This window comes from Pelodiscus sinensis, chromosome 2, assembly GCF_049634645.1.
Source record: "Pelodiscus sinensis isolate JC-2024 chromosome 2, ASM4963464v1, whole genome shotgun sequence".
Lineage (NCBI taxonomy): Eukaryota > Metazoa > Chordata > Testudines > Trionychidae > Pelodiscus > Pelodiscus sinensis.
The window spans coordinates 151,404,247-151,548,425 of NC_134712.1; the positions used below are offsets into that span (position 1 = coordinate 151,404,247).

At 42.9% G+C, this 144,179-nt stretch overlaps 1 protein-coding gene across 1 annotated transcript; it reads right to left on the reverse strand.

Annotated features, from left to right (window-relative positions):
- Positions 1-62,300: 62,300 nt before the first annotated feature.
- On the reverse strand, positions 62,301-118,655 carry INO80C (INO80 complex subunit C). The gene is made up of 5 exons (XM_075921641.1): positions 118,408-118,655; positions 80,392-80,502; positions 74,136-74,247; positions 71,691-71,758; positions 62,301-65,037 (listed from the first exon to the last, which is right to left on the reverse strand). Exons 1-5 carry the CDS (start codon positions 118,582-118,584, stop codon positions 64,906-64,908), a joined length of 600 nt encoding a protein of 199 aa, XP_075777756.1. The 5' UTR covers positions 118,585-118,655; the 3' UTR covers positions 62,301-64,905.
- Between the last annotated feature and the right edge of the window lie 25,524 nt (positions 118,656-144,179).

The window sequence follows — 144,179 nt, forward strand, 5'->3', positions numbered from 1 at the left end:
TATATATATCTCTTTAAAAAAATGGTTACAAAGAAAATAAAGATAGAAAATAGAGAATAATGGTACCAAATGACAGCTTAATCTTTAAAGAGCTCTATTCTATGCATGCACTAAAACAAAAGGACACATACGGGTACAATTTTTACCCCCTTCTGCGTTGCTCGGTCCCAGCGTGTCAGGCCAGGATCGGTCCCTCAATTCCTCGGAAAGATGAAAATACGAGGTGGGCGTCCCTGTGGAACCTCGGGAGGTCAAAACACCTAACCCGACCAGCAGGTAGAGGGTAGTTTGACACTCAAAAGTGAGTGCGCTCCTGTACCCACCTTTATACCCATTGGGTCACGTATTTCTCTTTATTATCTGTGATGCCAAATGGTGCTGGTCTGTCTTTTGTGAGACCAGTTCTTACAAGGGAGTTGTGAACTTAATTTACACTTGTAAGAGAGAGTTGAGAAGATTAAATTGGAAGTACTGGGCATTCTTTTTCTCAGTGGGAAATTCCTCTCCCAGGGACTGTGTGTGTTCGAATCAACATGGGTGCCAGCCGGGCACTTCTTGCAGCCTCGAGCTCAGTTTATTGCCTTAATCGTTACTCAGAGTCAGAGAACACTCGCATATCCTGATCTCGCATCAAAGCAGATCAAAGCTTAATGGCGATGCTGATTTTCTTATTGTTCCTTCTCTGCCCTGTATACAGACATCTCAGAGGGCAAGCAAGATTGGTTGAGATGGGGGGGGGGGCTGTCTGGCTACAATGAGCATTGTACATAAAAGCATCCTTATTCCCTCAGTTTTGTTTGGTTTTTAATAGCATCTTGAAATTACATTTATTTTTTCTGGGTTGACATAATAATAAGATAACCTTGCAAATCAGGGTTGGTAACTAATGTATCTCAGGCCAAGTCTATACTATAGACCTATAATGGTATAACCAGGACCACAGATAGTGTGGGAGGGCAAAGAGGGCAGTTGCCCTGGAGCCTGGTGATTCAAAAGGGTCTGGGAAAAGTCTGTTGGCTCGCCCAGGTATAACTGTATCACTCAGGGATGTGAAAATCCATGCCCTTGAGTGATGTAATTATACTAATCTAACACCCCTTTACCCATGGAAACAGTGCTATGTGGACAGAAGAGCTTTTCAAGAAAATGGAGTAACTATGCCAAAGGCAGATACTTTCCCATCTGGGTAGTAATGTCTTCACTAAAGTCTTTTTTAAATAAAGCCACTTTTTCTATGAAGACGACTCCTCAGAGGTTAAGTTAGAAAACATGATAGATAAATTATCTGCGATGTTTCAAGCACTCCTGCCAGTCCTGGTCAAAGGTGTTGTTATAATAGTAATTGATTATTCTTGTTCACTAAACATAATCACCTCAAGTATCTGTGGTAATATCATCCAACTTGGTTGCCTAAGGGGTTGTTAGCCACCTAAGCACACTAGTGTATCTAACCCTCAAACGCTTTTGAAAAATTTACCTTAGATCTTTATGAAAATAGAAATCCCAACATGGCCAATAGCAATAAAATGTGCAACATACTCAGGAATGATTGTGCATAGCCATTTTCCCAAATGGTAGAGAAAGGTATCTATAGCACTAGGAGGCAGCTTAGGGCAGTTGTTTAGTATTTGGGTTTTTTTTTCAGTACACACTGATGCAATGGCTTAGCTCATGTTCTGGGTGTGGTTCTACAGTGCTTGAGAAGCACAGCCGCATGGTTCACAGAGAACATTCCTTAGATCACTGAATACTGATGGCTGGTCAAATCCTTTTGACTAGTTTATTGCTGACTGGGGTGCTTTTGAATGATGCACTATGATAATAAGGATGAACCCATCTGCTATTAATGTGAATGCCATACATAGTTTCTCTGATATTTCTATTGTGACTGAGAATTAACTGGGCCATTATTTTAATGGGTTTCTTTACTATTCCTTCAGGGTCCCATCAGTTGGAGGGAAAGAGTGGCAAACAAACAGGGGAAAAAATGAGAGAGCCCATTAAGATGATATATAAATGTGGTTACATTAATAGGAGAAAATAGGCTAAATAAATATAATTTTGGATTCCTTCCAATGGTCTCTGAAGAACTAAGGAATGTTTTTGCTGTTCAGTTACGCAGCTGACCAGGGCTATGGCCATGAAAGAGACATGTGTTTGTTTGCCTTTCACTTTTCAGCATGAAATATAGTCCGGTCTTGTTTCCTTTGCCATTGGTGCTGTCCAAATGTCTCTGAGCAGAGTACTGTCATGCCTATTTGCAAAATTACCACCTCCACCCCAGGACTGGAATACATCCATTGAAAGTTTGAAGAGGGGAGAAGGAGAAGTGTTTTTTGTTATTATTTGCTGCTGCTGTTATTACAGCTTTGCCTTGTCAGTATCTAAAATAAGCCACTTTTATTATGCTGAGACTGGAGGCTGACCTGGCATGGCTTACTCTGCTCAGCCTGCTGGGCCAAGGAGGGGCTCTGTCCTTCCACCATGCTTCCCCACAGCACGTTCAACTCCAGTCCCTGGCAGCCAGGTCTGGATGGGCCAGAGCTGTTTCTCACGCTGGCTGAGGGTGGATGCTCAGGGTTGCTGCTCTGTGCAGCGTGGTGACTGCCTATGAGAACCCACCTGGGGAGGTGGTGGCGACTTGCCCTTTCTGTTCCCCACCTGGGCTCATTTGCAAGGGACAGGGATCAGAAATGTAATGGGTAGGGAAGCTGCAATGAGAGAAGGACAGAGTCACCCCCTCTATCACCACACACACAGATAACTCTGGCAGGGACAGTATAGCAGCACTGCGCAGGATGAGGGGTCACTGGCCAAGATGCCAGGAGAAGGATCTCTCTGCTCAGCCAGACGTAGGGGCATTGCCTGCATCCTGTGAGGTGTCCACAAGAGCATGGAAGTTAAAGAGAAACAATGTGGTCTCCCTGGGTTGCAGCTGGCCTTGACCCAGCCCACAGGCACCTGATCCCTGCGTTTGTGGCCCCTACCCCCCAGCAGCCAGGGGGATTGGTGCCCTGGCCCCGGCCCAGAGAGGTTGGAAATTCCAGAAGCAATACATGGGTTGGTCGTGTATCCTCCTCTTTACATTGTGCTCCCTGATAACAGCAGGTATGAGTCCCCTCTGGCTGAAACTTTTTACGAATGTGGTTTTTACTTCTGTAATGCCACTGTCTAAAATGCCACAACTGATTCCACCCCATGTTGTGTGTGTGTGGGGGGGGGGGGGGGGGGGTGCAGAAGGACACGCCCTCACTCGGGTGGAGAGGAGACTGAGGAGCTCTTCCGTTCAGCTCTAACGAGATGCACCTGACCTGCCAGGCTTGTTCTGCCTGGGGGGAGGGGCTTACAATGGGAAAATGTGCCCCGGGTGACGAGAAGGACTGATCTATCTCAGACTGCTGACAGCAGCAACAGGCCAACTGAGAGAGAGACAGCCACAGGCCTCGTTGCTGCAGCAGCCACATAGCCCAGGTGCACCACAATATGCCCCAAGAGGAGGTTCTGGAGATGACCCCCATTAAGGACTATAAATGTGCTGATAGATTAAGCTCAAAGAATGGGATCCAGGAAGATTGCCCAATAGCCAGGTCACTTTTGCCTTTGTTTTCAGAGAGTCCCCACTCTCATAAGTGAAAGAGGGGGGTCCTTGTTTTTGGCTGTTTCAGTCAAAGAACCCCTCCCATGCTATGAACTAGGGGGGAAGATGCTACAAATGACAAGAAGAGGACTCTGACTGGGACTAAAGGGACTCCTTGCCCCTCCCTGATGATCTGGAGCCTTTTGGTTGAACCTTTTTTTTAAAAAAAAAAGTCCAATTTTAATAATCGGTATGTCATTTTCTCATGTTTGTGTTAGAGACGTGAAACATGTTGCATCCACATGCCAATACCCAAATACCCTAATAGCCAATTATGACAAATACTTTTTCAGTAAGTTTAATTGTCTCTTAGGCCATGTCTATGAGGTTGGAATTAGTAGGTCTAGTGAAGACACACTAATTCAAACCGAGAGGGCGCTCCCATCAATGCTGGTAGTCCTGCTTCCACAAGGAGTAAGGAAAGTCGAAAGGAGAGTGTGCTCCCTTCAACTTCCCGCACCAATTTTGGATGGTGCCAAAATTGGACTTAAGATACTTCAACTTAAGCTGCACAATTAGCGTAGCGGAAGTTGTGTATCTTAATTTGAACTTATCCCTAAGTGTACACCAGGGGTTAGAAATGTAACCAGGTCAGTGCCACAGTGGACATGGACAACCTAAAATGGTTCAACTTTCCCTTTCACTGCTGCTCAGTTTCCTTGCACGATCTTCCAGAAAGCAATGCATTCCTACATCTGTAGCTAATTACCCAGAGAAAAGCTTAAAAAAATGAGTGGACCTGTGTGACGGGGCACTGAGACCCCGCACCCAACCCCCAAGACTCTGTGCCCTGGGAGAAGGGCAACAGAGCAGGTACCGCCGCTGCGCCGGCTGCTCAGGCGCTGCGGCTCAGCGGGGCAGCTCCACGGCACGGCTGAGCAAAGCTGCGGATCAGCTGATTGGGGCCGCCCCCCCCCCCCCGGGCTGGCGGAGAGCCATAAAAGCTACCCGGCTGCCAGGGACTGGGGGAGGAGGCGAGGAGGCCGAGAGAGCGCCCCCCCCCAGAGGGCAGAGAACCGGGAGGGACACCGACGGGCTCCGCGGAGGGCAACCCGGCAGCAGAGAAGCCGCGGGAACACTGCTAGCATCGGCAGAGGAGACTGGCAGGGAAGGATTGACACCCTGGAACCGGGTTAGGAGGAAGGAAGGAAGCAGCCCAGGGCAGGGCGGCGAGATAGCCGGTGGGCTGGTGCGTTTAGGGGCACGCCCCCACCAGCTGGACCGAGACTAACGGTAGTCTCCGTCCTCAGGGCCCTGGGCTGGGGTCCGGGAGTGAGGGCGGGCCCGTGCCCCCCTTCCTTCTCTCCCCCCGAGGGAACACTGGCCATGAACGGGCTCATCGCCCGAGACTGAACAGCTTTCGTGGGAAGACGAGTGACCACTCCTTCTCCCCCCCCCCCCACAGAGACAGGCCGAGGGTAGGGACACGGTCACACCCTGTAGCATCTTAGAGACCACTCGTTGTTTTTAAGCTTTTTTTAAAGTTCCAGACTAACATGGTTACCCCTCTGACACTTAATTACCCAGAGGGCCCTGTAACCTGAACTGTTTAGATGAATACTGGAGTGGGCATGGGCAAAACTTACATTGATTCAGCAGGGCTTGCATGAGCTTGCTGAACTATTTCTGCTTGAACTGATTTTATGTATTGTACAAGGTTCCTCTCTCAATTACAGACAAACTCTTTACCCTTCGCTATCCTTGTGTACTTCAGCCATGTAACCTCTTCACATGCAGGTCACCAAGATCATGAGTCCAAAGCTCTGTTCCCATGGAAATCAATTAGAGGTTTTCATGTGCAAGGAAGAAAGTATTAGACCTGGTGTGCTTTTTGCCATGCCATTAGTCTGTGGTCAGTAAATGTGTTCCTGGAAAACAGTTCCCACTAAGGGCTGGATCATGGCATTTAAGCACTGGCCTAAATTTGTAGGAGATGCAGTCACACTTTGCAGGAGTGGAGTAGGCAGAAAGGTTCGCTAGAGGAACTAGCCTTCGAAATGTGCACTCCCTCGCCAGGGTTCCCAGTGTGCAGAGAGAGAGTCCCAGTTGTAGGCCAATTTGGTAAAATGCAGTCTGCTCTTTTTTCCACACCCAAACAACTCCTCCCTGAGCCTTTTGAGGTGATTTGCATCCTGTGAATGCAAAATCTGTACCCTTGGCCTTTTCACAGGACCAGAGCTTTTTGACATCTCTCCACATGCACAGAGACCAATCTAGCCCGACAGCTCAGTAATATTATTTTCCAGTTTCTGAAAAAGCATTTCTCTAACAAACAATATGTTTCTGTAGACCAACACTACTTGTAAGCCAGCTCCTAGTATATGTTGTGTCAGGCATTTGTTATAGCAAAAGACTGTGCTAGAGATTCAGACATACTACTAGGTGGCTAAATTTTGCTGGTCAAAAAGGAAATTTGTCTGATTTAGTGACATCTCTTTGAAAGCAAGTCAATCTAACACATTGGTTTGATCTCTCATCTAGAGCTCAACAACTAGGTAATTTAATTAAACTCTCAAATACTGGGTTGCTAAATTTCTCTGTTCTACAACCAGTAAGAGATATGACCTTATAAGTCAAATAACACTTGTCTGCAATAGTAGAGTGTGTATTCCAGTACTGATTTACACCTTTTGAATTGGCCCAGGAAGAGAAAACCACCTCCCAGTGGTCTTAATACTTACCCACTCAGTGCAAGAAGAAAACTAATAAACTAATTAATCACAGCAATTCCCACAGCTATGCTGGATGTGTAGCAAAAATGCTGGCGGTCTCCTGGCCATGCATTCACAAAAGCATAAAAAGTCTTGCTGAGGGACCAGTCATCAAAATGACTTCTTCCCATGTCAGAGCTTTGGTTTTAATGATCCCACAAAAGCCAGTGAAACATTGTCTCAGCATTGTCATTTGAGCAGCAATTCTCAAAATTATTTATGTCGTTCATTTGACAGCAGCTCTGAAAGTTTTATATATAAGTGAAGAAGTTATATATATAAGTGAGAAATTTGAGTGTAACCAGGCAAGAGTACAAATGACGATCTCAAATATAATTCAGAAGCAGATGAGGATGAGATATATTACAGCTACCCAGAGTCAATCTTCATTGATGGGTCATGTTTTCTTTAATCATTTTTGTTATTCTTCTCTGGGCTTTCTCCAGTTTGTTCACATCTTTTGTGAAATGTGGCACCCAGAATGGGATGCAGTTCTCCAGCTGAAGCCTTATGTCATGAGCATGGACGAGAATGGAAAAATTACTTTTTGTGTCTTGCTTACAGCACTTCTGCTGATATATCTTAGAATGATGTTCGCTCTTTTTTTAACAAGTGATACACTGTTGACTCATATCTAGCTTGTGCTCCACAATGACTCTTTCCTAGGCAGTCATTTTCCATCATGTATGTATGCAACTGATTGTTTGTTCTGAAGTGAAATGCTTTGCATTTGTCCCTGTTGAATTTCATCTTATTTACTTCATTCGATTTCTCCAGTTTGTCCAGATAATTTTGAATTATAATCCTATCCTCCAAAGCACTTGCAATCCTTCCAGTTTGGTACTCTCCATGCCTTTATCTAACTCATTGATGAAAATATTGAACAGAACCAGACTCAGAACTGATCCCTGTGAGACCCCATTCATTATGCCTTTCCAGCTTGACCGTAAATCACTGATAACTACTCTCTGGGAACAATTTTCCAATTAGCTATGCACCCACTTGATAATAGCTAAGATACCTCTGCAGTCAGCTCTTTGAGTATTCTAGGATGCATTCCATTAGGCCCTGGTGACTTGAAGACATCTAACTTGTCTAAGTAATTTTTAACTTGTTCTTTCCCTATTTTAGGCTCTGATCCTACCTCGTTTTCTCCAGCATTTACTCTGTTAGATGTCCAATGGACACCAACCTTCCTGGTAAAAATGGAAACAAAAACATCAGTTAGCACTTCTGCCATTTCCACATTTTCTATTATTGTGTTTCCCCCTCACTGAGTAACCTACCCTGTCATTGGTCTTTCTCTTGCTTTTAATGTATTTGTAGAATGTTTTCTTTATGTCTCTATCTAGTTTAATCTCATTTTGTGCCTTTGCCTTTCTAATTTTTCCCCTACATACTTATATTATATGTTTATATTCATCCTTTTGCAATTTGACCTAGTTTCGTCTTTTTGTACAATTCTTGAGTTTCAGAACATTGAAAATCTCCTGACTAATCCAGTGTGGTCTCATGCCATACTTCATATCTTTCCAGTGCTGTGGGATAGTTTGCTCCTCTGCCCAACAACAAAGTATTTGGTAATGAACATTTTTCAGAATCACAAACAAGCAGAAAAGTTGGGTGTGGAGAGGAAAGCACTTTGTATGTACTCCCGGTGTTACAGTGTGTGGTCTGAATTTCTTCTCCCTTCTAAATAATCCACTGCATAATTATCCTGTTGACACTGAATAGCTACTCTCAATCAAGCTATTATTCAGTACTCCAACATTATCTGAAAATCATTTAAATAACTATTAAATCCGTATCAACTATGAATGAATAAATAAAAAGCTAACAGTTTGCAGCCTATCCCTCTCCAGATAAGTCCCAAAACTTAACACTGGTTAATGTGGTGGGTATCAATCAAAGAGTCATGCCATTCTTTCACTTCATGAAGTATTTACATTTTAAGCTCAAACTAAAAGGTATACCTCAGGATTCTCTTCCCAAACTTCATTCGGAGCATGGAGAGGGGTATATTTAAGGTGTTCTGGACTTGTAGAAATATGTTTTAGCGAATAAATCCATTAGAGGTAGCAAGGAGAAATAGGATATCAAATCTCCATGGCTTAGGCGTCTTGTGTGGGTTCTGAGTTTGATTTATATCGTACAAAATAAGGACTGATGTGAATGGTGAGATTTGGATACAGATGGAAAGCTTACTGGAAAGAAACAATTGCACTGGGTCAGCTTACATGAGGTAAAAGCCACAACAGGTCATACTTGTGATTCTCACTGCTAAGCCAAAATCTTTCAGACATGAGGTAGCATTAATTGGAGCTGTTTCAGCTAAAACTGTAGTTCTTTGTCTGCCTTGAAAGAAATGGCCAATGGAAATCTATAACTCACCAAAACCACCATCCTCTAGAATTTTCCTCTATGGTTTTATATGCGCTGCACCCTTCCCCCGCTTTGTGGTTTCAGTCAGCTGACTTAATTTACAGATGCTGTTCCAGTAAACTGCTTAAGCCTCTTATAAATAAATAAAGGGTACTCCAATAATCTATTTTTCCATTTTTCTAGGGCATTGTGGGGAAAGCAGTACAGTGATGTAAGGAAGGTTTCAAAAGCTGTTTGCCAATAAAAGAATACAAAGTAAGACTGCTTTGTGGTTAGAGTCAACTGCACAAGTTCACTCAGTGCTTTCTTTTGAGGTTTTCCATCCTTTTTGTAAGTAACCACGCTAGCTAATTGACTCCTCTGGAGTTTCATGTGCTGGAAAATTCATTTGCTGTAGAGGTACAATCCTTTCCCCCTCACTTGCAGCTGAAAATGGAAGAAGGGCATGTTCATCAATGGTGCAGCCTTCATAGATATCAAGAGGATCTCTTCAAACCATCCTTTTGAGAGAGAAAATATTTCACAGGATGATCTCTAAGGCTCTTAGTTCTATGGCTGGCACTTCTCCCACCATTCCTGACCTCCCTGCTCCCAACTGTACTGAAAAATGTTCTTTTGAAAGCCAAAACTGGATCTCTTTGTATGCGTATTTTGCCATCTATGATCACAGTAACAGCTAATCCCACAGTGTTTAAAGTCTGAGAACCCAACATGAGGATGCCAGTTATACATTTAATGGCCTTAAAAGTCTCTATTAGGAATTTCATTTTGCTAATGAAAAGAATATGCCAGGTTGACAGACAGTTTTGGAGTCAGGTGTATAACCTGCTGGAGCTGAAACATGAGTTTAATTTTCAGCTCTCAGACAGAAAAGCAGTGGTGGGGTTATTTTGAGTAAGCAATTGGCCAAAGAGAGGGAAGGACTCAAAATTGGGGGGGGGGGTGACCCTTGCTTAGTGGTTCTAACCAATAAGGGTATGTCTATGCAGCAAAGTTATTTAGAAATAACAGCCGTTAATTTGAAATAACTTTCCTAGTGTCTACACAGGCAAACCGCTATTTCGAAATTAATTCGAAATAGTGGAGCGCTTATTTCGAATTTGATAAACCTCATTCCACGAGGAATAATGCCAAATTCGCAATAGCTATTTCGAAATAAGTGCTGTGTAGATGCTTATATCGAAATAGGGGGCTCCAGCCTTCCCTGTGTGCCCTGGTGGCCACTCCAGCCTCAACCAAGAACACTCCACTCCCTCCCCCCTCCCTGGAGCCCCTAAAGGGGTTGACTCTGGCCACAGTGCCTGTGCCAGCTCCAAGCCTGCCAGCCCAGAGCCAGCAGTCACTGCCCCTGACCCAGTGGCCCCACAATATGAGCCAGCAAGCCACTGGCAGCCAGCCCAGGAGCAGTCTGCCAGCTCCCAGGAGCCTGCCAGGGCCGAGAGGAGGTGGGCACCATCCTGGTCCAGAGTGGAGATCATGGACCTTATTCAGGTTTGGGGAGGGATGCCCCCAACATCCATGATCTCCACACTAGATGGAGGAATGCAGCCGTCTATGGCAGGATAGCTGCCAGCCTGGCCACCAAAGGCCACATGCAAACCCAGGAGCAGGTTTGCATGAATATCAAGTTGGTCCAGCAAGACCCCCAACCCTGAGCTTCCCCTCCCCCTTCTTCTCCTTGCTTCCCACTTCCAGGTCCCTCCTCCCAGGTTTCCCCCTCCCCTCTCCCACCCTCTCTCTTCCTCCTCTCCCGCCTCCTTTCCCCAGTCTCACCAGAGTTTCATCCCTTTATTTGACATCAGGAAGGGAAGTTAGGGAGGGGTAAGTGGAAGGTCGTGAGGGAGGAAGGAGGCACAAGCCCCCAGTGGGGCAGATCAGGGAGGTTCTTAGTGCTCCTCACGGAGGAATCTCTCCCACAGGGCCTCCTAGATTCTGACAGCCCCCGATGGACCTCCCGGATGGCAGCCTGCAGAAAGTGCAGCCAGGCTCACAGCAACGTGTCTACAAGAAGCACCAGAGTGCCCAGGAGCAGCTCTGGCTCCATGTTGCAAAGTGCTGTGATGTCCCGAGTGAGAGCAACCAGAGCACACAGAGACAAAATGCTTTACTGTCCCTCATCGAGGTAGGCAAGCAAGCAGGGAAAGCTGAGAATTGGCTGTCCAGGAGGGGTCCCTTTAAGCATAGGCCTCCAATAGCCTCAGGCAGCAGCCACACAAAGTAACTCCTAACCTGATGCCCTGCCGGACCTGGTTCCGGCCGGCCTTAAATGTGATCCAGCATCCACTCAGCTATTTTGAAATGCATTTTGTGCATAGATGCGTTATTTCAAAATAACTTATTTTGAATTAACTATTTCAAAATAAGATATTTCGAAATAACACTGTAGTGTACACATAGCCTAAGGGACTAACAAAAATATATAGTATTATGAGCTTTTATGGATAAAAACCACTTCATCAAATGATGAGCTGGAGTGGAAATTACAGAAACCAAAGTTATTTAAAACAGAAAAGAAGAGGAAAAAAGCTGCCTGTCAATTGTAGGACTGGTGCTAATGAGGCTAATTAAGTGGACAGGAAGTGTCCCATACTTAGCTTTTGATGTTTAAAATGCAGTGTTAAAGGCAGGGGAGACTGGGACATTCTAGCATAGGATGCTTTCAATCTGTTTTGTGACAGCTCTTCCATTGTAATTAAATAATTGAATAATTAAATATTAATATTAAACATCAATTGGACCAGGAAGTGAAAATCACTCTATTATTATTTATACATATTATTGTGGTACCTTGGAGCCCTGATCATGGACCGAGTACTAGGGGTTGTACAAACACAAAACAAAGTTGAAATGGCAGGTTTCACAGTTTCTTTCATCTGTTAACATACTAGGCCCAGTTCTCAGACCGACTTTAGCCCCTTTGCACTTTGGAGAGGGCGGCTTTGCGCTCCTGGAAGGGGCAGGGCTGGGGCAGCCAGCCCTCAGTGCCACCTGTATCATGATGGCCCTCATCCCCACAAATCCTCAGTGCTATTCAGTGCTCCAGCAGCAAGTTAAAGGGCTGGGGACTCCAGGCTCTTTTGAATCGCTGGCCCTGAGGCACTTGCCCCTTTTCCCCCTCCCCCTGTTGGCAGGCCTAGATAAAACCATTCCACACCCTGGTCATCACCCCATGAATTGAACATTCTGTTTATCTTAGGGTCTCCTTCATATGTAGCTAGCCTAGATTCTGAATCCAGACATCACCAGTTCCTGTTGCATACATCAGCCCATCACATTTCTGAAACACCAGCTATATTGACCCCTCTTGCTAAAGCAAAACATTCCAGTTCCTTGTGTTTGACTTTAACAGTCTGGCTGCACGATACATATTTGTACTTTTTAGTCCAGACAAATTAGGGCAGCCTGTCTTATTAACTCCGCTTACTGTAGCTGAAACCTTGCCTTTGCTTGGGTGGATGCCTGTACCACAACTTCCCTGCCTTTGCCAGTCAGTAGTTTCTGGCAAGTTCTTCTCCAGCAAATTCATTTTGAAAAGAGGAAAAACTAGTTAAAGTAATTTGCTGGTTCTAATTTTCAATCAGTTGCAGAATCCTCTACAAAGATGTGGGGAAGGGGGGAGCTTTCTGAGCTGGCTCCAGGAGCTGGTAGTTCCATTTCCAGTGAGGGATACTGGTTACAGTGGCTGCTCAGACTGACAGATCTGATGCCCACTGTTATGAGTGATAGCAGATGTTCTGTAATTATACAGGCCCTTCTGTACTAGGATGGTAACCACATTAATTAGAACTATTTTTTAAGAATGGTGCAAACATAGGTTCATCAAGATTTCCTTACCCACTGTGAATAGGCTTGATTGCATTTTAAATAGTGTAACAGAGCATGTTTTAAAGAGCTGCTCCCCTAGTCCTCTCCATTGTGTAGTTTTGTGGTGTTATGAATTGTAACACCACAAAACTACACAATCACAAAACTACATAAGCGTTCCATTGTGTAGTTTTGTGGTGTTACGAATCCTATTATGTTTGTAATATAAACATACAGATCATTGTTGCAACCACAGTTAAATGTTGCAAAGTTGGCCAAGTGGGCTGTCTATAAAAAGCTTATGATTTGTTGGTTTTGTTTATACTATTCATATACATGTGTCATTTTTGTACTTGAAGTTACGAGTATTGGCCATATATTGTATTTCAAATGGTTGCTTCTGGGAGATATCAACAGGAGGCTGTGAAAGGACTATTAGTGAATAGAAGGACCTGATTGACAATGGCCCTAGGATGATGCCAATTCACATCGGATGAGATTTTTCTCGGTGAACATTTAGACTAGCATGGCCCCAAAGGCTTCTGCTTGTAAAGAACTGAATCATGCATGGACAGGAGATTTGCTCATGTGACAAACTTCGTTTTGTAGTTGTATTTTTCCACAGAGAACAATGGGAGTCCCTTCGTGTGGCTGATGATATAAAAAGGGCCATGGAAGGTCTTCCATTTTGTCTTGAGTCCTGTGCTATGAACTGAAGCTTGAAACAAAGGACTGACCTGTCATAACAGTATAGTCCAGAGACTTTGTTTGAGACAGCAGATTATTCCATCTCTGCTAAAGCCTGCATCAAGAACTTTACAATTGGCATATGTATTTAACTCCTTTAACAATTTTAACTCTCTCCCTTTCTTTCTGTTTCTGAATGAACCTTAGGATTTTAGATTCTAAAGTATTGGCCATCCGCACACTTTTTAGGTAACATATGAATAACAAATTGACTTGGGAATGTAGCTGATCACTTGGGATCAGAAGAACCGTTTTTGATTTGGTGAGATTGTTTTTTCATAACCTCTCACCTGTATGTGGAGCGGTACAGATGGTGGCACAGGAAAACTGGGGTATCTGAAGGGAATTGCTTGTATGATTTCTGCTTGGTCAGTGTAGGAAACAGAAGTGCTCTTTGCAACTGGCTTTGTGTGCATTATAGTGGAGGACCCCCAATCTTGGGCTGTAAGTAGCTCTGTCTGAACAATCTGCCCTGAATTAACCTTCACAGGAGTATCCTCCAGAACCACCGTCTTACAAGCTTAAGAAGAAAATGTAAGGCAAATGATTTTATAACATACTCAAGTTTAGAAGTGTGATAAGTAGAACTTTAAGAAGCATGTGTATGTTTACCACACCGTTTAATACCCATGAAAATCTGGATGCAGACTTTGAAGGGATGATCACTAGGAAGAAATTTCAGCAAGCTGGTTGATGACTAACTTGAAGAAAGTAATAAGGCTGAGTATTCTTTATAGACCCTCTGACTCCTCTAACTGGATTGGTTTGCTGTTATGATCCATTTAGGTTCACTGTAGTTGAACGAAATAGCATGACTGAATTATGGGAGGCATAAGAGTCTTTGAGAAGAGTTGCACTTTGGTTTTTCTATCATGGGGCAACAGGGGTTTTATTCTATGACCTGTTAGAGACCTTAACTCAATAATTCACTCTTATTCAGACATCTCCCAAAGGCCAGGTTTTCCAAAAGTTAATGTCACAATTCCTGGATGATCCTGATGACCTCTGTTATGAAAAAAAAAAATCAATAGAAAAACACCCAGAGAACAAGATTGATGATCTTGTAGCCAACGATTTTAATTCATTATTCATTTATTGTGTGATTTTGTGATTGTTATAGCATATATATTCATTGTATGTATAGTAGAATGAATGTATAGAATTTTAAAAGTATAGGATTGTTCAGTATTTAGAGGAACTATGTATTAGACATGAGTAAAACAAGCTGAAATACAAGAACCTGTAGGTTAAACCCTGCAAGACCTTAGCTTAGCTATTTTAGGCCTTGAAGACAAGAAATTACATAAGTGACCAGAAAATAACCTTAAGCTTATGGGAAAAGAGGCACCAACTGATAATATCATGCAAAATTTCTCAGAGGGTAATGTTAGTTCATAAAAATACCAAAAAAGGAGCAACTGTCTCAGACATGTGTCTTAATCATGGGATACAGGTTGTGCATCAATGCTAACAAGAATAAAGGGAACTTAACTAGCCTATAGAAAATTGGGGTTCCTTAAGTTTCCAGGGAACATAGACACGTAGAGAATGTAGGTGTAGACAGAATCACAGTATAAAAAGGGGATGCCCAGCATGGGAAAACTGAGCTCCCTCTGGCAGACTCCAGCAGAATCCTCTTTTGTATCGACAATTAATCCAAGTGAGGACCAGCAGACCTTGGGTGTGTCTACACAGCAACATTATTTCAAAATAACTAGCATTATTTCAAAATAACTTAGTCCGCGTCTATACAGCAGGCAGTTATTTCGAAATAATGTCGAAATACTGTCAAGCTGGAGGATTTCTTACTCTGACTCCAGTAACCCTCTTTGTACAAGCGGTAAGGGAAGTCGGAGGAAGAGTGCTCTATTTCAAAATAAGTGCTGTGTAGATGCTCCCAATTTTGAAATAAGCAATTTTGAAATAAGCTACGCAATTGACGTAGTTCAATTTGCATACCTTATTTCGAGTTAAGCCCTGCTACGTAGATGCACCCTTTGAGAGGGGCAACAGATTCTAACATTGCCTATGAGGAAGTGAGTATGTCTACAGTTACAGCTGGTGCATGGTCTAATCTTGTTGAAAATATCTGTGCTGCTACTTTTATGATTGTATTGACAATTCTAAATAAATGACTAAGATCTTATAATTTTATGTGTTGTTTGCCTACCATTTCTTGTGTTCCTAGGGGTGCTACATCCAGAATAATAGAGACAACTCTTGCCCTTGAGACTGTAGTTGCTAGAGCAGAATCCCAGGAATTAACTGCAATTAAAAGTCTACAACTTTATGGGCAACTTTATGAAGTCAAAACTATGCCTTCAAGAGCTTACATTCCAGAAACATTTCCAATTTCATATTCCCATTGAAAGAATCATAGCCAATCCGTCTGCTCCGGGGAAGGAGCTCTGTAAAGCTATGGTTTTGAAAACTTAAGTTTTTAAAACTGTACAGAGTTATCACACCATTCCCTGGCTTGCTTCCAGTCCTTCACAGTTACATAACTGAGACAAAGATGCTTGCAGGTCACAGGGTGCTTCCGACAACACTAATATAACAGAAACTGTGGACCTTTCCTCAGTTTCATGAAGCTTCAGCACAGGATTCATTGTCTAAGAGTTTAAGCTTTTCAACTTTGGAGGTCTGCACTTCCTCCTCATGGACCTTAGCCCACTGCTCAAAAGCCTATTGCTGTAAATTCTCCATCCTTTTTCTGTGTGATCCAACTAGAAGGATTCCTATTTGAGAGAGTTTGTCTGCAAGAGATATAAACCATCTCCTAAGATAACATGCGTGACTGAAAAGAGTTATTTTCACAGGAGTACTAGTAGCAAGCCTGGGGGAGCTGGAGGTGGGCAGTGAGGTCATATCTTTAAAATGCTGCATTTCTAATTTGCAGATAAAGGGGAAAAAGTGTTTCATGGCAACTCACGCCGCATAGCTATGATTCAAAAGACAGAAACCAACCTTTAATGTCATATAAGTCCCTCAGGACCTTTATCTCCTTGTCTAGTACCATGTGTTCATTCCTGGAATATATATACACACACAATAAAGTGTGCTTAAAGGATTACATTCTGTGGACTTGAGATAATGGAACTGTAAATAAGCCAAGACACCTAGAATTCAGTAGATACACATTATCGTAGCCTCAAAGTCAGCAAAATGTGCAAAAAAAACCCCCACATTAAAAACACTCTAAAATTCTCTTACACTTGGCTTAGAAATTGGCTCAGAAGAATCCCACAGATTTTCAAAGGTTTTGGTAATAAAGAGGAGACAAAGATTATATATATATATATATATATATATATATATATATATATATATATATATATATATATATATATATATATCCAGGCAGTCCCCTGGGATAGGTTTGTTCTTAAGTTGAATCTGTATGTAAGTCGGAACTGGCATCCAGATTCAGCCACCGCTGAAACTGACCAGCGGCTGACTACAGGAAGCCCGAGGCAGAGTTGCTCTGCCCCGGGGCTTCCTGGAATCAGCCGCTGATCAGTTTCAACAGGCTGAATCTGGACGCCAGTTCTTTCATACAGATTCAACTTAAGAACCCCAGGCGTCCCCAAGTCAGCTGCTGCTGAAACTGATCAGCGGCTGATTCCAGGAAGCCCGGGACAGAGCAACTCTGCCTCGGGCTTCCTGTAGTCAGCGCTGGTCAGTTTCAGCACTGGCTGACTTGGGGACGCCTGGGGCAGAGCAGCTTGGGTGCTGCTGGGTTGCTCCAGTAGCGCCGCTCCTCGGTGTTACTGGACCAACCCAGCAGCACCCAAGCTGCTCTGCCCCAGGCGTCCTGATTCAGCCGCTGCTGAAACTGACCAGCAGTGGCTGAATCAGGACGCCTGGGGCAGAGCAGCTGGGGTGCTGCCGGGTTGGTCCAGTAGCGCCCAGAGCGGCGCTACCGGACCAATCGGCAGCGCCCCAGCTGCTGTACCACAGGCGTCCGGAGCAAAGCCACAGAGCACGGGGACAGTGGGACAGCCCAGACAGTCTCCAGCAGACCAGGGAGAAGGGGAGCAAAGTCTCTGAGGACGCCGGCAGTGGGACAGCCGCGGCGCGTCTGGGCTGTCTGCTGCCCGCATGCTCCCCGGCTTTGCTCCCCATTTCCCTGGTCTGCTGGAGACCAACAGACCAGGGAGATGGGGAGCAAAGCAGAGCAAAGCCGCGGAGCACGCGGGCAGCAGACAGCCCAGACGCACCGCGGCTGTCCCGCTGCCGGCGTGCTCCGTGGCTTTGCTCCACTTTGCTCCCCGTCTCCCTGGTCTGCTGGAGACCAGCAGACCAGGGAGAGAGGGAGCAAAGCCACTGAGCATGGGCAGCAGGACAGCCACGGCGCGTCTGGGCTGTCCTGCTGCCCCTGTGCTCCACGGCTTTGCTCCGGACGCCTGTGGTACAGCAGCTGGGGCGCTGCCGGTTGGTCCGGTAGCGCCGCTCTGGGCGCTACTGGACCAACCCGGCAGCACCCCAGCTGCTCTGCCCCAGGCGTCCTGATTCAGCCACTGCTGGTCAGTTTCAACAGCGGCTGAATCAGGACGCCTGGGGCAGAGCAGCTTGGGTGCTGCTGGGTTGGTCGGATCCGCGTAACTCGGGGACTGCCTGTATGTATGTATATATATATATATTTAACCAGTTCTTGTTGCATAATGGTTTTATCGTAAGTGCAGTATACGTGACACCCTCTACTACCCAATCGTCTCTGTAAAGGCATTTATGGATCCCTTTGCAACAGCCTGGACTCCAGGCTGCTCTGGTAACACAAATAGTACAGCAGGAAGGTCATTGTTTCCAATTCAAAAAACCCATACTTCATTTTCATTGGCTTGCCTCACTTTCTGCCAACTCACTTCCTGCTTCCCTAGGATTTCTGGAGACTCTCTAGGAGCAGGATTGGCAGTGTATGGCACATGTGCCATAAGTGGCACATGACCCGATTTTCAATGGTACGCACAGTCCACAGCAGGAGCTCATCCCACCCCCCTTCCCACTCCTGCCTCCGAAGCCCACACAGCTGCAAGGCTTGGAGCACCAGCTGTGGCTTTCAGGCATATAGGAGCGGGGGAGGTGAAGAAAGCCCCACCCAGACCTGGCTTCCCACTCATGTCCGCCTCCGGTGTCCCAGAGCACTGCCCCAGCTCCCCACCCAAACCCCCCGGGCAGCACAGAAACCCCAGGCAAAGCTCGGACAGCCTCCCCCCACGTGGGATTGAGGTCCTGCCCCTGCATGTGCACAGCTGCTACTCCGCCCACCCCAGCCCCACCAGCATGCAGGGACCTGCAGGTGGGGTGGGGGATGGGAACAGGCTGCTCTGACCCAGGGGCCTGGCCAGGACCATCCCTGAGCAACTGCCACCATGAGATGGGCAGGCAGGATCTGGAGGGTGATGAGGCAGTGGGGGGTGGGGCTGAGTGAGAAGGAAGCAATGGGGTGGGGGGAGTCCACCCCCGAGAGCCGCCCTGGCTTCCTGCCTGCTTCCACTGGGCAGCACAGGAACCCCGCATAGAGCCAGGATCTCTCCCCCCCCATGGGAAGGGTGGGGGTCAGGGGCCGGGGTGAGGAGGTAATGGGGAAATTGGGGACTGAGGTGGGATGGGGTCAGGCTTAGAGGGTTGGGGGGGGGGGGTTGGAGTAGTTTATTTGCTTCTCACTTGTGTGGTCCCCAAATGATTTTTTTTGTGGATCAGTGGCCTCTGACCCCAAAAAAGTTCCCCACCTCTGCCATAAATAAAGAAAACATTGAAACCTTTTGTGTTGGACATAAATTAATATTTTACATTATTTTAAATGAAGTTTGATAAACTAACATGAGAGAGTTAAAATGCTTAATCTGTTTAATAATTTCAATTAACCGTTCTCCTTGGCTGCAGCACTAACAAAATGGCTCGAGTGTAATTATGTAATTATCGGTGAGTTTCCATTAGCAACTGGTGCTCTGTGGAGAGGTTTGCATTGAGCCAGGTGATCCATGGACCAAAAAGTTTGAGATCCACTGCGCTAGAGGGTGAGTGCTGTCCGGGCTGCGGCTCTGGGGCTGGGTGACAGTGAGTGTAGCTGAGGGGAGAGGAAAATCCATGGGGGGACCTCCTACCCCAAAGCTGCAATTCGCCCCTGGGTCCCTGGCAGGAAGGCGAGGGCACCATGGACTGGACCCCCATGGGACCCTGCTCCCAGCTGGGCTGGACACCCCTGGGTCACTGCCCCACTCCCACCTCACCCATTTCTCTGACCCCCTCCCCCAAGCCACCCAGACCCCAGCCTGTGCTGGCGATCAGCGTTGCACCCCCTGCAAGATTGGAGCCAGTACTGGCTTCCTGTTGGCGGGGGAAGCTCCGATGCTCCGCACTGAAACCGGCTTCTGGAGAATCACGTGCGCTGCTCCTCCCCTCCCCATAGGAAAAGCTGGAGCAGAGCCCAGGGCAGGAGACCAAGCAAGGTGTGTGGTGGAGAGAGCCCCTTCCCCCATCCCAAGAGAGCAGTGAGGCCAAGGGCAGGAGGGTTAAATCTTGGCATGTCACTTTGGAAAGGTTGCCGACCCCTGCACTAGGACCCACTGTCTGTGGGTTTAACCTTTACAGGAAATGTAGTTAACTGAATGGCTGGGATGTCCAGAAAAGGGTAGTGGCCAGTGTTCCCTCTAAGCTACACGGTAGCACAGTGACACAAGTGGCTAATCAGCCCCCCCAGTCAGAGGATCTGGGCTCCTTGCATGGAGCTGACTGACTGGGCGGGGGCTGATCAATCTGCTGCCTGTCTCAGAGGGAACGCTGGTAGTGCCTCTCCCATTCATCACCCTAACTCCTCATCAGTATAATTTTGTCAGCGGGGCACTGGATTTCAGTGAGCTTGCATATCCTTCTAATGGGTCTGGGTTCATCAGATCAAATTCTCCTTGCTTACTTCAGTGTAAGTCAAGGGGACTGATTTGAACACAAGGGAACAGCAGTGTCCAAAAAAGTATGTGAGGAAAATCATGTTATCATTTTGTACAAGGCTCATGATCTGAGAGCTGCTGCTTATCACCCCTGACTCCATTGCCACTGTTGGTTATTTCGTGGTGGGTTCTGTTTCTATTTACCAACACCAAGTGTTTACACTCTGTTCCTGCCGTTTAAGTCTTATTGGCAGAGGCAGTACCCAAGACCACGTTTCCTTCCTGGAGATGTGCCACTTCTGGTCTCCCAAAGGGGCAGTCAGTTCTTCAATAAAAAACTCTTGTTAGATCTCAAAGCCAGTCTCTCTTCCCAGAGCCATGCTGGCATTGTCTCCTGAAAGCAGCCTGTTTGGACAGAAAGGAATTTCCAAAGCTGCTGCTATTGTGTGAATTCCCTGCATGGGCTCCTTCCTTCCTATACTTTTAATCTCTTTGCTTGTAACAAACACAGGTTTTGTTTCTAATTCTCTGCTGACTGAGTCATATTTTTTTAAACTAAAAAGAATACCCATCTTTTTAATATTCTTGGTGGCCCTGCTCACGCAGAGTACTGCAGCAGCCTAACAAAACATGCCGCAGGGTGGCTTTCCCACTGAGCCAAAAGGTAGTTGTGCTCTCTGTTCCAGCCATGCTAACCAGCTGCTGTTAGCAACAGTTCATGGGCTGTTCTATGGTAATAAAATATTGGATTCCACATACACGTCTTATCCACACATGTGGCCAAGAGTGTTTCCTTTTTACATACATTTATCCTCTTCCCACCTCTTTATTTCCTCTTCTCCAACACTTTTAGCCTACATTTTAAAAAAATCATTTCCTCATTTCTGATCATTTCTCACTTTCCTCCATTTGCTTTGTCTGTGATTAAGTCAATGGTTCACCTTTCTATTTTCCTCTGTTATACCAACATCTCAATCAGTCTTCAATCATCTGTCGTCTGGATTCCAAGTATTATTACTGGCATGGGGTGAAGTTTCTTACTCCTCCAAATGATGCCCATCTCCCTTCCTCATTCCCTTTCATCATGTACGTATTTTACATCGCTGGAGTTTCTCCTGACTTCTCTTCAATTAGATGTTGTGGAGGGGTCCTGTGGTTTGGAAGACTTACTATGAAGATTCAACTAAAAAAAGCCAAGTCCCATTTTATTAGTCAACTGCTGGATTTCCTATGCATGTTCCTGTGGAAGTCAGTATGGCTGCCTCATCATGGCAGTAAGAGTTTCTGTAGTTTTAATAGTTCATACAGCTCACATCCTGCTTTACAGTTCCTTGCCTGTATTTGTTGTTCTTTAAACCTCTGAAAGTTCAGCAGTTGATTTCAGCTAAGTGCCTGGATTTAGAATATTTATTTTGATTCAGGAACACTTTGTTATCAATCTGTTTGAATTAAGCAGTCACAGAAAAACTGATGGACAAAAAAATATACTCAAGTTATGGGCTGCAAAGTTATGAGATATCTTCAAAACCGAGAATTCTCTGCACCCAGAGATACAAGAAGATTGAACATAGTGGAATGAAAGAAATGTATAGGCAATTCTTTGGGTGATAGTGGGATGCTAATTTGGTGGTATATTGAGAGATGCTTAATGACAGTGAGTGTGGTGCGTATGTGTAGTCAGTTTCCTGTCTTATGTTAAACATCTAGTATGATGGCCATTTCCATTGTAAATTCCACAAATCTGTTCTAATATGAGGGGGAAACGGCGATGTAACTATCGCCACCACACAGGCACGTCAGATGTGGCCTTTGGTAAGGAAGCAGGTTAGATAGCACTGTAAGTAGTGTGGGGAGTGAAATGTCAAACAAGCCCAGAGAGCTCAGCTTGAGGACCTTGTGGAAATGGCTTCTAAATCAAGTACCTTTATGAGAGTGAGTTTATAGGTATTAGGAAATGTAAACATTTCACTAACAAGATACAAATGACTGCACAGCAGTTGGATTACACAGCCTGCAAATATAAGACACCCACTTTTGAATGATGTGTATTGTATTTAGTGGAGATGTTTTGCTAATGAATTCCAAGCAGAAAGGAGATCATTTTAGGAATACGCAAACTTTCGGCAACTGGCTCTTGGCCCAAAGTGAAAAGACAAACAATCAAAGGTGATGATAAAATGTTGGATATGCTTACACTGCTGCCTCCCAGGCTACTGCCCAATCCTGAGTGTCTACTCTACAATTAAAAAGCCTCTTAGCCAGTGGACCCAAATCAGCTGGCACAGGCCAGTTGGAGAGGCAGGGATGGGACAGTGGGGGTGTTAATTGCAATGTATCTGCTGTAGGGTTGATTCTTAACAGGGGCGGATATAGGGCAGGGTGAGCGGGGTGGCCACCCAGGGCCCCGCGGTTCAAGAAGCCCCGCACATGCGCCGTGGCAAAGGGGGGCCCCGCGAAATTGTGCTGCCCTGGGTCCCGCAGAATGGTCATCTGATTCTTAACTCCCTTGCACCTTCTGTATTCACTTGCACTCATGCAAAGGGTGTGTGAAATGCTGCCATTCTGATTTGTTAACTTACTACTCCCACTGTGGGCAAAGACAAAGAAGAAGTGAGCCAAGATATATAGACTCTCTCCAATTCTCTTAACTGTCTGTTTAATCATTGAACTGAATTCCTAAAACTGCACCCCTTGTCTCAGTTACGTGGTTTCTTAGGAAACAAAAATACAGCTTCCAAGACCCGCGTATTTTCATTACTCAGTGGTACGGGTTGAACCTCCCTGGTCCGGCATCCTGGGGACCTAACTGGTCCAAAACCAGGGAATTTGCTGGGCCAGGTGAGGTGAAGGCCAGCAGGGGCTCCACTTTCACGCTGGCCACCAGGGGACCCTACTTTTTGATGATGGTCAAGGGCTCTGCTTTCCCTCCAGCCGCTCCACTCTCTGGGCCCTCTAGTCTGGCAGCCCTACTGGCCCCAGCCCACTATGCCAGATCAGGGGGTTGCTGGACTCGGGAAAAAGAGCCATCCTGCCCAAAGACAGTTTGAGGTGGCCACTCCATCCAACCTATGGGCAGGATAGTCCCCTATAGTGAAAAGAGCCCATGGGGCCCAGGGCGGTCTGGGGGATTACTAGAGGGGTCTGGTGTGAGGTGGCAGCAGGATTTGCCCCCATCCCCACATTCACTCTGGCAGCGGGAGCCCAAAAAGCTAAGTAACACACACAGAAGCCTGTGCTCCTCCCATTGCCTACCAGCCAGGTCGCTCTGTTTCACCACAGCATCTGCAAGTGGAGCTCCCTGGCCCACTGCACTCCAGCTGCCCGAATGATAAGAATCCTGCTCTCATTCAGAGTGCACCTGACTAGTGCTACCTGGCTGACATCAGTGAGACTCTTTGTGACCAGACTAGTTTGCAGAACAGGGATCTAAAGTAGCACATAATTTCAATGCCAGCTTATAGGCCTGACATATTTTTAATTAGGATTAAGAGGAGCAGAAAGACAGACTTTCTGATAAGTTTTGTGCCCCAAACTATTTCCAAAGAATCCGCAAGACTTTATCATGTCATCTGAAATACATTCCACTCAGTTCACCGCGCAATTTAGATTTGATTAACAGTCACAGCTTGGAAACTGAGTTGAAGTGCAACTTGAAATGATTCTCATGGATAAGGGCAGCTTCTCCTAGTTAATTTTTATAAGGCAGTTGGGGAAATTCAAACAGCAGATGTCTGATTGTAGCTGGTTGATTTAAAATTGTTAAGAAGCCGTGAGTTTTTAGTACCATCGCTGCCATCCCATCCACCTTCATCAGCACAATTGTTCCGTCAAAAATAATTTAATACAATTTTAGAGGAATGTCCAGTTAATCAAAATACAGAATGCTGCAGGATCACCAGCACAATGCTATAATTTTCCATTGTGGTGCTTAATTCTGACACTTCATCCGCACAACAGAGAGATTAACAAGAAGAGAAAATGGGTTATTACCATGACAAAGATTTTGACAGCACAGGGAAAGTGGCATATTATTACCCTATTGTCAGTGCAGTGTTCAGATAGTGAACTGGTATTAGTCCCCTAATAATTATATTCTACATTTTGCATGATTCACAGTGCCCAAAATCATCTGAACCATTGCCTGATTTGGCTTTTCCCATATATCAGCTAACAGTACCTGAATCATTAGGAACACAAATTTAGTAATGCAGCTTGCACGAACTATTAAGGATCAGTATAAATGTAGTTGAAATAAATGGAAAATACAGATATTTCAAGAAAGCCTCTCTTAATTCTTTCCCTAAAAGAAGTTCTGTTTATATGTACAGCATCCAGTTAATGGGAAGAGAACCAGTTCTCAAGCAAGTACAGTTTCATGATTTTTTGTGATATGAAATTAAACCATTTATTCACTTGATCGTCAATTCTGCCTCATTTCAGAACTCAGCCCTTCCTGGATGACGCTCATTGAGATAAACATTTATCAAGTGCTAAGCTATCATATATTGATGTAGAACACTACTTTTTTAGTTTTTGAGGAGTAGCCAAGTTGAGTTGTGATTTGAGGGTATATTCAAGAGACCATTCATACTGGGGTCAGGTTACTTAATTTCCCCCATAACTAGGACCGTAAAAATCAACATTATTCTTATAGGCAGAATGTTGGAATGGGTAAATTAGTGTGTGCTTGGAGAAGTGTATAAGCATTTCAGGAATAAGCTACAGAAATGTCTTGGTAAAAAAAAATTCACAAGACAACGGTGGTTCCTGTAAATAGAGATCTGTTTGTTGTTGAGGTCTAAGGAAGTCCCAGAAAGATGGGCCCCATTTCTCCTTGTTCTGTACCTACTAGTGATCTGTACTTCACAAACCACTACATCTTGTATGTGTCATTTCCACAATTTAGCCACAGATGCTGTCTTCCAGAACAAGGCAGTCATGAGCTGTATTCATCCCTGAAGTACTACCATTTAACAGTGCTATTAATTGGGTCCAGCATGTCTGGCTGCACAGATCAAAATGAACAAATAAAAACAACTTTGGACAAAACTCTGGAGATCTTACTGTTATAATTTTAATTGCTCTTGCCCATTCCCCAAAGCCTACATTTAAATTCACTCTGCTTTTATATTTAGAATCCCATCTCCCCAATTGTTGTCTGTCATCTGCTTAATTGCCAATTCTTTGAAGAAAGCACTGCCTTTTATTCTACATTACTTAAACAACAGGGCCCTGATCATGGTTCCACCTAACTGTAAATAATGATAAAATGCATTCTTATATGTTCATATGAGATTCTCCCTCCCAAACAATCAGCCAAAGAAACCAGAATAAACCTTCTGAAAAATAGGGTAGGTCATATGTCCAATGATCTAGAAAGCATTTTACAACTAGGTATCTGGAAAAACAGTCATAACCCCTCCTAGAGATGAAAGAGTTAACCAGGGTCATCCCATAAACTTGACTAAATAAGAGGAATGATTCTTTGCTGGTGGCTTTGCTGAGGAGGAAATGCTATTCTGTAAGGATATGTCTAGACTACATCCCTCTGGCGACAGAGGGATGTAAATTAGACATACTGAAATTGCTAATTAAGTGGGGATTTAAATATCCCGCTCTTCATTAGAATAAAAATGGCCACCACTTTTTGCCGATGCGGCACTTTGCCGGCAAAAAGCGGCAGTCTAGACGGGGATCGGTCGACAAGGAAAGCCTTTTCCGACTGATCCTGTAAACTTCGTTGCACGAGGCATAAGGGATCGGTCAGAAAAGGCTTTCCTTGTTGACCAATCCCCATCTAGACTGCCACTTTTTGCCAGCAAAGTGCCATGTCAGCAAAAAGCGGCGGCCATTTTTATTCTAATGAAGTGCAGGCAACAGAGGAATGTAGTCTAGACATACCCTAACTGCACACAAGATCTGATTATAGCTGTCTATTAAGTTGATAGGTTCTCTGGAGTAGCTTGTGGCTACATTTATATCACCAGGCAGCGGGTCAGACGGTCACCACAGGCCAGATGTGGCAGGGACAGCTCTGTGCTCCCAGAAGGGGTAGGACTGAGGGTGGAAGGATTGGGGCTGAGGGCAGTCAGTCCTTATGCACGCTCCTCGCCCAACCCCACAGATCTGCATAGGATGCTCCAGTGGCAATTCAAAGGAGTCTGGGGTACTCACCACTGCCACAGAAGCAGTGGCAGTGGCTGGGAGCTCTGGGCCCCTTCAAAGAGCTGGGCCCTGGGGCAACTGCCCACTTTGCCCCCTGCATTGGCGGGCCTGCTGCCAGGAAGGGGTATGAGTCTCCTGCTTGTGTATACATGCTCACAATTAGCACTAATCAAGATAGCACAAATATAAACTGCAAGTACAAAACCATCTGAAACCAGTGGGTATGCACTGGGAATAGCTCAGCCCTGCATCCACAGCTGCTGCCTGTGTGCTGTTTATACTGGCTCCAGCTCAATGAGAGCTAACATGAGCATGTGTACACAGAAGGGGAATTATACCTGCTGCGTGTTTGTGCAGTGCCAAGCACAATGAGGCCCTGATCTGAGCTGGGGTTTCTAGGCACTACAGCAGAATTACTATTGTTTATAATGGTGGTTGCAGGGAGGTTTTGTTTGTTTGTTTGTTTGTTTGTTTGTTTGTTTGTTTAAACAGTCTGTGAACAAAAGGGGAAAAAAGAGAAGGAAGCTACAATAGCTTGCAATAGCTTCTGTAAAAACAGTGAGCTACCATTTTCATGGATTATCAGAGAGGAGTGCGTCCTAGCTGTTCAAGACACACATTTTCTCTAGGCTATGGGCCAGAGGCCACTTTTCCACTGATATGATGTTCTTTCCTAGGTAGGTGAGTTCACACTCAGCCATGAGCTGATACACTAGATCAGTGTGCTAAGGCTGAATCCTAAAAGATCTTCTTTCACCATCATGATACCTTTCCCTGTTATCACATCAGCTTGCAAACTACCTAAATCTGTATACTTGTGGAAGCAGTGACAGCTGATAGTGTTCTCATTTCATTGTTACAGCACCACACCTTTACAGTTAAGGCAGTGACATCAGACTTAACAGTCAAAAACTGCTGTAACTTTGAATTAAACAGTAAGGCTAGGTCTACACAACAAAGAAAAGTTGGAAAAAGATACTCAAATTGCAAACTGCAATTTGCGTCTTTTTCCACTTTTCTTTTGACAGAAGCTTTTCCAAAATTTGGCCCATCTACATGGTGCCAAATTTCAGAAAAACCGCCTCTTTCAGCACATCTCTTCTTCCTCATAGAATGAGGATTACAGGGATGGCAAAAGAATGTGTCCACTTTTTCAGAAATTGTTCTGAAAAAGTGGGCGCGTTCCTTGGACCTGGCATAGTTTTTCCGGGATAACTCTGGTATCCCGGAAAAGCTCTGCAGTCTAGACATAGCCTAAGAGACGAATGGAAGAAATTCAACTATTATAAATTTCCTTTGGACAGAAAGAAGAGAGAGCTAAGCCAGTGATAAATAAAAGTAATGATTCATCAGCATATCACACCACAAATGGCTTTGACTGGTAAGGAGTGAAAAGTATGTGAAGTTCTTATTAAAAAAAATCTACTGTAAATTTCATATACTTGGAAAATACATAAGGTAACAGTTTAATTTATATGTGTATCCTCAGCATATTAAGTAAATATGTCTCAGTAAATACAATATTGCTAATTTGTAAATTTAGGTAAAGCCATCAGAGAGTTAACAGATGTTAATGGATGGTTGTATTTAATTCTTTCATGCATGCTTTGACTGGCAGAGAAATATTTAGCAATGTTGACATTTATATAATTGTAATTAGGTTTCAGAGTAAACACCCCATTCAGATGAATGGGACAGCTATTACTTAGGGTTGCCAACTCTCCTAGACTGGATGGACCAGACATCATTTCAGCAAATGGCATCCGGTCAGGAGAACTGGGAATCCTATTCAATAGGTGATGCCTGCCAGTGTCTGAAGAAATCACTGCACAAGTTACATATGTTCACAATCTGCAGGTTCATTTCAAACAATAAGAACCAGACACTAAAATAAATAAATAAATCTTAAATTGTGGAATAGGAAATGATAGTTTCCCAAAAAATTTTTAAAAAGAAAGCAACTTATCAAGCTGCTTTGTGGCATCCCTATTTCACCTTAGGTGAAGGCTCTACACATGCACAAAACATTCAGGAGCAAGGATGGCCTACTGACTAGAGAGCCTGTGGCTTGAAATACCAGCCTTCAGATCTCTCCACACAGGTTTCCCCTGTGATCTTGAATAAGTCACTTACACTTTCTGTGCCTCAGCTCCTTGTCTGTAAAATGGGCTAATGGTATTTCCCTAATTCACATAGGGGTTGTAAGGACAAATACATTAAATATTTCATTGGGGCCAGACATCTACTTTAGATAGGCTTGGTTCTCCTCTCCAACACTAATGAAAGTCAGAAATGGTGAAAGGTGGAGAAGAATAAACCCCACATTGCTAGCATACTGTCAACAGAGCAAAGCAGTGTGGGTAAACATCCCACAGTGCAATGTAGTGGGAAGGCAGAGCTGCTCTGTGAACTCTTCATGCTAAGGACTGTCAAAGCAGCACAGCAGTCTCTCTAGCCCCCTCCAGCCCCTCCTCCCTCCCCTCCCTCTTGCAGCAGCAGTCTGACTGCTGCTGTGTTCCTAACAGGGCAGAACTAGAGGGGAATTCCAATTATTTGTTTATTGATCGTTCCCCAAACACTGTGTTCCTAGTGCAGGGGAGAACAGGAAGGAGCATTCCAATGATCTGCTCTTTGCTTGCTCCCCAAATGGAGCAACTCACTCAGCTGTCAGATACTTCCCGGGGCTTTGAAAGAGGAGGGGTGCATGCCTGCCAGGCAGCAGAGATCACAAAATACTGAGCACAGCCATCAGGGCAGGCATTGTGGGATACTGGTGGAAGTCAGTTATCCTGAAAAAACAAACAGCAGAGTCCACACTGGCTCTTTGTTGCCAATAAAGAGAGGGGAAAAGACAAAAGTCTCTCACAGGGGTGGAAGTTTTTTGTCTCCAAAATTGGGTGTTTTTCCCAACAAAAGTCTCATTGTAATGTAAACATTCTCACTGTTTTGCTGCCAAAAGGCAGGTTTTGGTGACAAAACATGCCAGTGCAGACAAGACCTAAAAGATCACCACTGTAGGTATGAGAGTTCTCACAAGGGACTCAGAGGAGAAGTATCATTTTGTAAAAACATATGTACCTTTTAAAAAGTTAGACTTATGTAAAAACTGATTCAATGAATTGTCTTGACAGCAGCAATCATGTGTTACACCATTATGCTACCCCCACAAGAAGTGTCCCTTTGAATGCCACCATTTGAACTTAGCGATGAGCAACAAAACGGTCTAGAAATGAAATGGTTGTGTTTTTTCTCCTGGCTATGCAGTTTACTGTATGCGCAGCTGAAACCTATTATACTTGATTTAAAGTGACAATTGATAACAAGTTGTATCCAGACCATTATTGAACATAATGATTCAACAGAAGTCATCCTGAATCAATTAGTCTGATGCTGAATGTTTATTTAGTGAAACTCCAACTCTTGGGAAAAAACATTCACATTTCTGATTAATAGATTGCTATACGGTTTAGTTTACAATGTGTTGCCCGGCAGTACTTTCATCCAACACACTGAAGAAGTGTTATGTCTTTCTCCATTAGCAGCAAATTAAAATGGTTTCACTTGTTTCCGAGGAAAATGAGTCATTTGCAGGAGGAAAAAAAATCGGTTTGTAAAGTTCTTTCTAGTGACCAGGCTTTCTGACAAGAAGCACAAGGGGGCAGTTGCTCTGGGGCCTGGTGATTCAGAAGCTAGAACCCCAGGCTCTTTAAATCACCACTAGAGCCCAGGGTGGCACTATCGGGCAGCGCTAAGTGCTGACGGGAAGGGGACGCAGTACTATCTGGGTGGCAGCAAGAGCTGGCTGTCCCCAACCCTGCCCCTTCTCGGCAAGTCTGTTGGCCCCTGTGCTAATGACACTTATTCTGCCTTCTATATAGGGGCATGTCTACACTGCAGGGCAAAAGTTGAATTAAGCTATGAAACTTCTGCCAATTGCGTAGCTAACTCAGCTTTTGGCGCTGTCTACACAGCAGGAAGTCGAAGGGAGCACTGTTTCTCTGACTTCCCTTACTCATGAAATGAGGGTTACAGGAGTCGAGGTAAGAAGTGCTCCAGCTCGACACTATTTCAAAATAATGGCTTGCCATATAGACGCACCTTTTGTTATTTTGAAATAACGTCAGTTATTCTGAAATAATGCTGCTGTGTAGACGTACCCTAGGTGAGGCAAGCTGCTATCAGACATAGTAAGGTCAGATGTAACGACACCGCTATCACAATTTATTAACTCTTTTCAATGTGAGCGCTAGTCTAAGTTCAGGAGGAACCAAGAACTGTCACTTTGGGCCTGCTGCATAGCCAGTCTCCAGGCAACCTATCAATCACAACTCGCCTCTAGGAGGCTGCCTGACTGACTATATTGCCTGCTTGTTGGAAGACTCAGCAGCCCAACCCATAAGCTCAGCAGCTGCTCAAAGCATTAATCAACAGTTGCAGTGTCTCCTGAACTTGCTTATTCCCAGCTTTGCTCCTGCCTCGCCTCATTCCAGATAACTCAGCTCTGACCCTTGGTGATGATTCCTGACTTCTGACTCTGGCTCTGATTCAGAGCTACGATTTATGACTGCCAAGTTTTGCTCTACCACTAGGCATGGCTCCTGCTGTAGTGTAATCCTGCAAACTTAAACCATGTCACTTTCATCTCCAACTTCTGCTCCTCCTACCTGATAAATTCAATGGCACTCAAGACAAATTTCATGGGTTTCTTAATCCATGTTGGCTCCTACTTATCCCTATGCCTGCATTTGTATCTCGCTAACCAAGCCTTAGAAGGATTAATTATCAGCCTGCTAACTTGGGAGGCCCTAGTTTGGGTGTCTCCACTCCAGGAAAATCGGGCCCACCTTTGGGACAATTTGAGGACTTGGCTCAAGCTATGATGCTGATCTTCACTGATCCAAGTGATGAGCACATGACCAAACCTGCACTTCATGTATTGTGGCTGGGATGCCAGCCGGCTGCTACCAATGCAGTATAGTTCCAGGGCATAGAAGTAGATACTGAATGCAATGAGGCTGCCCAGCATCATTTCCAGATCAGCCTTAATGATGATATTAAAGATCAACTGGCATGGGTGAAGTCCCCAGCTGGCCTGGTTGCCTCAATTGACCTGTGCATCAAGATCCATGACTGCACATCAAACGCTGCCAAGAAAATGCATGTTTCTGCCTGCTTCCCCCAGCACAGCTGACTATGTTCCCCCTCCCCAGCCCTAGTCTCTAATCTGTTGCTGGAACCCATTCAAGTTGATCACATCTGGCCCCACCTCTCTGATATAGAGAAGAATTAACACCAGGCATTGGGCCAATGTCTATACAAGGGGCAGCTTTACATCAAGCTGCCCTGCTCGGGTTCAGTCTGCACTCTGATAAGTGAACACGAAGCCCTAGCCCAAGTGGGAGGATCAGGGCTGGTTTGGTGCCCTTCCCCCTGTCCTAGCAGTCCACAAACCACATCTCCAATTCCCTCTCTGGCTTTGGCATCCTTTGGACTCAGGGGCATCAGGCCATTGATAGTTCTGGCATTCCACCGAACATACAAGACTCCCCCCCCCAACATAAGGGCTCTCTGTCCCACCCAAGCAGAGGAGTCCATAAACGGTTCACTCCTTTCTCCAGGGCCAAGCATCCACCAGATGACTCCCTTAGAGGTAGTTACCCCTAGAGTCATGGAGAAACCCTCCCATTTGGACTAATTTGTGCACCAACTCAAAAACTCTCTCTCTAGCTTTATCCAGGGTCACACCGTATTCACATTCACAGGCTACTGCTTGATACACTCACAACATCTCACAAACACACCTCTCTCTACGATACCTGAAGCCAGTTGCTAATCTGCTTGGTCCAGACAGATATGAAAGTCTGAAAAACTTTGTGTACTGCTCCTTTACCTATGTAAGAATTCTGCAAGCCTTGTTTTTCCACCCTATGTATTCAATTATGCCTGTGCAGAACGTGCAACATAGGTGTTGAATTCTATTAACTGTATCTTACACACAGTTTATACAAAGTGGCTACATAAGTGCAAATTAAAATAATCTCGTTCTGTGTGCGGGGGTGAGAGGGATGTTTAGTGAATAGGAAAAATGCTCTGGATTTTTCTTTCTTAAAGGTGACCTGCAGAAAAAAAGGAAATGGGAATTGCACTCTTCTTTGCTTCTTTATGATGTCCATGGGTAAAATATCGCAGCCTCCCACGTAGAGCAGTTCTTTCCTCAAAGAGATGGGTCTTGGTCTCTAGAAGGTTTTGTAATGTGTAAATATCCGTTAAAAATATATTTCAATAATAGTAGTGTCATGCTGACAAATTAGATGTTACATACACCTTGAATGACCAACTGTTATAAAAATTAATTGGGGCTTGCTAGAATTCTCATTCTGTTTCCTTTGTTGGCTTACCCAGAATATAAGCAAACATGGTTTTCATGGTTTTGATTCTATATTAGAATTCTATCATTCTATATTTCATGTCTACAATAAAAATCAGCCACTGCAGTGATAGGAGCCATATAAGCACCTAGAGAGATGATAAAAATGTTGTTAGTGAGTACTTCAGGGGGTGCTTTGTGAGAGAAGGCACTTAATCTAAAGAGCACAGGGTTGTTAACTTTTACTATATCACATATGTAATACTCCAGTTTATTATCCTATTGTTCAGTGCTGCAGTTGATGTGCTGTTTAAGTTTTTTCCCCCCTTAATCCATGGAGTTTAAAACAAAATACCCCAGCTCTGTCTGAATTTCCTCTTCTGTAAGGTGGTATGGTATTACAGATATAATTCACAAAGAGAGAACTAAGCAGTATGCAAAGCACATGAGGAGCTATAAATGGAAAGCAATTATATATAATAAAAGTTACTGTTTTTTAAAATCAACAAGTGATTTGTTTCCTAGCATTTAGAATGCATAAACTTAATCTCACTTGCAACATTATACTATTATTGCAGCTGGTAATAAATAAGCACTCTGATTGCATTTATATGCACTGTGGAAATTTTCAGACAATGTATCAGGAAGTATTTTATAACAGACATGCATCCTCACCAAAGAAATCAGTATGTAAAATATTTGGGGCAACATCCAACTCTTATTAGTCTTACACTGAATCAAGGCCACGAACAGGAAAAAATACACAGACAAGCCAATTTTTAAAAAAATGAAGTAAAATTTGACTGCACAAAGGATAAATAGAATGACTTCTTCTGTTTACAGCACCCAAAAGCATGCTTAGATGCCTTACATTATGTATCAGTACACATGGACACTACCCCATAGAACTTACAGAGCCATGGTGTGAAAAATAGGCATATCAAATAGTAAGGAAAAGAACTGGGATAGCACTATAGGGGATGTAAGTTGACCTAACATAGGTCAACTTAAGTTTATAGTATAAATATGCCCTGAATAACAGCCACTTTCTTTCCCAGTTCTTTTCCTTACTGTTTGATATGCCTATTTTTCATGTCCGCGTTGTCCTCCTTTTGTTGATGGTGCACATCATCATCAGGAACATTCCACCGACTTAAAAGGGGCTGTGTGGAGAACTGAGAGGCTTTGCACCTGGCTCCCTGCTGGTAAGATGGCTGCCACAACTCCTTGGCTTCCCTACTCCCTCCCAGGAACACAAGGCTTCTCTTCCATAAGGAATGGGGCAGCTATACTGGCTTCTCAGCTCTCCATTCCGCGGTGGGAGCATAGCAGCTAATCAGCTAATCGGGGTTTGGAGCTCCCTGGTGGGAGTGGGGAACTGAGAGCCTGGGTGGCAGCCCAGTTTAGAGTGAAAATCAGGCAGCATCTGACTTTCTTGTCAATTTCACAGCTCCAGCTGAGTCATGAAATTGACAAGAATGACAGCCAATAGATGTAAGTAACAGAATGTCTGCAGGGACAGTGTGTGGCCCCAACTACCCCAAAATAAGCCCTATACCTTCAAGATTCCATGGAGGTGGTGGAGTTATGTTAGTGTAGTAGGGTAGTGTTTCTCAACCAGTTGTACGAGTACCCTCAGAGGTACATAAGAGAAGTCTGTGGGGTTTGTCAACACAACTGAAATTTGGAGAAAACTGAACTTTTGTTTTAAGTTTCACAGCGCTTTATTATTTTTGTACTTTTTATGCCCAAAAATGTCATCGCTCACCCAGTTACAATTAAGTTGTTTAAAGAATTGTGTTGCAATGATAGAAAAAAAAATGTGTGTCTGAAAACTGTAGGTACGGGGGGTACTTATAATTTTTTTAAAGGGGTACTTTATTAATAAAAAGGTTGAGAAACTCTGCCTAGGAGACATCAGGCAGCTAAAAGAATAGGAAATGTTCGACCCTTCCACCTGGTGATATCCTGGTGGAAAAAGTGAGACACACTCAGGTCATACCAGAGCCACTATTTGGAAGCAAGGATCACAGATTTGCACTAGGTGGGGATTAGACAGGGTTCAATTTTCTTACTCAGTAATATTACATAGGAGTGTTGTGGTGGAGTAAGTGGCCAGGTCCTGGGGCCAAGAAGTGCCATTAGCTAGACAAGCAACAAGACTAAATGAGGTTAGTCACTGACAATTTAACAGACAGTTGAGTGGACATAATTTTTTTAAGGGGATACTTTATTTTAAAAAAAAGGTTGAGAAACACTGTAGTAAGACACTTATACTGGCAGGAGCAAGGCTCTAATGTACACTGACATCATTAGGTCAATGTGAGATGTCTTACGTTGACCTAATGCTTTGGTGTAGACCAGGGATAAGTTAAGATTACTTAGAGTAGCAAAACAACTTGTGGTACTTTAGAGACCGACAAATATATATAAAAACTTAAAGAACAAGTGGTCCTGTAGCACCTTAGAGACTAATAAAAAACAATACAGTATCATGAGATTTCGTGGGCACAACCCACTTTTTCAGATGAGTGGAGCAAGAGGCACAGAGAGGCAGCACAGAAATCCCTAAATATAAAGTAGAAAACGTGGAGAGAGTGGGAGGAGAAAGAAAAAAAAAACCCTGTCAATTATAGTGTCCCTGCTAAATGAGGCTAATAGAATGGGCTGTAAATGTCTGATACTTAACTTTTGATGTCATTTGAGTGTTGAATATAATGGCCCATGCAGTTAATGTCTTTGTTCAATCCTGGGTAAACATGTCGAATTTGCATACGAAGCCCAATTCTGCAGACTCTTTCTCTAGTTGGTTCCTGAAATTACTTTGCAATAGAATGGCTTCTTGTAAATCTATTAATGAGTGCCCGGGCAAATTAAAATGTTCCCCAACAGGTTTCTGTGCATTACCATTTTGAATATCTGATTTGTGTCCATTGATCTTTTGTCATAGAGACTGTCCTGTTTGGCCAATATACATGGCAGAGGGGCATTGCTGGCACTTGATGACATATATTACATTAGTGGGTGTGCAGTTGTATGAGCCTCTGATGTGGTGGCTTATGTGGTTAGGTCCTGTGATGGTGTCACTTGTATAGATGCGTGGACAGAGTTGGAACAGAGTTTATTGCAGGGGTAGGTTACTGGGTGAGTATGCTTGAGGTATGATGTGGGGTTGCTGGTAAGAATTTGTTTCAGGTTAGAGGGTTGTCTGTAGGCAAAGATTGGCCTGTCCCCCAAGGCCTGTGAGAGTGAGGGATTGTTTTCTAGGATAGGTTGTAGATTGATAATGATGAGATATATAGTACCATGAGCTTTTGTGAGCAAAACTCACTTAATCAGTTTAGATGATAGGTGAATTAATACTTCTACTGGACTGACTGCTGTTTGTGAGAGACAAGCTTTTGAGCCGAACATAGCTCTGGGAAAGGTGCTCAGAGTGTCACAGCTGAATTCATGATTGGATAGTTTAGCATAAGTAGCACATATTTTAAGAGCCCATTTCAGGTGAAGTGGCCCATTAACACCCCATAATCATAGGCCATAAAGGGTGGTTAATGGGTTGCAGATTGTTGCAGAAAGCCATACACCCAGTGTCTTTGGATCATGATTTTTAGAGGCTAGCAAAGTTATGAATTTAAGCGCATAGGTTCATGTTTGGAAGATGTTGTGCAGGTTCCTTTGAGGATGAAGACTGGCAAGTTGGAGGAATGGCTTTGTGAAAAGTGTTCACTCACAGGGGATGTGGGATTTTATCTTTTACCATTTTTGTATGTGCGCTCATCGGAGAGTGTGGTGATTTTTCACACCACATACTTGTCATGGGGACATTTAGTGCCCTAGAATTGATGATACATCATATCTTGCAAAGTGTGTTGTGGAAGGTAGTGATCCTTGTCGCAGTGGAGATATGGCTGCAGAATTTGTGTTTGTTGTTTTGGCAGGTTCTGATGCAGCTTTGAACTAGGGCTTGTCTACATTACGGAGAATATCAACACTGCCCCACAGTCAATCTTCCAGGGTTTGAATTAGTAGGTGGAGTGAAGACCTGCTAATTCATACCGAGAAGGTGCACCCTTCAGTGCCGGTAGTCCTGATCCTCATGAAGAGTAAGGAAAGTCAATGGGATCATGTGCACCCATCGACCTTCTGCTGTGTGGACAACATGAAAACACAATTTAAGCTACTTCGAGTATGGCTATGTAATTATCGTACCTGGAGTTGCATATATGAAGTCAACTTTTCCCTTTAGTGTAGACCAGGCCTTACTGTGTTCTGGTCTGTGGGTAGCTGGCATCTAATGATGAGCTTGGGGAAGTTGGAGAGTGGGTGAGGGGGAGGAGTTGTGTGAAAGTCAGAAGAGAAGTTCTGGGAAAGATTTCTACCAGAATGGGATAGAAAGTCCAAGATATACAACTTAGCACTCTTGAAACCACCTTCACCAAACACGGATGATCCATCAGAGAGACAGATAGCATCATAGAACAGGCCTCAAGAGAACCTACTTCAGTACAGAAATAACTCCTCGCCCTGACTGCAAGCCTCTAGCTGTCACCTAACACCCTACACTGGAATCCATATGAAGTGTCATAGAATGACTACAGTCCATATGCCATAGGACTCACCCTGAATGAAGTCTTTCCTGAACCCTTTTGTCTGGCCTTCAAACTGCCCCCAAACCTCTTCATGGGCATCATCAGAAACAAGCTCCCCACAGACTAGGATGCACCAACTCAAGGCAGTACCAGATCCTGCCAGGACAACAGATGCAAACTTGCAGACATATCTCCGCTGCTACAGTGATCAACACTTCCCTCCCCAATGCAGCTTGTGAGATCCGTTAGTCTTATACATGCCTATCACAACATATGGTGTACTTCATCCTGCTGCATGGAGCACCCCACTGACATGTATATGGGTGAAAGACAATCACCAGACGCTCCAAGGAGCTCACAAGAAAATGATAAAAGACAAAAGCAGAGGAGAAAGTGGGCCAGTGTGGGCTGGTGCAGTACACTAGTGTGGGAATTGACTACAGCACTGGCCTGCACAGGGCCAACTTTTTGCTCCCACCACTGGCGGCCTTGATAGTGTTGCTGCGGCAATGCTTCACTGCCTCTTGTGCTCTGGGAGCAAAAGGGGCAGATGCTCTGGGGCCTTGCAATGTAAAAGGGCCCGGCGTTCCCAGTTACCACAGTAACAGCTGGGAGCCTCAGGCCCAATTGCCACCAGAGCCCCAGAGCTCCAGGCTTCCACCGTTGCAGCCCAAAGCTGTGGGTCGCTGGCCATTAAGGACTGGCTGGAGGGTCTGCCACAATCCTGCCCCTTCCGCCCAAAGCCCCGCCCCTTCTGGGGACACAGAGTCATCCCCCGCCTTGCTAAGGATGCTGGGCCTGGTGCAGGGTGCACCAGTAAGTCCCAGTGTCTACTTTCACCCTTGGACAAAAGCACCATATCCCTTGTGGGTGAGCACTTTCCACAAAGCCATCGCTCCCTAGCTGATGTATCAGTCCTCATCCTCACAGGAAACATGCACGATGTTTTTAAAAGACACACCTGGGGACTTACATTCATAACTTCGTTAGACACTAAAAATCAGGTTTAATAAAGAGACTGGATTTATTATTTATTGCGACAGTCTGTAACCCACTAACCTCCCTTTATGTCCTGTGACTACTGGGGTGTGAAAGGGCCAGTTGGCCTTGAATGGTCCCTCAGCACATATTCTAACTACTTATCCTAAACTAACTGTTAGAGCTCGTATTCAGCTGTGACGCTCTTAGTACCTTTCCCATCCCTGAAGAAGAGCCCTGTCTAGCTCCAGAGCTTGTCCCTCCCGCCAACAGAAGTTGGTCCAATAAAAGGTGTTACCTCCTTCAGCTTGTCTGTCTAATTTCCTGGGACCAAAAGGCTACACCACCACCTTGTACAGCATTAAGATTAGTCATTCTAGACAAGGATGGGCAATAAGCCATTGGCTGTGGATCACCATTCCTGGACAATGGGAGATGCAGGAAGCAGCACAAGCCAGGACACCGCTTCCCACAGCTCCCATTGACCAGGAACGGTGATCCACAGCCAATGGGAGCTGTTATACCTGTGGACGTGATGGTAAATAAAGTGCTGGTGGCCCACTAAAGGTTCACCCTGGCAAACTGCCTCCAGCCAATGGGACGCTTATTCCCCATCCCTGTGCTAGGCAGATATACATAAGTGGTTGCCACATTTCATGGTGATTAACTTAAAATGTTGCCAATCCATTTTTTTGGCAATCAGTGCTCTTATATTTGCTTTCACAATTCTAGTCAGTGTCTTTTTAAACAGACTATAAAAGCACAGGTTTACTGCTCTCTGCACCCTCGGAGAGGAGAGTGCCATTTCAGATATTGTCACAGCTTGAGGAAAAGCCAGCCCCTCTTTAGACACAAATCTGCAGTCCTGGCAAGATTTAAATTCTTTGTTGCTCAGTACTTGGATTTGGGTGTTGGAAATTCTGAAGTGCCAGCTTTTCTCTTAAAGCAGCTTAGCCCTGAACTGCAGTCACTTCAACCCGTTTGCTTACAGACTGTAGAAAGTCCCAGCTGAGGTTGCTGGAATGGTGATAGCTGCTACTGGTAATGGGTGGATTAAGGGTAAAATCCTTCAAGGATGGAGAGCATCACATTTACATTCCCTTTTGTTGTAGGTCTCTAAGCATTTCTTAGAAATGATCTTTTCTTATCAAATTATTTCACACTCTACAGTAAACCTATGCAGACCGAGATGTGACAGAGGGCTATAGGTTTGCACTCTTCTTGTACGTGATCTAGATTTAACTCACAGCTAATCTCTCACTAGCTGCACTTCCACGTGTTTTGTTATTTTGTGCGGCTTTGTGCTGGTTCGTTTGTCCCTGCCACTTGGCTTCCGAAGCCTAAAACCAACACTGCATATAGGTTTTGCTCAATCGGTAGGAAAGATGCAGTGAACTCCATTTTAAATAGCAAAAGGGCAAGCTACTCTGTGCAGAGTGACAGAACAGTATGCCAATATACGGAAAGGCCAATATCACAGTTTATTTTTCCTCTAAATTAAGAAAAGTGAAGTTTGGCTCAGAAGCAAGCATATGCTTGAAACATCTGCCTAGCAGATATGCTCAAACTCCGTTCACTCCTCTCTCCAGTCCTCTCTCACCCAATGCATACCCTGGAGAGTTGGCTATACTCTGCATTAGGAGCGGCCAAACTGTGGCTTATGGAGTCTCCCACCCCCTTCTCCACCTACCAGGTTGGGTAGGGGAAGATTGGGACGCTGCCTTGCAGCAGGGTGGTAAGATAGGGGCTTCTCCCCAGTAGGGAGGGCATCTTGGGGCTTCAGCCCCACGGAGTACACCTGCCAAGGTCAGGGCTTCAGCAAGAGCAGGTGGGCCTGAGGCTGGGCCTGAGTCCCAGCAGGTGCACCAGTTCTTGGATTGATGATTGTCATATGGAACTTGGCAGATCAGTAAATTGGGCCACCCCTGCTTTCTATAGTACTCAGAAGCTTCAAGTTAGGTACCTGTTTAAATAACTAGCTAAAGCATCAGAGCAAGGGGACTGGATCCTCCTTCTTCCACCTCCCAAGAAAGGAGTCCTAACCAGTAGTGATAGTCACACTGCATCCAAATATCCCATAGTCTGTGATGACAGCACTGGCTCGTAGGATTTCCAGACTATGGTAACCCTTTCAGGACTCTGACTTGTCGTGTGTAGCCTCCCACATTACATCTCACTGAAAAACTTGTGCCCAGGCTCTGCACAGGCACAACCCACCCTCCTCCGGGAGAGGGGAATGAAGACCGCAGTGCACGCGAGTAAAAATAAACTTGTATACCCAGTGGACATGTATACCCCACAGGGGGGAGGGGCGGGGTTTGTAAAAACACATATAACCCAGGGGTTATATATGCTAAAAGATGGTACTTGTTTACAACCTCAGACATAAACATACAAAAATGTCCTGGTGCACTGATACTGAGGAATTATTTGCTTTCTCATTTTTACCAGATCATTATAAAATAAATCTATCGGAATATAAATATTGTGCTTCCATTTCAGTGTATAGAATGTGGAGCATGTAATCGTCATTTTTGTTTGCACTGACTTTACTAGTGCTTTTTATAAAACTAGGCAAGACTCTGGATGAATTGATGTACCCCCTGGAAGACCTCTGAGAGCCAAAGGGTTAGAGCATTTCCCTGAGCAGTAAGAGATCCCTGTTTAAATCCTTTAGTCCCTGAGACAAAGGGGCAGAATTGAACCCATGTCTCCCATATCCCAGGGTGGGGAGCCGCTAGCTACTAATAGCTAGACACACTGCATTGCTGCCCTTGCTGTTGCTTCTTCTGGCTGGTGTGTATGGCATTGAGCAGATTGCTAACTCATTTTCACATGAAGTGTCTTAGGGCTTGTAAGCCATCAGACTCAAGGAGAGGGTTCCAAGTTGTGTCTCAAGCAAAAATAGGCACTTCCTTGTAGACCTAGACTTAGGCACCAAACTCTATGCAGGGGTGGGATTTAGGACACACCCCTTTTGTCAGTATCTCCCTGGATTAGGCAGCTCTGCGCTTATTGGGTTTTTTTGTTTGTTTTTTTGTGCATTAGATTCTTAGGCACTACTCTCTCTCCACACATTGCACAGGAGTCTAGTTACCCAACTCAGCTTTGTGGATCCTATTTGTCCCGAGACTTCCTAGGCACCTAAACATTTAGGCAATGCTCAGGCTTGCAAATCCCTGTATGGATCCATGCCATTGTGATGCAATAACACAGCATATCATATAAATGTTGTAAGCTCAAGACTTTTCAGTTAATGCTTTTCTTTTCCCCTGCATGGCTGGGGCTTAGGCCAGTTTAGCATGTCCATGCATCATCATTGTGTTTGATGTAACTGTTTTGGCATATCCATATCGTGCTCTGTGATACTCCTTAAGAACCTAATGCTTCATGCACAGAATTGTTATTGTGGAAAAGAACTTTTGGGTAGCTTACAGGCACAAAGTCCTGTATTGTTATGTTGACTAACAGAACTAGTGCAGGTTTGATGATTCATTGCTGATATATTGCACTGGTTCAACCAGCTCTCTGCAACACCTGGAAAATGCCCACACTGGCATGGCTATTGTTCAAGAACACAACATATCATATAAATGTTGTAAGCTCAAGATTTTTCAGTTAATGCTTTTCTTTTCCCCTTTTTTAAATTAATGTGAGCAAAGTCTTAATATTCGAAGTTTAAGGAAACAGTATTTACTTATTAGTAACTGAAACTGAATACGTTGTTTGTGAAGATCTCCATTTTAGGAACTATATTTTCTATCTGAATCATGAAGCATGACATGTGATACGTAAAGAGGGGATCAGGATCTGAAGAGGCAATTTCATAAAGATCTTGAACTTCAGACCTGTAAGATTCTCGATAGCAGAGAAGATGTGGCTCTAAAGGGAATAAGGGAAATCTAAAGCTAGGAATTATACACCGCAGATGAGTCTGTGCTGAGCTTCAAAAAGGCACAGTTGAGAATTCAGTCATAAGAAAGTGTAGACTGAGGTGGTTTTTAGTTGCTTTATCAATTTTCCAATCTTGAACTGTACTGGGATGAAAGGTGTAACTTTTGAGGCCTATTTAGGCTACAGGTGCCTTCTTGGCAGCACTCTGGGCCTGGCCCTTTAAATTTGGAAGAGAGAAGCCATTGCAGCCCTAAGGCATCCATTTTGTAACTGGCTGCTGGTTCCCAGATTTCCATATCATCCAGCTAGTGAGTACTTGTAATTCTTTTTTGAGTTATTTACTTACTCTTAACTTCCCTTTTTCTGTTCTTGAGGGGTTGATATAGTTTGTGATACATTGTCTTTGCTATTTTGTGCTTTGCTCTTATCAACTAAAAGCCAGAGGACGTCCCTGTCAGCCCCTATGGCATTGACAGATGTTGAGGAGAGTAGCAGAGAGGAATCTGCTCTTTGGGCCCGCTATCAGGACTAGGCTATGGGAAGCTTTATGCAGTCCTTCAACATAGGGAACATATGGGAATTTGCACAGCAGTGGAGCCTTACGGCCCTTCCCCATCATCTTTTCCTGGCTTACATGTATTAAAGCCTTGCATAACTAAGCTCTACACTGGAAAAAGGGTGCAAACCACCTCCCACTATTCGGTCCCCACCTTTCCTGTCTTATGCAGCAGAACCAGGCCCAGGGAATCTCCACACAGAAGAAGATATTGGCTTTCCTTGCAAACTCACAACGAGTCTTCTAGTTCTTGGGGCATCTGATGCAAGCCAGGTTCTACTGTCATTCTCCTTCCATCTCATTTCCACTAACCGATGTCTGGGTTTAAGATGCAGCATGGTGTTTTGAAGATTGATATGAGGTGCATGAGCATCACCAGAAAACTCTCTGTCAGGAGAAATAGGTTACTATGTATACTTCTTATTTTTGGGGTATATTTTTTAATGAATTTTTTAATGTCTGTGGCCTGGAAGCATGGCAGAGAGGGCTGGCCAAAGGTAGGGAAACAGAAGGGAGGGGAAAGTGCTAGGTTCAGTAGCCATTAGAAATAATGGAACAAAATGTAATATTAACTCCATGTGAGCATGGATCGTTCACACTCAGGCTACCAATTACTGCTTTTCAATTCTCTAACCCCTAGTGTGGGGCGTGTTGTGGTTTGGCTAGTTTTGTGCAGGGTGATGGGGATGTAAGTAAGCTTCAGAAAATCAGGGAGGTAGTAGCAGAAGGGAGTCAGACAGTGGGCTTTTGGAAAGTCTTGTGCTTCAAATCCTAGGACCAGCCAGGAGGAATGGGGATTCTGCTGCTCTGCAGATGGGCTGGCTTTCACAAGGCCACTCTCCAGCTATCATGGCCTATTTTAAATAGGCATAGCTCCAGCAATAACAGCTTGGAGACCCTGAACACAGCCCTTTTGAAGAGAGGAATGTAGCTTGCAACCTGAGGGGAAAGAACTATATTTAATTTAACTCATTCTCAGCAGACTGGATTTATATATTGTCCCTTTTTAGTAATTCATCCATGTGCAAGTAGTTGATGTTGGGACTACTTGTAAGCCCATTCTTAGAAACAATAATAAACAGAGGAAAATACAAAACCTTTGTGACCTTGGTTTCAGTTATCAGAACAGTCACCTAATGAAAAATGTGTGTTAAACTGTAACTTTGTTCCACAGAGCTATATAGTAGAGTAATGGGTTTCAACAATAAACAATTCAGAGTTTGTCAAATCTTGCAATTTTATCACAGGCCTTGTGATTTTTTTCAGCATGTTTTACCTTCTCATGACTGTCTGTAGCTTTCTGGCAAATTTTTCTTTTTACAAAATGACTGCTGTTTCCTATTCTTTTCAACCAGCCTGAATTACAGGCTGCTCTCAGCCAAGACAGACAACTTTTGAAAACAGCCTTGGCATACAGAATTGAGGATGCTCTTAGTATAGATCATCAGCATCTCCCATTGTTTTTAAGTGGGCTGAAGCCAGGCTGCTCTGAGGAAACATGACTGCCTGCTGGAGTCTCTGGATGGGAAACTGGAGAGAGCGCAGGTAGAGCTGTTCAGAAAATAGTATTTTCTGATAATTTTTCCCAAGATACAACATTGGTTTTTTAAGTTTTTGGAGTGTGATTGTGGCTGGAGAAGCCCCAAAGAAACTTACATTGTAAAGGCTAGTCTTCATTACGCATTTTTATGGACAAAGCAGAAGGGAAAGCTACTGCAGTGCAGAGGAATATGGGGAAGCAGAAGGCAAACAGTGGACCAATGAGTGTGGAATGGAGCAGGTTGAGAGTCACAGGGAAATTTGAAAGTGCAGGAAGCAAGACTGCAAGGGCTGTAGGGACATCTAAGGGATAATATAGGCTGGAAAGGTGTGAGACTGCGAAGGGTGCTGAGGGAAAAAAAGAGAATATGAACCATATGTGATAAGGAAAATCTTGGGGGACAGGTGAGCATAAGGACTAGGTGGGGACTGGAGACAGAGAATCAGTTTTTAATCCAGTTGTGATTTTTAGTCCATCTCATGATTTTTGAATGTTTGGTTCTGGCAGTAACATGAATCTGTCCCTTGTCACGCTGGCTTCAGGGTCCATTGCATAATTTTACAGATGTGGGCAGCAGTTCTTTGAGGTGCCTTTTCATCTGAGTGAAAATGCAGGGCTGAGGCATTGGCACTGGTGGAACTGCATGTGTTTTGGAGTGACTGTCCTATCTCAGGAGCATAATGTTAATTGAAGTGGCTCACTCCATGGAAAGTTCAATTGGGAGGCCCAATTCCAAATGGACAGTTGAGGAAGAAATTCATTGCAGTGTCCCTGGGCAGCCCAGCAGTATGAGTGTAGTAAACGAGCTGAAGGAAGGAAACCTGACATGGTAAGCTAAAAAGTAAATGAATTGCAGGGGCTAGGGTGAGTCGGAGGCGACAGCTAAGTCCATCAACATGGCTGGGGGCACATGTCCCCTTTGTTGGGTAGCTTGAAGGACAGAGACACCCAGCTCAAAAAGGGGTCAAGGAAAATCAAGGTTAGGAATCATTCGGTTCAGAAAGTATGTGCACCAAGAATTTAAGGAGCCCCAGGAGAAGTCACAGCCAATGACCGTGTCAGCCTTATTGCATTGCTGTTCAGTTTCTCAAGAAAATGTTTCTGTGCCCGTATTTTCCTCCTGATCCTCCCTGCCATTCAGAATGCTACATAAACTTTTAATAGATCTTCATTATCGCCCACTGGAGTGTCTGTCCTCTTCCATCCTTCCATCCCATTTCAAAGTCAAAATGTAATTGAAATGAGACAAGTCAGACATTATAATGAGATTCTATAAATAGGGTGTAAAATATCATCTTAACAGGCATAAATGTGACCTATTTAAAATACTAGTACAAAGAGAAATTGTTAAATACATAGCCTCATTACACACAAAAAGTCGCCTCATAAGTGCTTTTACTCTTTTACAGTTATTTATTTAAGTTGTTTCCAGCATGTGATTACATATTTTCTGGTTTGGTGCCCAGTAAATGTGTTTTGCTAATAGTTTCATTCATTTTACACTTGGAATTGCTATTGAATTTGTTGTACGGATAATGCACACTTTTAATCGTCTTCTTCCTTCAGAAGTTAAGAGTTTTAAAGACTTTCGTTATATAATCTATGGCCTGAGACCCAGAAAAGGCATTCTTTTAATAGTTCCTCATTTGCACTACAAGAGTTTTCCTAGGCGAGCCCTAAGTGTGTTTGAATGGCTATGCCCTTTACCCGCCCTTCTGTCCCTTCAGAAGCCAACCTAAGTCAGTAGCATAGGCAGCCATGATTAAACATCAGTTAATCAGTCTCATTTCAAAATATGAAATGCTCTCAGACTGCTGGTTACCTGAACAATGATTTGGCGAGGTTACATTTTGCAGTAATTGACACATTGCATTCCATATTTTCAAATCTTCTTTTGGTCTCATTCTGATTGGTTGCATCATATTTTCTTATCAAACATATAAAAAATGTTTTCATTGGCATGATAAGCATGAAAAAGCAACACTGCGTTTTTTTTAAAATTCCACTTAGGTTAATTTTTTTAATTATTTAATTGACTGTAGAAGTGCATCAGTGCTGACTTCAGGTTGGGAAATTACTGCCTGTAATCAGTCAGCGGATACATCTAGAGCTATTAAAATACCACATATACACTGGCTGGAACATGCAATTTTTCCTTAGTGATTACTATGTTTTAAAGTTTGCTATATTTTTAAATGCTCCTACATACCAACTTTAATTCTATGCAAATACCAAGCATTAGTGCAGCATTAAAGTTAAGAAACCAAACCTTCATTAAGAAATGTGGATTTCAGTTCTTATCCCTGATAATAAGAGTTGAGATTTTTGGAGGTAACTAAAGGATTTAGGAACACCTTTGTATTACCTTTTATAAATACATTAAAAGCAAGAGGAAGACCAAGGACAGGGTAGGCCCACTGCTCAGTGAGGAGGGAGAAGCAGTAACAGGAAACTTGGAAATGGCGGAGATGCTCAATGACTTCTTTGTTTCGGTCTTCACCGAGAAGTCTGGAGGTGTGCCTAACGTAGTGAATACAAGCAGAGAGAGGGTAAGTTTAGAAGATAGGATACACAAAGAACAAGTTCAAAATCACTTAGGAAAGTTAGATGTCAGCAAGTCATCAGGTCCTGATGAAATGCATCCCAGGATACTCAAGGAGCTGATAGAGGAGGTATCTGAGCCTTTAGCTATGATCTTTGAAAAATCATGGCAGACAGGAGAGATTCCAGAAGACTGGAAAATGGCAAATATTGTGCCCATCTATAAAAAGGGGAATAAGAACAACCCAGGAAACTACAGACCGGTCAGTTTAACGTCTGTCCCAGGGAAGATAATGGAGCAGGTAATTAAGGAAATCATATGCAAACACTTGGAAGGTAATAAAGTGATAGGGAATAGCCAGCATGGGTTTGTGAAGAACAAGTCATGCCAAACTAATCTGATAGCTTTCTTTGATAGGATAAAGAGCCTTGTGGATAAGGGAGAAGCGGTGGATGTCATATACCTAGACTTTAGTAAGGCATTTGATATGGTCTCGCATGATATTCTTATTGATAAACTAGGCAAATATAACTTAGATAGGGCCACGATAAGGTGGGTACATAATTGGCTGGATAACTGTAGTCAGGGAGTTGTTGTTAACGGTGCTAAATCCTGCTGGAAAGGGATAACAAGTGGAGTTCCGCAAGGGTCTGTTTTGGGACCCGTACTGTTCAGTATCTTCATCAATGATGTAGATATTGGGATAGAGAGTACGCTTATTAAGTTTGCAGATGATACCAAACTGGGTGGGGTTGCAACTTCTTTGGAGGATAGGGACATAATTCAAAATGACCTTAGCAAGTTAGAGAAATGGTCAGAGGTAAACAGGATGAAGTTTAATAAAGAGAAATGCAAAGTGCTCCACTTAGGAAGGAACAATCAGTTCCATACATACAAGATGGGAAGCGACTGTCTAGGAAGGAGCATGGCGGAAAGGGATCTAGGGGTCATAGTGGACCACAAGTTGAATATGAGTCAACAGTGTGACGCTGTTGCAAAAAAAGCAAATATGAGCAAAAAAAAGCAAAACAGGTGTGTTGTAAGCAAAACTCGTGAAGTCATTCTGCCGCTCTACTCTGCACTAGTTAGGCCTCAGCTGGAGTACTGTGTCCAGTTCTGGGCGCCACATTTCAAGAAAGATATGGAGAAATTGGAAAGGGTATAGAGAAGAGCGACAAGAATGATTAAAGGTCTAGAGAACATGACCTATGAAGCCAGGCTTCATGAACTGGGCTTGTTTAGTTTGGAAAAAAGAAGATTAAGGGGGGACATGATAGCGGTTTTCAAATATCTAAAAGGGTGTCACAAGGAGGAAGGAGAAAATTTGTTCCTCTTGGTTTCTGAGGACAGGACAAGGAGTAATGGGCTTAAAGTGCAGCAAGGGAGGTTTAGATTGGACATTAGGAAAAAATTCCTAACTGTCAGGGTGGTCAAATATTGGAATAAATTGCCAAGGGAGGTGGTGGAATCTCCCTCTCTGGAGATATTTAAGAACAGGTTAGATAGACATCTGTCAGAGATGGTGTAGACGGAGTTTGGTCCTGCCTTGAGGGCGGAGGGCTGGACTCAATGACCTCTCGAGGTCCCTTCCAGTCCTATGATTCTATGATTACTGAAAGTTGTGTGTTTAAATCTTACTTGGCACTGAAAATACCTACCACAGTCTCTTGATTGTTATTAGTTATTAGGGGCCTGTGGCTCCTGGTCACTACGCTTGGCAAACTGCCCTTGGAAGACAAGGGAATAGGAGGTGTGATGCCTGAGGAGCAGAGAGAAGTCTTTTATCTGAAGATGCTTGGTGCTTGTTCCATCACCAAAATACCAAACAAAATTTTCTTTGGTGCCCAGCAGCGAGGCAGAAACCACTTTCCTCTATGCCTGGTAAAGAGCTACTTCAGTTGTTTCACATAGTAAAAAATGGGAGATGAGTAAATACAGTTGGTAGGTATGTAAAATACTGCTATCAGAGACATCTAACCAAAATGTTGTCCTGATGAACCAGTCTGGCATTGTGACAATCACATGATGAGAGGAGAAGGAGGTGGCCACTGCAAGGATAGACATGACAAGTGACTGTAATAAATGGTTGGCAATAACATGATAGAACATGGAGAGGACTGGTCCATTCTATTGGCAGATATATGAAAATAGTGTATGATACCTATAGTGGATGGGGGAATGGAGAGTTTTTTCCTGAGCCTTCTGGTCAGAAGCATAATGTTAATGCAATTTACTTGGCATGGACTAGGATCTGCCTAAACCTTACAATGTGGACTAAGGAAATATCTGCATTCATAAGAAATTGGTGTGAAGGTGACTAGAAAAATAATAATGTAATGTCTTCTGTACAGCCAAGATAGCTGGTTGGTATCTTTCTTACTCCATCAGGAAGGAACTCACCCACCCAACTAAAAATCTGGAGTCCATGTATATGTCTTCTTGTGCAAGAAATGAGGAGATTAAAAAATGTTCTAGGTCTATATCTCTCTTGCTCCAGTATTTCCCTATCCTCCTCCTGAGTCTCGGCCTTGTGATTTCTTCACGCACTCCTACTCTTTGTAAGATAAAACAATCAGGAAACAGAAACCAAACAATGTAACTCAGCAGGTGACCAATCACTAAGCATGGATTTTGAGTTCTGAGTGCCAAATATGTAAGGTAATAGAACTGTTCACAAGCAACCCCATAGATTTAAGCATTTTCATAAAAAGCTATTTGCTGGACAATTACAAATAAGGACTATAAGAATCACAATGCTCGTGACCAGAAAAAGGGCCAAATATGACACATTGTTCATAAGGAATATTTAATTAGTTTTATCCACTGAGCTGGGAATAATTGCACTGACTTCAGACTCAAGCCGCAGTGTCTGTCAGACATTTCAAAAGTCATGCAAAGCTCGCTCTCTCCATGGCAAGATAAGATTGCAGTGGCCTTTGGGCTTGAAATGATGTGTGAGGCTCAGATAGAATTGAAAGTCATGTCACCAAGCGAGTGGGGGAGCCAGCCCAGCAGCTGAGGAGATGTTCAGAATGAAAGCTCTGCATCACAGCTACCTTCTGAGAAGGATGGGGTGTGTGGGAAGCTAGACTGGTGACTCAGCAAGAGCAATGAGGGAAAGAAAAGTGAGCATAACGTACACTCAAAACCATGAATCATTTTATCCTTAACCAACTAGCATTCAAGTTCTTGAGAGGAAAAGCAGGGAGGAGACCCATTCCAGTTTCTTACTAAGCACTCTCCTGCCAGAAGCATTAGGACTTGACTGTGTTTTCTTCTCTTGAGGATTTATTCCTATGCTTGTATTTAACACTATGAAGGGGAAGCAGCAGACCCAGGAGCCTCAAGCACACATGAAAAGTCATTCTAAATTCTTTTTTCCCATTTGGGTATTCTGTGAATGTTATACCTGAGAACAGACAAAACACAGGAGAGAATTCGGAATGTCTTTATGTGGGGTGTGAGCTCTTGGAGAAGGACTGTCTGCTACTAAATGATCAGAGAATACGTGCAGAAAAGGGCCTGATTCTGATGGGTCCCTCTAAGTCTTAATGTAATAGAGATAAGTAGTTTTGTATTTGTAATGAAGTATAATAAATAAGGAGGGATAATTTTATGTGGTCGAGCTTCTGTGCAGCTTATTCCCACTAGCACTAGAGAATCTGTGACATCTGTCACATCAGATAGGCCCTTTGCAGTCAACAACTTGAACTGTGATTTTGTCACTGCAACATGCGTCTGGCAGAAAGCTCAGCTTCAAATGAGTTCAAGGCGTATTCAGTGTAAATGGGTGCAAGATACGTTTGGCATTTTGCATCCGCATAGTAGCTTTTCTGTCATCACTATCACCTTTTTGCCCTTACTTCTGCCACGTGTGTTTTTAGGAATGTACCATGGGATGTTCTGGACAGGCTGAGTGACAGCCCGGAAGCAGAGCAGACACAGTAAGAACACGTGGAGCTCTCTCCACTACTAAACTGAAAAGAAGTGAGAGGCAAAGGCAGAACTTTGTGTCTATTCACACTGCCTGAACCATGAATAGGGCCCAGTAGGGTTTGATTCTGTATGCTGCTTGAATATAAATCTTCATGTCAAATTAGAGATGGTACAAGCCATAAACTCAGTTTGGGAGCAAGTGCGTGGTTATGGCCTTTTGCACAGATGAGAGCTGCATCTGAGTTTTGCAAATGTTCAGGGGAAGTTCAGCTCTGGGCTTTTGATTTAGCTAATTGAAAGGGGGCATTTTTTTTCAGTTTTAGATCCAGAGCTGGTTTTGGCCTTCAACTCCCCAGCCTCAAGTTGGTGGGTAGTTAGATTCAGAGATCTGGTTCAGGCCCATAACAGTTAGCTGATGTTACCCAAAATCTAAGGAAAGGGAAAGTACTAGATCTCAGGTTCCAATTTAATATAGTTAACTGTGCTAAAACTTATATAAAGGGTCTATAAAAATAAATATCCCTTATGGTTTAGAGGATGATTGATCCAGATGAGCCTTCCTGCTTTTGTTCTGATGCTATTTTGCTCATTTGGGACTTGAGGCTCAAATAAAATAAAAAGGAGGGAGGGTGTAACCATCAATCAACACGAGAGAGAATCAGAGAATGAAAATCTAAATAAAAAACATACAGACAGTGCTCAGAGATACAACCCTAATGCTAAGAAATAGATCTTTCAGACAGCAGTCATGGAAGTCATTCACTGTTCTGTGTGGCAAAATAGCTGTAATGTTCAGATCCAGACCCATAATTTCTGAAAGTCTGGGGGCATTTAGCACTGCGATGTTGGGTTAGCCTGTAACAGAGAGAGGGAGAATACTGGGATCTGAACTTCCTGAAAGCTTTGAAGTGCTGATCCTACCTGGAGCCCCTGTGAGTAGATCAGCATGCGGGTGACTTTTAGGAGAAATGCACCTACTGTATTTGCTTTAAAAACAAAAAAAAAAAGGAGCAGCTTTAATATCATTTAACACCACCATTGGCCCCACTGTTCCTCCCTCCTTCTCTGCTACTAAGAAAACTACTGAAAAACTCAAAGGACAATTTGTTGTAGATTCGACACTAACATGCAATAGTTGGAACCACCTGTGCCTATCTATTTTCAATTAAAATAACCTATTTCCCCTGTAGGAAAAATGGAACAGTGACTCAGTGCTTGGAGGGGAAATAGGATGGTGCTGAGGAGAGCACATAGTGTGTCTGGCTCTGCCTTAAGCACTCAGTTGGTTGCTGAGCTAATGACAGACGACTGGTCTTTCCTGTGTGTGACAGCAGTGGGTGGGTTTTTCTCCGGAAATCTGTTTATCTAGCCAAATGTAAAGCCAAGCATCAGAATGTCCTGGGAAGTACAGCTGTGTGTGTACCACTGCTGATTCTGTCATTGAATTGGCCTACAGGTTTGGGAGGAATCCACTATTAAAGAGAAAGTCTGCTGTAAAATGTAGCAATCTGTTTTCTTAATTCCTTCCCCCTAGGATTCCTTTCACTGACATCTTGCTGGGAGAACACTCAAATCGGAAAACATAACTACTTTAGTAAATATGTGTGTGTTGCAAACCAAAATGGATTTGTATTTTCCCTCCTCCTCTGTGTTTCTTCTACCATGTGCTTTTAGCAGCAAACACATTTCCTTTCGGGTGAAATCCAGCTTTCTGCTGGGGGCCAACACAAGACTCCCTGCGTGACTTAAGTCTGGAGTTGGGGACAGCCATGCAGGAGAGGGCTTACAAAATACAAATCCCTTTGCGGTAGGGGAGAGGTCTTTGCATTTGAGCCAAAATAAGTCCAGGTGGAATGCACTGATAGAACAGAGCAAGGTGTATACAGTGATCCTACATGCAGTGATCGTCTCAGTCCATCTATGTCTGTTTCACTCCTACAAAGCTCATCTGATGAGACCAGTCCTTCAGTTTGATTGTTGTTGGTTTATGATTCTTTTCCTGGTGGACTGACTACATAGGTGCGAAAATTATAATTTGCCTATTCTAGAAGCAGAAAGAGGAATGTACAATAAAATGCAATGATTTCTTTATACCAAATACCTGGAATTAATACTTTAGTTGGAAACAAATGTAGTAATTTATCTATAGAACTTTACAATCTTATAGTCATCCCTCTGAGACACTTTGTATCATGAGCCATCTGTTTCCGTTTATTAGTTTACCAGATGAGATGTCAAGAAAGTTTTTCCATTGGGTGTACGCCACCCTTGGTCATCTTCCTAATGATGGGTGTGTCAAATGAGCTGCTTAAGACATGCAAACCAGCAGGTCATCTAGTGAAAAATAATGGGTCAGTTCCCTATTGCTGGGAGCCTGAGAAGCTAGAACAAATTTGAAAAAATGTAGATAAGACAGACTGAGGGGAATCTGAGCATACAACATGGTGTATTTATTTGTCTTTTTAGTAAAAGTGAAATGACTATATTTTATACTAGAGCTTCCCTCTTGATCCTGGTGGCGTGCAAACATGGTAGTAATAAAACCCCCTCTATGTGACTAGACAAATAGTTAAAATAGTACAATCCCAAATGACAAAATGCCAAAAATTCTGAAATTCCCATTCACTAGCTGGAAACAATAGTGGTCAGAATAAAAGGACTGGATGAAAAATGCAGGAGGACCACATCTGAGCCACTTGGTCACTTTGTTAAACAATCATTGCCTAGCAGTAAAAAAGTGAAATGCTTCTCTCCTCAAATGGACTCACAGTTGACCCAGAATAGCCCAGCAGATAGCCCAATACTGCCTTCCTAAACCAGCTATAAACAAAGCTGTGAAAAAAATCCTTAAATAATTATGCCCTTATGCAGAGAAAGTCAAATCAGATTTTTGTACGTTTAAAAAATAGGGAGAGTTTGGAAACAAAGGTTAAGATCATCATAAAGCTCAGTGAAATTTACAAAGCTTGGATTTCAAATACCTCCGAATCTCAGGTGGGTACAGACCTGGGATTTTGAACTAAATCCATCTCTCATCACAGTAGTGTGTGAGAATAATGGCTGTCACTTCCTATTTGTTGCAATCTTTAGGTTTGTTCCTGCCCTTTTTGGAATCAATGGCAAAAGACCTTTTCACAACTGTAGGTACAGTATCATCTCCTGGGGTGGTCCTGATGCTGACTAGTGAGTCTTATTCATGTCAATAGTCATTAGACTGCAATGAGTTTCTAGGCTTTAATCAGACAGAAGATTCTCTTGTGTCACATGCAAAAGTGGATGGAGTGTGCGATTTGGCATAATCTACTATATATTTTAGAAATGTGTGTCTGTCTGTCCACCTGAGTCCATTTGCTCAAAAACTCCTCCTAAACTGTAAGAGTGAGGACCACCAAACTGGATCTACAGTTTCCTCTTATCATAACTTAAAGCAAGGTCAGGGTTTAGTTGTGCCAAGATAATGGGATGTGCATGAAATTAGATTGTTTCTTATAAAATGGAACGGGGAAAAGGGTCTGGTAGAAGGAACAGTTATTATTGCAGAATGTCCACAGGGGGCAGCAAGAGGCTTAGACAGCTATAATCCGATTGGGCCAGCAGGGGGCAAAGGTGGAGAAAGGGACAATTATCTACTATATATTTCAGAGGGTTTATGTTTCTGTGTCTGTCTCACTCCCTGCTGAGGGACATGCACCTCCCCCCAGCTATGCCCAGTAGTGGCCATGGAAAGGTACTTCTCACTTAGCCCCAAGCTGCAGTGGTGAGAGAAAGAGGGAGCTGTCCTCTCTCCCTGGAACCCCTCATCCCCAGCCCCATCTCAGAGCAATGATTTAAATTAAGAAAAACAAAATGCATTTGAGTTAAGGACTCCAATAATACTGGGTAAATCTTCTAGTGAAATATTGTGCGGAGTGAAACATCTCTAGTCAGTCAGCCTTTTGTAAAATTGTCTCTCTTCCCTTTTTAAGTGGCAAACTATTATAATCGTTTTTAAAAATGAGATTCTAGGAGCAGAACCTAGTGCTGAGCAATGGGTGGAGTTATTTAATAATACTTAGCAATTTTTACAGGAGACTCTTTATGGTTTACAAAGTTGGGTACATATCATTATCCTTGTTTTACAGGGACAGATTAAAACACAAAAGGGGAGGGGGAAAAACTCCCCTTGATTTAAATGGTTGCAGACCAAACCCCCGGTATATCACTCCCTAAGAATCAAGCCCAAGGTCTCAGTATAAATAAAATGACAGAGCTGCCAAAAGCACTCAGGTTTTCTCAACCCTACCCTCCCACCCTCAGCCAGTGAATATTCTATCTACTGCACTATACACAAGCTTCTCATTGTACATAAGTATATCTGCATATTTTCTTAATGTTTCCTAGCTTTGATTTGATCATTGAGTCTTCCCTAGAGTTGTATACATGGGCATTGAGGGTTACTTAGGAGTTACATTTTATGCAGAAAGCCACATAATTCCTGAGACAAAGTCCTGAACAAATTCTGAACTTTCCTCACAGGTGGACAAAATCTTATTTCTCATTCCAAACCATTGTTTGACTAAAACCCAATCACTTTGTCATTACTCAGGCAAATCTCCCACTGACTTAAATGCAGCCTTAGGCTCTATCTTGAAGTCTGTGGGAGTTGCACATGCTCAGTTCCACTTGGAATCAGGCCTGTAGTTCGAAGGAATTATTTGATCTCAGATTGGTTGACAACAGACGTTACAATTTTGTGCAGCTATTTCTATGATGCTGGTTTTATTGCTTGATTTTTATCAGTTTATTGCAGCAATGCTGTTTTTATCACTTGGTTTTATCAATTGTATGACACCCACACCTGCAATATAAATATACCAGAGAATGAAAGAAGGTGAAAGCTATACTTACCTAAATTAGTCAGAGCAGGACACAGGCAGTAACTCATTTATAGCAAAACCATGAATTATCATGACCTTAACCTCTCATTTGACAATAAATGTTTTTAAAGCATAACCCCATCATTATGTATAAAGGAATTCTTTTTTTAGCAGTCGTAAGACGTATATACTTTCTAAGAGGTGGGTCTAACTTGTGGTTAAATACTGCAGATGATAGTCTTGCTGATCTCAGGAATTCCCAAAGGTTGTCTGGATTTTTCCAAACCTCACAGAACTTGTAACAATATCAGATCTGTCTTCCCCACCCAAATATCCAGATCAGTATTTCAATGAAGTATCTACAAGTCACTCGTAGAGTTTTGCATTAAGAGACTCTCCTCTAGAATAACTCTTAGTTCATAGCATTGTTATTCTGGCAAGTTTAATCATGATTTATCTATTAGATTTTGGTACTCGTAGATACAGAGTTGCAGTTGTACTGTTTATGTGGTATTTTAAAGGACTAGGTTCGCAAAAGGATTCATGTGCGTATCCCAGAATCAGACCCCACTGGGATTCAGAAAACCATTGCTCAGCCGCTGCTGAATCCTGTAGGCACTTAAACTTACTTGATGCCTGCACTTTTGCAGAAGTTTCCTAGGCACCTGTTCGTGCCTCCTAGCATGTGCCCTGCAACTTGGAGCTTCGTGTGCTGCACGAACGGGCAGAACACAGGTGTTGCTCTGCCTAATTAGCTGTGGAATCGGAACCAGTAGGAGAGCTCTGAGGCTGTTTTTCAGATCAGGCTCCTGTCCGTTATCAGCTCAACTCACGTAAAATAGCCAGGGGAAGGGAAAAGAGGAGAATTTCCCTAATAACGTTAGGCCAATGGGTTAGGGTGTTCACCTGGGATGTGGGAGATCCCTGATTCAAGTTCCCCCTCCACCAGAGGGGGAGAAGGGAGTCAAACAAGGATCTGTCCTCTCCCAGATGAGAGCCCTAACCACAGGGGCTCTGAGCTATTTTGGTGTGTAGCTCCCTCAGTCTCTGCAGTTGAAACTGTTCCATTGTGGATAAATATTTCAAGTCATTGATGGCAGCCTAGGGATGACAGCTTAGGTCTTCCACCTCCCAGGTGTGTGCTCTAGCCACTAGGCTACAGCATCATTCTCAGGCTTCTTTGCAGGGGAGCAGCTTCCACAGGCAAGTCTGAGGGAGTCCCATGCCAGCATATCTCAGGGCCAGCTGCATGGTGGCAAATCTCTGGGCAGTTGCTTTCTCCCTAGCAGATGGAGGGGGAGACTTAAATCAGGGAAATCCCACAGCTTAGCTGAGTATCCCTATCTATTGGGATAAAGGTGGGTCTTGCAAAAACAGCATAGGTGCCAAAGGCAGCTGAGAATGTCAAGCAGAGAGAGGCACCTCTCTGCAGCTCAGACTTGGCAGTGAACTCCCTAAGGGGGTGGGGTGTAAGGTGCCCCGCTTGCCTTGGCATCTTCCATTGGCTAGTGTCAGTGGGGAGCTGCCCAGTGTGCTCGCATTTGTGAAGCCCATTCTTAGGCACCAATCTCTTCCCATTCATTATATAGGGAGCCTTGGTGCCCAACACTTGGGCGTGGCAATACTGAGTGTCGCCATGAGTAAGTTCCTTTTTTAATCTGTTTCCCTAAAGCTACATTTAAAATGATTTAGCCAAAACAAATATCAAAGCTAAACTTGTAGTTCTTTGGGTCGGGCTACATTAGGGGTGGGCATGACAGCCTCTGTGGGCTGCATTCAGCCCGCAGCTGCCCTGCTGCTCCCCTGCCCCCAGGCCAATCAAAACCGGAGATGGGAGAGGATGCAAAGTCTCCTCCCCTGCCAGAGGCATGTGGCACCAGAGGGAACCACCAGCTGCCTTAAAACAGCTGTCAGTTCTCTCTAGGCGCCACAAGCCCCTGGCAAGACAGGGGCAAGAGACTTTGTGCTCTCCCCCCAGGGGCTGGGGGAGCACGCAAAGTCTCCTCCCATTGCAGCACCTAGAGGGAACCGCCAGCTGTTTTAAAACAGCTGGTGATTCTTTCTAGGCACTGGGGTGGGGGACAAGACTTTGTGCTGCCCCATCCTCAGGCCAATTAGGGTCCGTGGGTGGGGGAGCACAAGAGGTATCCTGGTCTTCAGAAATTCATGAAGTGGCCCCTTTTGAAAATTATTGCCCATCCCTGGGCCACACTGAAAACGCTGTAGCTGCACCCATGCAGTGCTTAAGTGAAGATCTTTTCCCATCAATGTAGTTAATCCACCTCCCAGAGAAGCAGTAGCGATGCCAATGGGAGAAGCTCTCCCAGTGACATAATACTGTCTACAAGAGGGGTTAGGGCAGTATAGCTACATTGCTTGGGTGGGGCATGGATTAGTCACACCCCTAGGCAACATCATTATACCGATATAGGTCTGTAGCATAGATCCTGTCTTAACTGCCACTCTGACCTTAACCCACACTGCTGTTACTGCAAGAATCTGAAATTGACCTACAGTGATAGGTGCCATTTGGGCTGCTATGTTTAGAGCTTGTCCAGGTGATGGGAAATTTGCATTGATAAAATTACAAGGGTATAATTCCACCGGTGCAAACTCTTAATGCCAACTCTATGTCACTAGGGTAAATTGCAACATGGGATGATTTATTTACATTAATGTTGTTACACTGGGGCAAATTTCCCTACTCTAAAGGGAATTAGGATCGTGGAATGAGGTGTACCGGTAGTTCGAATTAGAGAGCCTAATTCGAACTACCTACTCCGTGCCACGTGTAGCTGCCGGCACGGAGTTCGGACTAAGGGGGATTTAAAAATGGCGGCGCCTGGGAAGATACAAATGAAGCCCAGGATATTTAAATCCCGGGCTTCATTTGCAACTCCAGTTGCCCTCATTTGCCTACCTAGCTCGAACAACCGAGCTAGTGTAGACATTCCCTTTGTGTAGCACTATAATGGTTCACTTAAGTAACTTGTATGTCTTACCTACAGTTCTGTTTCCTTGTTTGAATTAGGGCCTCTATGGACTAGCATTCATTTGTAGTGAAATTCCCTATTTGTTAGGGGTTTAATATTACAGTGCTGGTTTTGGGCACCTTGCTTCATGGGATGAGGTTGACTCTAACTATATTTTGCTGCCTGTTACTTAGTGACTCAGTTATAATTACAACTTGAGCTAACTCGTGTGTTTTTAGAACTGAGTCTGGAATAGCTTCTGCTTTTTGTGTGCTCTGAAACTAGCCTCCCCCTGCAGACGTAATTTTTAAGCTGTCAAGAAATTCCTTCACTAGCCCTTAGCTTGACGAGATATTTGACCAATCTGTGTGCAGTTCCCTAAGGACACAACCAGAACTACTCATTATTTTTAACGTGACAGACTAACACAGCTGATAGTTTAACTGTGGTTGCAAATCTGTGCACTTAAGGATTGTTACCCCATGTTTAATAAAGGAAGTTGCATGTTTAATTAAAACTTGTTAGATGGAAAAAGTGATCTGTCCCGCATTCATTTGTGAGGTACAGATAGGCTGCATTGGTGAGTCCGTTTTTTCATTCCTTTCACTTGGTGGAATTTTGTGCAAAGTCAAGGTCAGCAGAGAGTCCCAGTTATAGTATATTGAGGAAGACTTTTGAAATTCACAAGGACAGATGCTAGGCTATTAAACTAATGTAAAGTTTAACAGAATCAAATAACTGATTTCTTGCAGTTAAGTAACTGCAAGAAGAATAAACCCCGGAGGCAAGATGCTGACAACAGTAAGTTTAAAAATATAAAAATCTCATGATCTAGTCCACTAATGTTACGATTTATATGTAATACTTTTTGTTTTTAGGCTACAGCAGCAGGGAAAGCGATGTTGTGTTCTTAAAACCTGTGATCTCATAGGTCATAAACTTTATTCAATTACACAAGCAATACTTACCAGTACTTTAACCACAGTTTATTAGTTATTATTAGGCATCTCGAGAGATTACTCCCATTGCATCCTAGACTGTGATTTACAATAGTGTAGTCATCTGAAACTACTGGATGTAAGCTCTTCAGATAATAGAAAATCAAGTCAAGCAGTACATGGAGATGCCAAGTGGACTTAAACAGAATGCTTTTTCTTACATGAAAATGCATTACTTTATTACATTCTACCCGCTTTTCAGCAAGCAAAGAAAAGTGGTTTGTAATCAGAACACACAAGCTAAAATGAGAAAAATAAGCAGGCATTTTTATGAATTCTTGTAATATTTATGGGACCGTCATCTTCTTAGTGTGACTGAAGTGTTTTCTAGTAACACAAATATTGCTGGGCTGGCTCTTTAAAAAGGACTGTACATCTGATCTTTTCAGAATCTGATTATCTATGTGAACTTTTCTCCTTCCCACTGTATCTTAGAAATGAAAATTATATGCTAGTCTGTGCATATGTAAGCCACAAAAAATGAGTTACAGATTTTAAGAGCCTTGAAGCCAGTTCATAAATTCTCAAGTGATATACTGTCTTCACTTTATTAATAATAATTCATTTCTCTTTAAGGGAAGGGATTTCATGTGAGGTTTCAGCATTGATCTTCACAGAATAATTTATGAAACTTGTTTTAAATTTGTGGCCTATTGAAGAAAAGCAAATGTTCCCCTTTGCAGATTTGGAGACAAAGGCAGCACCTCACCATATCCCCCTGCTTCTTAGATTCTGTGGATACCCTTCGGTGGGGGCTCCATGAGGATCCAGATTCTGGGGTGGAAGAAAGTGAGAAAATGTTGGTGTCTGAGGCAATGTTCCCTCTTTAAAAGATTTTCCACCTATGAGTGAGTTTTTTCTTGTGCACTAGTATTGAGTTCATGTGACTTGTTCAGATGTGTACCACATTGTCACCCAAGTTATTAATAAATATCTCATAAACCTCTATTTTCCCTCTATTGCCATGTCTCCCACCCTCCCCTCGCCCCATTTGCTCCCCTGGTGCCTGCTGCTGCCCCCCACCTCTTACCCTCCTCTGCTATCCTTGCTCCTTCCCTTCTCAATCCCCTCAGCCCTTTGGAGACCTGCCCCTCTCCCCATCCTCCTTGACCCCTGTGCCCACACCTACTCTAGCCCCACTCTGATCATCCGTAGCTACCCATCCCCTCTCCTAACACCTCCCTCTACCTACCTGCCCTGCCTCTCCCGTCTGGTGCCCATCCCGCCCCTCCATGTGGCTGCCCTTCTGTTTAACCCCCACAATCCCCCTGGCTCCTGCACCTTCCCTTAACCCTGCACTTTCCTGGTGCCTCTCCCTTCTCTGTCCCTGCCCTCCTTCTCGCTGGTACCCATCCCCTCACCACCCTCTGCCCCAATTCTCCTCAGGCCCCCACACATGACTTGCTCCATCCCCACCTTCCTCATATGCCCACCCCTCCTTTCAACCCCTCTTCTCCTGGTACCCACTCCTCCCCTCGCCTCTTCCTCCCTCTTGCCCCCATTGTCTCTCCCTCTCCTCTCCCAGCATCACCCTGTCCCCTCCCTTCTTCCACCCCCACTGACATCTCCCCTCCCCACTCCTGTCCTTTTCCTCATTGTCTCCTCTTTGCCCCTGGAATTTGTCTCTCATCCACCCTATTCCATGGTGCCTGCTCCTTTCTTCTCCTGCCCTGGCCACCTCCTCTCCCCTCAGCACAAGCCCCTTACTCTCTTCACCCACCCTCACTTTAGTTCTCCCCCTACCTCTTCCCTAACTTTCTACTTTCAACGTGGAAAGCAGTTTGCGGGGGCTGGAGCAGAGGCAGACCTAAAATAGGCACGCAACTTAGAGGGAACACTGCTCTGAGGGTGACTGCTTTCCATGGTATCCATCAACATGGCTCTATATAGAGGAACAGCTACGTAGGGGAAAATGGGGTGCTACTATCAGTTGATAAATCACTCATGAATATAATAAGAGTTTATTAATACCAGCCTGCTCGAGATTAAAATAAATGGTGGCCTGTATCAATGGGTGACAACTTATAGATGGTGATGTTTTACATTAAACAGTTAACTCCTTCCAAAATCATGAGCAGACAATGCTGCACATGGGGCTGTCTTAAAAGTCAAAATCCATTCTCTCAATAAGGTGCTCCCTTCCCAAAAGTTTGCCGTTTCAAAATGTCTTCCTTTCTAAGTTTTCATTACCATTTAAATGAAATGTATAAGGTTACATGTTCTTTTCAGTCTTCAATTCTCTGTAAGATGCTCCAGAATATATATTTTAAGAACTACTCCTCAATAGTATGTATTAGCTTCTTGGTTTGTTCAACTTTCAATTTGTATGTAATTACAAAGATGATCCTGCTCTTGCTGAAATGAGAGATGATAGTAGCAGATCCAGATCCAAGATCGAGTGATTAACAGTCAGATATTGGAAAAGATTTATAGTTCAACTTTCTGCCAGTTGAAGTATATGTTGATTATTCCACAGAGTAAACTGACTTTTTTAAGTTTAATGTTATATGTCCAGGGTGAATTACTTCCTATTATGATTACGCCACAGCTCAATCTGTGAGAGTCACTTGGGATGAGGGGGAAAAAAATTAAAAAAGTAGTAGTAGCTAACAAGGAAGAGGGAGAAGAAAAAGATAACCTAACAAACATGCATCAAGAGAAGGGTCACCAAGTATTGTTTTTAAAAACAATCAGAACCTCTAGTAAGTATGATTTCATTCAATATGACAAAGGTTATCAAAAGTAGTATTTAATGTACTTATATAAATATATATGCTGTACAGCAGAACATTTTAAACAAATATGATTACATACGGACATTGTATGATTCCATATAGTTATGCCCCCAATAGCAGTCCTGCTAGAGACTCTAAACACCTCTGTGAAGTGCTAAAGCTTGTCCTTTCCACCAACAGAAATTGGTTCAATAAAATATATTATTCCACCATGCTTGATCTATTAAATCCTGTGACCAACAGGGCTACAACAAAACTGGAGGAGGGGGAAAGTGGACTCTTAAAGTATGCCTGTAGGGATTTGTATCAAAAGAACTTTAAATTTATTTGTGGGAGCCAATAACCTGTGTTGAAATCCAATTTTCTGAGCTGCTGTCTGCCCAGTCAAAGCAACACTGATCTTACCATAGTAACAGTAGTACTACACTATTACATTTCATATCAAAGTTAAGCTCATCTTAAACACATCCTCAGTGTATAAAGGAAGGAGAAAACATCTCTTTTAAAACATTATAACCAGGAATGTGGCCTTGATGTTAACTGACATTATTTTCTGTTCTGGGATATAGTTGAGGCATTATCCAATATCCAAGGATTTGAGGGACCTGCTCTAAGCACATCAAAAAGATTATTTTAATTGACTTTGTTTTGAGTATTGGATCATTTTTAAAAATGGGATTTAAATCCCAGATACATCTAGTAAAATTTGAAATTTCCCATTAATTAATCTTTCTATTTAGGAGTTACAAGTGAGCCAATGTTGACAGTGTTCTGTGTATTCATCCCTGTAGTAGAGAAAAATCTATAATAATAATAATAATAATAATTAGCATTTATATAGGGCTGTGTGTGCAAAACACAGTGCAGACACTCATTGCTGGGAGTTTAGACTCCTAAGTATTATTAGCCCCATTTCACAAATGAGAAAATGGAGACATCAATGAAGCAATTTGCTCAAGGTAACACAGTGAGTCCACGGCAGAGCTGTCATTAGAACAGATTGGCTATCATGCGCTCAGGTTCAGTCCACAAGACCACAATGACTCAATTTCTCTTTAACTTGACCATTAAAATTCAATAAAGGACTATGGGATTAAGAACCAGTGGTGCGGTGAGGAGGAGGTGAAGTGGAGGAAACAAATTTGACAAGAAGCCGGGGTGCAAGTACTAGCTGGGCCAAAAGACTGGGAGAGAGAGCTAGAGATAGACTGGACAAGTAGCTCGGAGGGAGACTGGATCTGGAAGCATGGATGGGACAGCATGTGTGACACTGGAAACCAGAGCTGGCAAAGAATTACTGTGTGATGAGACAGGACAGAGGGAACTGGGACTCATTGGGCATGCAGCTAAGAGACCATGAGCTGAAAGAGTGAGGTAGGGATCTGGGAATAAACAGAGTAAAGGTATGGGGGAGGAGTATGAACAAACTGGGAGCCCAAAAGGGCAGGATGAGAACTTGTGGGGCAAGGACACTGGGGCAGAGAGCCAGGCATGGGGAAGGGAGAACAGACAGAGACTGGAAAGCCTGAAGCACAAGGAATGATGCTTGAGGAGGTAGAATTGGCACAACAGATCATGCCCACTAGATCACACTGCCCTCCAAAGCCTGGAATGGAATCCAAGATTCCTGAGTCTCCTCATTACTCTCCTGTCAACAGATATCTGCGAAATCAGTCATCAATATCTCTAATACCCCACTAGTGCAGGTCCACAGCGCAGATGCCAACCTCGTATTGGTACCTTCACTAGTTCATGCGACAGAGGTCAGTATTGTGATTCTGAAGATTCTGACCCTGTTAATGAATCATATGGGTTTTTATATTATGCTAATGATGGTATTTCTGTTCATTCAGATTGCTTTTTTAAAAAGCTAGGAAACTTCATGCAAAAAACTGCATTAAAAAGACCATTATTAAGGTTGCAAAGTCATACTCTCGAAAGTTAAGGAAATGCCAGAATTTAGGCTGCCTATACAACTTTAATTCACCCCTTGTTTCACTATTCGTTATGTCTGAGTCTTGTATCATAGTTTGTGTATATAATTTTAATTATGCTGACAATTTCCTTCACTGCTAAAATATGCCAATATTGTGTTTCTATTTCCTCACCCAGTGCCATGGCCCATATTAAGATAATTACGTTTGCAATATAACTATTAGCACATGTACAGATGTGTTCATTTTCAATACATTTAATGGACATTAACCAACTAGTTTCCACAGCAGCATTCAGAGAAGTATTTGTGGAGAGGGGCAAACTGAGGCAAAGAAGTTGTGACTTTTCCACAGCCACAAAAGGAAATCCATATGCCAGGTGAGCTTAGAACTCAGAATCAGATCGCTCATTCGTCTTCTGAGACAAATATCAATACACATAACAATAGCGAGGGTGAAATCCTGGCCCCACTGAAATTAATGGCAAAACTGACAAAATGTATCAAAATTAAAACTAAACATTCTTTCGAATGCACAGTTCAATACCAGCCACTTCCAGACATAAATATATATTTGTAATAACCCCCCTATATATAACCTCAATACTACAATTCTATTTAAAACACTGAATGTTATCCCAGTCCATCACTGGTCATTCAAAGGTAAGTCTCAGGGAACTATACTTGTTGCTTTTCTTAATGCCAGGTAACCTGTAACGACATCTGAAGGAAGCATCCGAATGTAGGCAAATTCCTCAATGCTACTGAATCTCAGCTTGCTCTGTGGATCTGTATAATTTGCCTGGAAAAGAAACAATGGCAGAGATACCATTCAGAGAAAAATCTCAGTACAAATGTCAAAACAAAACATTTCTTGAGTTCATAATAATATGTATAAAAATGTAAAAATGTATAATAGGTTACCATGTGACAAAGTCAATCCTTCTTTCTTCCCTCACATGTCAAAACTTTTACAAGAACTAAACGGTTCCATGGAAAAGCTTTTACATCAAAATTCGTTAGACATGAAAGTGCTAAAAGACCTTCACATACAAAAGTACACAGCAGGAAAACAAACTACTACAGTCCTCTATCTTCACCCTAACAACTATATATCTGATACAGTTTTCTACACAGTAATTTGCCAAAGAATGGTGTTTGTGCCAATAAGTTACCAATAAAGCAGCTGAGTTATGGGTGGTCTGATAGCTTTGGCTTGATTTTTCTTCTTGTTTCAGATGGTTTGTAGCTTTCGTTTTCTTTAAAATGCAAAGGTTTTTTAAAAGAAAAGCTTGTGTTTCTGTGACTGAACTGATAAGAAATTTGACCTCGGGGTTTTGCATTATTCCAAATGTAGCTGTGACAACACTAACACTGGACTAGTTTGTATTCTCCACTTCTGCTACATTTGGATTAGAGCTTCCTAGATGAGGTTCCAGCTCCACCCCATCAACCATCTCTCCCTGGTGCCCTAGAAATCTTGAGTGTATTTTAGCTATCGCACTCAGCACTTTGGGTAGAGCAAGAAGAGAAACACCCTACTCTCCAGGGTATTGTTCTCTCCACCCAAGGCCCACACGAAATAACCCTGTTCACATTATCTTATGTCGTGCCCATCAGTGCTCTGAGACCTTCCTTCCTTGCTCTCCCTGACAAGAGATTTGGGATGGTGGAAGGCTATGAGGCACTGGAAGCTTGGTTTCCTGAAGAAGCATATTACCACAGAAGCTAAGGGACGGGAAGAACTACAGAAGCACATTGCAAGTAAACCCAAATTCAAGGTGTAGTGTTGAACTCCTTGCCAGTTCCAATGCTGGGAAGGAAATGTTCTCCATGGCAGAATAATTTAGGTGGGGGACTCTAAAAGAGAAAGTTCAGTACGTGGCTATTGGGAAGCAATCTAGTCAATTGCCATGGCTGAGTTATATAGAAGAGTAGACTGAGGCCTATTACCATGTAGCATTTAAAAAAATGTAAACTAGGTGGCTGTGCCCCTGGCTCGCTGCGCTCGCCAACCCCCTTTTTGGCCAGGGAGGGCCCACTTCTCTCCCCGTCTTTGCCAGGCCCAGCTCTCTCCCCCAGGTCAGCCCTGACCCAAACCCTTTTCCCCCACTCTGGTCTTGGCAGTCCCAGCTCTCCCCCCAGTCACTGGGGGACTGGGCTGGGCCTGGCTGGAGGCCGCACCGGGGAGGAGAGATGCTGAATGGCTGTAGGCAGAGGGAGGGGCTACAGGACACAGAGTGATGTGATGATACCACTCTCTTATCTTGTAGGAAAAGTTTTTTTTATATATAGAGTGAGAAAACCAACAATTTAACACGGAAAATATTTAAAGAAATAAACCTTTCCATGTAGTTTTTAGAAAATTGCAAATGTAGGATATGACGAAGGGCCAATATCATACAAGATGATGGAAATGAGTTATCCTGAGTATATATTTGTAAATACATCTGAGTTCTATTGAGTTTGGCTCAAGGTCTGTAAAAAAAGTCTAAACAACAGATTGATTTTTAAAGGGACAACAGCAGTAAGTTTTTCAGTTAAATAGTATCTACTTATTTATTGCATTTCATGAAATGTTTGTTAAAACTTTGTGACCCTGAAAGGATCCTCTACAAGTCATACTTCAAACTGGAGGTCAAGCCATTACTATATACTACATGTAATTACCATCTAGTGATTTCCAGATAAATGATGCCAGAAATAATCTGATTAAAACTTTTTCAAATATTTCTGTAATAATTAAACCAGATGAAAAAGCAGAGAAATGCAATTTTGCAAACTAAGTCAAAGGTCACAGATACTTTTTATCATGTTTGAAGTACGTAATCATCTTGGTCTGTTTCTACAGCAATGAAGCTGATATGAAAGGCAGAGAAATTCAAGTATTTGAGTAATTTTTTTCTGATAGATGACTTTGACCTGTATGTTAATATGAACATAGGCCTATCTTCTAAATTTCAACAGAAGAGTTTGTGTGTAAAAAAATGCAAATGCAATCCATAAATACAATTATTTTTGAACTTTTAACACATGCCACACTAAAACTATAAATTGACTGCCTTGTTAGACCATGAAGGGATATAACTCCATTTGTGTTACCACACACAGAGAGACCAGAATCAACAGAATTCAGTTGTGGTATGTAAAATAACTGCTGATACAGTGAGGAGAAAGTTTTAATGCACTCCTCATTTTATATAAGACAGGGCATTTAATACTTCCTTGGCATGAGTAATGCTAAAGAATTTATTGTACATATCATTTCTTGGGGAATCCTGCACTCCTCACAGGAAACATTCTCACACAAATGCTATGAGATTTCTCACAGAGAACAGGGTGACTTTTTTGGACTAGACTTCTAAGATATCTCATTACTCACTGCATCTTCCCTTTAGGAAGTGATTTTAAGTATAAATGATGTGCTTCTTATGAATCAATTCTAGCCTCAGCAATTTAAAGGACACATCATCTCTTATTTTAATAAGAAAGGCTGTTAAACAAGATATTTTTATCACAGTCAAGAAAAACCTTCCAGCCATAAGCATAATAGGAAATCTGACCCAAGATGTATTCAGAAGATGTTTTATTATCTCATCCTCCCAAACTACCCTATTTGCCTATTTCATCTACCTGTTGTGTCCTGTCTCACCTATAGAATAAGAGACGTCTGATTAAATTGTTCACGTAGCACCTAGTACAACTGTACTCAGATCCTTCCTTGGGGATCTGGGTGCTATCATAATAGAGATAATATTCTAGTTAAAAAACACAAACTGGCTGGCTGGGGAGTGGTTTCATTAGATGATGAGCAGTGTCACAAATGACAGGGGAGGAAGTCATGTGTCTGAATCAGTGGTCTGACTGACAGAACCCTGCAAAACTGTGGATATCTGCTTTATATCTGCAGGTGTCTGTATCCGTGGATGTAAATGCAGATTCTCATTTTTGCAGATATGGATACACATTTTGTATCTAGAACTGCAAATTTGCAAATATCCATTTTATGTCCATGAGTAGCCACAGATGTGGATGCGGATATCTGCAATCATTTTTACAGATACAAATTTTGGATCTGCTTAGGGCTCCACTGATCAACCCTCTAGATTTAGGAGCTGCCAGATGAGATTCTAGTGGTCCATTCAATTTCTCAGGTATCAGTCAGAGAGGAAGAATCCTATGGGAGACATTAATCTCATTTGATGTCATTCACCAACTGCTTTATTTTATAATATAATCAAAGAAATATGTTAAAATTAAGGTTGCAAAGTGCTCAAAAGTTAGAAAATGCCTGAACTAATGTTGCCCATACAAGTTTAATTTCAGCCCCCTTGTGTGTATGCATTATAATACAATCTTTAATTACACAATCACATTCCATTTTTTCTGCAGCAGTCGATGCTCAAAATGGATAGTGCTTGTGACAGATCTCTTCCCATCCTTCTTCACTCCCCCCAGTTTGGGAACCCATGGTCAAGACTATCAACTGTAAACAGCCTCCTTTGTCCTTTAAGTCTTAGCTAAAGACTAAGTTGGTCCTAAGAATTCATGTGATCTCCTGCTCCCCTCCCCAACTGGTAGGGCCTGACCAAGTAATTTCCATGCAAGAGTGGGATGTAGAAACAGAATCCCCACCCCAAGTGGAATCTATGAAACAATGGGAAATTAGAAGTAGCAGTTTCTTGGTCTTTGACTAGCATGACACACCCAAGAGGATAATTGAGGAGATTTCCCTGGTTTTGGAGGTTTATCTTAAGAACAATTTTAGGGTGAGGTTGTGATGAGCTTGAGTGTATGTTAGAATTAGCTAAGCTTTTTTGGGGGGGAGGCGGGTTATTTTGAATTTCTAATCTACTTTGCTCTGCCTGTTTTCACTTGTAACTAGTTAAATCCTACTGCTTGTACTTAATAAAAATCACTATTTACTATCAAGCCCATTGTAAATAACTGTTACCTGGGGCAATCAGTGTGTACATCCTTCTTTCATTATTATAGGGGGCTTCCCTAAACAATTCATTTGGGGTTCTGATCCCATTTAGGGAGTGGTCTCCTTAGAAGCTGGGCCCTAAGCTGCAGTTTTCTCAGACCGGAAGTGTTTTAGTGACTATATTGCTCCTGAGATGGTGGGGTGTGTGTGTGTGTGATCTCACTTCTGTGCCTTGGCTGGGGGAAACCATATGAGCAGATCCAGCAAGACAGGGGTGGTGAGAAGCCCCAGAAAGCAAGAAGGCGAGTGGCAGTGGCTTTGTCAGCACCTGGGGAAGCACCCTTAAGGGGGTCTTCTGTGATCACATTCTATCACAGTGCTCACTTAATAAGCAACTATTCAGAGCTTTGCTTTCTCTTCATGGTTTGATGTGTAGCTCAGTACTGTATTTACTGCAGCTACTCTAACCCTGTTCTGAAAATAGAGATATTAATTTCCCCAGGCAGTCTTCTCTGACTATCATCACTACAGCATCTGAATGATTCACAATGAATTTATGCTCACATACCCTTGAGGTAGAGAAGTATTATCTCCTAGCTTTAGGGATAGAAACTGTGGCACAGAGTTTAAGGTCAAAAGTGTCCATCAATTTTGGGTTTGAGATGCTCAGGGCCTGCTTTTTCCAGCGTATTTACCATTATATGGTACTTTCCATGTTCAAAGCAAAGCTTCTATGGCAGCAATGGGCAACCTACGTGGACTGCATGAGTGGAACTCCTTCATCACACTGGGCTGCAAGATGGTCGTAACCAAGACAGTCTCCCAGGATAGGGCAGTTTTTGTAACTGCATTTGCATACCTAGTACTTGTGGGGTGTGCCAATTAAACTACAGCAGAACTCTGATTGGATACAGAGGGAGCACCCAGCTCTCACAGTCAATGGTGTGTGCAATCAGCACACACATCACTTCACATGCCCTTGCTTTATGTGCATGTCACTTCAGTAATACCAGCAGGAAAAAAATACCTGGATAGAAGCCAGCGAAATCAAGAAACCCTGCACAAAGGCAACAGTAGACCAAATGTCTTCTGCGCCACACATAGAACCCTGCTGGGCCGCATGTGGCCCTCAGGGCATAGGTTGCCCACCACTGTACTATGGGCTTCAGTTTTTCTGCACTCAGCTCAGCACTTTTGTAAATCAGACCCTACATGTTTCAAGGTAGGCATCCAGAAACTGAGGAACCACACAATTAATTTTAAAGTATAGTTTAAGTGACTTGACTAATATCACATGGGAAATTGGTAGCAGAGATCAAAGTAAACTCCAAGTCTTTAGGGCAGCATTCAACAGCATTAACTATGCTCAGTGAAGATGGACTTTTTGAAGAATTTAGCTGCCAAATTCCAGTGACCCTCTACTAAACGTATCTGAACTGGCATCTTATAATTTGGCTAAATTTGGGTGTGTTTCCACAACAGTAGCAAAAAGATACATCTGACACAAAATCAAATTATTGCCAAATTCCAACTTCATACTCCAAATCACAGGAGCATGAGAGCTTCTCAATAAAACAGCTGAAAGAATTTTTTAACACAAACCAAACAATGATTTTTTCTTTAATCTTATTCTCTGTAGCTATTGAATCGTTTTTCCAAATAAGACTAAGAATAATAAGCTGGAGGCAGATATTTGACATAGAAAGTTTTGACCTGAATGGTGAAGTTTGGAAAAATTATAAGCAACTGAAAATAGGTCCCTTCCTGTAATGGGAAGTATGTGTAGATGTGTGAGAGGAACCAGATTCTACTTCTGAGAAGGGGAAATATAGGGGAACTTGTGCAGCTATATCAAGAGGCAAAGCCTTTAATCTGCTTTGGCTCTTTAGCCATGGAGTCCACTTAGATCTTGGAAGCATGTGATACAGAGGCATTTTAGATCAAGGTTTGTCCTTAAATCAATGGGGCATGCTTAAGCACATTGCTGAAGTGGGACCTACCTGAATACGTCTTAATTTTGTATTGTGAGAAATGAGATGCCAATTTAGGGTACGTCTAGACTACATACCTCTGTCGCCAGAGGCATGTAGATTAGGCTACCCGACACAGTAAAATGAAGCGGCGATTTAAATACTCGCCGCTTCATTTAAATTTACATGGCCGCCGCGCTGAGCCGACAAACAGCTGATCAGCTGTTTGTCGGCTCAACGTGATAGTCTGGACGCTCCCCTGCCGACATCAAAGGTATTTGTCGACCACCCAGGTAAACCTCATCCCAGGAGGTTTACCTGGGTGGTTGACAAATACCTTTGATGTCGGCAGGGGAGCGTCCAGACTATCGCGCTGAGCCGACAAACAGCTGATCAGCTGTTTGTCGGCTCAGCGCGGCAGCCATGTACATTTAAATGAAGCGGCGATTATTTAAATCGACGCTTCATTTTACTGTGTCGGGTAGCCTAATCTACATGCCTCTGGCGACAGAGGCATGTAGTCTAGACGTACCCTTAGATAAGTTAAAAAATACTTACAGGTAGTCCTGAAATATCAGAGTATTTCTTGGCTGGTTTAAAGGAAGGAGGAGCATCAATGCTGAAGTCTAAAAGGTATGTCAAAAAGAAAAAAATTAAGATATTAACTTCTACATTCTATCTTTTCAGAGTCACCCTTTTAAAAAAAAAATAAAAATAACACTTGAAAAGCACTTGTTATTGTTAAAACTATTGAAAAGCAATAATTTTACTAAGTGAAATGTATATTGACTAGCCATAAGAATGGCCATACTGGGTCAGACCAAAGGTCCATTCTAGCCCTATTTGCCGACAGTGGCCAGTACCAAGTGCCCCAGAGGGGGTGGATGGAAGACAATGGTCAAGCAATTTGTCTCCTGTCATCTCTCTCCAGCCTCTGACAAAACAGAGGCCAGGGGCACCATTCCTTACCCCCTGGCTAATAGCCTTTTATGGACCTAACCTCCATGAAAAGAATGGCAAAGAGACTTGAAGAAATATTAAATGGAAACATTTAGCTTGATGTCTTTGTACACCAGTGTTTCTCAAAGTGGTCTGCGAAACCACCCTAAGAAACCTGCTAACTGGCTGCTCCGGTGTATTTGTTTATTGGCTCCACAGCCACAGAGCCTTGTGGCTCCCATTGGCTCTGGTTCACCATTTGCAGCTGAGGGTAGCTATGGAAAACGGTGGCCCAGGCCACGCCGCTTCCCACAGCTCCCCTTGGTTGCAAATGGTGAATGAGAGCCAATGGAACCTGTGAGGCTCTGTGGCCACAGAACTGATAAATAAACATATAGGAGTGGCAGGTTTCTCAAAGTAGTTTCGTGGACCGCTTTGAGAAACATTGTTGTACACTAAGGCCCTCATCCTGCTTGCCTTACTGACAAGAGTAAGGTGAGTAGGAGTGGCCCCAAAGGAAGAAAAATGCAAGACAACTATTTGTACTGTCCTACAAACACACTGGTTTCATGTACGTCTTAATGACTGTATTTTATCTACAGTCAGATAATTCTGCCAGTATAGTCACTATGCCTGCTGTATATTAAGACCACCAAACATTGCTCAAGGCTGAAGCTTTGAAATACTGTAATCCACAAAAGCAACGTAATCTTTTAAATCAGATAAATCTTTAGGCATGTGCCACTTCAAGCGTGGCCAATGACCTAGAAAATTGTCTGAATACTTAAATGAAAAGATGGAAATTGCTATTTTGATGTCCATTAGTCAGCAATAGCATTGTTCTTATATGCAAACCTTCAATCACACATAACTCGTATGTTCCAATAGTTTAAAAAAAAAAACCTAACTCAACAAAATACTGATATGCACAAAATTATCTTGTACATGTCTAGCTTCTTTCCCCCAAAATGCATCTGATTCAGATTTTATGGATGAAGGATTCCAATTTAGCAGATCAGATCCTTTAATCGTCATGTGCACTGTAAGGCAATAATTCAAAAGATATTCATGCAATAGGCAGCTGTTTTAAAATATGCAATTACACTTGTTTTTCTACTTTTTTTAAAGAGTAAATTTACTTTTACAAATAGAATATAGTGGAAATAGCAACATCAGCAGATTGTCAGTTATAACAGCCAGGAACATGCAGTCATCTGCATTTTTTTATAATAGTAGTCTCCAAAACACTTTTAAATTTGGCCAGTTATTTTTGGATAAAACCCTTGAAAATATGCCTACACTTAAAAAAACCGCAACAAAACCCCAACAATCCTTTAGCAGTAAGTCTCAGAAACTGAATCAACTAACTTGGGCTTGTGCTATGGATTTAAAAACAGCAATATGGACATTCCTCTTCAAGCTGGAGCCTGAGCTTTGAGACCCACCTTCTTGCTGGGTTTCAGGAACCAAGACCCAATTTAAGCAGAAACATCTACACTACTATTTTTAGCCCCATGGCACAAGCCCGAATCAGCTGACTGGGTACTAAAATTTGTTGCCATGGGGGTTTCTTTGCAGTGTGGATATTCCCTTACAGACTGATAAAATATGAAAACTGCAAACACACAATTCCCGAGCTGTTTTTTCATTTCTTATAGATTGCCCAGATAAAAACTGAGGGTTAGATTCTGCCTCTCTTATTCATGATGAGCAATACCTTACTCCAAAGTAGATCACAAGTACCGCCCCTGGTTGCCTTAGAATAATGCTCAACATAAATAAAGGTGACATCATTTTGACCTGAGTAAGAAACTCAGGCCCTTGGTTCAAATAGATTTATTTTCCTCACAAACTTCTCTAAAACATACACAAACTTTCTAACACAGCTCCCAATTGTTTCATGTTCCTTTCCATTTGGTTGTGGGGTCAGACTATTCTTAAGTTATTGGAATTTGCTCAGTCAGGATACTGCATACATAGATAAAATTTAGGTTCATTTTAAAGAAAGTAATTTGTGTGGATTTTATTATTTATAAATACATGCAAAGCATCTAAGCAGCTTACAGCTAGGATCATTGAGTTGCCATGGCAATGCCCTTTCAGAAGCAAGAATTTGTTTTAGGTTCTTCCAAGTTCTGTTCTTCTTGCCAGCTGCTGCTCCACCAATGCCAGAGTGCTAGAATTAAAACATAGTATTTAAAGAAAAAATAAATAATGACTATTTCAAAATGACATTTGTATTTTACAGTTGTTGCGATCTGCCTCATGAACCATTTATCACCCTCACTTATTTAATCAATGATCTAACACACTGTGCAATTTAATTTTAGTTACAAGGAAAAAAAGCATCTTTGAACTGTGTCGAAACTACTATATTAGGGATTAACTGAAGGAAATTAAAATCTGCTTTTTAGATGGACACAGAAAATCAGTATGGTTAGGGTTAGTCCAAGATTACTGGATTCAGCCCTTGTATGCATTTTCCATCGTATTAAAATTCTTTACTATGGGATTGGGATTGTAACAAATTTGTGATTACATGTCTTTTTTACATGGAATATACAAAATTACAGGTGAAGCTGTATCTCCAGTAAGTGAAAAGTGAATGTGGAAAATACAACTGATCCTGTAAAATGTAATCAATGTTGTGAGAAGCCTTGTGGAAATCCTAGTTTTCAAATGAAAGAAGACAGCAAAATAGAAAAAGGGTAATAGAATGTTGTTCTGGACTAACTATTTTGCATTTTGAAAGCTATACTTTTGGAAGTCTTGCTATAGTTATTATAATAGTAATCTCAGTTATCAAATATGATTGCTATGCAGTAATTTATGTATATCCCTCAAGAGGCAGAAGATATACAACATTTTGAACTACTTCTAAATTATGAAAGGACTGAGCTTCTCAGTTTTACTTCAAAAAAGAACATGTTCTTACAGCTAGAAGTGTTATCTCTATTAATAATTACTACCTACCACAACAGCCTTATCAAAACTCTCACAAAGTTCTGAAAACACATTTTTGCTGTAGTTTATAAATTGGTGTGTAAAGTGCTTGAGAATGGGAGGAGGTGGGAATGATAAAGTAAATGAATGGGATTCACTGTGAAAACATTTTCCATGGAGGCGACTATAAGATACTTGTATTCAGGGAAGATACTCATGAGCTGGTAATACATCAACTTTTTCTTTTTTTCTTTTTTTTTTCTTTGCAATGAATATACAAAATGGAAAGTAGATGGAACATTTAGCTATACGAGTAGCACCCTGGTAACCTACATAACACTGAACGAGAAAACTACTGACAGATATTCATTTCCATTCCAATACATTTCTAATTCAGATTCATAGCATGGATTTTTCCCCCTATCTCTTCATGATTAAAGTTATCTGTGTGCCCTATTGCTGGCATTTATGACATGATCTAAAGCCACAGGGAAGACAAATAGCCAAACTGGAAATATACTAATTATTACACTATGAAGAATGTTCCTTTATCTTTAATAAAAAGAAGAAAAATCAGAATCTACTATTTTTTCAAGATATATTTTGCTTTTAAATCCACTAACGCAAGATTTAAATATCTGGATTGAAAGCCTGTCACTGCAAGGTGCTTTGTACCTTCTGGCATCTGAATAGATCAAGGGATTGAGAATGGAATTGAGAGCTTTTCCAAATATTTAAAAATACTTATGGGGGCGGGTGGTATAACAATGTCACTTGCTGATTATACTTTACTGAATTAGCTGGAATTGCTATACACTGGATTTACATAAGTAAGATCAACATAATTTCAATGCTAACTGCTTGAAAAGGCCCTGATCCTGCATGTGGATCTATGCAGATGTATTCCTACACCTGCATGGGGTGCCTTAGAAATTAATGGGGTTCTCTTCCTAAGCCAACCCACATTGCAGGATCTCGGCCTAGCACACTTGTGTATTTCTTGTAAAAGGTATCCAACTGATAGCTTTATTGGCAGGAAAGGTACAGTTGCAGCAGGAATAGTACAGATGTGTGCTTGTCCTATAAATGTACCTCAAATTTGCTCTGGAGAGATCCCCTGTAGGAGTTTGAATGATACAGAAAATAATTCTGTACCCTGGATCTCCCTACTGAGACTGCCAACAACTAAACTGACACAAACTTTTGTCTGCTAGGACCTGAAGGGAGTCTCATCTTACATGATAGCAATCAAAGAGCAACAATTCAAGTGCAAGTGAACTCAGCTGATTGCGAACTGGAGACTTAAAAGAGAGAGGCTCTAGATGCTATTATCATTTGCTTGATTCATGTTGTTCTCAGGAGGTACATAGCACCTTGCAGCATCAGGCCTTAAATCCAGATATTTTTATATATATATATAATATTAACTGTAAAAGAGCAACGCCCTTCTTCCTGCTTTTTATTTTAAAATTTGCAACGAAATTTTTTCTTGTGCAATAAACTGTTTCAATTTTTGACATGCTTTTAAACGTTAAGCACTATTTGACTTTTTCTTTGCAATGAGATTAAATTAAGATAAAATTATTTTAAAAGTCAGCAGAATTGTTAATGGCAGCTCATGCAGATATGGGTTCAGAATAAGCTCCTCGAATTTCCCTCTGATTAATTTTTGTGCCAAGTGTAAGGCAATTTTCAGTGCAATTATATAATTATGTAACAGTGGTACTAGACTCTGAACGTACCTCGGCTTTCTTGCCTGTGGATATCAGCAATTTCCATTCAGACATGGTGAGGATCATCTGAGACATGGAGGGCCATCATGCATCTGCACTATCCAAACTGTGCACTCAGGCTATATCAGGCATGTCCAAAGTCCGGCCCGCGGGCCAATTGCGGCCCGTGTTCCGGTTTAATACGGCCTCACAGGTAATTTGGCAATATCTATCTTTTATGGCCCCCAACGAATCCATATGTATTGAGATGAATACATTGTAAAATCTCAGTTAATGTCAGTTGGTCTAAATCAGTTATAAATATATTTGGACACAACATGTATACTTGGTGTTATGTTCCTGTTCATATTTTTTGAACTTAAAAGTTGACAGACAACCTTTATTACCAATAATATGTAATGTACTTTACAATGTTCCTGACATATATTTCAGCTTCCTGGATTTTTTTTTTCCATCTGGCCTTCAGATATGAAAGGCAGAGTGATTTAACACCTGTTTAGATTTGTTATCCATGTGACGAAACGAAAAGTATGCCGTTTGCAATAAACTTTGCATAAAATAGTTAATTTGTGTTTAATTTTAATGGTTCAAAGAATGTCAGGCAAAATGGTCGGCCCTCACGCATGTTCACTTCATAAAATCTGGCCCTCTTTGAAAAAAGTTTGGACACCCCTGGGCTATATAAAGAGGCTCTGGAATAAACTGGGCTAGTGCTTAGGGAGAGAGTTCAGACGAGCAAACGATGTAGTGGTCTAAATGCAGAGCCTGAGACCCTGGAAACCCTCTGTTTAGCACACTACACAAAATCGGATTATTCAGATTTTAGCCTCTGCGATGGTTGCACCTTATTCATGCAGAACTAAATCATAGAGATCAAATCTTTCTTTCTGAGAAATGGCTTAGGACCTGCACTCTGAGGGTATGTTTACACTACCCCGCTAATTCGAACTAGCGGGGTAATGTATGCATACCGCACTTGCTAATGAAGCCCGGGATTTGAATTTCCCGGGCTTCATTAGCATAAGCGGGGAGCCGCCATTTTTAAATCCCCGCTGCTTCGAACCCCGTGTAGCGCAGCTACACGGGGCTCGAACTAGGTAGTTCGGACTAGGGTCCTATTCCGAACTACCATTACTCCTCGTGAAATGAGGTGTACCGGTAGTTCGGAGTAGGCACCCTAGTCCGAACTACCTAGTTCGAGCCCCGTGTAGCCACGCTACACGGGGTTCGAAGCAGCGGGGATTTAAAAATGGCGGCTCCCCGCTTATGCTAATGAAGCCCGGGAAATTCAAATCCCGGGCTTCATTAGCAAGTGCGGTATGCATACATTACCCTCCTAGTTCGAACTAGGAGGGTAGTGTAGACATACCCTAAGAAAGTTAATGGTTCAAAGAGTGTTTTGTGCAATCTGCCAACAGGATCCTATCCCCAACAGGTAGCAAGATAGCAGATATTAAAACACAACAAAACAATACCACACCACAATCACATTCACATTATTATGTTGCTACCCGCTATCCACAATTTATTTGACATTTAAACACCCTGTACTTCAAAAATTGCTAGAGCTTCCAACACTTGAAAGCTAGATTGCAAAGACTTTGAGAGCAGTAAGTATTTGTTTCCAGTTCTACTAATTGAGAGATTATGCTGGAAATGAAATTACTAAGGGGAAGCAAAATGGCAATCATTGAGGATATGATTGATTTTTAATTCCATTATTTTGCAACCTGACTGGGTTTAAGCATAAATGCCTCGTGCACTTGAATAGATTGGAGTTCCAGATTTACAATGGTTCATTTTTAGCCTTGATGGCTTGTGAGATACCACACCATAAAACCATTACAGGTACACTGATCTAGCAGCAGTGCTTTTCTGGCTTTGGTTCAAGACTTAATATAAGAAGTCTTGCCTCTGAACTAGCGTCATTTTCACGTTCTGTAATTTAATGCACACTTTGGCCATATTCTGGCACGGATTTTGAAGCTGAATTTCTTTAAAAATGAATCATATGATATGGACCCTTGATTTGGCTCCTAATCTTACTTTCTTAACTGGAATAACTTAAGAAACAATTAATGGTTCTGTAGCACCTTGGAGACTAATAAAAATGTAGATGGTATCATGAGCTTTCGTGGGCACAACCCACTTCTTCAGAAGAAAGGAACAAGGGGTCCAGAGGTACAAATACATAGGAGACAAAAAAGGGGATGATCAATTAGAGTGTCTGTGCTAAATGAGGCTAATAGAGTGGGCTGTAAGTGCCTGGTACTTAGCTTTTGATGTCATTAGGTGATTAGGGTGTTGAATGTAGCAGCCTATCCAGTTCAGGTCTTTGTTCAAACCTTCATTAAAGGTGTCAAATTTGTAAATGAAAGCAACTTTCGCAGCTTCTATCTCAAGCTGTTTTTTAAATTGCTTTGTAATAGTATCGTCAACTTTAGATCCATTAATGCAGGCGGTATTCATTTTTGATGGGGGGCCACTCCAAGATTTTGGAAATTGGTCAAGGGCCGTACTCTTCCATTAATGGAGGAGGTGTGGGGTCTGGGATGGAAGTGGGGTGCAGAAGGGAGCTTGGGGTAAAGACTGGGGTGCAGGAGGAGGTATGGAGTCTGGGAGGGAGTTTAGGTGAAGGGGGCAACTGTGACCTGGGGCCCTGGACTGAGGTGCAGAAGGGGTACAGGAGTTTGGGATGTGACCCAGGGCAGGAGGGAGTTGTGGCTTGGGGCACTGAACAGGGTGCAGGGGTTTGGGTTGTGACCTATGACAGAGGATTGAGGTGCAGGGTCTGGGAGGGGGTATGGGTTCAGGAGGAGGCACAGAGTTTGGATTATGTGAGGAAAGGGGCCAGGAGTAGAGGTTTGGAGGGAGTGAGGAGTTGGGGTGCCAGAGGTAGACTGTGGTCAGGAGACATATCTGAGTGACTCCTGGCCAGCAATCCAGCAGAATTCTCAGGCAGCTTCCCTGCCTTCTCCACCCCCACATAGGCTGCAGAGGCCATGTGCATTCGGGACCAAGAGTCTGAGGAGAGGGGGGACTGGTGCTTTGTGTGCTTCCTGTTTTTCAAATAGGCAGTTCCTAGTGGCCAGAAATCAGCCAATGGGATTGTGCTGGGGTCAGGAGCAGCACAGGAGGCACCACTCCCCACTCCCTGGGCTCACAGCTCAGAAAGAGAAATGACTGTGGCAGCTGCTTTTTTAAGTGGTGGTGGGGAGGGGGGAAGAGGGAGAGAAGCAGGGCAAGCAAGGGAGTCTGCTCGAGTTTCCTCTCTGCATCCGTGTGCCAGAGTTTCCTCTCTGTATCTCTCTGCATCAGTGTCTTGGTGAGCTGGATCCGACCCCCGGGCCATATTTGCCCAGGCCTGCTTTAATGAGTACCTGGGCAGGTTAAAATTTACCCCAACAGGTTTCTTTGTGTTACCATTTTGAATATCTGATTTGTATCCATTAATCCTTTGTCATAGAGACTGTCCAGTTTGGCCAGTATACATGGCAGAGGGACATTTCAGGACAATTTGTTTTTTCAGTTACTAACACAGCTATCCCTTTGGGACTTCTTAACTGGAATATTAGCAATGCAGTAATATAGTATCTTAGATATTTTCAATTTTAAATGAAATAACTAATTGTTGAAATACTTACAATGAAGCTTGGATCCTTAAATGGCAATGGTTTGATGGCAGCTTCTATTGGCCCAGTACCCGGATCTACAGTCATAAATTTATTTTCATTCATGGTCTCTGCACCTACACTCTGCAAAACAAACACACTTTCATTGTTTATTTGTTAACAGGAATATATTTTTAAAAAAGTAAACCATTTTCTTTGTGAACATTATCATTTTAATTCATTTCTTGTGGCGTAAAGCTTTTTTAAACTTTGAAAATGTTACCTGCCATTAGAAGGTATAGCATAAATGAGGTCAGTGTCAGGCAAACAGTAACCATTCTATCCTCTGCCTAAGTCTTCTGAATAGAAATCCCATAGGTTTTGTTTTAATGTCTCTGAAAACCAATTTATAAACTGGAAGCGAGCGTGTAAATGGACAAAAGCATATAACATTTGTTTCAAAATGTTCAGTATTAATAAAATGTCAATATCAACACAGGAATGTACTTCAACATTTACAGTGGGCTTATTCAAGAGGTTCTTCATCAACTTTCCCTTTATTCCTGACTTCAGTGGAAATCATATCTTAGTAAGGATTGAGAAAAAAAACTATGGGTTTGTGTTTTGGGGGATGGAGAGGAATGGGTACATTCTTTGGGTTTTTTAAGTCATGACTGTAAGAAAGCGAAAGGAAATGTGTGTCTAGGCTAGCAAATTTTTGTGATAATTTTACAAGGCTGATGCATAGTTTTCAAGTATAGTAAATGATAAATACACAAAAATTCCTAAGTGAAATTTTGGCTATAGCAATGGGAATTTTGCTACCAGCTTTAATGGCTTAAGAATTTCAGTCCCTAATTCTTCTTTCTTGAAGACCAAAAGGATTTAGGTAAAAAGCTAATAGAACTTGTAGAATAGGCTGACAGGTATTTCCATATCCTGTGCTCAGACTATAAAAACTCTCTTTCCATAGAAGATAGACATTGCAAGACATTCCATGTTAATACAGGCTCTTTTAGGTGGTATGTAAGGCTCATTAGTATTAGTGAATTACACAAAGACAGCTAGAAGATGAGAATATGCACCTAAAGCCATTATCCAGCAAACTCTTAAGCATGTGATTGCACAGGGCTTGTTTGCATGCACAGATAACCACTTCCACAAGCAGTTACAAACCTAGGACCCAACTCTGCAAGTTGAACACCTATATCACTCAGTAAAAGTGATGGACTTTTTTCTTCCCTTGCTTATTATGTGTTATCTGTATTACTGGAAACTTGCAAACATGGTAGTCCATTCTGTAGAATAATCTGCTAATCTACTTGTGGAAGAATAATCCCTTTGCTCCACCGAGGACACCATATCATTTGCCCCAGATCTTTTTTTTTTTTTTTTTGCCTTGTGTTTTTCCACCATCAACTTGCCCTTTCACTGCCCATAAACATGCACTCCCTGCTGAACTTCTTAAAATGTGCCCTGTAAATCAACCACTATTCTTTTCACAAGATTTCTGACTACTGTTTGCTAAATTCCAATCAGGGGCCCATACTTTTTAGTTGGTTACTCAGTCTATCCATGATGTTGACAGAATTCTTCTATAACAATGTAAATCAAAGGACTGTAATATCTTTATTACTGATAGTTTGAACGTCTATATGCACAGACCAAATGTAAGTTTTTAAGAATTAGGAATTTAAGTCTTTAAACTAATCAGTCAAACAGATTAATGAAAGAAAAATCTACGTATGTTGAGTAAAAATACATTCAACAAATAACACTGAAATTAAATACTGTCAAATATTTTAATGAAATTAAAAAGTGAACAGTTATAAGTACATCTTATTTTTCAAAATTACATCAGATCTCATTTGACAAACCCATACAACTGGAATATGATTGTTACAATGTCAATCCTACTTTCATTAAAGTTTATGGCTTTAACCCAGTTCTGTCCCCACTAAGGTTGGTGAAGTAGAACCACTAATAGACTAACATTAGCTCAGACTTGTCGCTGTCCACCCGTGTCCTGACATTTCAGGTTCCAAATCTAAATGTAAATGTTTTTCTCTTCTTATTGTTGCTCCCACAAATTGAAAGGTGTTCCCTCCACACCACCATCCTGGCCAAGGTTACCAGGCAGGTTAGGTTGAGACAGACTATTTTTAGGGCACCTTTTCTAGTCCTCAACTCATTTGGGATGATCAGAGTGGATCCTAAATAGGACTGCTCAATCACAGCTACAGCAGCGGGGCACACTTCTGAGCACCGAATGGCTTTTGTTGCCCGAGAGCCGAGGAGGTTCAATGTTGATGGTCCATGCTTTGAATGAGACCCAGTTAGCTGATGAGGGCCAGATTAAAGAAATCAGTGGTGGCTATGTCTTCGTTTGGAGACATAAATGCGAAGATGAGCACTGTGCATGCATGGTGTCAGCTTTGCTATTAAAAATAGTCTTATGCTTAGCCTCAGTGAACACTGGTGTCAGCAAATGTATAATGACATTATGTCTTAAGCTGGCCAACAATCAGTTCGCAACAGTAGTCAGCACTTGTGCTCCCACCCTACAAACTGACAACGATACTAAGGAATGTTTCAACGCAGTAGCATCATCAGAGGTGTCCCTAGAGAGGACAAGTTTGTACTTCTCAGGAACTTCAGTGCCAGAATTGGTACTGACTACCACCTGTGGAATGGTGTCACTGGGAGAGAATGTATAGGAAAAATGAACTCCAATGATCTCCTCCTTCTCACGCTCTATGCTGACCATGATCTTGTTATAATGAACACCTTGTTCCAGCAGAAGAATTGTTTCAAGTCTTCCTAGTGACACCCACAATTGGGACCTGCTTGCTTATGTCATTGTCTAGTCTCGGGATTGTACTGATGTCCGCATCACTCACGCTATGATCAATGCTGATGGCTGCTGGACCGACCACTGACTAATATGATCAGAGAGTCCAACGTAAGGAGTCCCGGGTCTGAATTGGTGCCGCTGGTGATAGAGATCTCACGTGCAGCCACTGCCAGAGTGTGTTCCTTGCCAGAATTAGCCTAATTTCTCATCTTCGCACTCATCAGTTATAGGTGCCTCAGGGGAAATTTTACTCAATTCGAGAGATCCCAGAGAGAACATTAGCTCAAAAGAGAGGAATTAATCCAGAAACGAAAAAGAAAAGCACAAGCTTTTGTGTGTATTTGTGGAACAGTAACAAGAATGAGTCTGCCCTAAATTGGTAATGCTAGTTAGTTGGTAGGTCTCAACGCCATTCTTACCTTGACCAAAAACAATGTCATATTCTAACAAACATTTATACCTAGAGCATATAACGTTAGAAGCTAGTATTTCAGGTTAAAGATCCTAGCAATTGCTCCAAAGTTATTCTTGAGAAAGCTGAGAATGAAGATATAAAATGATTTTTGTTTAATAAATTATTAATATTCTGCAATAGTATTTCTTCTGTCTTTTTGTGAGATAGTATTGTCTAACTCATAGTCTTTAACTTGCAATTTTGTTTTTGATGGTGAATTATAGTTAGAGCTGTATAAATAATTGATCTTTTGGTTTGCTAATATATCTGAAAAATTTCAAAACATTTGTTTTTGGTCAAGTGAAACACTTTAAATTTGGAGAATTTACCTACATTTCAAAATAAAAGGAAATAGTAATTTTGAATAAAATAATCTAAATGTTTCTTTCTAGAAATATTAAAACAAATAATGTCTTTTTTTTTTTTTTTTACTTATGTTGGGTATGTTGTCCTTTTTTTTTAACATGAACAATTCAGTTGAACTGACAAATTATTGAAACATTTAGATATCAGCAAATTTGCATTTTTCACCAAAAAGTTTTGCCCCCCAAAATTCATCCAGCTCTAATTATAATTCATTCAACATTTTTTTTAAAAAAATTAGTTAATCAGCAGCATTCTTCAGAGGTCTCCTACAAACTACAAAACTTAACTTTTGATTAGGCATTTCAAATAATAATAAGCACTGGTCCAATATTTAAAATCAAGGCAATTAAACACATTCAGAGGACATCAGATGGAGGAAAGAGGGTATTATTACAAATACAAGCCTTCATTCTGCAACCAGATAAGATGCCCTTTGGATTCAGTGGGGGCATTCTGCATAGGGTTTTACCTGCCTGAGTTCAACTGGAGAATCAGAGAATTGTGCCCAGTCTAACAAACACATTTGGGTCTAGTAGTGGGTGATATGTATTTGCAACTGTGAAAATTGCATTCTACTTCCACAATGTTTGCAGGATCAAACCCTTATGAAATTACCGGGTCTTAGTATCAAATCAAATAATGCTAGAGACAGCATGACTGAAAGTGATGATCAATCTAAGGTCCTGGTAACCACAAGATAAAAAACGTGCTTCCAATACATGACAATCTCATACAATAAACATTCATTGCTGCTGCTATTAAAACTTACAGCAGTACTGGGATGGAATGGGATATTTAATGTCTTTCTGAAAGAATGTAAAAGAGTTTTATTGGAAAAACTGTTTCCAGCATACATTTCACTCTTAGAAAAACTGTCTACGATACTGTCTCCTGAGTTCTTCTAACTAGAAGGACTTTCAGCTCCTTTTTCAGTGTATCATACACACTTTTGAATTAAAATCCTCAGCATTAACTACAAAGTAGATATTTTCAACAGTTTTAAAATGTGCTTCAAAATGCCAGCGATTTAAATCACAAAAACTATAATTAAAATCACAAACATCATTTACTGTTTCAAACTATTTTAAGTTTCAAGAGGCAAAAAAACCCATTCAAATTGTTTAATATGATCCTGTTCTTTAAAAATTATCATTACCTATATATTATTTATTATCTATAAGCACCAGAAACTTGAAGGAAACCGAAGGTGGTTTTTCTGACTTGGGCCCAATTTCAGCAGAGCATTTAAGCACACATCTAAATCCAACCCTATTTGGTGGGACTTAATTATGATTTGAGTGCTTTGATAAACATGTATGGACTGCTGCCTAATGAAGAAGATTAATAACTACTCCTCTTGGAGAAGAGAGAGGTAAGTGTCTGGAGGAAGTGGGCCAACAAATGAGCCACAGGAGCAGCCAAGTCTGAGGAGCAGATCTGAGTTGAGCTTTCTTACCTTAATGTTGGTTTCTTTAATAAAGCCAAACCCCAGGAATGAGTCTAGTTTGGACTTTAGATAACATCTGGATTGTACTGGTACAGCAGGCTGGGAAAGCTGCCTACTCGCACATTAGTTTCAGTCTTAGGTTTTGATAGATTTATTCATTTTCTACATATTTTGTTCCAGATTCCCTGCCTCTGATGTATCATATTTCACATCTCATCTTCAAAGACTTCTTCATCCATCTGGTTTAATTTTGGGAGAGGACAGAAGAAACTTGTAGAACATGGAAGCAGAGCTCTTTGTTTTGGCTGTTTTGAGGTGGAATTAGCAATGTGACTTTGTGGGGGAACTGAGTTCCAAGTCTTAGTTTTTTGTAAAACTGCTTGTCTGCAATTTTAAGTATTTCTTTAGTGACACTACATAATTCTCTTTTAAAAAGTGAATGAAAAATCCATATTGGAATAACTGATTTATACTGATTATTAATTTCTCAAGTCATTTGGACTACATTTAGTTTATTATATTTTTAAATTTGGTTTCAACACTATATTAGTGAAAAAATATTTCAAGGATTTTTACAGCAACACCTACACATACACACAATACTGGCATCCAGTTGCTGACCACAAGATGATAGGGCTTGGAAAGAATGTATACACTATTGTAGGTAATTTATCTAATGTTATGCCTTCTAGTGGATGTTACTATCAATACCTCAAAAACTGCAATTCCAAATGAGAGCACTTGAGGATAAAAATTCCAAATCAAATCAAAGTTTTGCTTGTGAAACTCTATTAAGTGCTTAATATTAAGATCTATAAGAGTATGTCTACACAACCACCGTAATTCGAACTAGGGTGGCAGTGTAGACATACCCTCTGGAAGAGAAAGATAGGAAGTGTTTTTGAAGGAAAAACAATACTATACACCAGGAGTGGGGAATCTTTTTTGGGTTGGGGGCCACTGACCCACAGAAAAATCAGTCGGGGGTCGCACACAAGTCAGAAGCAAAAAATAATCTCCAAAAACCCCAACCCTCACTGGCCCCACTGAAAAGAAGACATGCTCCACATTCCTCTTGTACATCAGAGTCTATGGGGGCCTAGCCTAGTAGATTTTGTGTGCTCCAGCCCCACGGTGGGGCAGCTAAAAGGACTGGAGCACCAGTGTGGTCTCCCCAATGCTAGCCGGGGGCCCTGAGCTTCAGGGCCTGATTGAGGCAAGCTGGGAGCCGAATCTGGCTCCCGGGCCTGCAGTTCTCCAGACTTGTGATATACATTACTTTTAGCCATTTTTTCCCATAGTTACGTTGAGTACTTAGCTGTATATACAATATTTTTGTAATAGTTCTTACTGTGTAATACTTTCAGCATTAGGGTTTTGCCTTATGTAGACAACCAGTGGCTCTCGGGCTGAGTTGAAAAGTAAAGGGGCTTTGTGTCTGGGATCAGCCTGCAAGTCAATGGCAATATTGCCATTGACTTTAGTAAGCACACGATGAGGCCTGCTGTGGGAAGACTTGTCTCTGATCTCTGTATAATGAAGGGTTGATAATCTGTCTTTCGTTATTGGTTTATGCAGTACAGCTGTAACTGAGTCAGCGCTGGGATATTAGAGAAACAAGGTATATGAGGTAATATCTTTTATTGCACCAAATTCTATGGATGATAGAGACAAGCCATTTTGTAGCTTGAAAGCTTGTCTCTCACCAACAGAAGCAGGTCCAATAAAAGATATTACCTTTTCCATCTTCTCTCTCTGTTTATTACAATAGTCTTTAGATAGTTGACACCCAATACTTCTTTCAATCAGGAAATTCTACACCGGAATTCTGAAGTGCACTGACTTCCTTGTTTTCAACAATTCTTAACTCTGATATTGTCCATTTCCTGTGAACCATTTCATTATCTATACTAGCATCTTTGGGGTATAGGTAACCATGAAAAAAATCCAGGCTCCCTCCTGTCCATCTGCACTGCTGCCTCTGTGGGAGGCAGTGGGGAGGAGGGAGAGCGGGGTGGCACTAGTTCCCCCTCCCCCTTTGCTGCCTCTGATACAGAGGCAGCAAAGAGGGTGCATGTAGTCATTCGATCCGATAAGCCTAGGCTTATCAGTGAATCATGTAAACGACTACACCTTAGTATCCCTATACTCAACCTGTCACATTCTTTATAGGACTGCGTGATATCCTGTGCATCTTGATAATGATGATGAAGCACCTGGTCATGGAATAACATGGTAATTAAAAACTGAGGGATAGGTTAAATCTGTATTTTAATTGATATTAAGGTAACTGAAAAATGCATACTGAAATACACCACAGCTAGTTAGCAAAACTACCCTATTCCAAGAGACCGTCCTGGTTATGATGACACTCTTGAAACTCACTGAGATGAAAGATGGCCACTCATGTGGCCCACTCACAAGCCTAGGCTGCCCGCTGCTGAGCTAGAGGGTTCCTGACAGCTGCAGTTTCCAGCATGCCCTGAGGGAGAGAGGGCTCCATGCAGGAAATTGTGCAAGCCTGGGACCGAGCATCAAATTTTCTCTCTGGATTCCTGTGCTCTGGGAGTAGAAGGGTTGCAGATATCTGGGCTGAGGGCCCCCACGGATGGGCTCTAGGGAGGAGAGATTTGGGTGTATTGGCTGGGGGTGGGGGAGAACTGTGGGTATCTAGTTGGCTTGGGGTAGAGCAGTGGTCTCTAACCTTTTTACAACCAAGATCACTTTTTAAATGTCGGAACAAGCCAAGATCTACCACCCCATCCTTCCCTCAAGACCCCACCCCTTCCTTGAAGCCCTGCCCTCTCTATTCTCCTCCTCTCCATCACTTGCTATCCCCAATCTTTATACACTCTACACAGCCACTTTTTTTTTCGATTCTTCTATAGGAAGAGGTTTTTCCAACATTTGGTCTGTCTAGAGTGGACCAAATGTCAGAAAAACACCTTCTTTTGGAAGCCCCCTTATTCCTCGTAGAACGAGGAATACAGGTGTTACCGAAAGAGCATGTTTGCTCTTCCACTAAAAAAAGCGGAAGAACAAACGCGTCCCTGGATACGGAGGAGTTTTAATGGGATATCTCTGGAATCCTGGAAAAACTCCTGCAGTCTAGCCGTACTCTTACTGGGTTAAGACAGGATGTATGGGCTCTGGGGTAGGAATGAGGGATTGGGTGTGGGAAGGGGTGAGAGGTGTAAACTCTGGGAGGATATTTGGATGCAGGAGGAGGTGGAGAAGGGGATGCTGGCTTGGGGAGGGGGCTCCAGGCTGGGGAGTGTTGGGGTCAGATGGAGAGTTGGGGTTCAAGCCACAGGCTTGTGGATGTGAGGGTGCAGGAATTTGGGTTGGGGTATGTGAAGTGCTCAGGGCAGGGGGGTCCAGTGTATGATAGGCTCAGATCTAGTGTCTGGGGGGGAGGGAGTGCAGGAGTGTTATGATGCTGTGGCCAGATGGGGGCTTGGCCCCAGTTGGGAGCTTGCTGGCCAGGCTTCATTGTTAAATAAAATACTGTGTCAAACACAAAAAGTTTTTGCATTGCTTTATTTATGAGAATGGCAGAGAACCTGTTTTGAGTCAGGAGTCACTGACCCACAGAAAAGTGAGTTGGGGGCCACACAAGTGAGATGCAAAAAAATAACTCCTCCAAAAACCACCCAAGCCTCATAAATGTGGCCCCAACTGTGCTGGTGGGAGCAGGGGACATGGTACTGGGGAAGGGTGCTAGTGGGTGCTAGGGCAGGAGACGGGGTATTAGGGTGCCAGTGGGAGACACAGGACAGGGTGCCAGTGGAGGCAGAGAACAGGGTGTTGCTGGGGGCAGGGGACAGGGAGTCCCCCGCACCTGCCTCCTCCCAGGACTCCTCACCCCTCCCTCCCGCAGAGCAGGGAAGCCCCGGCGTGCGCCTCCTCTGGGGACTCCCCCCCACTCTCTGCAAGTTCCCGGCACACAACGACCTGGGGGAGGGGAGCAGCCAGCGCTCTTCTGGAAACCCCGGAAGTGGCGCACAGCTGCAGGACTTCCGTCCACCGCACAGGAAACCGGCACTATCTACATTGTCACTGGGGGTAGGTAGTGGGGCTTCTTGGGGGTGGAGGGAAACGGGGGTGGGGTCCCGAATGCCTCGCAATCAACTGGTCGAGCCCTCGCGATAGACCAGTTGATTGTAATTGACAGGTTGGTGACCACGGGGGTAGAGTGAGGGTGCGGAGAAACAGAAAGTGGGTTGTTATAGGGGTTTCTTTACCTCTACTCTTGGGGCAATTTTTGCCTGTGTCTGTATTGTTACAGACATGCTGGCTGACTATTATTTTGAAACTACCAAAGAACTGAAACTGGCATGGTTATGTATTGTAAATTTGACAAATAAAATTTGAAGAATCTTGATTAATTCTAACATATTTGCAGAATTTTTTCATTTTTTTGGTGCAGAATGTTTGCAAGAGTACATACTTTTCCACGCTGCAACCAGCCAGTAGTATGGGCAATATGCTCATGCGTACAAAATAAATTGAGGGTAAATCCAATTAAGTCCACATCACTGCTGCCACCTCAGCGTACAGAAGAGGAGAATCATAGCTCACACTGCGTAATTCTGCTCCCATTGGCGCCAAAGGCAAAAATTTAATTGGGAGTAGAATTGTGCCCAAAAAACTCTCAATGAAAAATAATACTCTCGATTAACTACAACCTATTTTCTTCAAATACAGCCGGTGCAGAAGTTAGCAAGGAAAGATGATGGAGTATTAACAATGAGACAAATCAGACTGGTTTTCTCATTGTTTTTAAAGTGACCTATAACTAGGATGTTAATCAGTGATACTTACAGGTTCCAGATAACCAGTAGGGGCTGAAGCAACTTCCCGCCCACCCCAAGCAGGGGGCAGCTCCAGCCCCCTGGTGCCTGCCGGAGCGACTCCTGTCCATAGTGGGGTCCGGTCATGCACCTTTCCTCCACCGCAGGTTACATGTTGGCTCCCTGGGACCTGGCTGCAGAGCATGCAGCGAAGCCTCCCTGAGAGCGGAGCTGGCAGCAGCAGCTCTCCGGGAGGCTTCGCTGCGGAATCTGAAATATAAAGCTTATTTAAGCTTTATACTGCAGAGCCTGCAGCGCGTGTAACTGATATGATTTTTAGCGATTACGCAGTTACATTTTTAGCCACATTTTTACATCCCTGCCTATAACTGAAAAGTCATTTGTTTATAGAAAGTCTGGAGGAAATTGGCCAATCTCCTTTGCTTTCAGAGAAACATGGCAATATTCAACCAAAACATTTCCAAGCCAAAGTTACCTGGAGACTAAAATAGGCTTTATATTGGAAGCTGACTGTTACTTTAGTTATGGAGGGGTACCTGTCCCTCCCACTCACCTCTTTAACTATAGTATTCTAATAAAAGTCTATAGAAATAGCTTTTTTCTTCCATAAATGAAGCATCTATGTTTATACTTTTCATTGCTGATGCCTGAATATATTTTATAAAAGCCATGAAAAAGAATGGGGAAAAAAATCTATCCTTCCTTCTACCACCGAACAGCCAAATGAATCAGCTGAATATGAAGTGGTACTCTATGCAAATTAATTCAAAACAGGTGACTGGATCTTAGAAGTAATTTAGCTTGCTGTAAAAAGCATTTTCTTGTTTGGTCCATGGAAGAAAAAAATAGTTAAACTGCAGTCTAAATAAATAAAATGGGAAAAAAAAGGTTTCATACTGTAGTAGAGAAAATTATCTGTCCATATTTCCTCAAACTTTTAGACTCCTGTTTTGAAATGGCTTGAAATACCTCATATTCCATCTGCCTGAGAAAGGCTGACTAAAATTTTACTGATCCACTAAAAGATTGAACTGTCACAAAGTGATGGATAGCTTTTCTATGTTCTCTGTAGAGCATTTCAATACCATAGACTCCATGTGCTCTTGATTAAAGGGTGACAAACTCATTTAAAATGTCCCATCACTGACTGAGCTTCAAATCACTAACATTAAGCTACACTGGTGTTTGTGAGTGATAAAATACCTTACCAAAATGTATGAAATATGTGATACTTTATCAATTTGGTTTAAAATACTCTAAAGCAAACTCTATTATGCTGCACGAGAGTTTGAATTTTAAATTAAAAATACAGCTAAAGAGAGGGTAAGATTTTAATTATGTTTCTGGTCCTCACTCCTTCAAAATCTAAAGGGAAAAGAGCCAGCAATTCATGACACAAGAAATCCCTTTTCACTGGTACAGTCTACTTTAAAAAAGTAAGAAAACAAAACTGGAATTTATTTTGTTCTTTTTAAAATTATTAAACTTTCAAAAACAGAAACAGACTGACAAGCTTTAATAAAAGCTTTAGTTTCGTCTCAACATATTCAGATGTCAAATGTATTTTTTCATTTAAAAGTTTCAAAGCACTATGCTGAACAAAGTTCTTATATTACAGATATTTTTGAAAAAACACACCATTTTTTTCTAAGAGGGAAAAGACTCAATAAAATGTAATTGGGAAGCAACTGTGACTAGCTTCCCATAATCTCAAGCAAGCTTGATTCAATTTGCATTTGCCACAAACCCCCCTTCAGCATAAATGACTGCAAAAGATCTCTCACTTGTAGATTTAATTTGGTGGGTTGGGACTATTCTTGTTTATAACATTTGACAGTTTTCTTTATTAAGAAAATTGTCACTCAGAGGCAAATTCAGGAGCTGAATAGCATACCTAGAACCTTGTGACCTGTAGAATGAAAGAAGTACAGTACATATTACAGCCCACATTACCAAGAGTAAGACTAAACTCAGCAAATGGAGAATACAGGTAGTCCCCGGGTTACATGGATCCGACTTACATCGGATCCCTACTTACAAACGGGGTGAGGCAACCCTGCACTAGCTACTTCCCCCCAGCAGACCAGGGAGACGCGAAGCTAGCACCCCCCCCCCCCCTCCCCAGCAGACCAGGGAGATGGAGTGGCTTTTCTCAGCAGACACCTCAGCTTGAGAATAAAGGACTGAGGGAAGTGAGGTGTGGGAGAATAAAACTGAGCTCTGGAGAAATGTTTGGCTAGCGTTTCCCCTACAATATGTACCAGTTCCGACTTACATACAAATTCAACTTAAGAACAAACCTACAGTCCTTATCTTGTACGTAACCCGGGGACTGCCTGTAGTTAGGGTTTTTTAAAGAAAAAAATATGTTCTCCTGAACTGTTACATTTTAAAAATAAAAGCATAAGGAGTCGTATTAGTGATTAGTAAAGATTATTCAATTAATAAATTAGTACTGAATATTTTAAACACTTGTCTATATGTTTCTGTGACCAAAAAAACAACTTTCATTGTTCTTGTCTAATCAAGGACTTAGAGGATAAATTCCAGAATAAAATTGTTTCACTGTGGTTATACCAATAGAAGATAAGGAAAGAGAAAGAAGAAGAGTATTGATTATTAGGACTGGCTAGAAAACAAAAAATCAGTATCATGAAAATGTTTGAGGTTTTCACACGTTTAGTTCCAATGCAGAATGAAAATGAGTCCTGTCAAAATTTTCCATCAAGAGAGTGAACAACCCTACAATAGTCAATATCCTAGTAACTAGGGCACTTACCTGGGATGCTGGACTCCCTGCTCTAAATCAGGCAGAGAGCCCTAGTCACCCTAACGATGGACTATTCTTGGATGATGCTTATTTTCCCTCTCTTTCTCCAGACCCAAGAAATCTTCCCAACAAATGTTTGGTGAAAACTGGTATGTTTTCACAAATCACTTATTTCAACTAAATTGTCTCTCTCTATATAATTGTTTTCCCCCTGCAAGACAACAGAGTAATGTTATAATGTCACTGCATCGGCCCCCCACCCCCAGCCTCTACAGAATCAGGAGGGGATGTGGCAGCCATGGCTCAGAGTCCCCCGGGTCCCTTCTCGGGGGGCACACTGGGCTCCCCATTGGCCCCCAGCTCCCCTGCAGGAGGGCCAGGGGGTGGTGGCAGCAGCAGTCGCCTCCAGCCCCACTTCTACTTCCTGGTCCAGGGTCCACTAACCGCTGCCTGCCTGGCACTCCAGCCTTGTTCCCCCCTCAAGATTACAGCGCCAGTGCCAGCTTCCTGGGAGGGAGAAGTGGGAGGAGAAAGCCCCGAGGCTGCACGCCTGATCCAGCTTGCAGGGAAGCGCGTACGCTGCTGGGGGGGAGAAGAGCAATGCCACCATTGTCGCCCCCTGGCCCTCCTGCAGGAGAACAGAGGGCCAGCAGGGAGCCCAAGGTGCCCCCGAGGAGGGGCTGCGGGGGGAACCCTAAGCCATGCTGCTGCTTCCCCTTCTGACTCTGCACATGCTAGGGGGTGGGGCAGGCCAATGCAGTGACCACCTCGGAGCGGTACGCGGCATGAAAAAAGTGACCCCTCCCCCTCCGAGCCCATCTTGCTCAGACCCTGCAACTCCAGTGCCTCACTCACCTCCTCCCTGCCACACCCCCAGCCCACTCCTGCCGCCTCCCTGTTTGCCACACACCCTACCCCAGCCCACTCCTGCCCCCTCCCTCCGGCCAGACACCCTGTTCCCAGTCTGCTCCTGCCCCCTCTCCCCAGTCAGACATGCTGCCCCCAGCCTTCTCCTGCCCACTCCCCTTTGGCCACACACCCCATCCCCAGCCCACTCCTGCCCCTCCACCTTGCCAGACACCCTACCCCCAGCTTACTCCTGCCCCCTCCCTTTTTTTTACTCCCTCTTCCTTGGACACATACCCTACCCCCCCAATCAGACACTCTGCCCCCAGCCCACTCCTGCTACCTCTCCCCTGGCCAGACACGCTGCCCCCTCCCTTGCTCCTGCCCCCTCCCTTGCTCCTGCCCATTCCCACCTGGCCAGACACCTTGCCCAATTGGGACTCAACTCCCATCAGGCCATAGCGTCCTTCCTTGTCCCTGATCTTGGGTCAGGCCTTGTGGTCCAGCCCCCATCTGGCCACAGGAAGGGCTGGTGACAGCCCCCGTCCTGCTGTGGCACGGGTAGCAGGGGAGGCCACAATCTGGCTGCGGTGGACAGATGGGGGGTTGGTGAGCATAGAAAGCAGAGGTTGCAGCCCCCTAGTATTTTTTTAAAGAAAAAAAGGTGTTAACTTTTTCAACCCTTCACAAAATCAGCAACCAATTAGTCTCCAACAGTAACTGCTATAGGAGGACTTACCAATGAGAGCATATGGACCCATGGACCTTAAACTAGTGTCCAAACTTAAGCTAAAACCATGAAAGAGGTTAACTAGTAATTGAATTAGGGATGTTAGCTATTGTGTAACAGAATAGTCATGTAACCGCATGAATTCTTAGTGGTTACACGACTATTTGAAAGTCCCTGGGTGCAGGGCTGGCAGCCAGTGTGCTCCTGGCCCCATTCCTGGGGAGCTCCCTGCCACCATCCCCCGTAGGCAGAGGCGGCAGGGTGGGGGCAGATGGCACCATGGAGCCAGTTCTGGGGGGGAAACTGGCTTTTAAGCTGACTCCCCCTAGCATCAGCTCCTGCTTTCCTCCCTCCCCTAGATGCCTGTGAGCTAGAGGCAGCAAGGAGGGGGTGGGGGGAAAATGCATGTAGTTGACAAAATTAATAGATAAGCCTATAAGATAGGCTTATCGGTTAATCATACAGTTGACTGCATGCTGACATCCCTACATTCAATTACAATAAAACACCTAGGTGCTTTCCTACCTTAGCTGTTTTAGGCCTTCCTTCTCCCCTAGCCTCCCTTTTCGCTCTGGAAAGACATACTTTCATCCCTTTCCTGTCCTGTTTGGAGCTATGTACCCCCTGCTAGCATAATTCAGCAGTAATTACAGAGAGTCTTAATGTAGTTTTAGCATTAGATCCTAGGGTAATTTAGGGTACATCTAGACTGCAGACCAAAAAAAAAATTAAGTCTCAGAACCCTGGGCTAGTATTATGAGGCTAAAAATATCAGTCTAGATGTTCCCGCTTGGAATATAGGTTCTTAAACCCAGTGAGCGGTGGGTCTCAAAGCCCAAACTCCAGCCGAAGCTATTTTTAGCCCTTTAGCATGGGCCTGAGTCAGTTGATCTGGGCTCTGAGACTCAATACTGTGGTCGATTTTTTGCACTTTAAAACACATCCTATGCAGAAGATTCCTTCATTCCTGCACAGGAACAAACTCTATTAACACCCATAAGATACTCAAAATATCCTGCCTCCTCCCCCAAAAAACCCAGCCCCTCCAACTGTAACATTTGAAGCTACTGTAACATTTGAAGCATTTCATTCTTCAAGCCATTTACCAAAAACATTTAAAAAAATGCTGTCTTTGATTTCCATATCATGTACTAACTCTTCTGACAAGTAACAGAAACTTCAAAGGTGCACACAACAGAGATGAATATCCCGAATAAGGATCTTATGAGTAGCTGGAAGATGACAATACAATGAATTACATGTCCATTTTTACACTTTCTAGTCTTAGGGCTAAAGAGTATATAGAGAAAGCTTGTGTTATTGAGATGGCCAAAGAGAAGAGGAGTCTTCTTTTACATTCACCAAATATTATAACCTCCCTTCTCTCACTTCGTAAAATCACAAACCCAAATAAGGAAATAGGCCTTAAAAGCCAGACTTTTGCAAGTAGCATGGAGACTGTCCCCCTGAAGTCAGCAAAACTGTAGGTGAAGTACCTTTTTGGAGTAATAAATTTTCCAGGATGAGTAAATTGCTAAGTAAACAGAAACAGACACCAGGCAGATTCTAGTTAAGAAGAGAACAGAGTCATACAAGCATCTGTTGTGAACTACTTTGCTTCCTTTATACAATAAAATGCCACTTTGCAGACTGTTTTCTAATAATATTTCCAGGATATATACTGCATTAATAAGATGTAAGGCTTGAGAAGCAATAAAATGCATCTCAATATTTTTGTTTGAGTTTGAAGAATTGCCACATATCCTGAAAACTGCTTGACAGTTCCGGGTTTTTGAATACGTCTTGCATCCAGATTGCCTCTTTTGAAGGACATAAAATAAAAGAGAACTGTGAAAAGACTGGTTGTTCCATTGCATCAGAATTAGTGAAGTATTTATACCAGCTTCAAGAGTATAGGTGAAAAAGAACAAGGGATTTTGTGAGAGGTTTTATGGGATTTTGTAAGAAAGCTCCCACAATAAAATATTTAGTATGGCAATTTTTTAAAAAAAATATTGAGGATATGATCAGATTATCAATTAGAGAATTTTGAGCTATAAACACTATAGAGCTACACAGCTCCAAAACTGGGACTTTTTTTTTTAAAGGTTATAGTTCCTAGCTGGTCTATACTATAAAATAGTAGCAACTCCAAATTCTGTTCCTTTATACTTAATACAGTATATTTTGGGGACTGAGGTCAATTTTAGTTTAAATAATAAAAAAAAAAAAAAAACTAGGGGGCTGTGCCCTCTGCTCACTATGCTTGCCAACCTCCATCTCTCTGGAGGTAGGCAACTCCGGTTTGCCTGCCAGTCACCAGGGAGGGCCGCAGCAGCCCCGGACCTTACTTCCCGGCTGCAGCAGCCCCGGCTCTCTCTCCTCCCCCAGTGGAGGCCTAACTCTAACACACCCCTCCCACTGCCTGGCCAAGTCAGGCCTGGCTCTGCCCCCGGTGGCCAGGGGTACCGGAGGCCACGGCACACCAGCTCCAGTTCTCCACGTGGCTGCAGAAGAGGGCCAGGCTGGCAGTGGGCGAAGGCTGGCTCCAGGGATGGGACCTTGAGCAGAAGGGGCTGGGCTGGGCTTTACTTCTGGACACTGTGATGTGATGACATCGCGCTGTTGTCCAGCAGGATTTTTTTTTTATATAGAAAGAGGAAACCAGAGTTGGCAAATTCCAAATTGATTTGATATGGTAGAAATATGAATCAACCAACTCCTTTTGAGAATACAGACTTATTAAACTCAACTAAAGCTTATGTTATATAGCAGAGGTGGGGACCCTGTGGCCTGCAACTAGCCTGCTGCTTCATTTCATCTGTGCCATGGGCTGGGAGCCCTGTGCCTTGGCACTTCTACACCCCCCTCCTGTGGAGCTGGAGCTGTAAACACCAACTCACTGGCATGTCCCTGCAGCCTCTAAGTGGGCAGCCCCTAAGTGGAGCGGAGGGGGAGGGCGATCAGGGAAGCTCCACGTGCTGCCCGAGCTCTTCAGCTCCCACTGGCAGGGAACAGCAGCCAATGGAAGCTGTGGGGATGGTCCCTGTGGGCATGGGCTGCATGCACTGTGCAGAGCTGTTTGGCCCCTTCACCTAGGGGTCGGACATAACAGCCACTTCTGGGAGCAGCATGGAGCCAGGGCAGTCTGCCTTAGCCCTGCTGTGCTGCTGACTGGGAGCCGCCTGAAGTACGAGTTGCCTGGCCAGAGTCTGCAGCCCAGGTCAGAACCCTCTCCTACAACCTAACTCCTTCCCAGACCCTGCATCCTCATTCACACCCCAAATCTAAGCCCTCTCCTTCACTCAAACTCCCTCCCGGAGCCTGCACCTTGAATCTCCTCATGTACCTCAACCCTCTATCCCATCCCAGAACTCTCACCACTTCCTGCATCTCGATCCCTATCCCATCCCCCTCACCTCCTCCTGCACCTGAACCCCTTGCACTGGCCCAGTGTTTCCTCCTGCACTCTGAACCTCTCATTACTTGTCCCACCCTGGAGCCTAGGAGAATCCCTGAGTCTCCATCCTCCCTGGGGCTGTTCTGTAGGTCAATAGCCTCTGACGGAAAAAAGTTTCACCACCCTATTATACAGTGATAAAGGACACTGTACCCACCTGACATTGTGTAACCTGGATTCACACAGACCAGATTTACTTGGAGGAGAGAAGATGTAGGTCATAGCTCACTACCAAGTGCAAATCAATTCATCACTGACCCCCTTTTTAAAGAGTGGAAAGGAGGAATAAGAGACAGAGACACGCAACTGTGGGAACAGCAAATGAAGTTTGACAGGAGAGTATCACTTGTCTTCCCACTTTAACCCAGATTCCCTATCAGGATATTTAATTTACCTGAAAGTAATTAGTTTACAATTGAGACCTAAACTAACAGTTTATCTTCATTTATTCAGTCCAGAACTATCAACAGGAGAGACACTTTAGTAGACTAAGAACATTTCTAACTCTGATTTTAACATGAGCTAAATTTGGGGCTTGAACATCCTGAAAGTGGCTAGACATATAATAGTTTTCACCCCATCCCACTGTTAATTTTTAGTTTATTGTGCTGTGGGGACACTGCAACTTGCTGCAGTTAGAAGCAGCTATGGCAGGGGTGGGAAATAATTTTTGACAGGGGCCACTCCAAGATTTTGAAAATTGGTCAAGGGCTGTACTCTTCCATTAATGGAGGAGGTGTGGGGTCTGGGATGGCAGTGGGGTGCAGAAGGGAGCTTCGGGTAAGTGATTGGGGTGCAGGAGGAGGTGTGGAGTCTAGGAGGGAGTTTAGGTGAAGGGGCAACTGTGACTTGGGGTACTGGACTGAGGTTCAGAAGGGGTACAGGAGTTTGGGATGACACCTAGGGCAGGAGCGAGTTGTGGCCTAGGGCACTGGACAGGGTGCAGGGATTTGGGTTGTGACCTATGACAGGAGATTGAGGTGCAGGGTCTGGGAGGGAGTATGGGTACAGGAGGGGGCACAAAATGTGGGTTATTTGGGGAAGGGGGCCGCGGGGGGCAGAAGGTTGGAGGCAGTGAGGTGTTGGGGTGCCAGAGGCAGACTCTGGACAGGAGACCTATCTATCTGAGTGACTCCCAGCCAGCAATCCAGCAGGATTCTCAGGCAGCTTCCCTGCCTTCCCCGCACCCGCACAGGCTGCAGAGGCCCTGTGACTTGGGGACTAAGAGTCTGAGGGGAGGGGAGACTGGTGCTTTGTGTGCTTCCTGTTCTTCAAACAGGCAGCTCCTAGTGGCCAGAAATCTGCCAATGGGATTGTGCTGGGGGCAGAAGCAGCACAGAAAGCACCACTTCCCACTCCCTGGACTCACAGCTCAGAAAGAAAAATGGCTATGGCGGCCGCTTTTCTGAGCGGTAGGGGGGGAGAGCGCAGGGCAAGCAAGGGAGTCTGCTCGAGTCTCCTCTCTGCATCCATGGGCCGGATCCATTGGCTTGGCAGGCCAGATGCAGCCCCTGGGCCATATTTTTGCCCAGGCCTGACTTATGGTGATATATACTGATGCTGTTACATAGTGTTAAAACCAACATGTTTTAAAATGGAGGATATTATTGTTTTGCATAAGCAGTGATATAAACTATAGGGCTATGGACAGTGTATCAGTTACTGTGCAAGTCTCTGCAGGGACTTTCAGAGAGCTGACTGTCCTGGTTCTGTCCTTTTTTCCCCTTTCCCAAACTATGTTATCCCCATGATATCGCTACCTCAAAGGCAGATAAAATTTGAGTAAGTAGTTTCCCCACCTGCTCAATAACATCAGAGGCTGACATGAAATACTGTATATGATTAGCACCTTGATGGTCCAAAAGTTAGCAGTGCCATAAGTAGACAGTCATTATCAAGGTGAAAAATCTTTTTAAAAAAATTGATTTGACCTGAAGTTGTCTCACATTGAAAGATTTGCTCCTCAGGACTGCAGATAATTTTTAAGTGATGGACTTTAAACAAAACACAGATTTTTACATTAGGAAGCTGTGCATGTAGGACCTTGGGGAAACTCTGTACATAATATTTTCACCAATGAAAATTGGTGAAATATGTTGCACATATGAGAGACCAAACAGTTTTCTCCCTATTATATGAAGGCATTGATACATAGGAGGTGTCATACTGAAATAAATCAATGATTCAGCTAGTTTATGATCCTGTCTCGCTCGGCCTATAGTGCTGCAGAGGAAGATATAAGATCCACCAAATGCTTCCCATTCATAGTACAGTATTGTATCAAGTGAGAAGAAAATTTCTTCTTGAAGACAGCTGACAGTTTATGTCCTGAAGCATTAGGACAAAAAGCCTTTGTAAAAATTTTCATAGTAATGGAACTACAGACATTTGTTTTCCTAAAGTGATGAAATATGTGGCACTTTCTGCCACATCTTATCTATTACTCAGAATAAGTATTTCTTTTTATCCGTTCTGAATTGCTATTAACCAGAATGTTTCCTTTTTATTATGAGAGAACAAAAATGGGAGTGACTAACTGGCCTCCACTATCGTAGGGTATGTCTACACTACAGCGCTAATTCGAACTAACTTAGTTCAAATTAACTTTGTAGTGTAGACATACCCTTATTAGCTAATAATTTAGTCACCATTTTTTAAATACTCTGTCCTTTATATTCATTTTACTATTAGTTTTTCCTTATTTTTCAGTAGTTCTCTATCTCCAGAGAACAAAGAGAGAGCCATTCTGGCAGATAATTTAGCACCTGTAAATATACATGGAATGTAATCACAAAATCAATAACCTAATGACCAAAGTCTCTGCTTTGTTTTTTGCTTAGTATGAAACAATTAAGTTCAAAACCCTGTTAAACTACAAAAATAAAATTTCTTTTAATTTCTGTATCCCAACATCAACATGTTTATACAATGTCTATCACTTCTCTGGAGCAAAAATTGAAATACTATCCAGTACAAGTGTGTACGGGTTGAACCTCTCTAGTTGGGCACTCTCTTGTCCGACATGATTTTAGGTAGCCAGATCTCTACTTATCATGGGTGTGGCCAAGTTCCCTACGGTCCCATAAAGTTTGTTTACAGCCACCAGTTCTGGCTCTCAGTGTTCTGTGCTGTTATTTAGCTCCAATTTACCCCTAAATGTCTTCTAAGAGCCTGGTAAGAAGTGGAAGTGCCACTAGACAATATTGACTTCCTGTGGTTTGGCAAATTCTCTAGTTCAGCACCAGTCCGGTCCCAAGGATGCAGGATTAAAGAGGTTCAACCTGTAACATATACTGACCTATGTAACAGAGCAGTTTACGTGTATAAAGCTGTAGTATCTAGATAAACTAATTGTTAGTCCTAATTGTGTCATGTTTTCCTTGACCATTTTAAATGCTAATTTGATTAGGAATGGGCTCATTGGTTAACATGCATGGTTAAAGCGCAAAGTGGAGGGGCAGGTGGAAGCTGGTATGCATAAGGAGCCAGCTTTTAAGATGACTCCCTGCGTGTGTGCTGCTGCCTCTATATAAAAGGCAGCAGCACAGGGGAGTGGGCGGCAAATGCCATCTCCGCGTGCGCACTAGCTCCCAGAGAGGCATCTCCCCCACTCCATGTGTAACCGCTGACATTTTCAGTGGTTATAGGTTTACTTGAATAAACACATTTGACCAACCCTAAACATGACCATTTTTATGAATGTCACATCTTAGGTAAGCTGTCTTGCTAATATGTGAAGTGTTTTGAATCAAATTTTCTATATACCGTATCACTATCGTATCTCCTTACGCCTCTCTTTCAACATGAAATAACCCTTGTGCAGGACTATCTCCTTTAAGACAGAAACATCCAGTCATTCTTTTTGTCCTTTGCTGAATCTGTTGTATTTTTTATACATCATGAAATGAAGTGCAGCAGTAGCAAGATCCGGCATAGACTTTAAAATAAATTGCCCGCACATTAGCTAAAGTAAATTATTTTAAACCTTATGCTGGGAGAAGAAAGGGGGTGAAAAATCTGACACCAATTTACCGAGATCCACTGTAAAATCAATACACATGTGCTGTGATGTAGAGAGAAGGGTGGGAGCACATCTGTGTTTACTCTGAATCTTAAACCAAATCACATGGGGGGGTAGTGTTTCTGGAATTGGCATAGGTTGATTTGGAAATACACATACTTTTGTGCTTACAGATATTCCAATTCCTTCAATATGTGACAAATGTCAAGCATAGTCAATTGCTAGGCTTCCCAGCCTTAACAGTCTGCTTTTTAAAATGACTTGTTTTAAAAATTATTCTCATTTTATAAAGCTAAATTAAAACACGTATATATAATCTTGGCCAGATGATATTACAAATGTTATTGGTAAATGTTTGCTAATTGTGTGTTATAAATATAATCTTCCTTTCACCAAGGACATAGAGGGATGCTGGTTCTTAAAGAGACTGGATGGATTACATAACAAAAATCTAAGAACAGTCCTTCTCATTTGTGGACCACTAGGGTCCTTGGGAGAGCAATAAAGAAACGTGCTGATATTTATTACTCATATTTAATATTTAGCTGTTCGCTGTCAGCTGTGTTGCAATACCTAATTTTGCAAGGCATTCCAGAGCCTTGTCTTGACTAGGATTTAAAGGGTGACAGAGTATATTTGCTAGCTCATGCTAATTAATGCTGTCTAAAACTCTAGCTAAGACAAGATAATTTGTAATAAACTGGTTGAGTTAAAGCCAAGCGAAAGTCTAGGGGCTTTACTTCAACCCACACTTAAAGCTTTTGGTACTAATAAGATGATGTATCTCTTCCATACTTCCTTCTTTTTGGACAGATGTGGATGTGATTGAATTTGAGACCCAGAACTTGAATTCCTCATCCCAGCAGCCATAATAGTAACTAGCTAACCAATGCACCTTTCCCCTGTATCTGTTAGAGATGTAAAATCCTGTTTAATTGTTTAACTGGTTAAACATATTGTTTGACCAATTAATGGATTAAAGGGGAGGGCGACTGGGCCCGCCGCAGGCAGGTGCTGCTCCAGCCTGCGGTAGGTAGGGAGCTGCTCCAGCCCTTACCAGTTAATCAGTTAAAAATTCACATCCCTACTATCTGGCACTAAATCCAGCAAGATAGACATTTAAATTGACATAGGGTAAGTCTACACCTGAATGGCTATTTTGGGATACCGAAATAGCTACTCTAAATCTACACAAGCCGCCCATTATTTCGAAATATTTTTTGAAATAACAGGCATACTATTTCACCATCCCGGTAAACCTCATTGCATGAGGGATAAGGGATGGCTCGAAATAGCGCATTATTTCAAAATTTGGCACTTTGTAGACATGCCAAATTTCAAAATAAGCTATTTTGAAATAGTGCAAATTGTGTATCTTATTTCAAGTTTAGGCTGCTGGGTAGATGCACCCTTAGATTCAAGAACATCCCATGGGAACATTTCACATTGTCCAAAAAGTACTGCTTCAGAATAGAGCTTATCTACCCTTGAAACAATACTACGGTTCAGCTGCAGCTGCACCATTGCAGCCCTTCAGTGTACACACTGCCTACGATGCGGGAGGATAATTTCATTGCCAGAGATAATCCAAGTGACAGTAGGTTTAGAAAATATGACAATCGGCTCACTAATTTGATGATCATCTTTGTTCAGTCATGCTTTAACATGAACAATATTTGATGTTTACCTTGAGGATTAATCTTCGTTTGAATGTTTGGGTTAGACAACTCTTTACTAAGGAAATGACAGTCATTATTCACCGGTTGAGACAATTTTATCAAATCAAGTAACTTATGTAGCTAATTCTTAAATGCCATGAAACACTGGAGAAAATGGTTTTCAAAATAAAGATTAAAATAAATTATATCAAGACCTGCCACAACATTAAGAATAGGGAAAGTCACTACATATGCCAATGCACAAAGAAAGTGCAGAAAAACTCTGTCATAAAATTTCATGAAGGGTTTTCTAAGTATCCAATGAATAGGACAAACTGTGGTATTTTCAGTGAATTATTTATTTTAAATTCACCTTCTTGTATGTTACTATTCATGGAGCAGCTGCTCAGCTAATGTACACCAAGACCCTTACATATGATAATACTAGCACATTTACCTGACATTGCTTGGGTCCTTAAGGAGGGGCTCAGGACAAGCGATATAGGACGTTGCAGGAGACAAGGTTGGACCAGGATGAGGAGGGACTCAGGGGAGGGGACTGTGTGTGTCTAGCGATGGACGGGAAGGGCAAAGCCCTCCCCACTTTTGAGATTCATACCAACTCTCTCAAATATAAAGCAGATTTAGAACTTAAATAACACTTTCCATCTTCTGTCAATCATCTCCTGCAAATATCTTCTGACAAAGCTACAGATGATAGCCTTTTTTTTTATACCCCTTGGCTACCTGCCCTATCACATTTTGACATTTAGCTTGTTAGGTTTCCAGAGTAGGTATTCTTTCTTTGTTTTCTGATTAGTAAATACAACCTGCTGGACAATGAAGTACATAGTTTTGTGTACAATACACTTAGAAGTCTAACCCTCTGAGGTAGGTGCCCACGTTCCATTTTTATGTGCAACTGTGATCCAAAAAAATCCTATTTGGCGATCACTCAATTCTGCAAATGTCTCAACTCACCAGCTCATAAGCTTTTGCAGAAAAAGTTCGTTAATCACCTACGTTTCTGCTTCTGAGCATGTTAGCACTTCTGCTTCACTCTAGAACTCCAGGTGCTTACCTCCCACTTAATCCCCAGCAAAAGTCCACCTAAGTCATGTGCAGAGTCTAATAGGTCTCTGTGTAAGGAAAGAAGGGGTAAAAAATAAGGGTGATGCCATGGCAGGAGTCTACTACAGACCACCAAACTGGGAAGAAGACATGGATAAGGTTTCTTTTAATCAACTAACAAATCATCCAAAAGCTTAGGACTTAGTGGTGATGGGGGACTTCAACTATCCTGATATCTATTGGAAAAATAACACAGCAGGACACAGATTAGCCAACAAATCCTTTGAATGAATTGGAGACATTTTTTATATCAGAAGGTAGAGAAAGCTACTGGAGGAATGCTATTCTACATTTGATTTTGACTATTAGGGAGGACCTGGTTGAGAATTTGAAAATGGTAGGCAGCTTAGGGTGAGAATTATCACAAAATGACAGAGTTCACGAGTCTATGGAACAGTAGGAGGAAGAATAGCAAAATAAAGATAACAGATTTCAAGAACAAAAAACAGGACTATGTAGCACTTTAAAGACTGAGGAAATGTGTCTGGCCCACGAAAGCTCATCACCTAATAAACCATCTTGTTAGTCTTTAAAGTGCTACATAGTCCTGTTTTTTGTTTCAGCTACACCAGACTAACACAGCTACAATTCTATCGGATTTCAAGAAGGCAGACTTCAGCAAAGTCAGGGAGTTGGTTGGTAAGATCCCATGGGAACCACGTTTAAGAGGAAAAACAACTGAAGACAGATGGCAGTTTTTCAAAAAGATATTAAGGGCACAAAGACAAATCATTCTGTTATGTAGGAAAGATAGGAAACATGGCAAGAGACCACCATGACTTAAACAGGAGATCTTAAATGATCTAAAATCAAGAGTCATACAAAAAGTGGAAATTAGGTCAAATTACAAAGGATTCATATAAACAAATAACACAAGTATGTCGGGGCAAAATTAGAAAGGTCAAGGTACAAAATGAGTTCAAATAAGCTGGTGACATAAAGAGTAATAAGAAAACATTCTACAAATGCATTAGAAGCAAGCAAAAGACCAAGGCCCATTACTAATGAAGAGAGGAAAAACAATAAGACCACGTCTACACTGCAAAGCTTTTACACAAAAATTGCCGTTTTTGTGCAAAAACCTGTGGAGCATCCACACCTTAAATGTGCTTTTGTGTAAGTAAATCAGCAGTAAAATGGCAGAACAGAGGGCTTTTGCTGCTGTAAGTAAACCTCCTTCTACGAGGCATAACTCCCTTTTGCACTACAACTATTGTACAAAAAGGCAAGTGTGAATGATCCAGAGGGGTTTCTTGGGAAAAAGCACAGGTACTCCGATGGCCATTCTGTGAATGGCAATCAGAGCTTTCTTGCGCAAGAGTGTCCATGCAATGTGGACACTCTCTTGCGTAAAAGCACATTACTTTTGTGATATGCTTTGAGGTGTGGACATGCTCTTGTGCAAGAAGTTTTTGCGCAATAACTCCTGCGCAAAATGCTTCTTGCGCAAGAAGCTAGCGGTGTACACATACCCTAACAGAAAATTTGGAAATGTCAGAGGTAGTTAAGGACTTGTTTCAGTTTTCACCAAGAAAGTTGATAGTAATTGGATGCCTAAGATAGTGAATGCCAGTTAAAATGGAGTAAGTTCAGAAGCTAAAATAGGAAAAGAACAAGTTAAAATTATTTAGAAAAGTTAGATGTCTTTAAGTCAGCAGGGCTGATGAAATTCATCCTAGAATACTCAAGTAGCTGACTGAGGAGATATCTTGAGCCATTAGCTATTGCTTTTGAAAAGTCATGGAATATGGGAGAGATTCCAGAACACTGGAAAAGGGCATATAGAGTGCCCATTTATAAAAAGGGAAATAAGGACAACCCAGAAAATTACAGATAAGTCAGTTTAACTTCTGTGCCAGGAAAGATAATGGAGCACATAATTAAGGAATCCATTTGCAAACAGCTAGAAAATAATAAAGTGATAAATAACAGCATGGATTTGTCAAGAACGAATCATGTTAAATCAACCTGTTACATTTAACTGGTTAACTGATTAATTGGGATCCCTCCAGAGGGTCATTCCAACCTGGCCAGGATGGAGTAGCTCCTGCCCGTGGTGCGGTGGGCCGATGCAGAAGGCCTGGCTTGAGTAGCCCCCAGCATGTGGGGCTGGTGGCCCCTGGCCCTGTAGGGCTACTGGTTAACCATTTACCAGTAAGTGTCACCAGTTACCCATTCACATCTCTACATGTGATATAATCTTGCATTAACTTCTTATTAAACTAGGAAAATACACCCTAGATCAGTGGTCTCCCACCTTTTTACGCTCAAGATCACTTTTTAAATGTCAGAACAAGCCGAGATCTACCACCCCATCCTTCCCCCATGACCACACCCCTTCCTTGAAGCCCCGCCCTCTCTGTTCTCCTCCTCTTCATTACTTCCTATCCCAAGCCCTTATACACTCTCAGGGTATGGCTACACTGCCGCTTTTTTTTTGAGTCTTCTGTAGGAAGAGATTTTTCCAACATTTGGCCTGTCTAGACTGGGCCAAATGTCAGAAAAAACCCTTCTTTTGGAACAAGGAATACAGGAGTTACCAAAATCTTCCGCTAAAAAAAGCAGAAGAACAAATGCGTCCCTGGACACGGAAGAGTTTTTCCGGGATACCTGTGGAATCCCGGAAAAACTCCTGCAGTCTAGCTGTACCTTTACTGGGTTGAGACAGGATGTGTGGGCTCTGGGGTGGGAATGAGGGATTTGGGCATGGGAAGTGGTGAGAGGTACAAGCTCTGGGAGGGAATTTGGATACAAGAGGAGGTAGAGAAGGGGATGGTGGCTCAGGGAGGGGGCTCCAGGTGGGGGAGTGTTGGGGTCAGGGGGAGGGCTAGGGTATTGAGCAAGCCAGAGGCTTGTGGATGTGAGGGTGCAGAAGTTTGGGTTGGGGGATGTGAGGAGCTCAGGACAGGGAGGCTGGGAGTATGATGGGCTCAGGACACATATTTGCAGTGTGTGAATGATGCAGAAGTGTTGTGGCAAAAGACCGAGGATGTGGGGGTGCAGGAGTTTGGGGATGTGAGAGGCTCAGGACAGGGGGTTCCAGTGTATGATAGGCCCAGATCTAGAGTTTGGGGGGGAGTAGGGAGGCGTCTTATGATGCTGCGGCCAGATGGGAGTTTGTTGGCCAGGTTTCATTTTTAAATAAAATATGTCAAACACAAAAAGTTTCAGCATTGTCTTTATTTATGAGACGGGCAGGGAGCCTGTTTTGAGTCAGGGGTCACTGACCCACAGAAAAGTCAGTTGGGGCCACACAAGTGAGATGCAAAAAAAATAACTCCTCCAAAACCTCCAAAAGCCTCACTAATGTGGCCCCAACTGTGCTGGTGGGAGCAGGAGACATGGTACTGGGGAAGGGTGCTACTGGGTGCTGGGACAGAAGACAGGGTGCTAGAGTGGGAACAGAGTGCCAGTGGGGACAGGGGACAGGATGCCAGTGGGAGCAGGGGACAAAGTGACAGTGGAGGCAGAGTGCCAGTGGGAACAGGGGACAGGGTGTTGGTGGGGATAGGGGACAGGGAGTCCCTGGCATGCGCCGCCCCCTCCCCCGCAGACGAGGGAAGCCCTGGCGAGCGCCTCCTCCCGGGATTCCTGCCCCCTCCCCCGCAGACGAGGGAAGCTCTAGGGCGCGTCTCCTCCCGGGACTCCTAACCCCTCTCTCCCCCTCCCCAGAGGAGGGAAGCTCTGGCGCGCGCCTCCTCTGGGAAATCTAACCCCTCCTGAGCAGCAAGTCCCCGACATGTCACAGACCTGGGTTGTGGTACTGTGCCAGCTGTTTGGGGGAGGGGGAGCAGCCAGCACACTTCCTGAAACCTCATAAGTGGCGTGCAGCTGCCAGACTTCCTTCCACCCCACAGGAAGCTGGCACTATCTCCACTGTCTCTGGAGGTAAGTAGAAGGGCTTCTTGGGGGTGGAGGAAAATGGGGGACTCTGAACGCCTCGCGATCGCCTGGTCGAGCCTTCCCGATTGACCGGTTGATCGTGATCAACGGGCTGGGTGACCACGGCCCTAGATGGAGCTACTATAAAGGGGGCGTGTAACTGGTTGGATAACCATTCCCTGAGAGTAGTTATCAATGGTTCACAGTCATCCTGTAAGGAAATAACAAGAGGGGTTCCACAGGAATCAGTTCTAGGCCCAGCTCTGTTGAATATGTTCATCAGTGATTTATAGGATAGAGTACACTTACAAAATCTGTGGACTATTCAAAGGTGGGAGGGGTTTCAAGTGCTTTGGAAGATAGGATAATAATTCAAAATGATCTGGACAAACTGGAGAAATGGTCTGAGGTAAATAGGATGAAATTCAATACAGGCAAATACAAAGTACACTACTTAGGAACAGTCAGTTGCACACACAAAATGACTACCTAGGAAGGAGTATTGCCAAAAGGAATCTAGGGGTCATAATGGATAACAAGCTAAATATAAGTCAATACTAGGGATGTCGGTGGTTAACTGGTAAGTATCACCCTTACCAAGTGATGCTTACCAGTTACCGATTAATTGGTAACCCGGCTGGGCCCACCTGCCTGTAGTGTGACATAGTGGGGCTGGCCTAGCTGGAGCAGCCCCCTGCGCCAGTGTGGTACTGCAGCCTCGGCCGTGCCAAAGCAGCCCGCTGTGCGGCACCCCAGCCCTCCCTGTAAGTGGTTAACCAGTTAAATTTAATGGTTAACCAGTTAATTGATTAAATGGGATTTTAGAACCCTAGCCAATGCTGCTGGAAAACAAAAAAGGAAACATCATTTTGAGATGTATAAGTAGGAGTGTTATGAGCAGGACATGAAAAGTAATTCTTCTGTTCTACTCTGTACTGATTAGGCCTCAACTGGGGTATCACGTCAAGTTCTGGATGCCACATTAGGAAAGATGTGAACAAATTGGAAAAAATCCAGAGAAGAGCAACAAAAAATATTAAAGCTCAAGAAAAGATAACTTATGAGGCAAGAATTAGGTTTGTTTAGTCTGGAAAAGAGATGATTGAGAAGAGGCATGAAAACATCTTTCAAGTACCTAAAATGTTGTTACAAGGGAGAGGGAAAGAACTCCTTAACCTCTGATGACAGGACAAGAAGCAATGGGCTTAAATTGCAGCAAGGGAGATTTAGGTTGGACATCAGGAAAAAACTTCCTGTCAGGATGGTTAAGCACTTGAATAAATTGTCTAGAGAGATTGTGGAATCTCCACTCTGGCATTCTGAGTGCAGAAGATGGGGGCCCACAAGAGACCTTAAATTCCTTGCCTCTATAGGCTTCTGTTTCCAAAAACTCCCCAGAATCACAGATGCACTGGCTCTCAGAAAAACAAAAGTTGCCACCATCAAGTGATTTAAACTCTGAAAAAAAAAATCAGAGAGGAACACTTTCATTTCGTCTCCAGGGATACCCAAGCTCTTTTGCCACAACAGATGTTTAAAAATGAAGAAAAAACACAGAAAACAAACTCTCTCTGGGATGTCTACACTAGCTCGTTAATTCGAGCTAGATAGGCAAATCAGGCAATCGGAGTTGCAAATGAAGCCCGGGATTTAAATATCCCGGGCTTTATTTGCATGTTCCCGTCCGGCCGCCATTTTTTAAATTCCCCTTAGTTCGAACGAACTGCCTGCAGTTTCACGCGGCAGAGTAAAGTTAATCCGAACTAAGGGCTTAGTTCGGATTAACTTTAAATTGCCGTGTAGCTGCGGGCAGTTCGTTCGAACTAAGGGGGATTTAAAAATGGCGGCCAGAGGGGAACATGCAAATAAAGCCCGGAATATTTAAATCCCGGGCTTCATTTGCAACTCCGGTTGCCTGATTTGCCTACCTAGCTCGAATTAACGAGCTAGTGTAGACATACCCTCTGATAGTTGGCCTCCAAGGCTATGCAGACATACACAGACCTCTTGTTACTTTCCAAAACACAAGAATCAAATAATCGCCTTTAAAAAGGTGATTCTATTAACAAAACAAAAAGATATACTTGATAAAGCAGACTTGGTTGCTAGGTGTTACAGAGCAACTAAGAAAAGAACAGATCAAAACCACAAAGGTCTTTGGACTGTAACTTAAATGGTGAGTGGGGGAGAGAAGACACAGACTCACACAGAGAACTTTAACCAAACAACCAAAACAAAGAAAAATACCCTGATCGGGACTAGATACACATTTTCCCTCTAATCACGATTCATGCTGATCCATACTTCAAGGCTCAGTTCACTCCCATGTCCAATATTTCTTAAAGGCAAGGTAATTCTGAGTACTGCATCTGCTCCCTCTAGCCCTTACTTAGAATTCACAAAGGAAGAGCAGGCCAGGTATCTATATCCAATTCATATTTCAGCACTGTATCCCCATTGGTTCTTCTGGCCCCTTGACAACACCCTTGTTAACTGCCTGAATTGAACTCCTTAATCACCTTGTGCTGGCCAGTACTCCTCCAATCCATCATACCATCACTGGACATTTTTAAAAGCAGGTTAGACAACCACCTGTCAGGAGTGATCTAGATGGTGCTTGGTCCTGCCATCAGTGCAGAGAACTGGACTTGATGACCTCCTGAGGTTCTTTCCAGTTCTATGATTCTAATCAACTAGGCATACTTGGAGGTTGCCTCTTGGGATGTAAAAACTCCTAAAATATAGTAACTATGTAACCAATTAAAATTATATCAGTTACATGGTTAAACAAGCTCCATGGGCTCTCAATGCCACCGGCCTCACAGGAATCAACTTATCAATTTACTGGTTAAACTTTTACATCCCTACCTAACTCCACAAAAGATAGCCAGGAAGGAAGGAGGTCCTCATATAATCTTTAGTCCAGTGGTTAGAATCATTATTTGGGATATGGGAGACTCCTATTCCAATCTCCTACTCCACCTGACGAGAAGGGATTTGAACAATTATCTGCCATCTCTCAGGTTAGGGAAGCCTCCCTTCTACAGGTCATTTTGTATGCAGTTAGGGAGGCACTTCAGTGGCCTAACTCCAGGAGAGCGCTCCTGGCTGCAGAAACAAAAAACAGGACTATGTAGCACTTTAAAGACTAACAAGATGGTTTATTAGATGATGAGCTTTAGTGGGCCAGACCCACTTCCTCAGATCATATAGTGGAAGAAAATTGTCACAACCATATATACCAAAGGATACAATTTAAAAAAATGAACACATCTGAAAAGGACAAATCAAATTTCAGAACAGGAGGAGGATGGGGGGGAGGGGGAGAAGTGCAAGCAGAGCTAGGCACCATCCTGTACTCCAGACTTAGGCACCAAACTCTGCAAAAGCAGGGGGCTTAAGATACACCCCTCTCATTAGCATCTACACTTGGTTAGTTTAGATTGTTTTGTGCCTCACATACTGCTTTTTGTGGATCCCATTCCAAGGTGCTTATCTGTCACAAGGCATTGTATGAAGCTCAGATGTCTATCTATATCAGACTTTGTGAATCCCAGTGATTTTCCAGATGCCTGACACTTAGGTGTTGCAACACTTAAATACCTTTACGGATCCAGGCCATTTTGCTTAAAAAGACAATGGCTGTGGGGAGCTCAGCGTACAATAGGGCTCCCATTGGTTCTGACACTAACAAAGCTGAAGCAACAGTAGCAACCATGGAAATTCTTTCTGCAAACAACCCAACCAACAACAACGAAAAAACCCTCAGGTAGGCAATCACTAAATGAATGGTGCTGTGTCAATCAATACTAGAACCAATAGTTTTCTATGGGTTCCCCTCACTTCATATCCTCATTAATCCACAATATTGAAATTACTGAATTCCAGCAAGACTGATGTATTTTTCAATGGAACAACACGGGAGGAATAATTGTGTAAGACTAATAAAAGTGATGTAATCAAACTGCAGTCATGCTCTCCTATAAATTCATTTTTAATTCTGCATTTGGTAAATACAGGCATTATTTCCAAAAGGGCTGTTTCTCTCATTGCAGACATGACTGAAGAGTATTATGTGCTGTGGTCTTCCAAAACAAACATGACTCAATACTTCTGAGGTTGTAACTCAAATAGTGAGCAATATTTTGTTGTTCACGTTTGTGAGACATAGATGAATTAAAGGTAAGTTCTCAATTTATACTCGAGGTCATATAGTCAATTTATACTGGATACATATAGTCCAAATCCAGTACAGAACTCCACTGATATGTAGTAATAAATGTGGTCCTTCTTCCTAAATGCACAACAACACACAAATCTACTTTCCCATTAACCAATTATTTTGCCAGGCAACATTTTTTACAATGTTCAAATTTTTATTTGCTTTTCCCTGTTTTCCTTTCTCCTTTTTTTCGTTTGTTTGAGATCTATAATTCAACCATGCCAACATTCTTTCCAGCTCAAGCACTGTAGTAGCTACTACCCTAAAGCGTGCAAAGCGAATATAAGGCTTGTGGGGTACTACAATAACTGTTTTTAACTTCCTGGAGACTGACCCATAGAAGTGAGTGGGGAAAGCACACACTAAGCACTAAATGTGAAATACAATTATGGTGACAAGGGTCAAGCACAAGGTCCTGTGCATCAATAAATATGTAAACAATTACCAAAAGTGTGTTGAGAAATTTAAAAAAGACGACAATTCCCTACCCTAAGAGCTTGTAACCTAGAGCTCCAATTTTGCAGACATTTACGTAAGTGTGCAATGTATGTATTATTGACTATAATTGGCTGATATGAACTGGGGAATATAAATTATATTTTTCTCTAGCTGTTTCATAAGAGTGTTTCTTTATAAAAAATATTCCATTTTGAGATATGACTAATGACTGGCATGCAAAGCTTTTAAAAATAAAGGTAAAAAGAGATTAATTTGGAAAATGAATGGTATGAAGAGTATTAAGCATTCTCACAAAACTTGTTTTAAAATTGGATGGTATAAAAGATGTATATACCGATCAGGCTGTTGGACAGGTGAATCGCATTCAGTTAAGTTTTAAAAAAGTCTCGTGAATATAAGCTGGTCAGATAGCAACTTTTTACTGAAAAGCACAGAAAAGTTTATAATGTTTATGGATACGCTAGTCACTGAGGGTACATCTACACAGCGGGCTATTTCAGGATACCAGAAGTATTCCAAAATAGATACCCCACATCTTTTGAACATGCCTGCTATTTCAAGATAGGTATCGAAATAGCACACGTACTATTTTGGCAGCCCTGTTCCAAGAGGATCAAGGGATGTTTCGAAATCTGTCACAGTGAGTAGACGCACCAAATTTCAAAATAGGCTATTTTGAAATTCAATTGAAATAATAATTTATCTTATTTTGAAATTAGGGTCCTGTATAGACGCACCTGGACTGCTGCTTAATCAGATGAACTAGCATGAGATAGGGATGTAACTAGCTGACTCAACTAGATGCTGCTCCTCCCCCACTTGCTGCCTCTATCAGAGACGGGAAGCGGGGGGCAGAGTCGCGTGGGGGGGAAGCAGAAGCCAGTTCCCAGCACCATCTCTGTGGGGGACAGGGGAGGCAGAGGCACAGCGGGAACGGCACAAGCGGAGACTGCTTCAGTCCCAGCTCACACCAATTCCCACTGAGAGTGCTTCTGCTTTTGAAATGTACACGAGCAAATGAGGCGAAGCGTGGAAAATCACTGTACTTCATTTGCATAATTAATGAGGTTCCGGTTTTGCGCAAGAAGCTTTTGGGCAGAAAGGAGCCGTCTACCCATCTCCTTTTTGAGCAAAAACCCCCTCTTCTGCAATAGAGGCAGCAGGGGGGGATAGGGGACACTGTGCCCCACTGCGGACCGAGTCTGTTGCCACCAAGCAACCCCTGTTCGCAGCGGCCAGGGTTGGCTGCAGGCAGGGGCTTCTCAGACAGCAGCCCCTGTCCATGGCCAGCCTTGGCTGCTGTGAACAGGGGCTGGTGCTAGAACAGTCTCTGTTTGCGGCAGCCAGGGCTGGCTGCTGCAAACAGAGGCTGCTCGGGCACCAGCCCCTGTTCATGGTGGACAGCACCGATTGTTGTGCCTCTGCATTTTAAATATTGTAAGAGCCTAATGGCAGAGCCACAGAGCAGAATGAAGCACCATATCGCAAGTGATTCTGGAGCCGGCATGAGCCAGGACTGCTCAGTCCCAGCTCGAGTGGGCTACTCTGGAGCTACCCCTGTTGCAGCTCTGCAGAGGTGCTTATCAACTAATCAGATAGTCGATACAAATTGTATTAAATATATGATTAGCCAGGTAATCACATTTTAACATCCTTAGTGTGAGAAGTGCTTGATGTTTATGACTAGATTAGAAATTTGGCTTATTAAGTGTTTCATCATGACAAATATCAGTTTATGCATGAATATTTTGGTAGCTGTGTAACTAAAAATAGTAAGATTTTATGGGGCCTGGGTAGAAAAAGTAATTGCTGGAGAACATGCCAAATATGCATTTCTAACTCCAAAAATATACAGACCAACTTCATTTCTAGATGTCTATTTTAAAAGCGCTGCATCAGGATGTCTCTTCTTCTGTCTAAGATTCAAAGAACATGGCATTCTCCACAGCTAGTCAACACAACTGCGTGATGGCCAGAGGACGAGTAGACTGACAACAGATATTCTTCATTCCAGGGGTCTAAGTGTGCTTTTGGCAGAGCCTAAACTCAGTAACTTTTTGTTCATGAGTCAAGCCCTGCACCACTGAAGACAACAGCATATTTTATACATAGTACTTCATACACTATGTACAAAGTTACTTCATCTGTCAGGGAAATTGCAGCCATCTCAAGGGAGGAATGCAAAAGTTGTTCAGCGCAAAATACTACAATTCAATTTAAGGCAGGAAATTAAGTATTCTAACAGCTATCTATTGTGACAGATCCAGGTAGCTGGCTACAATACTTTGGTGGAGGGCAGACATACCAGGAGCTGGGTGAATGGTTTTCTGTTTCCCGAATAAACTACCAGAGACTGCTAAGTAATCAAGGCAGGCACCTGAGGCTAGTTAAGAGCTTGCCTGAGGCAGCAGGCTAATCTGGCACCTGCAGCCAATTAAGGCCTGCTGGGCTACCTCAAAAGGCTTCCCCTCAGGCAAAAGAGGCAGGAAGGGGAAGAATTGAGAGGAGGAAATGTGTTGTTGGTGAGTTGAGAAATGAAAATGTTTGGCTGAAGCAGGAAATGTTTCCTGAGGTACTAGGGGAGTGTTTGGAGAAGTGGTCCAGGGAAAAGGTTGCTGTACTGAGACTAGAGAAAAAATTTTTGTCAGTTGCTGCTGCCTACGGTTCCTGGGCCAGAACTGTGGGTGGGTCTGGGTTCCCCCAACCCTCCCCACATGACTAAAAGGTCTACTCCTGGAAAGGGAGGCTGGGATTACTGAGGAGTTTCACCCCAATCCTTTAACTTTACCAGAGATGAGAATGTCTCAATAAGCTGTAACCCTGGTCTCCAGAAAAGATAAGAGGCAGTGTGGTGGGTCACCATGAACCTCTAGGACATACAATTAGGGTACATCTACACTGGCATGTTCTCATGCAAAAACTCTTTTGAGGAAGAGCATCCATGCCGGTGTAGATGCTCTCTTAAGCAAGAAATCTCTGATGGCCATTTTAATCATAGGGCTTTCTTGTGCAAGTAATTCATGTTGCCTGTCTACACTGGCCTCTTGTGCAAGAACAGTTGTGCAAAAGGGCTTATTCCTGAATGGGAGCATCATAGTTCTTGTGCAAGAAGTCCTGATTTCATCTAGTATGTCAGTTTACTTGTGCAAGAACACATGACCAGTGTAGACAGGTGGCAAGTTTTTGTGCAAGAGTGGCTGCTTTGGTGCAAGATCGTGCCAATGTAGACACAGCCTTACTGACTAGATGCACAGGATCTATGGGATGTGGTTGGTAATTGGCCACCCTATTGACATAGAATATCTCTCTAACTGGTTTTGTTTCTTTTAAACAAATTTTCAAAATGTATATTTAGCCCTTGCCATCCTGAAACATTCAGATTGCTTGGCCCACCAACCCTTGAAAAAGACTGTAAAATGTGATAATGGTCAGCAATTATTTTAATATATTTGTTGACTGCAGCCAGTGTTACAAATAACCATAGGCCAAATAACTCTGCTTATGGATTAATACTGCAGAAGGGGAAAGGAAGAGCTATGCAAATGCTGCAAACTGAAATCAGAGCAAGAAATTCATGTTGCCTGTCTACACTGACCTCTTGCGCAAGAACAGTTGTGCAAAAGGGCTTATTCCTGAGCAGGAGCGTCAGAGTTCTGGTGCAAGAAGCCCTGATTTCATACATTAGAACGTCAGTTTACTTGCGCAAGAACATGCGGCTAGTGTAGACAGGCAGCAAGTTTGTGCGCCAAAGCGGCCACTCTTGCACAAAATCGCACCAGTGTAGACACAGCAAAGACTCTACTTCTCAACATTCACAGGAGAAGGCATCTGTTAAAGCATGCTCCATTGACCCCACTTCTCTTGGTGGGCATAGCTCAAGAGATGCATGATGATACATCATACTACTTAACGAGAGTCTTCACTGCACAAGTAACTCCTTTTGTGCCAGCTTAACTCAAGTGAGAGCATCCTCCACTCTGAAATATTCAACATGCAAAGAGTAATTGTATTAGAAACTGATGAGCTGTGCTAATTCAAGATTATAGCCAAAGAGACCATCTAACTTTAGTTAAAAGCACCAACATACTTGAGGTCTAAGGGTAGGAAATGACCAACAACTAATGATTTAGTTACAGCTTGAGTTAAAAGTGGGGCACAGACAACTACTTGAGTGTACCACAGAATCTGAGTTAGCATCAGTTATGCTTAAATATAACTTCTCCAAAGCAGCGGCTGGGTATTTTAACATGATTGCAACTCCTTTTAGTGACCTAGTAAATATATAAATTGGACTTCAACGTCTCTTTATCCCACCTTTGTGCGGCTACATCCCTTAAGCTTTTGCTACAGTACAGAATTAACCTAGGTGAGTGGGATCTGGCTTAGCCTAGCTCAGGTGTGAGCATTTCCAGTGCAAAACTCCATTTGTGGTGTTGTCCCTCCTTCTGCACTCACCCATGTGTTTTGGGGGATAACTCTAGTTTCCTACCCCCCTTCTTTTGTGCTGAGATGCTTTAGGAATGTTTGCAAACAGGTGTGTCAGGGCTTTACTAAAGGAAGCTAGTGCCACTAGTCCCATGTCCCCTTCTGAGACGTGGGAATAAAGACAGAGAGGTGCCTGGGTTAACCAACAGTCTAAATTGCAGCGAGAGGAATAAAACCGAGCTCTGGGGCCCCAAACCAGCGCTTCCCCCTGCTAGCCCGCCCGGCCTCACGCAGGCTCAGGGCACTAGCAGGCTGGCAGCGCGCGAGAGGCGGGGCAAGGAACGGAGAGATGCAGGCGAGAGGGGCGGCAAGACAGGTGGGGGGGGGTGTAGTGGCTCCCTGCACATGCGCAGTGCTCCCGCCCCGGAAGCGCACATGCGCACTCGTTCTCCCCCGCTCGATCTCGTCGCGCGCAGCAACTGCTGCCTGCCCTCCCCAGCGGGCTGGTACCTGGGGGCCGCTGGGCGCCGCCAGCACCTTCTTCTTCTTGCTGGGGCCGCTGCCGTTGCCCGGGCTCGCCGGGCGCTTCTTGTTGCGGGCCGCTCCTAGGGTGGCGGCGGTTGCCGTTGCCCCCGGCACCAGACTGGCCATCCCCCCCCCCCCTCCTCTGGGCCGCCTCTCGGGCATGCGCAGTGCGGCTGGCTGGCTGGCTACGTAACGACAGCTTCGCGCCCCGGCCGCCTTCCAGGCAGCCTGCGGCTCTGGGGGCCAATTCAGCCACCGCGCGTGCGCAGCTCTCCCCCGCCCCCTTTCCCAGTGGGCGGGGCGTCCATAGGGGTGGCGGAGGGATTGTATTGGCGCCTCCCTCCAGGTTTGAGAAGAATGCCTGGAGCTAGCCTGTGCGGGAGCCTTACGGGAGCCCTTTGTTATGCGCCTGATGGGGCTACACTTAACGCGGGGGTGCTGTAGCTTTCAGCGAGAGTGCGACTGAGTGACGGGAAGAGCTCCCAGATCATCCATTTATTGCCCCAAGCAGCAGTTGCTAGCCTGATGGGGGAAAGTCTTCTGCCAGCATAGCAGCGTCTATGCCAGGGGTTAGGTTGGTATAACTGTGTCACTCAGGTGTAGATTTTTCATACCCTGAAGTGAGGTAATTATACCAACTTCAATGTATAGCATAGAGCTGGCCTCAGTATTTTACCCCTAGTCCCAGATGAACTGTGTTTAGGCGTAGGAGATAGGCAAACAAAGGGCTGGGTATTTTCTGCGACTATCAGAAACAAATACTGAATTGCCCGTCTATTGGGCCAGATTCTATGCAAGCAGCTGCATCACTCTGTACATTCAGTGGAACTGCAGTGGGAGTAAAGGAACATAAAATTTTGGTCAAACTAGGATTTAAAACCTTACTTGCAATAGAGCTGTTGCTGTGTTTGGTCCTAGAGTATTAGGGAGGAAAGGTGGATGAGCTAATATTTAATGGACCATGTTCTTTTGGTAGAAGAGACAAGCTTTCTCTTTTTCAGCTCATACATAGGTAAGATGGAAAGTTTGTCTCTTTCACCACGGAAGCTGGCCCAATAGCAGATATAACCTCATCACTCCGCTTGTCTCATTTAAAACCCCTGAAATTCTTTAGAATAAATTTCTAGTTAATCTAGTATGAAATGGCTGTGTAGAAAATTTGTTTGACCTTAAATGAAAGAAGTACTGTAATAAGATTAGGTTGAAAGTCTTTTGTTTGCAAATCTGAGGAAGCAGAATGGTCTAGTCAGGATTTAAATTGAGCAAAGTCATTCTGGTTTTGTTACCAGGTAGTGCCATCTTGTTCTCCACAATTTCTCTTTTAAATGAAAGCCTTCTGTTGTTATGATTGAAAAGAAAGTTTTTGAAATATGACCTAGGTATAATAGGGGCATGTAGCAATATCAGCCTTTGTTTCCAGGGGCACTGAAACAATAACTGGGAGGTTTGAGTTGTCCCATTCTGCTCAATAGGTGGTTAATTAAGGCTTGTGTTGATTATTAATTTACATATCAGTTCAAATTTCTCTAACCTCAACAATACCTCAGGAGACCCCTGATGATTTAATTTGAGAGGCTGGGTGGCTTTGTGATGAAGGCACTAAAGGTACATACATTCAAATTCTAGCCTTCCCATGAAGAATGGGACTTCTGTTTCTCTCTTCTCTCCGCCTCCACTTCTCATTTTCAGAGTTTAAAAAATGGACAGTTTAGAGTACCGTGGCAGGGTGAGGGAAAATATTTGTCTCTTCATCAGTTAACCTGTACACCGCTATGCACAACCTCACCCCAGCCAGTCCAGCTTTAACTTACCATCTCTCCTTGTCTCACTCTTGTTCCTCATTTACTAGTCAATTCAATTCTTTTCCTTTTACTCAACTCTGCCAATTCAGCCTAACCCTCTCCCAGCTCAGAAATTCTTTAGGCCCCCCCTCAGTTCAAAGAAACCCCACTTGCTCAGAAACCCCTCTTCACATGTCCTTCTGCGTGCTGAGACTTGCCCCTTTGCCACCTAAACTCCCCCCAAAGCTCAGAGCCAGCTCTCTAAGTACACATAGCTATGAACCCTCTTGTACCCAGCACTCTTGAGTATCACAATACATACAAAACTCAACGGCTGTGTCTACATTGGCAAGATTTTGCACAAAAGTGGTCGCTTTTGCGCAAAATCTTGCCACCTGTCTATACTGGCCACGAGTACTTGTGCAAGAACACTGATGTTCTAATGTATAAAATCAGTGCTTCTTGCGCAAATACTCTGACGCTCCAGCTTAGGGATAAGCCCTCTTGCGCAACTGTTCTTGCACAAGAGGCCAGTGTAGACAGGCAACATTAATTTCTTGCGCAAGAAAGCCCGATGGCTAAAATGGCCATTGGAGCTTCCTTGCGCAAGAGAGTGTCTACACTGGCATGGATGCTTTTGCGTAAAAGCACATCTCTTGCGCAAAGGCACATGCCAGTGTAGACACTCTCTTGCGCAAATACTTCAACGCAAAAACTCTAGCGTTAAAAGTATTTGCGCAAAATCTTGCCAATGTAGACGTAGCCAGCAGGTTCACACAACCAATTTCTAGGCTCAAAACTCTTTCTTCTCCAACTTATCCACTACCACCAGGCTAGGAGGTGCTCCTTACACTACTTTCTATCTAGCAATAAGCATGTGCATCTGATCTGCAATGAACCCACAGAGGCCTACTACCTCTGCAGAGTTCATTCTCCATATGTGTGCTACACAGGCTTTGGAGACTGAAGGTTACAAGAAGTATGTGCAGATTAGGGATGTTGAGGACTAGTCCACTATCCGATAAGGAAATGCTTATCGGATAGTCGATTTCCCCCTCCCCCTCCCCCCCGCCTCTATCAGATAGAGGCAGCAGAGGGGATACTTCAAAGAGGCAGCACTGCACAGCTGAGTCCAGAATCAACTGGGGACTCCAGCTTTAGTGCCCCGGGCTCCGTGTGGAATTTCAAATCAGCAGCACAGCATGGAGCCCGGGGTCAATGGGGGGACTCTTGTACATTTCAAAACTGGCATGCCATGTGCAGCTCAGAATCAGCGGGACTTCCCACTCTCCCCAGGCTGCATGTGGAGTTCTACGTTCCTCCTTTGAAATGTACAAGGGCCCCAGCAGGGGCTCTTGTACATTTCTAAGGGGGAATGTGGAAGTGCCTATCGACTAGTAAAATAACCATTACTTAATGTCCTTAGTACAGATAAATCCTATATGTCAGCTCTGTGGGGCAGAATAGAGGTAGCCTCACGTAATTCTGTTTTCCCTGCTCCGTAGCTTCTCTCTGCTGCCAGTAGAGCCAGAGATTCTTGGAGAACTCCTTTAGTGGTAGCAAGTGATGTGCATCTTCCCTTAGATCAAGTCATGCTATACAGTTGAGACATTTTAAGTGGAACTTAGTGCCATTAGTATTTCAGTGGTGCTTCTGAACAACTGGGAAGCTTTTGGTATTGATTACTGAATTGAGTCTAATCGATTAAACTGGAACTGATGTAATGTGACCACAAGGGAATCTGCACTAGTTTAAGCTGATTTTTAAATGACTTTTTGTTACATTGGTGCAATTTTTGTGTCTAGACAAGGCACACATTCAGCATAGCTATTGGTGCTATAGCTCTAGAAATTTGCCACAAAAGATGAAAGAGCAGCTTTGTGGCTAAGGTACTAGACTGTATTTAGGAGCTCTAATTCTGTTTCTGGCTTTATAACTGTGATTATTTGGATACCTGTCTGTACAATGCATGAACTCTGTTATGACATTATTATTATGAAAATTGCCACTTCATGGAATTTGTCGAGGTCTGTGTTAGAGATGTGAGTAGTCAACTAACTGATAAACCTAGGCATATCAGTTAATCTAGTTCAGCAGTGTGCAACCTGTGAGTATTGAGGCTGTCTTCCTGGGGGGTCGCAGCGCTTTGATCTAGGCTGGCCGGTATTTTCTTTTCCCGGCTCAGTGCCTGATGTACATGGGAGGGGCGGGGGAGCGGACCGGTGCTTTAAGTTAATTAAAGGGGCTGCTACAAAATGTTGCCAGCTTTTTTTTTCTCAAAAATTGTCCTGGTTTCAGGGGTCACAAATGAAAAAAGGTTGAGCACCACTGATCGAGTTGACTACTCGCATTCCCCCCTTCGCTGCTTCTGTATCAGAGGCAGCAAGACAGGGTTGAAACTGGTGCTGAGGGGGCTGGCTTAAAAATGGGTTCCTCCAGCACCATTTCCACAGTGCTGCCTCCCCCCACCCGCGCTGCTGCCCCTGTCAGACTGCAGCACGGGGGTGGAGGCAGGGGAGGCTGCCATGAAGCAGCTTCTGCCTGCGGTGGGGTCCAGGCGCACCACAGGCAGAGGCTGTTCCACATATCATAGAGTAGCCCCTGTCCATGGGGGGCTGCTGCTGCAAATCAGCCCCTGTCCTCAGCGGCCAGGGCTGGCCATGAACAGAGGCTGCTCCAGCAGCACCCACAGTCTGCGGGGGGGGAGGGGGCTCCATCCTCCACGGACAGGGGCTGCTGGACCTGACGTGAGCCGGAACTGAGCAAGCCTGGTTCAGTCCTGGCTCGCTCCGGGTCCAGGAGCTATCCCCACTGAGGCTCTGCAGTTTAAACGTAGTAGGAGCTGGGGCTGCCTGCCTGCCCAACTCTTACTACATTTAAACTGCAGAGCCACAGTAGGAGGTAGCTCTTAAACCCGGCGCGAGCCATGACTAAGTGTTTCCTCCCTTATCGACTAATTGTGTAGTTGATAGAAATTCTTTCCACTACGTGATTATCCGGTAATTCGCTTCCTAACATCTCTATTGAATGTAGCCTGCTACTTATGGCAAGTCATAACACTGCAGAATTGGGACAGTGGTGTGTGATTTAGAATACAGTGACCATCTATTCAGATGGAAATACCTGAATGACAGTGGGTTGGCTGGAGCCTGGAAAAGATGCTTCCCCTTAAATTGTCTGCAGGAAGGGGGGCAGGACTGAAAAGAGTTGATCTTTCCGAAACTGGGGACGGGTGATGACAAACTCGGAATTAAAAAAGGACAGAGAAGTATGCAAAAAGTTTGGGGCAAGAGAGGGATGAGCCAGTTAAGCTCAGAGAAAGCTCCACAGGGGCGGACTGGCAATCAGAATAGGCCCGGGAAATGGGTTGAGAATGGCCCACTTTTTCACATCAAAGAATTTTTTTAAATTTACTTTTTGACCCCCATTAGCCACACCCCCGACTCCCATTAGCGAGGCCCCTGGGGGTAACTCTCTCGGGGCAAGATGGACACATGACCAGAAGTAAAAGGTGTCATGTGACCCCTCTCTAAGGACTTTTCCCACCATCCTCCTACAATACGGATTAGTTTGGCCCCCACCAAATCCCCCTCATACAACTATCCTGCAATTGCATTAACCCAATGGCTGCATCTAGATTGGCATGATTTTCCAGAAATGCTTTTAACGGAAAAGTTTTCCGTTAAAAGCACTTTTGGAACATAGCATCTAGATTAGCACGGATGCTTTTCCACAAAAGCACTTTTTGCAGAAAAGTGTCCGTGCCAATCTAGACGCGCTTTTCCGCAAAAATGCCCCAATTTTCGTGATGGGGGCTTTTTTGCGGAAAACAAATCTGAACTGTCTACACTGGCCCTTTTGTGCAAAAGCAAAAGTAGGAATAAGAGCCTCCGGAAAAGGGCGCTTTTTCCGGAGGATCGGGGCCAGTGTAGACGCTCTTTTCCGGCTTTTTTAAAAGCCGGAAAAAAGCGGCGGACATTTTTATTTAAATGCCGCGGGGGATATTTAAATCCCCCGCGCATTTCCCTACTACGACTCATGAAATTTACATGCCCCTTCCGGAAAAGGGGCCAGTGTAGACGTAGCCAAACTGTGGGCCCAGACTACTCACTTGGCTGGAGTTCTGGCAAAAGGGGTGTTTAAACTCTGGAAAATCTGAAAGTTCACCACTGGTTTGAGGGGCTGGGTAGTGGGCTGCATGCAACTCTCCATATGGGGTGCTAGACAAAGAGTCTGCATCCCAAGAACGTGCTTAGAGGCCCCAAGGTAGGGATAGTATATGTACTCTGTTCAGACTGTGGAAGTTAAACACACTAGCTCCAGCAGCTGACTTCCCTTGCAGGAGGCTGGTCAGTGACTGAGAGGGGGTGGTTGATTGAGAATTGTGACCACGTGCTAAAGTTCTTCAGGATTTGTTTCTATACCCATTAAATGGGGATAACATTTCCCTATTTCAAAGGGGTTTTGTTGGACTAATTCACTAGATAAAGAACTCAGAATTTAAAGTGTTTAATATCATAGGAACTCCGGTCATCTGAAGAAGTGGGCTGTGCCCATGAAAGCTCATGATACCATCTATGTGTTTTGTTAGTCTATAAAGTGCTACCAGACCATCCGTTGTTTTTTAAGTTTATCATGCAAATATAGCTATATGTAATTATTTCATATCTACAATGTATAGGAATTGGCATTAAGCTAACTTTTATTAACTTGTCAATTCCTGATACATGCAAAAGTAGGATGTACTGTTGTAGTTTTTAAATAGGAAGGTTCAGATATAAAATGCTAAGCATTTCTCTCTTTAAAATGCGTGTATAGTTAGACTACAATGGGCTCTGCAAAAGGAAAAAACATAAGTTCTTAGCTTTGCAGCACTATAAACTAAAAAGCATTGGATTCCTGCAGTGCAGCTTGTGAAGTCTCGTGGTATTTTGTGCATCATTCCTTGCAAATATTTACTGACTTGGATTATTTTGTAGAGCTTGCAGTGCAAACTCCTGCAATTTGTTCACTATAGGCTGCAAGTATCATAGTACCTTTGTTTAAATATAGTGATAGGTACCTATTTTTAAGGGTACCTATTTGATGTCCACTTATCATGGGTGTGGCTAAGTTTCCCATGGTCCCATAAAGTTTGTTTGCACACTCCAGTCCTGACTTTCAGGGTTCTGTGGTATTATTTTCCTCTAGTTTACCCCTAACTATCTTCTAAGAGCCCAGTACACAATGGAAGTGTTGGTAATGTTTCTAATCTAGACAATATTGACCTGCTGTGGTCCAGAAAATTCTTTGGTTCAGCACTAGTCAGGTCCCTAGGGTGCCAGACTAGAGAGATTCAACCTGCAGTAATTTACTATAGTTATGACTTAACTTTTCCAGTTGAGAAGAATTTTTTAGCCATATTTCCTCTTTACAGAACTTTGACAGTAACTGTAATGATAAAGGTTACCTTCTGATTGTAGAAACTGATGGGATGGTATGCCCAGCAAGCTTAACCAAACAAAAGTATGTATAAAATACATTAAAATATTGTCTTTTTTAGAAGTTTTTAATACATTTCTTTAAGCAATGAAGAAACTTAAGAACAAAATGTCGTCATATTTGTGATGTGTGGCTAATACATAGCAGGTAATCATGTAGTTACCAGCCTGCCACTGTTCAAGTGGAGTCCTATATTCGATCAATTATTTACTGGTCATTTTAATATGGAAAGTCTATATGATCATCTTCACTTTCTTCTAAGATTTTCTATATTCCCCACTCTATTGTTATCTACATTGTAATAACTACAAATTGGCTTTCTGCAAACATTCATACAAACAAATATTTAGCTGCAAATTATTCCGTAGAAATAAGTGTTGTGCTATTCACTAGACATGCTTACATAGTGTTACACTGAGGGAAGCTTGTACCTAAATTTGCATCTGATTATTATTAATTAAGCCTCAGTGGAAGTTGCAGATACCACCAAACCTCATCTATCATAGGTGTTTGCTGACCCAAGAATGCCGCAGTAAATAAAAACGTTGCTCACTTTAAAGGGGCCAAACCATATATTGTAAAAGTTTTAAAGGTACAACAAGAAAGGTAGGTAAACAGTAATATTTCCCAACCCCAAGAAGGAAAGAAGATAGAAAAGTACCCCACAAACACTAGGTTACACAAAATACAATAATTACTCAGTCCAGTAGTTGACAGTGGGTGAGAAGCTCCTGTCTCTCAAACCTTTGGCTAATTTAAAGCCTCTGGTGAAAGATAAGGAGGAGATCCCTCGCAGCGGTGACCCTCTGCGGTGCTCTCGACCTCAAGCCTTAGGCTCCTTCCGAGCCCTCAGCGAGGAACAGAGAGGCCATCCCTTGGAGACCCTGGGGACGGGTATGGTGCAGGCAGGTGGTGATGATCCTCGTCTGGGGCCTTCCACTCCTAGATGCAGGAATCACCGTTGGAGACTTTCCTGGTGCTGATCTTCAGGTGGCTTCTGCTCTTCAGCAGGAACCGATGATAGATAGCTACCTATCCCTAATATCTGGAAACAAAACCTAACTAGCTAACACGACGCTCCCGTCACGGACAAGTACCCGGCTGCTGGTGCGGTGAACCGACACACTAATCCTAACGGACACACTCAATGATGAGATCTAGCTAACCCTAACTAACTATAGAGACTAACATAGACAGGAGACAAGCAGGAACAATGGTGGCAGGAACGAACACAGACAACTGTTAGCCAGGCCTTCAAAGCACCCTTCTCATAAAAATTCATTATCTTTAAAATCATTGGACCCTGTACAGGAAAACAAGGGTCCCTGATTGGTTGCTTTGATAAACAAGTTGTAACAGCCTGGATCAGTGTGCTGCATGCAGCAGCACAGTGTGACATGTGCAGCTACTTGGGTGCCGTGTGCAACACTCCTAGAAACTTCTATATTAACATTTCTAACAGCTACTACATATTCATAACAAATCATACATATTAATGATTGATTATACATATAAATGAGGTGTCAAAAATGAGCAGGCTACAATAGCCACTGTGAAAGCTCTGGGTTTGTGAGGGGAAAAAAATGAAGTAACTAACCAGTCATATGATGCAAATTATGAACATCAGATTCTTGAAGTGATTGTGAATACTTTGCAAGCAATCTATATACTGAAATGTTCATATAAACTAATGGTTGACTAATTCTGAATAAGGAATACATTAATAAAAATGTAAATGCTCTTAGTTCCATAACAGAAAACCAGTTACATTTTACTGAATAAATTGTTCACTTGTTAACTTGTAACAAGTAAAGCTGGGTGAACTATACATGGGTTTAGCTATCATTGCACTATTTTGTGAATTGTTTCCATGTTGTTTGATATTTTTATTGCCCATAATACGTAATTTTGATTACGTTATACTACCAAATTTTTTTTAAGTGGCAAAACTTGCACATATTTTATTAGGGTGTGTAACTATCTCTTGCCGATTATTTTTAATTGTTGGGATAATATGTTTCTCTTGAATTTCTTTACACTTTTGAGTCAATAGCCAAACATTTTTATTTGCTTTCTCAGAACTTTTGATTTGTATACTTTTTCAGTGGCATCTATGATCAAGATATTCAACTTTCCTCTAATATTAGGGGGTTTTATTTTACTTCTGAACCTGTGGTTTTCATGAAACTCTTGTAACCTTTTGTCTCCTGTTCTAGTCCTGATCTTTCTTTTTCCAAATGAAGGCTTTGATTACCAACTGATCTCCAAATACTGCTGTACCTGTGTCCCAGAAAAGACTTTTTTCACTGTCCGTATCATTTATTTGAAAGTATTGAACAATGTCTTCTTTAATTGCAGTCACGGGATGTGTTTTGGAGAAGCAAGCAGTTCATTTTCCAATAAAAATGATCTTTCGGACCTATCCCAATCATCAATTATTATTTCTACTGGTGCATGATCTGACCATGTAATGTTGCCAGTTTCTACAGATCTTGCCTGCTTCATCAAGAATTCATAGGTTAACAGTAAATCTGTTCTAATATATAACTGATGAGGATGTGAAAAAATAATCTTTCCCCTGTGTACCATTTTATCCAGAAGTCTGGAAGATTGAGTTGTTGGCACAGGAAGTCAATACCATGCCTGCTTCCTTATCTCCCATGTCTTCATCAGAGCTGTACCAGTAAGGAGTTGGTGTACAATTCAAGTTGCCTTCAGTTACCCTTTCCCAAAGCGTTGCAGTGTTTTTAAAAGATTGTTTAAAAAATATTGGTGTTTTGCTTTGAGTTACAAGCATATACAGATAGCACTTCGATTATCAGAGAGGTAGCTGTGTTAGTCTGGATCTGCAAAAGCAACAAGGAGTCCTGTGGCACCTTATAAACTAACTGATGTATTGGAGCATAAGCTTTTGTGGGCAATACATCTGACGAAGCAGGTCTTTGCCCTCGAAAGCTTATGCTCCAATACATTGGTTAGTCTATAAGGTGCCACGGAACTCCTTGTCACTTCGATTAGTAAATCAGAAATTGTGCCTTTCAGCAATATAAATCTTTTAACCTGAAAAGGTACATGCTCAGCAAATACTGTGCCCAGTCTTCCTTTCTTTTGCTGAAGCGCAATATATCTGTTGAAACCAGTTCTGGCATGTCCATAATTTGCCCCATCTGAAAATGGGTTTCTTGAAGTACAATAATCTGGAAGTGGGTTTTTGTTAAAGTTCTATATAGGGATTTTTTTTTTCCTTTTTCATGGTATCAGTTAGCCCTTTCACATTCAAAGATATTACTTTTTAAAGGAAGAGACAATTAAAGTAACTAGTTTATTGAAAAACCTGAAATTACTGTGATGCTTGCTGCCTGATTACATGAACTCTTGTGTAGCTGATGTCTCGTTTCTAATTATGTTGCATTCATTATGTGTGCCTAAATATGGCTGGCTTGTTTGTAAACTTCTATAGCTGCTACTTGTGTTATTTCACCCCGTCTCCCCAATTCCCACCACTTTTCTGTATTTCCTCTTACTTCATTTGTGGAGTTAAAGTATCAACATGACAAGTAAAATAGTACCCAAACAACTGTGCTTTGCTGAACTCTAAACCCATTTTCTCTTCCATTAGCTTTTGGACTTCTTTTCTTGCAATGTAATGGACAAAAATTTCCTACCCATAGAAGCTTGACTCTTGCCCTATGGCAGGGGTCAGCAACCTATGGAACTTGAGCCAAATATGGCTCTTTTGTCATTCCCAAATTCCATACAACTTTTTAAATTAAAAATGAAAAATTAATTCAACATTTTAAAAATACATAATTATTCATGTCAAGATGGTCTCTTTTTTTTTTTTTTTTTTTTTTTTTTTAAAACACCTTTAACCAGAGGTGAAAGTAAGGTGGTGCAGCCTGGTAAGTACTGGCTGCTCTGCGGCAAGAGCTGGCTTGGGCACTCTCCTCATTTTAAGGGTTGGCTGAGGGTGCACCGTAGGAGACACATGCATACTCCCAGCCAGATAGTGAGAGGGGCTGGCAGCCAGATGGAAGCATCTGCTGCTACAGTGGCCCAGCTCTAGCCCACTCTGACTGCTGTGTTCTGTCCTCTAGCCACCACACTCCTGAGGCAGACCCGGCATCCCAGCCCTGCTAGTGCTGCAACAGCCCAGCTGCAGTGGCCTGGCTTTGGCTTCAGCTCCGGCAGGCTGGCCAGCAAGGTCCCAATCGGGTCTCAGCCCCCATTTGGCTGCAGCATCCTCTCCCTAGGTTTTGGAACAAATAGAAAAACTTAATGGTAACAAATCTCCGGGACCAGATGGCATTCATCCATGGGTTCTAAAAGAACTCAAATGGGAAATTGCTCAACTATTATCTGTGGTTTGTAACCTATCCCTTAAATCAGCTTCCGTACCTAATGACTGGAAGATAGCCAACGTGACACCAATATTTAAAAAGGTCTCTAGAGGCGATCCGGGCAATTATAGACCAGTAAGTCTAACTTCAGTACCGGGCAAATTAGTCGAAACAATAGGGAAGAATAAAATTGTGAAGCATGTAGAAGAACATAATTTGTTGGACAAAAGTCAACATGGTTTCTGTAAAGGGAAATCCTGTCTTACTAATCTATTAGAATTCTTTGAAGGGGTTAACAAACATGCGGACAAGGGGGATCCAGTAGATATAGTATACTTAGATTTTTAGAAAGCCTTTGACAAGGTCCCTCACCAAAGGCTCTTGTGTAAATTACATGGCCATGGGATAAGAGGGAAGGTCCTTTCTTGGATTGAGAACTGGTTAAAAGACAGGAAACAAAGGGTAGGAATAAATGGTACATTTTCAGAATGGAGAAGGGTAACTAGTGGTGTCCCCCAACGGTCAGTCCTGGGACCAATCCTGTTTAACTTACTCAAATGATCTGGAGAAAGGGGTAAGCAGTGAGGTGGTAAAGTTGGCAGATGATACCAAACTGTTTAGGATAGTCAAGACAGAAGCAGACTGAGGGACTCCAAGAAGATCTCACCAAACTGAGTGATTGGGCAACAAAATGGCAAATGAAACTTAATGTGGATAAGGGTAAAGTAATGCACATTGGGAAAAATAACCACAACTATACGTACAGTATGATGGGAGCTAATTTGGCTACGACAAATCAGGAAAGAGATCTTGGCGTTATTGTGGACAGTCCTCTGAAAACTTCCGCACAGTGTGCAGTGGCGGTCAAAAAGGCAAATAGGATGCTAGGAATTATTAAGAAAGGGATAGAAAATAAGACCCAGAATATCTTACTGCCCCTGTATAAAACTATGGTACGCCCACATCTTGAATACTATGTACAGATGTGGTCTCCTCACCTCAAAGATATTTTGGCCTTGGAAAGGGTTCAGAAAAGGGCAACTAAAATGATTAGGGGTTTGGAACGGGTCCAATATGAGGAGAGGTTAAAGCGACTGGGACTTTTCAGTTTAGAAAAGAGGAGACTGAGGGGGGATATGATAGAGGTATATAAAATCATGAGCAGCGTGGAGAGGGCCGATAAAGAAAAGGTATGTATTAGTTCCCTAAATAGAAGAACTAGAGGACACCAAATGAAATTAATGGGTAGCAGGTTTAAAACTAATAAAGGAAAATTCTTCTTCACACAGCGTGTAGTCAACCTGTGGAACTCCTTGCCAGAGGAGGCTGTGAAGGCTAGGACTATAATAGATTTTAAAGAGAAGCTAGATAATTTCATGGAAGTTAGGTCCATAAAAGGCTATTAGCCAGCGGATAAAATGGTGTCCTTGGCCTCTGTCAGAGGCTGGAGAGGGATGGCAGGAGACAAATCGCTTGATCATTGTCTTCGGTCCACCCTCTCTGGGGCACTTGGTGCTGACCACTGTCGGCAGAAAGGATACTGGGCTAGATGGACCCTTGGTCTGACCCAGTACGGCCGTTCTTATGTTCTAGCCCCAATCTTGTGGTCCAGCCTCCATCTGAACACAGAAGGGCTGGTGTTGGCCTCTCTCCTGCTACTCCATGAGTAGGAGAGGAGGCCACAATGTAGCTGTGGTGATCCTGGCTTGGCCCCTCATCAAGCCACTGCTGCGTGGGTGCAGGAGTTCAGCCCTAGCCAGGTAAGGTAATCCGGTTCCAGAGCATCCCCACATCCTCTGCTTCCCACCCCTAACATTCTGCCCTGCCTCCTGCACCTTCCAAACACCCCCACTCCCCTTGTGTAAGGTGGGGAGGCTTACACAAACTCTGTAAATGATCCTTCCCCTCCTCTCTGTTTTCTCCAGTCTCCTCTGATCTTGTAATCTTTCCCCCAACTCCACTGATATGACTGTCTACACAGCAGCATTATTTTAGAATAACTGCTGTTACTCCACAATCACATAAACCGTGTCTACGCTACAAGCAATTATTTCAACATAATGTTAAAATAATATTGAGCTGGAGGATGACTTACTCCAACTTCTGTAACCCTCATTTTATGAGGAATAAGGGAAGTTGGGGGAAGTGTGCTCTCTCGGGCTACCTAATGTGTAGGCAGCACCAAAAGCCGAAAAAAGCTATTTCGACTTAAGATATGCAATTGGCGTAGCACAAGTTGCATAGCTTATTTCGGCTTTAGCCCTGCTGTGTAGCTGTATCTTTAAGTCCTTGATTACCTCTATTTTAAAAATACAGAACACAGCTATTACTGATCACCCTAATTACAGTAAACCGACTATTGTCTTTATAATATTAACCTAGTTACGGTTTAGTTTTTTAATTCCTGGTGACTCACAAGTCTCTTCTGATTAGTCTTTGGATTATTATTCAGGTTTCTAAGTTCTCTTGGTCAGCTTCACTTCTGCCATAGCCAGTATGGTCTCTAAAGTGTTATGTGTTTTCTTTTCCCGTCACCTTTTTCCTGGGGCTGTCTAAACTACATCCCTTTTCTCGAAAAAGGGATGTAAATTAGACACTTAGAAATTGCAAATGAAGCAGGGATTTAAATTGTCCGCACTTCATTCGCGTAATGGTGGCCGTGGTTTTTTCGAAATGGGGCTTTTCAAAAGAAAAACGGCTGTTTAGACGGGGATGGATCAAAAATAAAATCCTTTTTTGAAAGATCTTGTACTCATTTTTTCAGATAAAACCTAATTTACATCCCTTTTTTGAGAAAAGGGATGTAGTTTAGACGTAGCCTCCATTTACCAGGAGTCTTTTTCCCACCAGTTTATCTCTAGTTACTACCTCTGGAGAACCTTTCTGTATGTCTGAGGCTATGTCTAGGCTACAGGATTCTTTCGGAAGAAGCTTTGTTTGGAAGATCTCTTCCAAAAAAACTTCTTCTGAAAGAGCACATCCACACTACAAAAGTGCATCGAAAAAGCAATATGCTTTTTTGAAAGAGAACATCCAGACTGAATGGATGCGCTCTCACATGTAAGCTATGATTGCTATGGATGGAATAGCTACCAGGACACCTGTGCTTTTTCCTCTTTCCTCTTCCCCGAAAGAGCTCTTTCACAAAAAGGCTTCTTCTTATTCTTTCAATTTTCTTGTGGAAGAATGCAATTGCAGCGTGGACGTTCCTCAAGTTTTGTTGGGAAAATGGCCGTTTTTCTGACACAACTCTGTAGTGTAGACATACCCTGAGATTTGTATCTTGTATTTGATAGGAGTGTATTTCTTTTCCTTGTTTGGTCTTGTATTAAATAATGCTGGTTTTGGATGCTGAATGGGAGTTCATATGGGAATTCCCATCTGTAGCAGATATCTGCCTCCTGGGTGCTGCTGTAATTTTCCCCACCTCAATTCTCACTCTGTTTTTAAGTTAGAGCAGAGAGGTCATGGAAAATTGGCAGCTTGTGGCCTGTGAGTACTAAACACACTGGCTTTTTTCATAATTACATTTTTTTTCTGATGATAATCATAATCATGTAATTTTAAAAATATATCTCTGGGTTTATTATTATGAGTTGGGGGAGCAGTGTTCTATATGCTCTCTCCGCTTTTACTTCTTCCAGAGAGCTCAAATGGAACAATTCTACAATTACAGGTTTTACGTACCAGATTGGGTTTCTTCCTTCAGCATTTTCAGGCAGTCCCTTAATTCTGATGTTGGTTCTTCTTGATCTGTTTTCTGTATCATCCAGTTTAAGATGCATTTCCCTCTTCCTCTTTGCTCCATCACTTTGCCATGCAGCTCTGCAGATCTGTTTATTGCTCACTTATCTCTTAGGCCAATCTCTCTGCACCTTGACACTCTCTTCCAAGTAGATAGCTTGCTCTTGTACTGTGAGAAGTTTGGTCATCAGATTATCTCTCATGGCCTTAAACACAGAAATAATCTCCAGAATGTTTGCTTTAGTAGCTGTTCAGTTTTAACTTTGTCATTTCTACCTGAATTGCCTGCCATGTACTCACTTGGACTCTAAGAGGTTTCACGAGATTGAGTGAAGAATCTTGTTAAATTTTCAGATTTGTTTAGAGAATCCATCCTCTGCAAGTGTGTGTTCTGTTGTTTGGGGGATTCATGGAGCTTGGAGGCAGATTCCTTTGTTATTCCACCAGAGCTCTGACTTCAGGCAGCCACATTATTGTGGCTTCCTGCTGATCCTCTCACTAAACTGTTTAATGTTTTATATTATCTGGCCTCCAGTTATCTAAGCTCTTCTTTTAAGGAATATTGTTAGATTAATTAGTTTTTATAACTTACCAGCTGACTAGATGTTTCAGTGAAGTACTTCTAATTAGTATGATGTATATGTAATTTCATAAGAAAGTGGAATAGCATTGATTTGTTAAAATTACATGCAAATATAGCATTGCATTTGAACCAGATCAATATGAGTAATTAACATGCATGTATATAAATACTGTTTCTCCTTCCATATATTGTGGATTATATTTGTATACTGAGATTACTAGTGGGAAAAGTAATATTTATTTGGGATTGTTGTAGTGTGACACAATTCCATTTCTATATACTAGGTAAGAGTAATATCCCAGATCTTCATCGGTGGCTGACAGTAACTCAGCATAACCGAGCAGGTAGGAGAGAAAGGGTAACTTTAAGTCAGAGTTGTTCTACCTTGACTTTGGAAGGCTGATCTGGGCTAGACCAATTCCCTGCTGAAGTTAGAGCAGCATGAGGAAAAGAAGCTGAAACTTCTTTAAAAGCATATTACCTTACAAATGTGGACTTCTGCAAATGATTTCACTGTGTGATCGTGATTGTACCCTTGCTTAGCAAAAAGGGAGCTCATCATTAAAGATCAGAGAATGTCTTTTTGGTACAATCTGAACATTTTCCCCCTCCCCTCTATTCCTCCTTTTTTCCAGCACAGTTTTGGCACAGTGATAACATTACATTTCACTCTATTATGACAAGTACTTTCTGTATAATTTTGCTAAAGAACAAGTGACTATCCTTTGAACTCTACTTTGGAGAGCTTGGAAGGGATCTACATGCTAGCAAAAGACCTGAGAATTCACAAAAAATGCCTAATAATTTCACCACTGTCAGATTAGATTGAGTTTTGGTCATTCATGTAGATTAGATTCAGCCCAGGTGCTCAAAGTGAAAGGAATTGCACTAATCAGTAGTGACACACTGTCCTTACCAATTAAGTGAGTTCTGAGGGCTCTTCTAGAGTGGGGCAAGATCCTGTAAGGCATTTTGCACTCCTCTCCCACAGACTTCAGTGCAGTTAAGGCCATTCAGCCCCTCAAAAGAGTCACTCAGCAACTTGTAGCACTGGACCCTAGAGAAAGCATGAGAAGTTAGGTAAAATAGAGGTTTCTATGAGTATTTTAGAAGTTGAGGACAAATTATTTTAAATTTACATTTTAAGGGAGACTGTTTTATTAAATCTTTACTATGTATGCCTGCGGTGTACCTCTTCATGTGATCAAAATGTGTCTGTCAAGATTTTGATTAGCCGGTTGACATTTAAACTGAATTAATTTGGATGTACTGACTTTCTAAAGCTGCATATTGTTTTTGTGAAATGGATGAATTTATGTGCAGTGCTGAAGGTCATGCACTAATAAAATTCTTTAAAATCACATATTGAGAATGCCATGATTTTAAGAATTTTTAGAAGAGGCATTACAAAAGTAATAGTACATTAGTATTAGAAGTGAACAATGAAGGCCAACGTACCGAAAACAAGATACAAGGAAGTTCTTCATTGAACTAAAGCTCACAGTATACATTTATTGCTTACATTATCTGAGTTACTGAATGCACCCATTGCATAATTTAGGGTAATGGTTCTCAAATTTTTGTATTGCTGACCTCTTACATAGAGCCAACCTCCAAGTGGGACTACTTTTATAAGTTAAAACACTTTTTATGTTTAACACAATTACAAATACTGGAGTTGAAGCGGGATTTGGGGGTGCAGGCTGACAGCTCATGACCCCTCTTATAAATAATTTTGTGACTCTCACAATGGTCATTACCCCCAGTTTGAGAACCCTGATCTAGGGAAACAACAATTGAGTCTGTTGCTGTAGTAAAACAACTGTCAGGTTATACTGCTTTGAATTAAATCACATCAGATGTAACAAACAACTAAAATGTTTATATCTTATTTTTCAGTCAATGAAATCTTAACTGGTTTCTTTTACCATGTACTTTACCAAAGAAACACTGGTTGTAAATGTGATGCAAAGTTCTCTGACAATAGTCTGGTGGGAATTATTTAAAGATGCATTTCCTTTTCTTGTTAAGCTTGTCTCATCTTTGTTGAATTATTTATTATGGTAAGCTAGCTTTTTTTTTTTTTTTTTTTTTTTTTTTCAAAGCTCAGGTCAAGAAATTTGTCCTTTTTGTAATAGTTTCAGAAGACTGGACGTTGGTGATATGAAAGAGATATGGGATGTAACTTTAATTGCTGATGATTTTGTCAGCCAGCGCTAAGCATAATCAAATGTTTAGAGCCCTAAGAAGCTCAACCCCTATTAATTATTACTATGTGTTGTGTGTCTACAGCACTGGTATTATACAAGTCCTTACAATATCAATTTTCAAAAGTCCTGTTTGAAAAAGAGATTATATATTCATTTCTGCTAATTAACTCATTCATATACCCTAGTTTAGTAAGAAGAATAAAACCAGGTAGAATTTCAACTATTAAAACAACAAATAGAATAGAATTAATTACTTCTCCAATAGTAGGGGCTTTCCTTGGGAAACATACAACTAGAAATTAGGTTTAACCGGCACTAATTCCTTATACAGGTTGAACCCCTCTAGTTCAGAACTTCCTGATCTAGAAACATCCATGGTCCAGAATGATTTTTAGTTAGCTTGATGTCCACTTTTCATGGATGTAGCCAAGTTTCCTGCGATCCTATAATGTTTGTTTACAGCCACCCGTTCTAGCTCTGTTTTCTGTACTGTTATTTAGCTTTAATTTACCCATAAATGTTCTCTAACAGCCCAGTAAGTAGTTAAGGGGTTGGTAAAGCTGCTAGACAATATTGACTGCCTGTGGTCCGGATAATTCGCTGGTTCGACCTGCATTGGATTTGCCAAACCATTAGTCCATCGACTCCAGCCCCTACTTGCAGATGTGGTCAATACCAGGTTTCCCCATACCCTGCAATAATCAGTTCATGCATCAAAACATTAATTTGATTGTCTTTTAATGGTCACTAGTAAGAAAAAAGTCATGAAATATCCATCCCATTTTAAAGTGCTCCCATAAAACCAAATCCTGGAGAAATGAGTTCACAGTATTTGGGTGCAATTGATGCTATTTACACTAGAGCAAGGACCTGCTCTCAGATGGATCACAACTTAAATCAGAAATAACTCCACTGAATTTAGTGGAGCTATGCCAGTACAGTATCAGAATAAGTTGATGTTCCGTGACAGTGAAGTTACATGCTGTGTGTAAACTTTCTGCCTGATGGTATCGGTGAACCCAGCTCTTGTTTCTGCTATCCAGGGGTTCTTTTTAATACTACAAAACAGAATCCGCTTGTGTCCTCAGAGGTATTCTGCAAAGGCTAAATTAGGCAAGGGAGGCCCAGTCACCCAGTGAAGCAGCGAAGGCTTCCAGGAGGAAGTTTGTGCCAACACTGTTTAAGAGAAGGGAAAGGAGGGAATTAGGGTGACCAGATGTTCTTATATTAGGGGCTTTATCAAATATGGCCAAATATACCTCCCCTAAATAGCCCAATTTTTTCACATTTGCTATCTGGCCACCCTAGAGGGAACCCAGGGAAAGAGTAGATACTCTATTACACAGACTTTGGTTTGGCATCTCTCTCTCATTACTTCCTTGGACCATTTCCATTTGTATGGTGACCAAAATTCAGATTCTGAGTACAGTATCTGGGAAGAACGTGACATTTCTTGTTCACAAAGAAGAAATAAAACAGCACTCTGAAAGGCTTATGGGCCTGCTCCCAGTAAAGTCAGAAGGTGTTCTGCCATTGATTTCAATTGCAGCAGGTGCATGACTTCAAGTAGCACTATCCTTTGTGTCTCCTAGTGCATTTTTGTATCCAGCCATTGTCTAAAGTTCCCATCCTTCAAATACTTAGTGCATGTCCAATTTTAATTTTGGAAGTATGCACGTTAATTCAATAGGTTCTGAGGCTGTAGGTTCTGTAGTCCTTGAGGAAAAGACTCTGTATCCCCTTGGCTTTTTCAAGCACAGAGTTCATACTTACCCCAAAGTTTTTAACACTACCTTCTATTGTAACCTTGCAGCACAATGCTGCTGTGTCTTGACTCAAAAACAGATTCAAACATTTAAGCAAATAAGCTATGTGTGGATAGGCAATACATTGAATTAGAATGATGCTAACATGACAAAATTATGGGGATGTGAGCTGGAGTCAAGTTCAACTTTTGTGTACAAAACCGGGACCAATCCTATAATCCTTTATGCAGCAATCTCAATGTAGTTCCTAAGGCTTGATGGAAAAGAGTGAAGAATCAGAGTTCAGATAAAGAATGGTCCTTTTTGCTAAAAATAAACAGTAATCACAGGGGTAGCCATGTTAGTCTATGCTTAAAACAACAAGGAGTCCTGTGGTATCTTAAAGATTAACAGATTTATTTGGGCATAAGCTTTTGTAGGTAAAACCTACTGTCAGATTTCCCCCGCCCCTCCTCCCCATAGAAGCTTATGCTTAAATAAATCTGTTAGTCTTTAAGGTGCCACAGGATTCCTCACTGTGTTTTACTACGCACTGAGGTACATTCTGGCTTCTGCAGAACTGGGAACAAATTTAATAAAGTACTGACTTGTTGAATCATCTTCAACCAATTGCAGTGCTGTTGCAAAGACCTCGCACATCCCCAAATATGGCCTGGTTAAAGGCACTTAAGTCAATCCCAGTTTTGGGTCAGGGCCAGATTCCTTAGCTGTCCCTGCCACATTTTCTTTGCCAAAAATGTCACACTTCCACACTTTGTTCCCAAAAATACATTTTTAAATTATGGAAATGGATTGGGAAAGTAATGGCTTATCTAGGGCTCAGATTATAGCTAGTGGTACAGCAGCAGAAAGAGTGATGGGACAGTGAAGAACATAAAAGGTCTGTAAAATGGGATTTTAGGGGAAAGAATATAATAATGACAATGGGTGAAATCCTCACTCTTGCTCTGGCTCTGTAGGAATAGTAAAAGGATGAGCTCTCTCTCTGGTCCAATGATTATCTAAGTATTTGTAAGAGAGATGAGGTAATATCTTTTAAGAGACCAACACCTGTTGGTGAAAGAGAGAAGCTTTTGAGCTACATAGCTCTTTTCATTATGGCAGTATTTATGTGCAGTACACCAGGAATGCAAAACAGGAAAGGCTGATTCTCTCCTACATCCCAGGTGAGCACTCTAACTACTAGACTAAAAGTTATAAGGTGGGTAGCATCATCACCTTCGTGCTCCTGGCTGTTTTGTGAGGTGTATAGGCACTGACTTACCAAATTGCCAGGGGCTGCATGACCACTGCTCTTCCTCCGAGTCCCCATCCCCTTTCCACCTCTTCCTGCCCCTGTTTCTTCCCTGCCTCTACAGCACCTACTACATGGCGCAGAACAGCTGATACATGGTAGAGGGAGGAACTCGGAGGGTGGGAAAAGTGCTGAAGGTTGTGCTCCCTCTAATTTTTCCGACACACATTTAGAATGAATTTTGTTACATGCATCAATATGGAGGTGAAATGTGATTAGGGTTGCCAACTCTGACTGAAACTATTCAGGGAGATTTTTCCCCCCACTGCCAACATGACATAATGCCATTCTCTTAAAATATCCTATTAAAATCTCTAGGATTGCTTTCAATCGTCACTGGGAGACTTATGACAATTCCAGAAGGCTCCAGGCTAATCCGGGAGGGTTGGCAACCTTATGTGTGATACATCACTTCCATACTGGTGCACATAACAAAATTCATGTGGTGGGGGTGGGGCTAAGGGGTTCAGTGTGTGGGAGGGGCTCAGGGATGGGACAGAGGGCAAGGGATGAGGAACTCAGAATTGGGGCAGAGGATTGTGGTACAGGGTGTGGGGGGCAGAGACAAGGGCTCCAGCTGTGGTGCAGGCTATGGGGTGAGGCCAGCAGGACTGGAGCAGATAATTGGGGGGGGGGTTGATTAGAGAGTAAGGGACTGTGGGTGTGGGGTGGGGATGGGACTGAAGGGCTATGGATTGGGGTAGAGGATTGTGGTGTGGGGGAATTAGGGCTCCCCTTGGGAGTGTGGGCTCTGGGGTGGATGAGGGGTTTGGAGTGCAGGCTGCTGTGGAACTTTTGCAGGGAGAAAGGACACCCCTCAGCTCTTTCTACTTGCAGCAGCACCTGGGCTCCTCTCCTCCCAGTCATGTTACCCACTGTTTTTCCCATGGGTGCTCCAGCTCCAGAGAACCTTCAGAGTTGGTGCTTATGGTGTGGAGTGAGTAAGGCACCTAACTCATTAACACAAGAAACCACTCAAATGCTTAAGCTTCCTGAGTTCATGTGATGGGGTTCCCCACGGCGAGCAGAGATCTGTGCCTCCCTGCAACCTGGATTTAGGCACCTAATTCCTTGCGAGAGGAGGGGTTTAGAACACACTCCTCTCATTGGCATCTTCCATTGGGTAGCTTAGGTAGCTCCCCGTCTCGCATGCTGGCTTCTGTGGATTGCATTCATAAGCAGCTCTCTCTCCTCATTCATTGTATAAGCAGCCTAGACTTGTAACTCAGGTTTTGTGACTCCCATTGTTAGTCCAGTGATTTCCTAAGTGCCTAAAAGTTAGGCACTGCAACAATGAGCATTAGAATGCCTCAGTCTCTGTGTGGGTCTTGGCTTAGGTTCCTTTATATTGAACAAACAAGACACACACTCCTTTCAACGTAGTTATTTCTAAAATATGGGCTATGTCACAAGGAGATATGATCAATTTTAGCATTATATACAAAGGACAGTCGGGAGGATGCCTCTACCAAATACAATGGTATGATTTTGTTGTTTTTCAAAGGTGTTGAATCACTGCAATATCTTAGATATACAGTACTTTCAATGATAAATGTGTCCCAAAGCCCAGCTTACTAGACAAATTTAGAATGAATTTGTTCAGTGGAAAATAATGATGATGAAAAATGGCAAAAGTTAGACTTAGTTATACTACCCCATAGGATGCAATTTTGAATATGCTGCACATTACAATTCTAAATTGAATAGTTTGAATCCCACATAAATTATTTCAGAACAGAGATTATAATTGTGAATCAATGTCAGAGATGCCAACCAAATAAAGGATGTAATTGATGCGTGATGTGGAATAGTCCAATAATAGAAAATTAACAGAAAAATGTAACACACTAGAGAATGATAAAATGTAAAATCCAATCTATTCCTGCATTACAGCTATCGAACAACAGGTAACACTGAAAGGTTTTATAAGTACTCTGAAAAAAATCTCTATTTTTATCACTCAGAAGGAAGAAACATTTTTCTATAATAGACAATCCAGAGAGCTGCATAAAGGTCACTAATGCTGTATAGGCAGGGGTGGGCAATAATTTTGGAAGATGGGGACAATTCACAAATTTTGGAAGTGGCCGTGAGCCGACCTGGAAGGAGCAGGGGCTCAGGCAGAAGTGGTGGGATAGATAACTACCTTGCTGGGTACAGTGACCTTATTTTCTGAACCAACTGCAGCTAGTAAGAACAGTTTAATTTAAATTATGAAACAGATGAAGCATTTTAACTTTCACATGTTAGTTTATCAAACTTCCTTTTAAATAAAGTAAAATATTATGTCCAGCACAAAAGGTTTCAATGTTTTCTTTGTCAGAGGCGGGGAACCTTTTTTGGGCCAGGGTTAGTGACCCACAAAAGAATCAGTTGGAGGCCACACAAATGAGAAGCAAAAAAACTCCTCCAAACCCCAACATTCACTGATGTGGCCCGGAGCCACCTCACTCCTCTGGTGCCCCAGCCTCACGGGGGTGAGGGGAAGCGAAGGAGGGAACTGAGGTTCAGGGCTTCCCATAGGTCAGATTTACTTTTTCTAGGGTTCTGGAGTTAGTGGATTTTATGGACCTCCTTAGGTTCTGGTGTAAGGACAAAAATGAGGGGTACAGTGCACGAGACAGGGCTGCCAGCAAGTAGGATAGGGAGGCGGTACAAGATCTGGGAGGGAGCTGGGGTGCAGAAGCAGGCTGGGAGTAGAGTTGTCTGGCCAGGTGGAAGGAGCAGGAACAAGGGAGGGTGCAGTATGTGACCAGTAGAGACGGTGCAAGAACAAAGGAAGCTGTTAGAGCAAGTTGAGGGTGCCAGGTCTTGGGGTGGGGAATGTCTGGGCACTAGAGGGAACATTTCCTGGTTTCATGCTCCCTTGCAGCAACTGCTGCAGCCACGCTGTCGCAGCCACCCTGGAAGGAGGCCCTGCTGCTGAGGCCACACAGTCCTGGAGACCAGAGACACTGCGGCCTCAAGCCACTCTAGAGGCTGTAGGCACCGCTGCCATGGTCACACAGCCTGGGGCCGACCCCGGAGGCAGCACGACCACAGGCTACAGCCATGCAGGTTGGGGCCGGCCCAGGAGACACTGTAGCCATGCGTCCCCAGGCCACCCCAGAAGCCAGAGGCGTGTGGCATGGGGCCAGTCCCAGGGACCGCTACTGCACCCACTTGGCCCAAGTCTGGCCTGGAGGCGCACTACCCCGGCCTGGAGCCAACCACAGAGGTGCCGCTATTGTGACCACCAGCCTTCAGCCTCCTGGGCCAGCCCCAGACTGCATGGTGTGGTAGTGCACCTCCAGGGCTGGCTCCGGGCAGTCTGGCCCCAGTAGCTGCCTCCTCTCCAGAGGCTGCCCGGGGGGGGGCTGAGCTTCTTCCCCTGTGGCACACGCCAGTTAGGGAGCAGGGCCTGGACTTGCCTCGCAGGACGAATCAAAGCCCAAGGCAGGCTGAATCTGGCCTGCTGAGAGGCTTTTACCCACCCCTGCTGTATAGGTCACAAAAAAAGGCATGAACTGTTTTAAGGAACTGTAGCAATCTTTCTGAGAACACACTAAGAAAAAGTCTTAAAAAACCCAATGGCACGATCTATATATAATGTTCAGTTTTGCATGTGGTTTTTCTTAACACATCCATGTTAGGGAGGTATAACTATGTAATTTTAGTGGTGTAAAAGATGCCTTATAAACAGGGCTCGCTGAACTGTGGCGAGCCCCGCTCGCTGAACTGTGGCGAGCCCCCCTCGCCAGCCACGCCTGGGGCAAGTAGATTGTATTATTTGTCAAGCCCTGCTTATAAAATTATAGCTTATTCTCTTTTTTTGTAATGGAAAAAAATGTACTTGTGTAAGCACATTTTTATACTTGGGGTTTACACTGCTTCCTCTTTCCCACTATGGCCCAGATCTTCAAAGGTATTCAGGCACCTCTTTATTACTGGTTTCAATAGGAGTCAGGCATCTACATACCTTTGAGGATCTGGGCCTACAACTTTTGTATTTAGATGAAGCTAGTTATTTTAAATATACACTGGAGCTACGTCTACACTGGCCCCTTTTCCGGAAGGGGCATGTAAATTTCACCAGTCGTCGTAGGGAAATCCGCGGGGGATTTAAATATCCCCCGCGGCATTTTAATAAAAATGTCCGCCGCTTTTTTCCGGCTTTTAAAAAAAAAAAGTGCCCTTTTCCGGAGGGTCTTATTCCTACTTTGAAGTAAGGGCACTTTTTCCGGAGGATCGGGGCCAGTGTAGATGCTCTTTTCCGGCTTTTTTAAAAGCCGGAAAAAAGCGGCGGACATTTTTATTTAAATGCCGCGGGGGATATTTAAATCCCCCGCGGATTTCCCTACGACGACTGGTGAAATTTACATGCCCCTTCCGGAAAAGGGGCCAGTGTAGATGTAGCCTGGTATTCCAGCCAGCTGAATTTGGTATTGCTTTGTTTTGTTGGCTTTTAGAAAAGGGAAAACTGTCAAGCTAAAATTCATGTTTTTAAAAAATACTTATATTACTGATAATACCTTGGACATCTGAATACATCTAAATCTATATTGTTTTTTATGCTACA

What these genes read in the sequence shown, in the direction of transcription:
- INO80C (XM_075921641.1), bottom strand. Translation starts at nt 118,584, where the DNA reads ATGCCCGAGAGGCGGCCCAGAGGAGGGGGGGGGGGGATGGCCAGTCTG. An exon ending in CGGCGCCCAGCGGCCCCCAG is followed by an intron (nt 80,503 to 118,407) that starts GTACCAGCCCGC and finishes TTTGTTTTGCAG; the next exon opens with AGTGTAGGTGCAGAGACCAT. An exon ending in GCAACTCAATGATCCTAGCT is followed by an intron (nt 71,759 to 74,135) that starts GTAAGCTGCTTA and finishes CATACCTTTTAG; the next exon opens with ACTTCAGCATTGATGCTCCT.